At 40.8% G+C, this 144179-nt stretch overlaps 2 long non-coding RNA genes, 11 other non-coding genes and 1 pseudogene across 25 annotated transcripts in view; all 14 read left to right on the forward strand.

Moving 5' to 3' along the window:
* Window positions 1–15380, forward strand: part of LOC123860960 (uncharacterized) — a 21509-nt gene extending 6129 nt beyond the window's left edge. Inside the window, exons 2-4 of the long non-coding RNA XR_008507968.2 lie at window positions 2718–2847; window positions 3830–3869; window positions 4607–15380. This is a non-coding gene — a long non-coding RNA (uncharacterized LOC123860960). The remainder of the gene's footprint in view (window positions 1–2717; window positions 2848–3829; window positions 3870–4606) is intronic.
* Window positions 15381–32219: 16839 nt separating this feature from the next.
* LOC123860961 (uncharacterized) lies at window positions 32220–114719 on the forward strand. Of its 13 annotated transcripts, none has more exons than XR_010404914.1 (22): window positions 32220–33745; window positions 34821–34858; window positions 35013–35195; window positions 39078–39582; window positions 41982–42120; window positions 44852–44990; window positions 47746–47884; window positions 50647–50785; window positions 53488–53626; window positions 58304–58447; window positions 60967–61110; window positions 66300–66443; window positions 72160–72416; window positions 85955–86088; window positions 86509–86708; window positions 87254–87369; window positions 87750–87822; window positions 89735–89807; window positions 91582–91695; window positions 111480–111619; window positions 112369–112471; window positions 113383–114719. It is a non-coding gene; the product is annotated as an uncharacterized LOC123860961 (long non-coding RNA). The 13 variants fall into 13 exon arrangements; XR_010404910.1 differs by lacking the exon at window positions 32220–33745 and adding an exon at window positions 63614–63757 and having other exon boundaries at window positions 33760–34858; XR_010404912.1 differs by lacking the exon at window positions 32220–33745 and adding an exon at window positions 69268–69385 and having other exon boundaries at window positions 33760–34858.
* Window positions 34300–34366, forward strand: LOC123862780 (small nucleolar RNA SNORD109A). The gene has a single exon (XR_006795448.1). It is a non-coding gene; the product is annotated as a small nucleolar RNA SNORD109A (small nucleolar RNA).
* On the forward strand, window positions 39465–39559 carry LOC123862675 (small nucleolar RNA SNORD116). The gene has a single exon (XR_006795355.1). It is a non-coding gene; the product is annotated as a small nucleolar RNA SNORD116 (small nucleolar RNA).
* LOC123862676 (small nucleolar RNA SNORD116) lies at window positions 42372–42466 on the forward strand. The gene has a single exon (XR_006795356.1). It is a non-coding gene; the product is annotated as a small nucleolar RNA SNORD116 (small nucleolar RNA).
* Window positions 45242–45336, forward strand: LOC123862677 (small nucleolar RNA SNORD116). Its single transcript, XR_006795357.1, has one exon. It is a non-coding gene; the product is annotated as a small nucleolar RNA SNORD116 (small nucleolar RNA).
* Window positions 48136–48230, forward strand: LOC123862678 (small nucleolar RNA SNORD116). The gene has a single exon (XR_006795358.1). It is a non-coding gene; the product is annotated as a small nucleolar RNA SNORD116 (small nucleolar RNA).
* Window positions 51036–51130, forward strand: LOC123862682 (small nucleolar RNA SNORD116). The gene has a single exon (XR_006795362.1). It is a non-coding gene; the product is annotated as a small nucleolar RNA SNORD116 (small nucleolar RNA).
* LOC123862679 (small nucleolar RNA SNORD116) lies at window positions 53878–53972 on the forward strand. Its single transcript, XR_006795359.1, has one exon. It is a non-coding gene; the product is annotated as a small nucleolar RNA SNORD116 (small nucleolar RNA).
* On the forward strand, window positions 58632–58724 carry LOC123862681 (small nucleolar RNA SNORD116). Its single transcript, XR_006795361.1, has one exon. It is a non-coding gene; the product is annotated as a small nucleolar RNA SNORD116 (small nucleolar RNA).
* On the forward strand, window positions 61293–61385 carry LOC123862680 (small nucleolar RNA SNORD116). The gene has a single exon (XR_006795360.1). It is a non-coding gene; the product is annotated as a small nucleolar RNA SNORD116 (small nucleolar RNA).
* Window positions 63942–64033, forward strand: LOC123862684 (small nucleolar RNA SNORD116). The gene has a single exon (XR_006795364.1). It is a non-coding gene; the product is annotated as a small nucleolar RNA SNORD116 (small nucleolar RNA).
* LOC123862683 (small nucleolar RNA SNORD116) lies at window positions 66629–66720 on the forward strand. The gene has a single exon (XR_006795363.1). It is a non-coding gene; the product is annotated as a small nucleolar RNA SNORD116 (small nucleolar RNA).
* On the forward strand, window positions 90413–90495 carry LOC123862685 (small nucleolar RNA SNORD116; annotated as a pseudogene).
* Window positions 114720–144179: the final 29460 nt, after the last annotated feature.

A 144179-nucleotide genomic window follows, 5' to 3' on the forward strand; every position in this document is an offset into this window, starting at 1 on the left:
ATTTTATAGTTTATTCGTGGGGAGAGAACATGGAAAATTGCACAATAACTTGAGAAATAATTTTTTAGAAGTTTTGTCTTGGGCAAACCAAATCAATCACATAAATATCTGTAACCTAAGAGGGTTTACAAAGTATATTTCTTCCATGTCTTCAAAGGGAGAGTAGAAAGAACATACTAAGCAATAGTAATGTCTACCATAGGATACCTCTCTACCTTCAAATACTGAGTTTGCTTTCTACTTACACATTAAATTATGTGGCCTTCTCAGTGAGAACAAACAAAAAAGACTCACCTAGCTAAAAGTCCAGTATTTCTCAGTTGGGCACTGTTATCAGTACATGATTTGCACTGATTTGTGTGTCAGGTCTCATTTTGCCTACTCTTGATACAGAGACATAGGAACTTCATTTTTTTAAAGTATTTATTTTTATTTTTTTAAAGATTTTATTTATTTGTCAGAAAGAGTGAGAGACAGCACAAGCAGGGGGAGCAGCAGAGGCAGAGGGAGAAGCAGGCTTCCTGCTGAGCAGAGAGACCGCTGTGGGGCTTGATCCCAGGACCCCAGGTTCATGACCTGAGCCAAAGGCAGACGCTTAACTGACTGAGTCATCCAGGCAGCCTGAGACATAAGAACTTTATTTATTTATTTATTATTTTTTATTATTACATTAAATTAGCCAACATACAGTACATCATTAATTTTTGATGTAGTGTTCAACTATTTATTAGTTGCATATAACCCCCAGTGCTCATTACATCACATGCCCTCCCTAATACCCATCACCCAGTTAGCCCCTCCCTTCTGTAACCCTCAGTTTGTTTCCTGGAATCCAAAGTCTCTCATGGTTTGTCACCCTCTCTGATTTCTTTCCATTCAGCTTTCCCTCCCTTCCCTTTTGGTCCTCCACGCTATTCCTTATGTTCCACATATGAGTGAAACCCTATGATAATTGTCTGTCTCTGATTGATTTCACTTAGCATAATCTCCTCCAGTTCCATCCATGTTGATGCAAATGGAGGTATTCATCAGAAAGGAGACATAGGAACTTTACAAAAGAAGTTATTTGTAAATCACTTCCCAGTGTTTAATTATGGAGCAAGAACAAGGAAACCATAATAAAAGCTACAAAACATAAAGTGTACAATGAGAAATACATATACACTGGGAATATATTACATTATCTATTGTGATACCTTGGGGGTGGAGAATGTTTTACTAGGACTTGGGAGATGCTTACTTGTCCTGTGTTCTTCCTAACCCTAACTCAGCCTTCTGATGTATTGTTCCATTCCTATTATCCTGCTTAATTAATTTTAAGATACGCAGTGTAGAGAGGGAGCTACAGAACTTTTCTATTCATAGAGAGTGGGGGCCTAAAGTTCATTTTAAGTCTTAAATAATCACACATTTTTTAGTTCCTTGGGCAGTAAAACTCAGTCAAATTATGCCATGAGTAGCCCATATGTGATTCTCCTTCATCTCTTACTGGTGGTGATCATAGAACAATGTTTTGAATCAGAGGTGCCAGAAAGAGAATAGCCTGGAATAACAAAGTGTCATATGTAGTAATGCTATTTTGGGTATACGTTGAATCAGATCCACAGAATTTTCATGAGTAAGAAGTAAATGTTTGTTTTGTTAAGCCAGTGATATTTTGAAGCTGCTGTGATTTCAAACTCACTAATATAAATGGAAAAATTACATGTAAGAATTCAAGGATTGGTGGATGGATGCACAGAATGGAGGGTTGGATTGATGGTTTATAACTTGGTTATAGTGGTGGATAGATACAAGAAAGAATGTAAGGATGGTAAATGAAATTTCTGCATAATATGAGCTTACATGGATTTAAAAATTAGTGGATGAAAGAATGCAGATGGAGTATTTTAAAAGTCAGCTGTAAAGGTGGATATAAGGAACTACTGCTTTATGTAATTGAGGGTACAACAGTGGATGAATTAATGCAAAATTGGATGAGTGAAAGAATGGATGGAAACTAGAATATTAAGTGGATTGCTAGATGCAAGTATCAAGAATTAATGTTATGAAAAAAATGTTGGAGGTATGTATGGATTGGTGGAATGTTCAGTGAAGGTACAGTTCATCAGATACCTAATGTTAGAATTTGAGTGGATTCCAGAATGGATTGTTGGATGCATGCATCATCAACAGATAAATGGGTTTTTAGATTAATAGATGCAAGTATGGCTGGCTACAGTAATGGTGAATGTAGGGATTAATAAATTAATAAATGGTTTGTGTGAGTGTGATAGCATCATTGATGCTTTCAGGGTGGCTTAATAGATATACTGATTCATAGATGGTTTAATTCAAGAAGGGGTGGTACAGGAATTTTATTATTGGAAGAATAGACTAATAAAATAAAATCACATATATAAAGTTGAATGAAAAAAATGGAGGGACTGTTGAAGGATATAGGCCAATTTGTTATTTATAAAATTAGAAAAAATTTAATGATTGCTGTCACAAAGTGTTCTGATAGTAAATTAAAAGAAAGGGTGGGGGGTGAAACAGAACCAGAAAAAAGAAACCAAAAACCAAATATAGTGAGATTATGAGAGTAGTTTTCTATGATAGTGTTTTACATTTTAATAATATGGAGACTCTTAAGAGGTTGATCAAAGAGTCAACTTTACCTTCAGTATTTTATGTTGGTCATGGTATATATGACAATTTTCCCATATTTTCCACAGTTTTAACTGAGGTGTTAACCAGCTTAAGAAGTGAGACATATTAGATGCTTCAATACCTGACATTTCTATATCAATCCAAATTCTTGCGCTTGTTTCTCATTTCTGTGGACTTCGTTCTTCAAAAGTACTGGTAAGAATCAGTAACACCGGTGTACTATTTGTTTATTTTTTGTCCAGTTTGTTGTAGAATCAATTTGTAATATTTTAAGATTCCAAGCCATATATGAATTCCAAAAAAACAGTATTATCAAATTGTGGAAGTGATTGCCAATTAGATGGAATAGAATAGATTTAAAAAGCTATTAAATTTTGATGCAGTGTTGATACATAGATTGTGTAGATTTTCATTTACTACTTTTTATATACTCTTACCATAAAATGTGATGTTGTGCAGACAGAGACTATAATCTCTGTCAGCACACTCCATAAATGTTAAATTTATTTAAATATTAAATGTTTTTTTTTAAAGATTTTATTTATTTGAGAGAGAGAGTGCACGAGAGGGGGTAGGGTCAGAGGAAGAAGTAGACTCCCGACTGAGCGGGGAGACTGATGCGGGACTCGATCCTGGGATTCCAGGATCATGAACTGAGCTGAAGGCAGTTGCCTTACCAACTGAGCCACCAAGGGGCCCCTAAATATTAAATGCTTTGAAGCACATGCATTAGTGATGGATGGTTAAAGGGAGACTAAGAAGTCAGGCAGGTGGGGAAAAAAGTGAAAGGAGGATAAAAAGGCACTAGAAAGAAAAGCCATTAGGAAGTACAATTTGCTGCAAATAATATGGGTCTTAATGATAGCAGAAAGTTGATTTTTTTTCCAGATGCCTGATTTAGGGTATTGCTAATATTATCAGTGGGTAGATAAGGTAGATATACAGGCATTGTGGAATATTCCAGTATTAATGTAATGAAGTAGATTCTTAACACCCTTTCATTTGATGAATGAATGAAGATTTTTTTTTCAGATATTTTCAAGCTTCTCTCTCCCTTCCTTCCCTCCTTCCTCCCTTCCTCTCTCTCGCTTTCTTTCCTTCCTTCCTTTGTTCCTTCTTACCTCCCACCCTCACCCTCCCTCCCTCCCTCCCTCTTTCTTTCTTTTTCTTTCACAAGCATGTTTCATAAGCAAGGACCAAAGAGACTTTGTCTACAGGTAAGGACATTAAGACATATATTCTGATTTTTAAGAGTTTCTTTTTTGGCTATATTGATGGTTTGGACTTTTATTTGAGTAATTTGACACTAAATTTCTTTTTCATCAAACCTCTTATAAGGCCTACATGATTATTTTGAGGTTATAGTTTAACCTAGAGTTTTAGTGTTGTCACTTGTTTGTAAGCAACACTTAACGGTATAGAAGTTTTCTTCTAGTTAGGGCTGTCAAAAGCTGCACCATAAGCTTCTGGGAAAGCAGGGAGAATAGATATGTGGGTACTGTGATAATGGGTTTTGGTTTTTGGAAAGATTTCTATGAAACACTATGAAATTTACAGAGCACATTATTAGTATTTCCTTGTATCATTGGCTTTTATTTTTTAACCCTAGACTGGTATATAAATTAACACTAAGAAGTTACACAAGAAATGGTTGTTCAAAGAATGCATGTATGGATGGTTAAATGACATGAAAATTATTTGGAATATAAGATTGGTACTCAAATCATAGTAAATGGGCTGAGGAAGTAAAATTATGGTTTTGTCATTTTCCTACTGTAAATATACCTGTTTTTTGTAGATTGGAGATACTTAGTGTCTGGATCATGGGAATTGTTTTTCATGGATACCAGTAGAATACTTGACTTGAAGATGATATCCATCTGTCCCGATGCATGGCTTTGTGATAACTTGTTGTTTATTTGCATTTGCAATCTATCCCTTTGTACTATCCCAGGTGGTGAACATGTGTACAAGAGGATCATCGATACCTTCTGCGGTGGTACCATGCACAGAATAATGACCCAATTGCTGTCATTTATTTCCCCTTTTTGAAGCTCATTGCATCTTTATATCTCAAAAGGCACAAGTTTTATATATGTACCACCAGGAATAGAAGTGGTCTGCTTTTTGGCAAGTAACTGCCCAGAATGTTAAGTACTTTGTTCTCTGAATATATCTTATGCTTTACTCTATTGTTATTTACCTCATTGATTTTTTCTCTATGTTTTACTTTAGAAGTGGGAGTAAGATTTGTATGTGGTAAATGTAGTTAGTGCAATCCCATGGACACCTTGGTCATACTAAAGCATTATAACCAGGCTTTCTCACAAGCTGAGTACCTCCCACATGCCAATTGGATACTAATTGTAAAATACTTTGTTCCTCATTTGAATCATGAGCTCACAGTTTTTAGAGAGGTCCCAAACAAGATCTTCTTAAAACATTTGTGTTACCTGAAAATAGACCATTTGTAGTTTTCCTTTTTATGGAACCTAGTAGGTCTCCCTCTAGAACAGGATCTGAGCCTGAACATAGTTGATGTTTTCCTTAGTGTTCAAATTTAAGACTCAGATGCTACCACAATTCTGGTTATGTAAGGTAAAGCCAGATTCTTGCACTGACATTTATAGCCATGGTGTTGCCATCCTGTAGAACACACAGTTCTAACATTTTATTGCTATTACTAGAATTGGACCAAAAAACCCAAGCAACAAAGATATTTCACTTTCATTCACATTATCCTGATTTTCAATCGTTTTCTGTTTAACCTAAATGGGCTTAGTATAGATGGCTGTGTTTGTTGGAAGTTTTAATTGACCATTCTGGAACACAAACTGCACTGTCATCAGAGAACTACGAAGTGCATTGTCCAACCTGTCTCAATAGACAAGTTTGACCCCTAGTACATTGAATCAAGGCCATAAGGAATGAATGGGTTATTAAACAATTTAAAGCAAAATGTGGTCATTCATCCTCCCATCTTTCATTCCTACTTCCTAAGTGTGTCAAGAGTTAATCAGTTGTGCCAGTGGTCTATAACATTTCTAAGCTTATATAAATTATTTGGAATTTATTATATATAAATGGCATCATTAGGGTTTTACAACTGTATTTTTTCTTTAATATATTGTGGACCAATATATTTCTAAACCAATAAATGTAGCTTACCTAAAACTTTTCATTGGATGTAAAGTAGATATCATAATGGGTTTAGCCATTTCTCTATCTTGGGAAATGCAGATTAAATGTTTATTTATTTTTGTTGCTGCATAAAATGTTTTAATGTATATGTTTTATATATATGTTATAATATATATAATATATTAAAGCACTTGGGATTCTATTTCTGTAAGATAGATTTTTAGTTATGGCATTGTTGGATCAGCAGTTCTGCATACTTTTGATTTCAGTAGATATTGTGAAATTGCCAGCACACAGCTGTGGTGTAATGGCAGTGCATAATTTTCATAAAAACCTGTACAGGGTATATATTATCAATCCTTTAAATTTTTAACCAATCTAATAGGTGAAAACCATACTTTTAACTTAAGTATAATTTAAATAGTAAATGGCCATGGATTAAAAAAAAAAAAGACCAAAAGGGGTATATTATTTATTTAAGAAAGAAAAAAAAAAACAATAGTACACATTTCCTTCAATCACAAGAGTCATCCTGTTTGTTTAGAGGTAGAAACCATTGACCTTTTCTCTGTACAGTGCTTCTTGGAGGTACATAGACTTCTTTTTTTTTTTAAGATTTTATTTATTTGTCAGAGAGAGGGAGAGAACACAAGCAGGGGGAGCAGCAAGCAGAGGGAGAGGGAGAAGCAGGCTCCCCACTGAGCAGGGAGCCCTATTCGGGGCTGGATCAATCCCAGGATCCTGACCAGAGTTGATGTTTTCCTAAGTGCTCAAGTTTAAGACTCAGACTCAAGACCTGAGCAGAAGGCAGATGCTTAACCAACTGAGCCACCCAGGTGCCCCTGTACATAAACTTCTTAAGCATACCGTATACCAGTGTGTTTTTTGTTTTTGTTTTTTTTTACTTTTTATGTTTGAAATAATTTTAAATTTAGAGTGGCAAGAATCATATAGCGACCACCCTCAGACACTCTTACCCAGACTTTTTCTCTACATTGTTTTTTCTTTTTTTCTTATTTTCCTGCTCTTCCTCCTTCATCCCTCCTTCCCTCTTTTTTTCTATCTCTTCTCTCTCTCTCCCCGACCTTATGTTGTTCTTATTCTATTAAATATTTGTGAATAAGGTAGAGATATCATGTCACTGTAACCCAAAATACCTCAGCATTCACTTTCTGAGAGCCTGCAAATCCTCTTTTCTTAACTCTGGTACAGTTTTTTAAATCAGGAAATTTATTAATAGTACTAACATGCTATATTAATATACCATCTATTATTAGATTTCACCAGTTCTAATACTGTTCTTTATGTCCATTTCTTTCATCTTTCAGGACCTGGAAAAAAGATTCTGTATTGTGTTCAAGTGTCATGTTTCTCTAGTCTCATTTAATCTGGAGCAGTTTCTCATTCATTTTTGTCTTTTGATGACATCAGTATTCTTGAAAAATTATTGGCTCATAGTTTTTGAAAGATCTCTCAAATTTGAATTTTTTTTATGTTTCCTCCTGATTAGGTTTAGGTTATGCAAATTTGGCAAGAATATTTTATAACTTATGTCCGTCTACCTCAGTGATTCACAACAGGTGGAAAATGATATCATTTTATCCTATTATTAATGGCATTAATTTTGATCACTTGGTTCAGTTGATGTCCACTAGATTTATCCACTTTAAAGTTAACATTCCTTTGTAATTAGTAAATATTCTGTAGGCAAATCATTTGAAACTATGTAAATTTCCTATTTCTCATCAAACTTTTATGCTAGTAGTTTTAGCAGTTACAGGTGATTCTTAGGGAGAATCATTGGTGACTTTTCAAAATCTCTGTAATTGGTTACGCATATTAGTTGGTATTCTCGTAGGAGGAATTTGTGCATAATGGCTTGTGAGTAATGTTCAACAAAGTGTTTACTGAAAATACTTAGTGAAAAAATGAGATCACGGACAAGGCAGGGAAGAGTTAATTAAAGGGTTTAATGAAGTTTATGTCTAACTATGGAGTGAAATGGAGGTGGCAGGTAGAACTTTTTTAGAGCTGGTTGATGAAATGTATTCACATGGCAGAAGAAGAGCATGTTGTTTTGTTGTTGTTTTTTAAAGATTTTATTTATTTGACACAGAGAGAGAGAGCATGAGCAGGGAGAGTGGTAGGCAGAGGGAGAAGGAGAAGCAGACTCCCTTCAGAGCAGGGGGAGCCTGATGTGGGACTCGATCCCAGGACCCCAGAATCATGTCCTGAGCCGAAGGCAGTCGCTTAACCAGCTGAGCCACCCAGGCACTCGAGAAGAGCATGTTTTTAGCAATAAGTTCCAGCAAGGGAATATGACGGTGCCATCATTATTGGCAAGGTATTCAACGGTGGATTTTAAAATTTTTTTGAACTGTGAGGCATGGCAGTGGAGGCCAGGTTCAGATGCACCTGATATTTTATGCAGATGGTAAATCAATAGTGTTCCTCTTTTTGTTCTTCATTGCTTTAAGTTTCCATAACCCTTTACAGAGTTTGAGATTGATGGTGAAGGAACTTTATTTGAGGTGCTATCTAAAGATGAACACTCAGCTTTCGGAGTATTTTTTTTAAGATTTTATTTATTCATGAAAGACACAGAGAGAGAGAGAGAGAGGAAGAGGGAGAAGCAGTCTCCCCAAGGTTCAGGGACCCCGATGCGGGACTCGATCCCAGGACCCCGGGATCATGACCTGAGCCGAAGGCAGATGCTAAACCATCTGAGCCACCCAGGTGCCCCGCTTTCTGAGCTTTTATTCATGTTTTAACTTTCACTATTTCTCCAGCTCTGTGTGGCGCTGTCTGTGCCGATGATATGGATTGTGGCAGTGGTTATGTTGGCTAAAACCTATATACCCATGAAGTCTGTTCTATGTTCTCTGTAACCAGGGAATTTTAAGAAATCTACTCACAATCACAAATTTCATGCTATTTAAGGAAGGTTTCCAGAATGAAGAGGTTTTAAGCTTCCAAAAATGACTTAGTTGAATTGATGAAATGTTTTTAGTCATCTGAATATGATTTTCAAAGTCTAGCTCAGTTTTGCTGAAGTGCAGGCCACCTGATATGAATAGAAATGTCATACTAATTTATAAATTGTAAACTAAGGCAGTATATTTACAGAAGCATGGATATGGCCCAAGGCTTTGGATCCAAATGGTAATCTGAATACTCCCTGCTTCCCGTATCTAACTTTGTACTGTCTTTAGTGACAAGCTTGTTAGCAGAGGCTCAGTAAATGTTATCATTAAATGCATAGAGGAGAAAACAGAAGCAAGGCAAAAATTACTGATTGTAAACAAATGAAGTATCAACTAAATGAATATGCAAATAGGTAAATAAATAACCAGTGAAGAAAGCTGTCATGTGAAGAAGGCAAAACAGTTTAAGAAGGCAGCCAGGGTCCAAGAGAAGTCTGTATTGTATTAATATAAATATTGTTACTTTCATATATAACATAATAAGGGTATATTGGAAATTTTGAAATCTGCCTGGCTACAACACATCCTCCTCTCTTTTATGAGGCCAAATGTATCAGATTATTGTTTTGGTGTTGATGTGATTAAGACCAGTTTTATTACCAGATTCATAAATTGAGCCTCAAACCCTTACAATTTTCAATGATGTGAAGGGAGTTTTAAAAAAATAAATAGATCACAACAGGAGAGCATGTTACTATTTAATTATTCTCTGAGATGATAATAGAAACTGTGCTGCCAAAAACTTCTCGATACAGGAAAGTATCGAGTAGTAGTAGAGTAGTCCCAAAGAAAACAGCCTCTCAAATTTCAAATCTGAATGGAATCAATATGGCCCTACTCTGTAGAAGAAGGCAGGGGGGCAGTATAGCTGGGTCTTTTCATCAAGCAAGGCACTGTCAAGGTAGCAGCCCTTGAATTTGAAATAAGAATGCAAATGAGAATAAACACAAGGCTGACCTCACAACACTGAAGTCCCCTTAAAGAGAGGAGCGGTAATTACTGTAAAGTTTCTTCAATCACGGTGAAGCCTTTTCCTCCCAAAGGAAGTAGTGTGAAGTGACTAAGAAAAAAAATTTAAGAAGAAGATTGGAGTTTCTTTTCTCTCCTTGTCTCTTGAGTTTTGTTGCTTTGATAGATCATTTGCACAAAAATCCAGGCCTGTGGCTTTTCTGGTAATTGGTTTAATAGGATAGGACATTAAGTTAGTTCCAAGGAAAAACTATGCGATTGGTTAAAAATACTACAGTTATGACAGTTTGAAATAATTCTCTGCTATATTGTTCTATATAGTTCATCATATGAGATTATGTAACAGTCATGTTATCTTTATTTTCATTTTACCACAAAATAAATTCTAAAATTGATACATCATTTTTTTTCAGAAATTTTAGGCCCTAAGAAGTCCCTCCCATAATTTCTCATTCAACATTTTCTAAGGTAGAGTGTTCTCATTTAGTGCTTGGGGCAAGAATTATTGTCCTGTTCAATGGCTGTATTTTATTCATAATTAACATGCCAACTTCTTTCATTTTTTAAAAATTTCCAAATTTTGACTTCTATCATTCTTATATTTTCTATATTTTTATATAAACAAGTTATGTAAGATAAAGATCACTGTGAATAAAATACTAATGAGATAGCAAGACCTGGAATAAGAAGGCAAGGTACATGGTTATTTAAAAAGTCATATGAGGGCGCCTGGGTGGCTCAGTTGTTAAGCGTCTGCCTTCGGCTCAGGTCATGATCCCAGGGTCCTGGGATCGAGTCCCACATCGGGCTCCCTGCTCGGCAGGAAGCCTGCTTCTCCCTCTCCCACTCCCCCTGCTTGTGTTCCTGCTCTCTTTATCTCTCTCTCTGTCAAATAAATAAATAAAAATCTTTAAAAAACAAAAAATAAAAAAATAAAAAATAAAAAGTCATATGAAAGGTTTTGTACTGGGTTAATGCTATGGAAGTATTGAGAAGTAATGGGATTTAGGATGTATTTTGAAAGTATTGTCAGTCCTACTTGATAAAGTATTGAATGGTACTGGGTGAAACAAGAAGATTCAAATAGGATAGTATGATCAGGACCTCAGCAACTGAGAAAATGGTAATACCATTTACTATGCTAGGCAATGCTGATTTCCTCAAAATGCATGGTAAGAAATTGATCTGTTTTGCCAGTTTCATATTCATATTAAACCTATGGGTTAAGATGTTGAATTTTAATGTAGAAATAGGACTCAGACAGAAGCACAGGGTGTAAATTGGGGACTGGGATATTACTCTGGATGAGTCGGTACAGGCTGTTACTTATGGCCATGTGAAAGGTTGACATCTTGAGATGGTGTATACATGGGAGTAAGAATATATTCACCTTAAGACTGTGCCACCTCTAGAATTTAGATATTGAGTAAATGAGGAGAATTCATTAAAAGAGATTGTCAAGCGTGGCTAGAGTTACTGAATGAAAATTAAAGGATTTCATTGTTCCTGAAGGGAAGTGAATGAATTAAAAAATAATAATAATAATGGGTTAGCAGTTGGCTTTCACATGACATTGGAAGGCACAGTTAATTTTGGAAATAAAGAGAATGTCATTGATATTAAGTAAAAGTGCTGTGTGGTGGGGAGGGTAGGTAGTGCTTTTAATCAAAGGAGCCCTCTTGAGTCCACAATTTGCTCTGTAATATTGTTACCAGTGTCAACCTGGCACAGACAGATGCTGATGTGTTGTGAGTTGCTTGCATGAATCATAATAAAATGAAGATACATCTCAGTTGTACAATTTGAGATCCTTTTCAGTATTGCACATTATATGCATACGGGATAGAGCTGGTTGTCTTCATTATAACTACTCTGTCTTCCAGTAATTATCTTTGTGTGACTTTATCCATTGAGTTCCCACTTGCATTGTGTTGATTGGCTCCTACATCTATTGAACACAGTAGAATATTTCATTAAGGTAAAATTGCTTGCTAGTTCCAGAGGTCTTGTTTTTGTGAGATGTTGAGCAAAGACTGTTGAAGAAAGGAACAGGTGAGGAGCCAAGTGAAAGAAAAATTAACAGCCTAATCATGAACAAGTGAAAAGGCATGAAGAAAGGATGGTGTTACAAATCAAGTGAGTGAAGCAAGACAAAATGTACAGAAGGCAGAATTTTGAAGGAAAGAACTATAAGAACAAGGTCAAAGTGTGCTGAAGGTACATTTTAAATACTAGTTCTGTAGGATAATAAATGTAAATAACATCTCTACGGTCAAGGAGAAGATAAGAATGTGGAAGGTGATCTTTTTAAATTGAATCTGGAATAGTTCCATAAATTTATTATACATTTTCATTCCCTAATGTTTTAAGAATGAGTCTAGAAATTTTTTATCCAACCAGTCTGAATTATCACCATTTAATTTATATCATTCTTATGCCTCTAACATTTCAGTTACCAAATTTTCTTTTATTTATGTGTCTTAATAGACTAGAAATAATGAGCTCCTTTTGACAGGGATGTTTTCCTATTCATATTTAACTTTCCATTACCTTACAGAGCCTAGTATGTAGCAGATAATGTAATTTTATAATTGTGTTCACTAACATCTTGTTTAGTGTGTGGATGACTAAGATTTTGATGAATTATTCACTTAAAGGGCTAAGAAATTAAAATTTATAGAGACCCAATATGAGGCAGCTCCTTGAGGATATTTTCTGAGAATGTTTTGGCCATGACTGAGGAAATCATAGATTCTTTACACTCTGCTGTATTGGAAATTGCAAATGTAGATTATAGTATAGGGAAATTGAGTATCTGCTGGATTAGACTTTTTATGTTGAACATTATGGGTTGAGTTAAAAATTCCCATTGATAATTGTGGAGGAGTAGAATGCGGCCCTTGTTTTCTTTTCTGCTTATATGGCATGTACCACTGGTGTCCTTTTTTTCTACAGTGTTCCCTCATACAAAAATAATCCAGATAGGAAGCCTTATGGATGATAGACTTTTCCCTCTGGATAGAATGAACATGTTTTGTAGTATTTATCTTTTTGTGTGTAATCTGTCCTTAGAATACATTTATTTTCTATGTATTCTACACTTCTCTACTTTTAAAATTACCTTGGAAAAAATAAAATAAAATGACCTTGAAAGAGAAGAATTGTTCTTGGGGAGAGACTGTGGACAGGCCAATTTAATAACACATTAAGTTGTACAATATAGTCACTGATGGCATGCAATCATGGAAAGGAACAATATAGTACAGCCTATATGACTGATTTCAGTGAGACCATTCAGTGTCCCTATAATATTGTATTAATATTGCTGTCTTTGAATTTTCTAACTTTTAAAAATTATTCTTTTGTGTATCTATATGCGATTCTACCATGCTAAGTATGATGGGTAATTCCCAAAAGAGTATGTTAGTTATAACCATTTATTTGATCCAGTTCATTTGTTTAGTATTAAGATTCAAGGAGTCCTGAAGAGAAGTCTACTGACTAATGATGAATGAGAATGATATATATGTGTTTTAAATGGTAGTCCAGAAGAAACAATAAGGAAAAGAAGGAACTGTACATGAGCCTTTCTCGTTACTCTTAGGTTGGAAAGTCCAGAAGAGTAAGAACAATCACCTTTGTGGAGACTGTGAAGAGGTGAATACTGCCCTTTCAGTAAGGGCTGATCAAGTTGTCAGAAAGTGTTGATTTCTAGAAAGACAATGAAAACAATAGGTAAATAGGATCTGTATTCCTTGCTTTCCTTCTGGCTTTTAATCAGCTGTTCCAAGTAAGTTTAAGATATCTTCTGACTACATTACCTTTAGATTTCTTACCTTCAGTACCTTTAGAAAAGTACTGCTATTGGTTCAATTTGGAGGAGTGATAGATCCAACCAATGCCTTGTTAAATTGTGTCATTGGTTCATGATTATCATCATTCATAATACTATTGTGCACTGTCATTCCCTAACTAATGGTTTAGAAATACTTTTTCTAAGTAATCTCTATGTTCAACATGGGGCTTGAACTCATGACTCTGAAATCAAGAGTCATATACTGCACTGACTGAGCCAGCAGGAGCCCCAAGTCTAGAAATATTTTGTCCAGCCTGGACACCCACACCCATACCTCCCTTCCATTAGTGGAGAAAGTGCTGGTTTGGAGAGAGCATCTGAATGGATCCATTAATAAAATGGTAAATTTGAGATGAGACCATTGTTGAATGGCACCCAGATCTGAAGTGTCTCAGTATTGGTCAATATGCCTTAATGTAAATAGCTGCATTCATTGAATCCTATTTGCTTTGGCTCCCTACTTCCAACACTTAAGTGTTGTGTTTATATCCTTATCAATGCACACACCAATTTTGATTCCTTTTATGCCTGCTGTTCTGTCTCCCCCATACACACACACACACACACATAAAATGAGCTCCTACTTGACAGGGATTTTTTTTCTATTGTCTTATGCTGCAATATCTAAAAGTAAGAATTTCATTAAAGTTCAGAAATAAACAAATTTGTGAAAGAATGAGAGGTCATAAATAATGAGAGAGAATATAACAAAGGAATGAGTGATTCAGAGAGACAAGTGATATTATTTGAGTAATTTGAGAACCTCATGTTTGACAATGTTGAAAGAGAAGAACATAAAATTTAGTGATTTTTTTTTTTTTCTGAGACATAGACATGTAGATATTAACTCTGAGAATAAAATGGTTTACAGATCTTTCTCAACATGCAGTGGGGTTATGTACTGATAAACCTATCATAATTTGAAAATGTTGTAAGTTGAAAATGCATTTAATACACCCAACATACCAACATACCATCATAGCTTAGCCTACCCTATCTTAAACATGCTCAGAACATTTACATTAGCCTCAATTGGTCAAAATCATCTAACACAAAGCCTATTTTTTATAATAAAATGTTGACTCATGTAATTTGTTGATTACTGAAAGTGAAAAACAGGATGGTTATATAGGTATAGAGTGGTTATAATTTATCAATTTTTTACCCTAATGATCCTCTGGATGACTAGGAGCTGCTACTTGCTCCCTCTGCCTAGAATCACAAGAGAGTATCATACTGTATGTCACTAGCCCTGGAAAAGATTACAATTCAGTATTTTAAATTCAGTTCTACTGAGTATGTACCACTTTTAAGCAACATAAAGTCAAAAAATTGTACGTCAAACCATCATAAGTCAGGGATGTCTGTATTTAAAAATAGTGGATAAAACCCATTAAACATGTCTGAATTTGCTACATGAGAACAGGATTATTCTTTGGGCCTCCCTTCTAAGTATGTTCCATGTGCATGTTGTATAATTCTATTTTAGCATTGGCACTTGGCTAACTCTTGAATTTATGCAGGGAAGGGAGAGGGCCAGTACTGATACCACTTTGGGTCTGTCTTCAGGTTTATTGTGATGCAAGGGAAATGCTCTCTTTGTTGCCTATGGAAATATAAGGGCTTAGTTGTGTCAGTTGCTACTGCTTAAAAAATCTTCCTAAATTTTTGTCAGTTTTATTGAGATATAACTGACATACATAATTGTAAGATCTTTAAAGTATGATATGAAATTGTAAGATCTATAAAGTGATAGAGATGATTTGATATATATAATACACACATATATATACATATATATGTATGTTATATAACACAAACATATACACATATGTGTATATGTGTATATAGATGTTCTAATTAACATGTATATATATACACATGTATATATATAGTATATACACATACACACAATGTGAAAGGATTTTCCCCATCAAGTTAATGAAAACATCTACACCTCACATATTTGCTTTTCTTTTTTTGGTGAGAATATTTAAATTCTACTCTCTTAACAAATGCAATGTTACAAATTATAGTCACCATATTTTGTATTAGATCCTCAGATGTCCTTCATCTTATAATTGAAACTTCATACCCTTTCCCAACCTCTCCCTATTTACCACATCCCCAAGCCCCTGGAAACTGCTTTTCTACTTTGCTTATGAGGTTGACTTTTTTTTTGTAAAAAGATTTCTCATGTAAGTGATTCCATGCAGTATTTGATTTGTCTTTCTAGCTGGCTTATTTCATTTAGCATAATGACCTCCAGGTTCATCCATGTTGTCACAGAAGAGAAGATTTCTTTGTTTTTAAGGGTTAATGACAGTCCATTATATTATAATAAAATATTACATAATCACAATTATGTATTATAAATTACATATAATTATAATTTAATCCATTTTATCTATATTTATCTATCTTATATATACACACCATTTTTCCTTATTGACTCATTTATTAACAGACACATAAGTTGTTTCCATATATTGGCTACTATGAATAATGCTGCTGTGAAAATGGGAGTACAGCTACCTCTTCAAGATAATTTTATTTCCTTTGTATGTATACCCAAAAGTGGGATTGCTGGTTGATGTAGTAGTTCCATTTTAATTTCTTGAGAAATTTGCATACTGTTTTCCAAGTGGGTGTACCAATTTATATTCCCACTAATAGTGTACAAGGGTTCCCTATTCTCTTCATTGTCACCAGCATTTATCTCATGTCTTGTTTTTTTTAATTTAAAAATTTATTTACTTTAGAAAGAGAGAGAGGAAGCGTGCACACCTGTGACAGTGGGGAGAGGGGTAGAGGGTGAGAATCGTCAAGCAGACTCCTTGCTGAGCGCAGAGCCTGACTTGGGGCTCTATCTCATAACTCATGAGATCATGACCTGAGCCAAAACCAAGAGTCAGAAGCTTAATCAACTGAGTCACCCAGGTGCCACTGATGTCTTATTAATAATAGAACTCCTAGGAGGTGACAGGTAATATCACATTGTGGTTTTGATTTGCATTTCCCTCATGATTAGTGATGTTGAACACCTTTATATGTGCCTGTTGAACATTTGTATGTCTTTGGAAGACAAAGGTCCTTGCCCATTTTTAAATTGGGTTATTTGTTTGTTTTGTTATTGAGTTCTAGGAGTTCCTTGTATATTTTGGCTATTAACCCCTTATCAGATATGTGGTTTGCAAATATTTTCTCTCATTATATAGGTTGCCTTTTCATTTTGTTGATGACTTCCTTTGCTGAGCAGGAGCTATTTAGTTTGATGTAGCCTCAGGTGAAATCCAAAAAATTATTGCCAAGACCAATGTCAAGGACCTGTCTCTATGGAGTTTTATGATTTCATGTCTTATATTCAAGTTGTTAATCCATCTTGAGTTAATTTTTTTGTGTGTATTGTGTACAATAGGGGTCTAGTTTTATTTCATTTTATTTTCTTATATGTGGCTGTCCAGGATTTCAATACAATTTACTGAAGATACTATTCTTTCCTTCTTGTGTATTCTTGGCTTCTTTGTTGAAAATTAATTGACCAAAGCTGAATGGATTTATGTCTGGTCTCTCTATGTTGTTCTATTGATCTATGTATCTGTTTTTATACTATACTGTTTTGATTACTATATCTTTGTAATATAGTTTGAAATCAGGAAGTGTGATACCTCTGCCTTTGTTCTTTCTCAAGATGGCTTTGACTGACCAGGGTCTCTTCCGGTCTCACAAAAATTTCAGAACTTTTTCCTACTTTTTAAAAAAATTCCATTGGAATTTTTATAGAGATTTAATTTAAACTGTGGATTGCTTGTATTATGACCATTTTTTTAAAAAGATTTTATTTATTTATTTGACAGAGAGAGAGACAGCGAGAGAGGAAACACAAGCAGGGGGAGTGGGAGAGGGAGAAGCAGGCCTCCTGCCGAGCAGGGAGCCTGATGCGGGGCTTGATCCCAGGACCCTAGGATCATGACCTGAGCCGAAGGCAGACGCTTAACGACTGAGCCACCCAGGTGCCCCTAGTATGACCATTTTAACTATTAATTCTTCCAATCCATAAAGACAGAATATTTCTTTCATTAATTTCTTTCACTAATGTCTTGTAGGTTTCAGTGAACAGATCTTTCACCTCCTTGCTTAAATTTATTCCTAAGTATTTTATTATTTTTGATGCTATTATAAATTATATTATTTTCTTAATTTCTCTTTTCAAAAGTTTATTGTCAGTGTATAGAAACAAGTGATTTTTATGTATTGATTTTTTGTGTCCTGTAACTTTACTGAAATTGTTTATTACGTCTAATGGTTCTTTGTTGGGAGTCTTTGGAGTTTTCTATATATAACATGTCATCTGCAAATAGTGACAGTTTTATTTTTTTTCTTTCTGATCTGGATTCCTTTTATTTCTTTTTCTTGCCTAATTGCATTGTTTGGGACTTCCAGTAGTGTTGAATAAAAGTGGCAAGAGTGGGCATCCTTTGTTTTGTTCCTGATCTTAGAGGGAAAGCTTTCAGCTTTTTTTTACTTTTGAGTATGATGCTAGCTGTGGGTGTGTCATACATGGCTTTTATTATGTTGAGATATATTTCCTCTAAAATTGAGAGATTTTATCATGTTGAGAGATTTTATCATGAACAGATGTTGATTTTTAAAAATTATTTAAAAATTCTATGATTTTTATTCTTCATTTTGTTTATGTGGTGTATTTCATATTTATTGATTTGCAGATGCTGAACTACCTTGCATCTCTGGAATAAATCCTATTTGATGGTCTATGATCTATGGTCTTAAGATCATTTTAATGTATTGTTGAATTGGTTTGCTAATATTTTGTTGAGAATTTTTACATCTGTGTTGATCAGGGATATCAGCCTATAATTTTCTTTTCATGTGTGTCCTTGTCTGGTTTTGGTATTAGGGTAATGCTGGCTTCATAAAATGAGTTTGGGAGTGTTCCCTTATCTTCTATTTTTGGGGAATATTTTAAGAAGCATTGATTACTTCTTACTTAAATGTTTGTTAGAATTTTACTAATGAAACCATCTGGTCCTGGACTTTCTTTGTTGGGGAATTTTTGATTACTGATTCAGCCTCCTTACTGGTAGTTAATCTGTTCAGATTTTCTATTTCTTCATGATTCAGTCTTCATAGGTATTATGTTTTTAGGAATTTGTCCATTTCTAATGGATTATCCAGTTTGGTGGTATACATTGTTAAAGTAGTCTCTTATGATTATTTTAATTTCTGTTTATTAGCCATTATGTCTCCTCTTTCATTTATAATTTTGAGTCTTTTTTTTTCTTGGTAAGTCTAGCCAAAGGTTTTTTGTTTGTTTTTCTATTTTGGTTATTTGGTTATCTTTTCACAAAAACTATATCTTAGTTTCATTGAGGTTTTCTATTGTTTTTGTAGTCTCTATTGATTTCTGCTCTAATCTTTGTTATTTCTTTCCTTTTGTTAACTTTTGGCTTAGTTCTTTTTCTTGTTGCTTGAGGTGTGAAGTTTGCTTATTTGAGACCTTTTTTTTTCTTAATGTAGGTGTTTATCACAATAAAGTGCCCTCTTAAAACTGATTTTGCTGCATATTTAAGTTTTTATATGTTGTTTTTGATTTTTTCTTTGAGATATTGATTTTTCTGGAACATACTGTTTAATCTCTATATATTTGTGTATTTTTCAGTTTCCTTGTAATTGATTCTCATTTCATACCATTGTGGAGAAAAGCTGTTTAATATGGTTTCAATCTTCTTTTTACTTAAAATTTTTTTCAATTTGAATTCAATTTAATTAACATATACTATATTATTTCAGAGGTAAAATTTAGTGATTCTTCAGTTGCATATAACACCCTGAGCTTATTACTTTAAGTGCCCTTGTTAGTGCCCATCACCCAATTACCCTATCCCCCTCACGTCCCCTCAAGCAACCCTCAGTTTGTTTCCTATAGTTAGTAGTCTCATGGTTTGACCTCCTCTGTTTTCATCTTATTTTATTTTTTCCTTCATATCTTATTTTATTTTTCCTATGTTCATCTGTTTTGTTTCTTAAATTCCACATGAGTGAAATCATACGATTTTTTCTTTCTCTGACTTATTTCACTTAGCATAATACTTTCTAGTTCCATCCACACCTTTGCAAATGACAAGATTTCATTATTTTGATGGCTGAATAATATTCCATGGTATATACATACCACTTCTTTATCTGTTCATCTGTTGATGGACATCTGGGCTCTTTCTATATTTTGGCTATTGTGGACATTGCTGCTATAAACAATCTTCTTAAATATATTAAGACTTATTTTGTAGTCTGATATCTGTCCTAGAAAATGTTCCATGTTCACTTGAGAACAATTTGTATTTTGCTGCTTTTAGTTAAAATCTTATGTATATGTCTAGAGTACATATGGTCCAATAAGTAGTTTAAATTCAGTGTTTCCTTATTGATTTTGCATCTGGATGACATATCTCTTGTTGAAAATAGATTATTGAAGTTCCCTGTTAATATTGTATTGTCATATATTCCTCCTTTTCAATCTGTCAATATTTGCTTTATGTATTTAGGTGTTAATTGGGTGTATAAATATTGACAGTTGTCATATCCTCTTAATTGATCCCATTATCATTGTATAATGACTTTTATGTCTCTTCTTACAGTCTTTGGCTTAAAGTCTATTTTTTTCTGATATAAGTATTGCTACCCCTGCATTATTTTGGTTTCTATTTGCATGGAATATCTCTTTCCATCCCTTCACTTTATTTCCATGTATGTCCTTAATGTTTACTTGAGTCTCTTGTAGGTAATATATAATTGGGTCTTATAGGCAATATATAGTTGGGTATTGTTTGTTTATTTAATTATCAATTAAAAATAATCTGTCTATCCACTTTGTCTATTGATTGGAGACCTTGGTCCATTTACATTTAAAGTAATTATTGATTTGGACTTACTGTTAATTAAGGTTTGGACTTACTGTTGCTATTTTAATTGTTTATTTACAATTTAGAAATTGTTTTGTAATGCCTTTGGTTTGTTTTTCCTTTCTTAATCTATTCCTTTATGATTTGATAATTTTTTATAGTAGTATGCTTTGATGCCTTTGTTTTTATATTTTGTGTTTCTAGTATAGGCTTATACTTTGAGGCTTAAATAAAACATCTTTTATGTATAACAGTCTATTTTAAGCTGATAATAATGTCAAATGTATACAAATATGCCGTAACACAACTTATTATATTTTTGAGGTCACTGTTTACATCTTTTTTACATTGTGTATCCACAATAAATTGTTACTATAGTTATTTAATTTTTTTCTTTTAATCTTTTTTTTTTTTAAAGATTTCATTTATTTGACAGAGAGACAGTGAGAGCAGGAACACAAGCAGGGGGAGTGGGAGAGGGAGAAGCAGGCTTCCTGGCGAGCAAGGAGCCCGATGCGGGGCTCGATCCCAGGACTGTAGGATCATGACCTGAGCCGAAGGCAGACGCTTAATGACTGAGCCACCCAGGCGCCCCTAATCTTTTTTTTTTTAAAGATTTTATTTATTTATTTGTCAGAAAGAGAGCACAAGCAGGGGGAGTGGCAGGCAGAGCAGGCAGAGGGAGAAGCAGACTCCCTGCTGAGCAGGGAGCCCAATGTGGGGCTCAATTCCAGGACCCTGGGATCATGACCTGAGCCAAAGGCAGATGCTTAACTGACTGAGCCACCCAGGCATCCCTCTTTATTCTAGTTATAGGTGATTTACTCATTATTATTACAACTTTAGACTATTCTGAATTTATCTCTATATTTAACTTTACTATTAATTTTTATACTTTAATACAGTTTCTTATTATTAATTAACATCCCTTCAGTTCTGCTTGAGGAACACCCTTTAACATTTATTGTAGGGCTTGTCTGGTAGTGATGAACTTTTTGCTCTTTTGTTTGCCTGGAAAACTCTGTATCTCTTTTAATTCTGAGGAACCACTTTGGTGGGTAGAATATTCTTGGTTGGTAGTTTTTATTGTTTTGTTTTTCTCTTTTTTTTTAATTTTTTATTTTCTTAAGATTTTTACTTATTTTTTGGACAGAGAGAGAGACAGCAAGAGAGGGAACACAAGCAGGGGGAGTGGGAGAGGGAGAAGCAGGCTTCCCGCCAAGCAGGTTACCCAATGCAGGGCTCAATCTCAGGACCCTGGGACTGTGACCTGAGCCGAAGGCAGACGCTTAATGACTGAGCCACCCAGGTGCCCCTGTTTTGTTTTTTTCTTTTAGCAGTTTGAATATATCCTCATACTCCCTTCTGGCCAGCAAGGTTTCTGCTGAAATATTTATTGATAGTTTTATGGGGGTTGCCTTGTATGTAACAAGTTGCTTTCTCTTGCTGCTTTTAAGATTTTCTTCCTTGTCTTCGACAATGTAATTATGTCTTCATGTGAATCTTTTTGGGTTTCTTTTATGGTATTGTCTGGGATTTGTGGATCTGGTTTTCTATTTCTTTCCCCATTTAAGGAAGTTTTCAACCATTATTTTTTCAAATAAGTCTTCTGATCCCTTTTTCTCTGTTTTCTTCTTTTGGGACCTCTATAATATAGTGTATATTACTCAAATTGATGGTGTTTCCTAAGTCCCTTAAGCTGTCTTCACTTTTTCATTTATTTTTCTTTTAGCTAATTTGCCTGAATAAATTACCCTTTCCTCAATTTTGCTAATCCAGAGTCACTTGTTTTAGTCTACTATTGGACCCCTCTATAGAATTTTTTGGTTCAGTTATTGTATTCTTTACCTTTGTGGTTCATGTTTGCTACTTTTTTTTACACTTTTTAAAAAAAAGATTTTATTTATTTATTCATTAGAGACAGAGAGAGGCAGAGGGAGAAGCAGGCTCCCAAGGAGCCGGGAGCCCGATGTGGGACTCGATCCCAGGACCCTGAGATCATGACCTGAGCCGAAGGCAGACGCTTAACCATCTGAGCCACCCAGGCTCCCTTTTTTACACTTTTTTATTGGACTTTAGTTAACATACAGTGTTACATTCATTTTAGGTGTACAACAGAGTGATTTGACAATTCCGTACATTATGCAGTGCTCACCACAATAAGTGTAGGTACCATCTGTCACCATACAAAATTATTGCAATGTTATTGCCTATACATTCCCTATGCTCTACTTTCATTAGTGATTTATTTTATAACTAGAAGTTTGTACCTCTTAATCTCCTTCACCTACTTTGTTCCTCCCTGTACCCTTCCCTCTGGCAATCATCAGTTTATTCTCTGTATTTATGAGACTTTTTTTGTTGTGTGTGTGTTCTTTTGGTTTTTAGATCATGCATATAAGTGAAATCCTATGGTATTTTTCTTCCTTTCATTTATTTACCATAATACCCTCTAGGTGTATCTGTGTTGCTGCAAATGACAAGATTTCATTCTTTTTTTACAACTGAGTAACATTCTTTTGTATATATATATGCCACATCTCCTTTATCCAATCATTTGCTTGGTATTTAGAAAAAAAATACTATAGGGGCACCTCACTGGCTCAGTCAGGAGAATATGTGACTCTTGATCTCAGGGTTGTAGGTTTGAGCCTCATGTTGGGTGTAGAGATTACTTAAAAATAAAATATTTTTAAAAACGTTCTATCTCTGTTGAAATTCTTACTTTGTTCATGCATTGCTTTCCTGACCTTGGTGAACGTATCTGTGATCATTATTTTGATCATATTTTGATCAGGTAAATCACTTATCTCCATTTTATTAAGATTTTTTAAGACTAATTAGATTTATTAATTAGACAGAATGGTCTCTTATAGGAGATGAACCACACTGATCAACTCATCCTGAGTTCCTAGTTGTCTTTCAAACCTTCATGATTGTCCACGCCTTCTTTGTACCATTGTGGCTCTCATTAATTGAGGGTGTGGCAAGACCCATAAGTGTCCCAAAGGGGAGGATCAGTCTGCACCTAGATGCAGGCTGATTAGAAGCTTGCCCCTTAGGCAGCAGGTGTGAAACTTTATAGTTAAACCCCTTCCAGGGGGAACCTGTGTGTGTGTTCATAAATAAATAAAAATATTTATTGCTGCCAAATCTTTTTTTTTTTTTAAGATTTTATTTATTTATTTGACAGAGAGAGACAAAGCGAGAGAGGGAACACAAGCAGGGGGAGTGGGAGAGGGAGAAGCAGGCTTTCTGCCAAGCAGAGAGCCCGATGCAGGGCTCAATCCCAGGACCCTGGGATCATGACCTGAGCTGAAGGCAGACGCTTAACGACTGAGCCACCTAGGCGCCCCCCAAATCTTTTCATGATTTGGATTTTTTAAAATTTTATTTTGTTATGTTAGTCCCCATACAATATATCATTAGTTTTTGATGTAGTGATCCATGGTTCATTGTTTTTGTGTAACACCCAGTGCTCCATGTGATACGTGCCCTCCTTAATACCCATCACTGGGCTAACCCATCCCCACCCGCTCTCCTCTAAAACCCTCAGTTTGTTTCTCGGAGTCCATAGTCTTTCATGGTTCATCTCCCCCTCCGATTTCCCCCCTTCCTTTTTCCCTTCCTTCTTCTAATGTCCCCCATGCTATTCCTTATGTTCCACACATGATTTGGAATTTTTTGCCTGCTTCTTCTCCTGTGGCTTAGGTGTATAACCATGGAAGTATGCTCCTGAACCCATTAAGAACTTTGTTTTCTACAGTCCTGTGGAATTTGTAAATGTAAGCCCTCTGGGCTGTTAAAGCCAGGTGATCTTAGGGTGTATCACTCAGGTGAATGTTGCAAAAGTGGGAAATAATGGTAAACTTGGTTTTATTATTGGAGTAGGATAAAGGGAAAAGGTGTGAGAAGTATCCACCTGCATCCTTGGTTTCTGTAGAAGATTGCAGCCAGCTCCTAGATGATTGCCAATTAGAAGCTCAGCTATTTTCTTATCTTTTTCAGAGGAAATTGTTCAATCTGTAGCTATACATTCAGTCTGTCTGAGGGAGGAGATAAACTCAGGAACCTCCTGAGTCACCATCTTATTGATTCTCAATAGTTTTGAATTGTGGCTCTCAGTCAAAATTATTCCCTTTGCTCTAACATTTTTTTTTCCCAAATTTGAAGTATTTTATTCAATGATATTTTAATAACTGGAGTTTTCTTAGCTTTAGGTAAGATGCCTTACTTTAATGACAGTAAATATTTATTTCTGCCAAAGCTTTTCCTGAGTTGTGGAACCATTATTCAGGAATTGGCATTTTAGTTCTTTGCAGACTTACTCTTTCATGTGACGATGAAACTTTAAAACAGTGAAAAATCATAGAGTTTCATTAGGTATACAAATCTCATTAGCTACACAAATATATACATCCTTCACCATTTCTTTTTCTTTAAAGATATTTTATTTTATGGATTTCTAATTTTTATTATGGTTATTGAACATATTCTTTATCAGTTGAATGATTTTAAAGTTTTTGAGACTTGGTTTTTGGCTTAATATGTGGTTTATCTTGGTGAACATACCATGGAAAATTTGAACAAGTGCATATGTTCTAAAGTCATTGGCTATAGTGTTTTATAAATGTCCATTAGGAGAGGTTTGGTAGTATTTTTGCATTCTTCTATGTTGATACTTTGTCTTGTTCTATAAATTACCAAAGGAGTTGAATTTAAAATCATCAACTATGATTATGGATTTGTCTATAACTCCTTTTATTTCTATCAGTTTCACTTCACGTAATTTGAAACCGTTATTATTGACAAACATCCATACTTATTAATGTATTCCTTATAATTTGACCCTCTTATAAAATGTCTCTATCTCTGGTAACATAGTCTTGAAGTTTACTTTATCTGAAATTAATAAAGCCACTCTAGTCTTCATATGCTTACTGTTTGCATGGTATATCTTTTCATCTTTTTTTCCCAACCTATATCTTTAAATGTAAAGTTTTGTCATTTTAGACAGCATATAGTGGGTATATGTTTTAAGCTTTAACAGATGGATTATTTATTCCAATTTACACTTAGTATAATTTTTGAAATGGTAGATTTAAGTCAACCATTTTTATCATTTATTTTTAAGTGTGAACTCCCCTCCCTTGTTTCTCTTCTGTTTTTTGTTCTTCTATTCCTTCTTCTGTGCCTTCTTTGATTGCATTTTTTTTTCAGAATTCCATCTTCTTTTACCTTCTTAGCTCTATCTCTTTGCATATTTTAGTGCACATTCTAGTGATTAAAATATACATATTTAGTTTTCAATATTTTAAGACTAAATATTATCACTTCACATAAACATACGAATCTTATAACCATATATGTCCATTTCCCTAGTTCCTGTCCCCTTTTATGCTAGATTTGTCATGTATCTACATTTGCAATAAACCCTACAGCCAGTGATATAATTGTTCTAAATAGGTATATTTTCCTAACATAAGAGAAAAAAACCCTATTTCTTAAATATAAACCAGTTTCAGTGCTTTTCTATCCTGAAGATCCAGGTTTCCTTCTGTTATTATTATATATCTTCCTATAGAATTTTCTTTAACACCAGAACTACTGGTGGCAATTTTTCTCAGTTTTCTGTTATATGACAGTTTTCTTTTAACTGACAATAGCTTTATTTAGCATTTTTTTTTTAAAATTTAGCCTTCTTTATTGAGGAATGTTGTTACTGAATGTAGAATTCTGGTTTGACTTTTTTATCCCTAGTACTTTAAAGATAATAAAAACAATATTGCACATTTTTTTCAATGAGAAAACCATTTCCTTCTTTGGATAGTTGTAGAAAATAGTAGGAACAAAAATTTTGGCTAACAAAGCAGGATTTGATATTTTAACAAAGGGTAGTTCCGAAGAGCTCTTAATTAAACAGTTTGTCGTATGTTTTCCTCTCTGTTTTTGTTTCATGGTTTTGATAAAATGAGCTCCTTTGAGGGGCGCCTGGGTGGCTCAGTTCGTCAAGCATCTGCCTTCAGCTCAGGTCATGATGCCTGGGTCCTGGGATCAAGCCCCGCATCGGGCTCCCTGCTCCGTGGGAAGCCTGCTTCTCCCTCTCCCACTCCCCCTGCTTGTGTTCCCTCTTTCACTGTCTCTCTCTGTCAAATAAATAAATAAATAAATAAAATCTTTTAAAAAAATGAGCTCCTTTGACAGGGAATTCAGTTTTTTTAACATTCTTATCTTACACGCAAAGTCATATAAAAAATAATCATTCCACATTTTAAATGTCTGGTTTTGCTTTCATGGTATGTATAGTGAAAAAATAAGTTAGAGAGTATGTGGATGACTTATAGTTGCAAGAGTGTTAATGAGAAAAAGCAGGGTAAAAAGATTGGGGTGAATTGATGATAGAAATAATTTCATTTAATTAATTGATAACACTACCATTATGGTCAAAGCATAGAAATATGGAATGTTTTGTGAGTTGTCCTGTATTGTAAACATTTGAATTGAGTTCTCTTAACACAGAATTGATCTAGCTCTTGAAATACCATCTTTTTATTGAAGATAAGTGGGGCATAGGCATTTTATAACTTCTGAATTTGGGAAAGATAAAATTTGATACGAATGGCATTTTTTTTCACTTTGGCATGACTCCAACATGTCAGCCCCCATGACAACCATGCAGAAAAGGAACACTGTTGCAGTTTTTGCCATGCACACCATCACAAAACATACTATTGTTCTTCTATGATCTTGTGAGAAATTTAGAACTAGCATTCCAATGGACATGTAAGATAAATATGGTTTTGTGGAAACAAATGCTGTTTTGAGAAACACTCTGATTGATATTGTTAGGTCTTATGTTAATGATTCTCAAATTCAGCCCAATTCTATTTTCATCTATCTATCTACCTGCCAATTTATTTTCCATAATCAATCTGTATATATCTACCTATCAATAATCTGTCATCCATTTTACCTGTTTGTCTATCATCTATCTGTCTGCCTGTCTATCTGTGTATCCATTCTGCCATTAGATTTAGGAGGCAGAAGAACATAGAAATGGAGGACCAATAGAGTTACTTCCCATGTGTGAGGACAGTGGTAACAGTGGTCTCTGTGGTGATGATGTATAGAAGGAGAAAGCAAAAAGAAAGCATGACTGAGGACCATTAATTCAGGGACCTGCCTAGCAGGAACTCTGGCCTTATTACTATGCTTGAACTCAAAAAATCAAAATAGAGTTGCCTCCATTGTATGTCAGCCTGACATGAGAAAATTCAAACTAAATATGAGGACTCTACTTTTCCAGTCTTCCTATACTTCCATATTTTAATATTCAAGTTTTAATTACTTGGAATTATCACCTCAGTCTCTATTATAGTAGACCAAGGGTTGGCAAATCTTTTCTGTAAAGGGCCAAATAACCATGTTAGTTTTTCAGGCTGTTGCAATTACTCCACTCTACAGTTGTAGTATGAAAGCAGCCAAACATAATGTGTAATTGAATAAGTGTTGCTGTATTCCAGCAAAAGTTTGTTTCCAACAGCAGACTGTGGGCTTGAGTTTACCAATCCCTGAACTAGAGCATTGGTTAAACAAGAACCTGAACAATGAATGATCAGATTAACTCAGACACATGGTAAAAATATATGAGAATTATATCTCCATTTTATTTTCATTAAAATTATTTTAGCTCCTTTGCTGTATTTTCCTCACAAGAGAGTCATATAAATCAGTGCTACATGCCATCATAAACTAAACAATGTGAAACCAGCACTGTATAAGGAATTAGTGATATGAACCCCTTTCCATTTATAACCAATAATTTAAATTTCAAAATTGAATGTATTTCTGCCACATTTCATCTGTAATGGCACCAGGGAATTAGTGACCAAAATCTTGCCTGCTTTCTTTTCTCCTTTAGCATAGTTTGAATTGAAATGTTGTCTCTAAGCTTCCTTCATGGTATCCAGTCTCCTTATGCAATGACTTCAGTCTATTTTGATTTTATCTGAGCAGGTGTAAATTTTTCAACATCTCAAAATAAGATTCCTATATTTCAAGGCTAATATTTAATCTAGTTTATAAAAACTTGAGTCAACAATATACATAGGCAATGGATACAATATTTAACCCAATTAAACTGTTTTCTAAGTTTACTCTTGTTTTCTCATGTTATCTGCATGGGGGGTTTAGAGGAGAGAAAAACAGAATCACTAAAACCTTGTAACTTAAGATTGGGCTATTTCTTTGCAGTTAAATAAAAATACATATGCATATTTGCTTAAAATTTATGTGACAAATTTAGTGTTAATATTCTGTCAAAGCCTCACTCAAATCAGTTAGAAAAAGACAAGCATCCCAGTACAAAACTGGGAAGTACATAAATGAACAATTCATAAGAGAAAAGCATTGCGAATGGCCAAGAGCATATAATAATATGCTCAACTCTACCAATCTTTATAATTAAATGATTAAATATATATGAAATAATTATAAATATATAATGAAATTTAAATGTGTGTGAACACACATAGACACACACATAATGCAATAAATCAACAATTGTCTTTTTTCACCTATCAGATTAACAGGTACATTTGTTAACCAAGCGTGGAGAATTGGGAACCCCTGGTATGTTATAGTCTTTCCAGAAGACAGTGGAAAATATATTAGGTGGAAATTAGCACATTTTGACTAACAATTTTATTTTTAGAAATTTACCTAAGTATGTAATAGGAAGTGTTCAAAGTTGTATGTAAACTCAAGGGTAATCATTACAGCCTTAGTTGTACTTTTAAAATTGTAAGTAACCTGTTTACCTAAAATCATAATTCTAAGTAAGTTAATGTTGATACATTTATCCAATTGGATTATATTGTTATATATGGTAATGTATGTTTAAATTTATATGCAAATCCAAGCTTTTCAGAAGTTTATCTACCACTTATTGAGTACCAGGTATGTTTGAGGCAATAACATTGTATTTAATTCATGTAAAATGATACAAATATGTGCTTGTGCAGATATGGTCAATAAACCAATTTTATAGGAAGAATATTAAAAAATGTTGATAATGAGTTCTGGTCATTATTTTGCTGTTTCATTTGTGTGTTGTGTTGTGTGTGTGAGTGTGTGTGGGGTTTCAAATACACATATTTTAATTACATACAGCAGTTATTGAGTTGTCAGTCTAACTAAGTCTATCAAATGCTGAAATAAATGAAGAAATCCCCAACTGATAGAAATTTAAATGTCATAATCTCCCATTAGAATATTTTTTCTTTCTGTGATTTATGACCATATAGTCTGGATTCTAAACTGTCTACCTCCTTTGAATATGTGTTTCACGATCAGTTTACTTTTCCCCACTTATCTGTATTCATTCTGGCCCTTTTCTAAAGATAACACTTTGTGTCTTGCAAGTATAATTAATTATCAACTCAAAACTAGTAGCTAAAATGTTGGCCAAATTGATAAAGAGAATAGTGACAAATTCTGCCTGACTATGCCACAACAGTGGCTAGACTATGTTTAGAAATTTAACTGTCTTATAATGTAAGGAATGTGCAAAGCTATTTTAACTTTGCCTTTTTATCTTCTGGCATTTTGAGGGGAAATGGACTATATACGATACTCACAGTTGGGTTTCTGGAACATCGTGAATACTGAAGGAGAAGTAGAAGTACAGAAGGAGAAAGCTTTCACAGATGGATAAGGCTGCATCTGTCAAAGATGCTTGACATTAAGCAATGAGCCACCTCTGGTTCTGACATAAAGTTCAGGCATGTCTGGACATGGTAAATCTCTTTAGGAATGAAAAAAAACTGATTAATAATAATATGTTTATAATGTTATTAAACCAGTATGTAAATGAATGAGTGAATGAATGGGTAAATAGGGTAGAAAGTAAAGTGCTATGTGACAGAAAGCTATAATAAATGAGGTAGAAATGATATAAAGACATTCTCAGGAATCATCATCATAATTGTTTCAACCAGGAAACATCAAAGGATGCTAAAACTTCGAGAAAATTTGAGGAGAAACAGGATATTTTTATAGATTGTGATTATCTCCTCCATGATATACTTATTAGTTGCAAAGAGAAAAGAGTAGTGGAGAACCTGGCAGATACCACCTGAATTAAGTAAGAGATGAAAGATAATACTACCAGTGATGGAATCATCTGGCATCACTGATAGGAAGCCCTGAGAAGAACCTAGCCTTATTTCTTTAGTACCTCAGACAAAAGTAAATAAACCTGAATCAACTCATGAGAAAATATCAGACCCAAGTTGAGTGATACTCTACAAAACAAACCAAACAAAACCTCCACAAACTGTCAGTTTTCAAACATAGTAATATTACTGAGGAAATATTCTAGATTATGTTAGACTAAATAGATATGAAAACTGAATACAATATTGATTCAGGATTTTTATAAAAGACATTAAAGGAGAAACTGGCAAAATTTAAGAAAGTCCATAAATACATTATAGTACTATATAAGGAAGGTTATAATTGCCTAGTTTTAATAATAATGATACTGTTTTGAAGAAATTCAAACCTTGTTTTGAAGAAATTAAAATGATTTAGGGTATAAAGGAAAATCATAGCTTGTTGTAAATGGTTCAAATACAGGTGCAGACAAGTATTTTTATCCTTAATTACTTAGCAAAATGTTCTCACAGTTAAGCCATGTTGTAGAATGTATCTTGTTTAACTAATGAATCATTGAACACTACATCAAAAACTAATTATGTGTTATACAATGGCTAACTGAACATTTAAAAAAAAATAGAACCCCATTCCTTTTTTTATGGATGAGTAATATTCCACTGTATGGATATATCACATTTTGTTTATCCATTTATCACTTAGTGGATATTTGGGTTGTTTTCACTTTTTGTCTGTTATGAATAACTTTGCTGTGAACATTTGTGTAGAGGCTTTTTTGTATACCTATGTTTTTAATTTTTTTAAGGGTGAGAATATGGTAAATCTGTATTACTATTTTGGGGAACTGTTTGACCAGGATTTTTAAGATCATATTTGTTGCATTTAAAGGAGAAGTCTGTGCACAGTGAATATTCTGTTAGATAGTAGTAGAAACTCTTATTGTAGACATAATTAAGTAACTTGAATGTGATATATACCATTGAAGTCTATTTCCTGACACCTGTTGATTAGTGGGTGTATATATTTTTTATCATTGTACATTTTTGCTTTTGTATTTTGTTTTAGATGTTACAGAATCAATGTTGGTTTGAATAGAAAGCATTTCCTTGCCTTGTAACATTAAGATGCAGAAAAGGTATCTAGAATAAATGAGCTGCATAATACTCAAGGATACTAGAGATTGTTCAGATCAGTAGAGTTTTGCCACAGAAATTATACTGGCTTTCTTACTAATGTTCATGTAGAAGTATAATGAAAAACTGTCACTTGGGGGCTTCATAGCTGAAGCAGCCTCCATCATTTATTGTCATCTCCAGTATCTATGTGTAAATCAAGTGGTTCAGTATGTTTTAGGGTTATGATTGCTTGTCTGATTTCATGGTCTATCCTTTCTCATAAGCAGCAAGCGAAAAAGTGCCCTATTGAGTGAATGTAAGAAATCCAAAGAAAATGAGAGACAAAACCACTGTTGATGAACAGTACACTGTTTCTATTCTAAGCAAATCAGGATGGACTTCTACCTCATCATTTTAGTGCTAGCCCACAGTTTTCATGGTTTTGAATTCTACCAGTCTTGCATGTATTAAATATTTAATCTATGAATATCTTGTTTCTTGGTTAAATGGTGTTCCATTGCATGTGTGCCAGCTAACAAATATATGGGCCTAATCCATGAGAGTGTGCAGTGAATACGTGTCTGTCCCAGGCTGTTTTCAATTTTATATGTGTACCTTTAATTTATTTTTTATTTTACCTACAGGAAAACTCACTCTTTGTCACATGCAGTTATATGGTTATTGACAAGTGTATAGAATAGTATATCTAACACGACAATTATGATATGGAGGAGTTCCATTACCCCTAAAAATCTTCTTTATTTTATTCCTTTGTAGTCAACCCTTCATTCTACTCCATAATCTCTTGTGACCACTGTTTTTTATAGTTTTGTGTTTAACAAAGTGTCATTTAAATGGAATCAAACACTACATAACCTCTGAGGTCCAGCTCCTTGTACCTACTAGCACTTTGAGTTCCCCAGTTCACTTGCAAGCATTTATCCTTTAAGACCTATGCTAGCCAATCCATGAACTCTAGGATTATTAATTGCATTCTGTTTTGAATAAAGATTGGCCATGCTTATTCTATTTTAGTCCTCTTAGGACTTGCTCTCCTGATGTTCTTTTCCATTTGGTTCTATTTTATAATTTCCATTATCTTATGAAAATTTTGATCTTTTTAAATTTTTTTTTTTAATTTTTATTTAATTATTTTTAAAAATTTATTTATTTATTTATTTGACAGAGACAGAGAGAGCAGGAACACAAGCAGGGGGAGTGGGAGAGGGAGAAGCAGGACTCCCGCCAAGCAGAGAGCCCGATGTGGGGCTCAATTCCAGGACCCTGGGATCATGACCTGAGCTGAAGGCAGACACTTAACGACTGAGCCACCCAGGCACCCCTCATCTTTTTTTTTTTTTAATTCATACCATTATTCCATCAGTTTTTATATGTTGTAATAAGTTTTTGAAGTTCTTATCTCTTACTTCCAGAATATAAGTCTTACAACAAACAACCTTGTCATATGCCCTTCATTTTACCCATCAAAAAGCATTTTCATAAAGTCTTTATTTGGTAGAATACAACGTTAGAATTTCTCATTCAAAAAGAAAATCGCTGTGCCACCAATTTACACAGCATTTTAGAGAGGATTATTGACTATTTGTAGAGTGAATAATTCAGAGAGGAAATAAGTGGAGAAATGAACTGGCAAAGATAGCTAAGAACCAAGCAGCTATGATATGTGTAGCAAGGACTAGAAGTGTGGGGATTCCTCTATGATAATCACTACAGAACAAATGATTTGCTTTATTTTTAAATTAATTTCATGTATTTTTGGATCTAACTTATATTATCTGTGATGTTTTGCTGCAGGACAAAGACTGAACAAGTAACATACTTTAGGGAAGAGAGATGAGCAGCTATTCTGATGCTTTTAAAATTCTTTGTGTGTTGTCACGTTCTCTGGGTTCATTATTTCAGAAGCCCAAGGTAGAATATTTAATAATAGTTTTTTTCCCTCATAAGTGTGCCTACTTCATTAAATGAATATTCATTATTTTTTCTTTCCTTCATTAAATAAAAAAAATTTCTTCTGGAAGTAACCTGAATAATTTCTGGGAATCATTGATCTATTTCCTTTTTATACCATTTTATAGTGTATGCTAATAATCTTGTAAAGAAAATTAAATGTGCCAAAATATTGATTGATTTATCTTTTTATTATTGGCAAGTCCAGATACAGATGTTTCTACTCATATTTCTACTGTAATCATAACTTTTTGCTACCAGATTTACAAATACTCCCCCATTTCTCCTTGAAATTTTAGTTGATTTTTTTCAAATTTTCCCAGTTGATTTTATGTAATTTTATTAGAAAAATCCAAGGTTATATGCCTTTTGTTCTATGTACATAGGAGTTCCATTATTCGGATACTAAATATCTCTTGTGCATTTACTATTCTTTATTTATAATGCAGTAGATAAGCCTGAAGAAAATAAGCCTGGCTATGGAATTGCTTATTTGTTTGGGAGGATGTTTGTCTGGATCAATGATGAGCACAATTGTCTGAGGATGCTGAGGGACTCATTCCAGATGTCAATCTGAGGTCCAGATGAGTGGCCCTCTAATAGGACAAATAAGACTCTCAAAGCCTGGCTGTTTTTGAGGATCTTAAGTGACAAAACAGTACTGCTGTGAGCATGCCTCTTATTTATTTTGGAGCAAGGCATTAACCTCCTATCTCATGAGGCAGTGTGTAATTTAGATATGCTGTATGGCCCCAGACTTTCTTCATTTGCACACTTTGAACATAGAGTTGTCAATAGATATTTGTACATGGGAAACATGTTCATGAGTAATAAATGAGGAAACGAAAGATTGAATTAAGAGCTCAAGCAACTGTGATGAGTACTGAAAGTTTCATTGGTGTTGGCTAAAAGAAGGAAACATTGCATACTTAAATATTGACAATGGAATCAATTTTAGGGTTTGTTATTTTTCAGTGTAGAGAATGTTCAGAGATTATATGTTTGCTTTTCTTTCTGTCATGTTTTTCTGAGGTAGACGGGATGGAATGAAGTCCTCCACTTCAGAGAAGAGCAGTGAGTAACTATGCCAGCATCCTTTAAATTCATATGTCATGTGTTCTGGGCCACATCCTAAGGTCTCTGTGTTCATCTTTCCAATGACTTACTGGATAATATCTTCATTATGTGTCATCTTCTTTTCTAAAAAAAGATTTTATTTATTTGACAGAGAGCAAGAGAAAGAGCACAAGCAGGGGGAGCAGCAGAGGGAGAGAGAGAAGCAGGCTCCTCGCTGAGCAGGGAGCCTGACGCGGGGCTCGATCCCAGGACCCTGAGATCATGACCTGAGCCGAAGGCAGATGCCTAACTGACTGAACCACCCATGCAGCCCCATTATGTGTCATTTTCTTTGGTGAGTGTCTTTAGCCTCCTTTCCAAATTTTAAATTTTATTTTATCTGAGTTCTATGTGGATTGACAGATATAGAGCTTTGGAAAACCTGATTTGTTTTAGTTTAGGAGGAGGTAAATGTTTTTTTCTTGACAATGTTCTTGTCACACATTCTTTCAATGAGTAATGTTTTTGTGTTCTCTTTATACTTATGTATGTGTATAGGTAGGTAGGTAGGTATGTTTGTATTTTAATGTGTGTATTTATTTCTCCAGAATCGAGCAAGGCCATTCAAATGAGCTCAATCATAATAAATAAAATAGCCTTGAACACTAATAACTGGAACACCATAAAGTAAAAGAGCCCTAACAGATACTGAAATAGACTCCAGAACTTCCATTATTAAAATATATATATATAGAGAGAGAGAGAGAGAAATATTTGAGAATGAATGTAAATGATAGGAACACTAGAATATATTTTGGTATAATAAATATGATCCTACAAATAATCATTTGTATATTTTCCCATCTGTATATTTATACAATACTTACTTTAATATATAAGTGTATTTGTAGTGCATGGTTGTTGTTTCAAGGTATAGAAGTATATCACATATAATATTTATGCTGTAAAGGGCAGGTATTAAAAATGTACAACCCAGGGTCACCTGGGTGGCTCAGTTCGTTAAGTGTGTGACTCTTGCTCAGGTCATGATCACATGGTCATGGGATTAAACCCAACATCAGGCTGTGCTGAGCACAGAGCCTGATTGAGATTCTGTCTCTCTTCTTGTCCCTCTGTTCCTTCCCCTGATTGTCTCTCTCTAAGATAAATAAATAATTATTTTAAAAAATTAAAATAAAAATGTACAGCATAGTGTGGGTTTTTTAAATTTAATTTAAATTTATTATGTTACGTTAGTCACCATACAATACATCATTAGTTTTTGATGTGGTGATCCATAATCCATTGTTTTCGTATAACACCCAGTGCTCCATGCAGTATGTGCCCTCCTTAATACCCATCACCAGGCTCACTGATCCTGCCACCCCTCTCCCCTCTAGAACCCTCAGTTTGTTTCTCTGAGTCCACAGTCTCTCAGGTTCATCTCTCCCTCTGATTCCCCCTCTTCATTTTTCCCCTCCCTTCTCCTAATATCCTCTGTGCTATTCCTCATGTTCCACAGATAAGTGAAACCATATGGTAATTGACTTTCTCTGCTTGACTTATTTCACTTAGCATAATCTCCTCCAGTCCCATCCATGTTGATGAAAAAGTTGGGTATTCTTCCTTTCTAATGGCTGAGTAATATTCCATTGTATATATGGACCACATCTTCTTTATCCATTCATCTGTTGAAGGGCGTCACGGCACTTTCCACAGTTTGGTTATTGCGGACATTGCTGATATGAACATTGGGGTGCATATGGCCCTTCTTTTCAATACATCCGTGTCTTTGGGGGAAATACCCAGGAGTGCAATTGCTGGGTCATAGGGTAGCTCTATATTTAATTTTTTGACAAAACTCGACACTGTTTTCCAAAGTGGCTGGACCAATTTGCATTCCCACCAACAGTGTAAGAGGTTTCCCCTTTCTCCACGAACTCTCCAACATTTGTTGTTTCTTTCCCTGTCCATATTTGCCATTCTATCTGGTGTAAGGTGGTATCTCAGTGTGGTTTTGATTTGAATTTCTCTGATGGCTAATGATGATGGACATTTTTTCATGTGTCTATTAGCCATTTGTATGTCTTCTTTTGAGAAGTGTTTGTTCATGTCTTCTGCCCATTTTTTGACTTGATTATTTGTTTTTTGGGTGTTGAGTTTGAGAAGTTCTTTACAGATCTTGGATACCAGCCCTTTATCTGTGGTGTCATTTGCAAATATGTTCTCCCATTCTATGGGATGCCTCTTTGTTTTGTTGACTGTTTCCTTTGCTGTGCAGAAGCTTTTTATCTTGATGAAGTCCCAAAATTTCATTTTTGCTTTTGTTTCCCTTGCCTTTGGAGACATGTCTTGAAAGAAGTTATTGTGGTCGATGTTAAAGAGGTTACTGCCTATGTTCTCCTCTAGGATTTTGATGAATTCCTGTCTCACATTGAGGTCTTTCATCCATTTTGAGTTTATCTTTGTGAATGGTGTTAGAGAATGGTTGAGTTTCATTCTTCTGCATGTGGCTGTCCAATTTTCCCAGCACCATTTATTGAAGAGACTGTCTTTTTTCCATTGCATGTTTTTTCCTGCTTTGTCGAAGATTATTTGACCAGAGAGTTGAGGGTCCATATCTGGGTTCTCTATTCTGTTCCATTGGTCTATATGTCTGTTTTTGTGCCAGTAGCATGCTGTTTTGGTGATCACTGCTTTGTAATATAGCCTGAAGCCGTGCAGTGTGATGCCCCCAGCTTTGTTTTTCTTTTTCAAAATTTCCTTGGCGATTTGGGGTTTTCTCTGATTCCATACAAATATTAGGATTGTTTGTTCCAGCACTTTGAAAAATGTCATTGGAATTTTGATCAGGATGGCATTGAAGGTATAGATTGCTCTGGGTAGCATAGACATTTTAACAATGTTTATTCTTCTGATCCATGAGCATGGAATATTTTTCCATCTTTTTGTGTCTTCTTCAATTTCTTTCATGAGTGTTCTGTAGTTCCTAGAGTATAGATCCTTTACCTCTTTGGTTAGGTTTATTCCGTGGTTTCTTATGGGTTTTGGTATTGTAAACGGAATTGTTTCTCTAATTTCTCTTTCTACAGTTGCATTGTTAGTGTATAAGAAAGCAACTGATTTCTGTGCGTTGATTTTGTATCTTGCCACATTTCTGAATTGCTGTATGAGTTCTAGTAATTTGGGGGTGGAATCTTTTGGATTTTCCACATAAAGTATCATGTCATCTGTGAAGAGAGAGAGTTTGACTTCTTTGCCAATTTGAATACATTTTATTTCTTTTTGTTGTCTGATTGCTATTGCTAGGACTTCTAGTATTATGTTGAACAATAGTGACGAGAGTGGGCATCCTCGATGTGTTCCTGATCTTAAGGGTAAGGCTCTCAGCTTTTCCACATTGAGGATGATATTCGCTCTGGGTTTTTCATAGATGGATTTTATGAACTTGAAGAATGTTCCCTCTATCCCTATACTCTGAAGAGTTTTAATCAGGAAAGGATACTGTATTTTGTCAAATACTTTTTCTGCATCTATTGAGAGGACCATATGGTTCTTCTCCCTCCTCTTATTAATGTGTTCTGTGACACTGATTGATTTGCGAATGTTGAACTACCCTTGTATCCCTGGGATAAATCCCACTTGGTCATGGTGGATGATCCTTTTAATGTATTGCTGGATCCTATTAGCTAGGATTCTGTTGAGGATTTTGGAATCCGTATTCAGCAGGGATCTGAGTCAGAAACTCTCCTTTTTGATGGAGACTTTGCCTGGTTTGGGGGTTAAGGTACCGGGCAGGCCCTTTCAGGATCTGAGGCTTCCACACATGACCACCGACACCCATGCCCACCGTCCACCAGATAAGCACAGACCCAACCCACAACATACACACATGTACACACAAAACACACACAAACTACACAAAGAATCAAGCCCACGGCAACACCCACCCAAATGCCCATTCCACACACACACACACACAAAGACACACACACACACAAAGACACACACAAACACTCCCACACTGACTTCCACCGCCACACAGACTCTCACGTCCCTGGCCGTGCAGACTTGCCCATGGGGCCTCTTGCCCAACTGCACCCAGCCCTACCTGTGGGACAGAGTGACAGGACAGGCAGAGGCAAGGCTGCGCCCCGGATGCATTCTGAGCAGTGTGGCGACCTGAGCACCTGGACCCTTTTGTCACATGTGTGTGCCCTTTGTCCCCACTTCTCAGGTTCGGTGTCCACGACGGGCTCGCTGTTGGCCCAGAGAAGGGTTTCCTGTGCTTGGATGCACGGAGGTTGGGCGGATGGCCGGAAGAAGTCTTGTGCAGCCCAGGGTGAGCACCCTGCGGATGCAACGCAAAGACAGTAAGCCTTCCATCATCTCAGGCGGAGACGTTGGCTGTAGGATTTCCTTCGCCCACCTGAGAGCCTGCCAATCCGCGTGTGCCTGATGACGTGCGGGGTCTGGCTTCAAGAGAGGATGGAGCGTTCCTCTTGCTCAGTGGCTTGGATCTGGACGGTCGAGGCTGCTGGAGGGCACTGAGGCCATCAGCTCAAACCTCTGAGCCAGGCCCAGCTGGCCTTCTTCGATGTGCCAGGAGGCCCCGAATGTGCTCGGATCGATGATGACTCCCTCATTGTGCATTCCTTGGAAAAGCTGAACAAAATGAGTGAGAACTCCCTACCGTCGTTCTCATCGAAACTGAGGTCCAGCACGTTGTCTCCCCAGGGAAGGTAGGAGTGAGGGACAGCTTCCCCTCGGTCACACTGTCGCAGGCACCACCAGTACCGACCACCAGCACCAGCACCAGCCCCAGCACCAGCCCCAGCAGCTCCCAAGGGCCTCTGCATCAGAGAGCCTCGCGGAGGGCTCCGGGTCTGCGAGGCGTTTCCCCTCCTTAGCTGGGTGTTCACAGCGCAGAGGTACTCAGGGCTGTGGCCAGGCTTTGGTGGCATGTCGGGCAGCTGGTACGCCTGCCATAGGAGTCCCATTGCACGGCCTTGGCACAGGCCGTGAGAGTGTGTGTCCCAGAGCAGCGTGCGCCAGGGTGGCACTTCAGGCAGAGGTCCTGGCGGTGTGTGCGGTGGAGCCTGGTTGCGGCAGCTCCCATGGGTGCAGAGGAGAGCCCCGGGCCGGGGAAGCGGCGATCCCTCCTGTGCGCTTTGGACTGGTGACGTCCGTGGAGCGCCCCTCTGTGTAGGAGCCCGAGGGTAGGGGCACGAGGCAAGGCCACTGCACTCGACAGCGCCCGAGTATCTCCCAGTGGATGCCCACAGAGGCTATGTGGGGCCGCCTGTGTGTGGGCGCAGGGTGCAAATGGCACCTCGGTGCTGGCTCTTGCCCTGGCCAGGAATGGCATGGACCGGGCAGGACCGTTGCTGCAGTGACTCCGGGAAGGCGCGCGGCCTTATCCGGTGGTTGTGTTCCGAGAAATCCGGTCATGGTTTTCTGGGTTGTGGGCACCCTATCCCCTCCCTGTCCACATCATGGAGGCCACCTGTTGGCCACCGACCCGGCTTCAAGGTGTCTCAGTCCAGCACTGCAGTCCCTGACCGGTGTGCCCCTGCGTTCTCCGGGTCCAAGGAGCGGCGCGCTATGGGTGTCTTCCCTGAGTCTCGAAAGGGTGCGTAGGCGACGATGCATAGACTGGCTGCGCCTGTGGCACCTTGCTTAGCCACACAGAGATGGGGAGACCTTGTCTCCCTGGCCTGAGGCCCCTGAGGTGAAGGTGTGTTCCCGGGAGGGTCCCTTTGACTGGGAGCCAGGGGAACCCTAATCCTGCTTTGGGGGGCGGGATCGAGACCCCTCCTTACTAGCCTGTGTGCCAGGCAGGGCAGGGCAGGCAGCGAGTGCACCGATGGCAGCCAGGAGCAGCGCCCTGGCCACTTGGGGAGCTGGTCAAATGCGCAGATCTCCTTGGCCTGTGGAGCTGTCTTCCTTTTGTCACATCTGTTGCCATTGTGGCAGCGGGCATGGAGATCCACAGAGACCATGGTGCTGTTCCTGTGTCGAGCAAGGGGCCCTTCCTTGCATCCCACAGGGTGGTGGACTGTACCGTCCACAGCCCTTGTGGGTGTCCTTGCTGAAGATCCCTGCACCAGACGTGTGAGTCCAGGTGGACAACGCTGGCTGGTGGATGTGTCAGTGCAGACATGAAGACGCGGCCGTGGACAGGGTCGCCAATGAGTATACATTTGCTCGGGGGCAGGGCCCATGAAGCCGCTGGCCGTGGACCCGCCAGTGCCCTCAGTGGGAATGGGCCCTGGGTTCAGTCCGCTGGTACGCTGGCCCTCGGCGGGGCAGGGCACCGCTTGCCAAGGGCTGAGCTGCCTGTCTCACAAGGGCGGTTGGGCCAAGTACGCAAGCCACAGCGCCTAGCCTGGAGTCCAGGGCCACTCCCCTCCCTAGTGTGCTGGTCTTCATCGGGCTTTCCCCGGCATCCCAGGGCGGCCAGCATTCCCGTGGGCCCTTGGGTTTTGCCGGTGGACACTGAGGTGCAGTCACTTGGGGACAGCTAACGGGCTGACCGAGTCTACGTTGACGTCACGTCCCGAGTCGGAAGCAGGTGCAGGTAGAGATGGCGTGCCGTGCTTTGCCACTGTGACTTTGAGACAGGGAGCCTCAGGCCATTTTCAGACACCCCAAAGGGTCAAACGGGCGACTAGAGATTCAGTGGCACTGATCTTGTGACGTTGCATGACAGGACGTGAGGCCAGGTTTCCACGTACTGGGAAGGTTCTTTCAGGAGCTAGGGCCTCCACACATGACCAACAATACGTGTGCCCACCACCCACCAGACAGCACAGACCCGCCCCCCACACACCCAAGCCCACACGAAACAGACATGAACTACAGAGAGTTACAAACCCACGTCCACACCCACCCAAACTCCCCTTCCGCAGACTCACACACACTCCCAAAGTGACTCCCACGGCCACACAGACTCTCGTGCCTGTGGCCCTGGAGAGTTGCCACGGGGCCTCTTGCCCAAGTGCACCCAGCCCTGCCTGGGGGACAGAGGGACAGGACAGGCAGATGCGAGGCTGCCCCCCAGATGCATTCTGAGCGGTCTGGCGACCTGAGTACCTGGATCCTTTTGTCACACGTGTGTGCCCTTTGCCCCGCTTCTCAGGTTCGGTGTCCACGCTGGGCTCGCTGTTGGCCCAGAAAAGAAGGCTTTCCTGTCCTTGGATGTGCGGAGGTTGGCCGGCTGGCCATAAGAAGTGTTGTCCAGCCCAGGGTGGTCACCCTGCGGATGCATCGCTAAGACGGTAAGCCTTCCATCGTCTCAGGTGGAGGCGTTGGCTGTAGGATTTCCTTTGCATGGCTGAGAGCCTCCCAGTCCGCGTGTGCCTACTGGCATGAGGGGTCTGGCTCCAAGAGAGGACGGAGCATTCCTGTTGCTCAGTGGCTTGGCTCTGGACGGTCGAGGCTGCTGGAGGGCACTGAGGCCATCGGCTCAAACCTCTGAGCCGAGCCCAGCCTGCCTCGTTCGATGTGCCAGGAGGCCCCGAATGTGCTCGGATCGATGATGACTCCCTCATTGTGCATTCCTTGGAAAAGCTGAACAAAATGAGTGAGAACTCCCTACCGTCGTTCTCATCGAAACTGAGGTCCAGCACGTTGTCTCCCCCAGGGAAGGTAGGAGTGAGGGACAGCTTCCCCTCGGTCACTGTCGCAGGCACCACCAGCACCAGCACCAGCCCCAGCATCAGACTCAGCAGCTCCCAAGGGCCTCTGCATTGGAGAGCCTAGCGGAGGGCCCCAGGTCCACGAGGAGTTTCCCCTCCTTAGCTGGGTGTTCACGGTGCGGAGGTACTCAGGGCAGTGGCCGGAATTTGGTGGCGTGTCGGGTAGCTGCCATTCCAACCATAGGAGTCCAATTGTGCGGAGTTCGCATAGGTCCTGAGAGTGCGTGGCCCGGTGCAGCGTGCGCCAGGGCAGCCCTTCAGTAAGAGGTCCTGGCGGTGTGTGCGGTCGAGCCTGGTAGAGGCAGCTCCCATGGGTGCAGAGGAGAGCCCCGGGCCGGGGAAGTGACGATCACTGCCATGCCCTTTGGCCTGCTGACGTCCGCGCAGCTCCCCTTGGTGTAGGAGACCGAGGGCAGAGGCTCGAGGCGAAGCCGGTGCACTTGACAGTGCCTGAGTGTCTCCAAGTGGACTCCCACAGTGGCCACATGGGGCCGGCTGTGCTGTGGATGCAGGGTGCAAATGGCGCCTCAGTGCATGCTTTTGCCCTGGCCAAGAATGGTGGGGCCAGGGAGGACCGCTGGGGCGGTGACTCTGGGAAGGGGCGCGGTCCTCTCCGCTGGTTTTGTACCGAGAAACCCAGCCATGGTTTCGTGGGTTGTGGGCACCCTACCCCTCCCTGTCCACATCGCGGTGGCCACCTGGTGGCCACCGGCCCCGGCTTCAAGGTGCCTTGGTCCAGTGCTGCAGTCCCTGACTGGTGTGCCCCTGCGGTCTCCGGGTCCAAGGACCGGCGATCTATCGGTGTCTTCCCTGAGTCTCGAGGGGGTGCATAGGCAACGATGTGCAGACTGGCTGCACCTGAGGCACCTTGCTTAGCCCCCCGGGGATGGGGAGACCTTGTCTCACTGGGCCTGCGGTTCCTGAGGTGAAGGTGTGTTCCCGAGAGTGTCCCTTTGACTGGGAGCCAGGGGAACCCCAATCCTGCCTGGGGGGCAGGATCGAGACCTCTCCTTGCTACCCTGCATGCCAGGCAGGGCAGGGCAGGCCCCGAGTGCACTGTTGGCAGCCAGGCACAGCTCCCTGGCCTCTTGGGGAGGTGGTCAAACGTGCAGCTTTCCTTGGGCTACAGAAATGTCTTTCTTTCATCGTGTCTGTCGCCACCACGGAGACCTTGGTGCTGTTCCTGTGTCGAGCGAGGGGCCCTTCCTTGCATCCCACAGGGTGGCGGACTTGACCGTCCAGTGCCCTTGTGGGTGTCCTCGCTGAAAATCCCTGTGCCGAATAAGCGAATCCAGGTGGACAACTCTGGCTGGGGGATGTGCCAGTGCAGCCACGAAGACGGGCCGTGGACAGGGTTACCGAGTGATGGCACATTTGCTCAGAGGCAGGGCCCACGAAGCCGCTGGCCGTGGACACGCCAGTGCCCTCAGTGGGAATGGGCCCTGAGTTCAGTCCGCTGGTACGCTGGCCCTCGGCGGGGCAGGGCACTGCTTGCCAAGGGCTGTGCTGCCTGTCTCGCGAGGGCGTTTGGGCCGAGTCACAGGCCACGGCGCCTGGCCTGGAGTTCAGGGCCCCTCCCCTCCCTAGTGCGCTGGTCTTGGTCGGGCTTGCCCCGGCATTCCAGGGCTGCCAGCATTTCCGTGGGCCCTTGGGTTTTCCCGGCGGGTGCTGAAATGCAGTCACAGTGGGACACCTAGTCGGCTGAACGAGTCTACGTCGACGTCGCGTCCCGGGTCGGAAGCGGGTGTAGGTAGAGACGGCATGCCGTGCTTTGCCAGAGTGACTTTGAGACGGGGAATCTTGGGCCATTTTCAGCCACCCCAAGGGGTCAAACGGGCGACTGGAGATTCAGTGGCACCGATCTCGTGCCATTGCATGGCAGGACACGAGGCCTGGTTTCCACGTACTGGGAAGGTTCTTTCAGGAGCTGAGGCCTCTACACTTGACCAGAGACACGCGTGCCCATCACCCACCAGACACGCACAGACCCGCCCTCCACACACTCATGTCCACACGAAACAGACACGAACTACAGAGAGTTACAATCCCACGCCCACACCCACCCAAACTCCCCTTCCGCAGACTCACACACTCCCACACTGACTCCCACGGCCACACAGAATCTCGTGCCCATTGCCCTGCAGAGTTGCTCGTGGCCATCTTGCCCAAGTACACCCAGCCGTGCCTGTGGGAGAGAGGGACAGGACAGGCAGAGGCGAGGCTGCCCCCTGGATGCATTCTGAGCATTCTGGTGACCTCAGCACCTGGATCCTTTTGTCACATGTGCGTGCCCTTTGTCCCCACTTCTCAGGTTCGGTGTCCACGCCAGGCTCGCTGTTGGCCCAGAGAAGAAGGCTTTCCTGTCCTTGGATGCATGGAGCTTGGCCGGCTGGCCGGAAGAAGTGTTGTCCAGCCCAGGGTGGGCGCTCTGTGGATGCATCGCTAAGATGGTAAGCCTTCCATCGTCTCAGGCGGAGGCGTTGGCTGTAGGATTTCCTTCACCTGGCTGAGAGCCTGCCCGTCCACATGTGCCTGCTGGCATGAGGGGTCTGGCTCCAAGAGAGGACGGAACATTCCTGTTGCTCAGTGGCTTGGCTCTGGAGGGTCGAGGCTGCTGGAGGGCACTGAGGCCATCGGCTCAAACCTCTGAGCCGGGCCCAGCCTGCCTCGTTCGATGTGCCAGGAGGCCCAGAATGTGCTCGGATCGATGATGACTCCCTCATTGTGCATTCCTTGGAAAAGCTGAACAAAATGAGTGAGAACTCCCTACCGTCGTTCTCATCGAAACTGAGGTCCAGCACGTTGTCTCCCCCAGGGAAGGTAGGAGTGAGGGACAGCTTCCCCTCAGTCACACTGTCGCAGGCACCACCAGCACCAGCACCAGCCCCAGCATCAGACTCAGCAGCTCCCAAGGGCCTCTGCATCGGAGAGCCTCGCGGAGGGCTCCGGGTCCACGAGGTGTTTCCCCTCCTTAGCTGGGTGTTCACAGCACAGAGGTACTCAGGGCTGTGGCCAGGCTTTGGTGGCATGTCGGGCAGCTGGTATGCCTGCCATAGGAGTCCCATTGCGCGGCGTTGGCACAGGCCCTCAGAGTGCATGGCCCGGAGCAGAGTGCGCCAGGGTGGCACTTCAGGCAGAGGTCCTGGCAGTGTTTGTGGTGGATCCCAGTTGCGGCAGCTCCCATGGGTGCAGAGGAGAGCCCTGGGCCGGGCAATTGGTGATCCCTCCTGTGCGCTTTGGCCTGGTCACGTCCGTCGAGCGCCCCTCGATGTAGAAGCCCGAGGGTAGAGGCTCAAGGCGAGGCTGCTGCACTCGACAGCGCCCGAGTATCTCCCAGTGGATGCCCACAGAGGCCATATGGGGCCGCCTGTGTGTGGGCACAGGGTGCAAATGGCACCTCGGTGCTGGCTCTTGCCCTGGCCAGGAATGGCGCGGACCGGGGAGGAACGCTGGTGTGGTGACTCCAGGAAGGCGCGCGGCCTTATCCGGTGGTTGTGTTCCGAGAAATCCTTCCATGGTTTCATGGGTTGTGGGCACCCAATTCCCTCCCTGTCCATGTCGCAGTGGGCACCTGCTGGCCACAAACCCGGCTTCAAGGTGCCTTGGTTCAGCGCTGCAATCCCTGACCCGTGTGCCCCTGCGGTCTCTGGGTCCAAGGAGCGGCGCTCTAGGGCATCTACCCTGAATCTCGAGGGGGTGCATAGGTGACGATGCACAGACTGGCCACGCCTGTGGCACCTTACTTTGCCCCTTGGGGATGGGGAGACCTTGTCTCCCAGGGCCCATAGCTCCTGATGTGAAGGTGTGTTCCTGGGAGTGTCCCTTTGACTGGGAGCCAGGGGACCCCCACAATCCTACTTTGGGGGGTGGGATCGAGACCTCTCCTTGCTACCCTGAATGCCAGGCAGGGCAGGGCAGGCCCCGAGTGCTACAGTGGCAGCCAGGCGCAGTGCCCTGGTCGTTTGGGAGCTGGTCAAATGTAAGCTCTCCTTGGGCAACGGATCTGTCTTCCTTTCCTCATTCTGTCTCCATCGTGGCGGGGGGTGTAGAGATCCAGGAGACCATGGTGTTGTTCCTGTGTTGAGTGAGGGGCCCTTCCGTGCATCCCACAGGGTGGGGGACTGTACCGTCCACTGCCCTTGTGGGTGTCCTCGCTGAAGATCCCTGCACTGGACGTGCGAGTCCAGGTGGACAACTCTGGAGGGGGGCCCAGACAGTGCAGGCACGAAGACGCGGCCATGGACAGGGTTGCCGAGTGCACATTTCTTCGGAGGCAGGGCCCCTTAAGCTGCTGGCCGTGGACGCGCCAGTGTCCTCAGTGGGAACGGGCCCTGGGTTCAGTCCGCTGGTACGCTGGCCCTTGGCGGGGCAGGGCACTGCTTGCCAAGGGCTGAGTTGCCTGTCTCGTGAGGGTGATGGGGCCAAGTGCACAGGCCGCGGCACCCGGCCTAGAATCCAGGGCCACTCCCCTCCCTAGTGCAATGGTCTTTGTCGGGATTGCCCCCGGCATCCCAGGGCTGCCAGCATTCCCGTGGGCCCTTGGGTTTTGCTGGCGGGAGCTGAGTTGCAGTCACAGTGGGACACCTAGTAGGCTGACCCAGACCACGTCCACGTTGTGTCCTGGGTCAGAAGTGGATGTAGGTAGAGACGGCGTGCCAAGCTTTGCCAGAGTGACTTTGAGACAGGGAGTCTCGGGCCATTTTCAGCTGCCCCAAAGGGTCAAACCGGCGAGTGGAGATTCAGTGGCACTGATCTCGTGCCGTTGTGTGGCAGGACGTGAGGCCCGGGTTCCATGTACAATGCAGATTCTTGCAGGAGCTGAGGCCTCCACACATGACCACTGACACGTGTGCCCACCGCCCACCAGACACGCACAGACCCGCCCCCCACACACCCATGTCCACACGAAACAGACACGAACTACAGAGAATTACAAGCCCACGTCCACACCCACCCAAACTCCCCTTCCGCAGACTCACACACACTCTCAAACTGACTCCCACGGCCACACAGACTCTCGTGCCCGTGGCCCTGGAGAGTTGCGCACGGGGCCTCTTGCCAAAGTGCACGTGGCCCTTCCTGTGGGACAGAGGGACAGGACAGGCAGATGCGAGGCTGCCCCCCGGATGCATTCTGAGTGGTCTGGCGACCTGAGCACCTGCATCCTTTCGTCACACATGTGTGCCCTTTGTCCCCACTTCTCAGGTTCGGTGTCCACGCTGGGCTCGCTGTTGGCCCAGAAAAGAAGGCTTTCCTGTCTTTGGATGTGCGGAGGTTGGCCGGCTGGCCGGAAGAAGTGTTGTCCAGCCCAGGGTGGGCACCCTGCAAATGCATTGTTAAGACGGTAAGCCTTCCATCGTCTCAGGCGGAGGCGTTGGCTGTAGGATTTCCTTTGCATGGCTGAGAGCCTGCCCGTCCACGTGTGCCTGCTGGCATGAGGGGTCTGGCTCCAAGAGAGGACGGAGCATTCCTGTTGCTCAGTGGCTTGGCTCTGGAGGGTCGAGGCTGCTGGAGGGCACTGAGGCCATCGGCTCAAACCTCTGAGCCGGGCCCAGCCTGCCTCGTTCGATGTGCCCGGAGGCCCAGAATGTGCTCGGATCGATGATGACTCCCTCATTGTGCATTCCTTGGAAAAGCTGAACAAAATGAGTGAGAACTCCCTACCGTCGTTCTCATCGAAACTGAGGTCCAGCACGTTGTCTCCCCCAGGGAAGGTAGGAGTGAGGGACAGCTTCCCCTCAGTCACACTGTCGCAGGCACCACCAGCACCAGCACCAGCCCCAGCATCAGACTCAGCAGCTCCCAAGGGCCTCTGCATCAGAGAGCCTCGCGGAGGGCTCCGGGTCCATGGGGTGTTTCCCCTCCTTAGCTGGGTGTTCACGGTGCGGAGGTACTCAGGGCCGTGGCCGGGCTTTGGTGGCGTGTCAGGCAGCCGGCATGCCAGTTGTAGGAGTCCCATTGCGCGGCCTTGGCACAGGCCGTGAGAGTGTGTGGCCCAGAGCAGCGTGCGCCAGGGTGGCACTTCAGGCAGAGGTCCTGGTGGTGTGTGCGGTGGAGCCTGGTTGCGGCAGCTCCCATGGGTGCAGAGGAGAGCCCCAGGCCAGGGAAGCGGCGATCCCTCCTGTGCGCTTTGGACTGGTGACGTCCGTGGAGCGCCCCTCGGTGCAGGAGCCCGAGGGTAGGGGCACGAGGCGAGGCCGCTGCACTCGACAGTGCCCGAGTATCTCCCAGTGGATGCCCACAGAGGTCATGTGGGGCCTCCTATGTGTGGGCGCAGGGTGCAAATTGCGCCTCGATGCTGGCTCTTGCCTTGGCCAGGAATGGCGCGGACTGGGGAGGACCGCTTGTGTGGTGACTCTGGGAAGGCATGCGGCCTTAGCCGCTGGTTGTGTTCCGAGAATTCCGTTCATGTTTCATGGGTTGTGAGCACCCCACCCCTCCCTGTCCACGTCGCAGTGGCCATTTGCTGGCCACCGGCCCCGGCTTCAAGGTGTCTCAGTCCAGCGCTGCAGTCCCTGACCGGTGTGCCCCTGCGGTCTCTGGATCCAAGGAGCGGCGCTCTATGGGCGTTTTCACTGATTCTCGAGGGGGTTCGTAGGCGACGATGTGCAGACAGGCACTGCCTGCGGCACCTTGCTTAGCCCGCTGGGTTGGGGAGATCTTGTCTCCCTGGGCCCACAGCTCCTGAGGTGAAGGTGTGTTCCTGGGAGGGTCCCTTTGACTGGGAGCCAGGGGACCCCCACAATCCTGCTTTGTGAAGGGCAGGATCGAGACCTCTCCTTGCTACTCTTCGTGCCAGGCAGGGCAGGGCAGGCCCCGAGTGCGCTGATGGCAGCCAGGCACAGCACCCTGGCCGCTTGGGGAGCTGGTCAAACATGCAGCTCTACTCGGGCTACGGAGCTGTCTTTCTTTCCTCGTGTCTGTCGCCATCGTGGCGGCAGGTATAGAGATCCACGGAGACCATGGTGCTCTTCCTGTGTCGAGCGAGGGGCCCTTCCTTGCATCCCACAGGGTGGCAGACTGTACCGTCCACTGCCCTTGTGGGTGTCCAGGCTGAAGATCCCTGCGCCAGATGTGCAAGTCCAGGTGGACAACTCTGGAGGGGGGCTGAGCCAGTGCAGGCACGAAGACGCGGCCGTGGACAGGGTCGCCGATGACTACACATTTCCTTGGAGGCAGGGCCCACGAAGCCGCTGGCTGCGGATACGCCAGTGCCCTCAGTGGGAATGGCCCCTGGTTTCAGTCCGCTGGTACGCTAGCCTTTGGCGTGGCAGGGCACCGCCTGCCAAGGACTAAGCTGCCTGTCCCGCGAGGGCATTTGGCCCGATTGCGCAGGCCGCGACGCCTGGTCTGGAGTCCAGGACCTTCCACCTCTGTGTGTGTTCGTCTTCATCGAGCTTGCCCCTGGCATCCCAGGGCTGCCAGCATTCCCCTGGGCTCTTGGGTTTGGCAGGCGGGCGCTGAGGTGCAGTCACAGTGGGACACCTAGCGGGCTTACCGAGCCCACGTCAACGTCGCGTTCCAGGTCGGAAGCGCGTGTAGGTAGAGATGGCGTGCCATGCTTTGCCAGAGTGACTTTGAGACGGGGAGTCTTGGGCCATTTTCAGCCACCCCAAAGGGTCAAACAGGCAAGTGGAGATTCAGTGGCACCAATCTCGTGCCGTGGCATGGCAGGACGTGAGGCCAGGTTTCCACGTACTGGGCAGGTTCTTCCAGGATCTGAGGCCTCCACACTTGACCACAGACACGCGTGCCCACCGCCCACCAGACAGCAAAAGACCTGTCCCCCACACACCCAAGCCCACATGAAACAGACATGAAGTACAGAGAGTTACAAGCCCACGTCCACACCCACCCAAACTCCCCTTCCGCAGACTCACACACACTCCCATGCTGACTCCCACGGCCACACAGACTCTCGTGCCTGTGGCCCTGCAGAGTTGCACACGGGGCCTCTTGCCAAAGTGCACTCGGCCCTTCCTGTGGGACAGAGGGACAGGACAGGCAGATGCGAGGCTGCCCCCCGGATGCATTCTGAGCAGTCTGGCGACCTGAGCACCTACATCCTTTTGTCACACATGTGTGCCCTTTGTCCCTACTTCTCAGGTTCGGTGTCCACACTGAGCTCGCTGTTGGCCCAGAGAAAAAGGCTTTCCTGTCAATGGATGCGCGGAGGTTGGCCGGCTGGCCGTAAGAAGTGTTGTCCAGCCGAGGGTGGGCACCCTGCTGATGCATCGCTAAGACGGTAAGCCTTGCATCGCCTCAGGTGGAGACCTTGACTGTAGGATGTCCTTCAGCTGGCTGAGAGCCTCCCAATCCACGTGTGCCTGATGACGTGTGGGGTGTGGCTCCAAGAGAGACGGAGCGTTCCTGTTGCTCAGTGGCTTGGCTCTGGACGGTCAAGGCTGCTGGAGGGCACTGAGGCCATCGGCTCAAACCTCTGAGCCGGACCCAGCCTGCCTCGTTCGATGTGCCAGGAGGCCCAGAATGTGCTCGGATCGATGATGACTCCCTCATTGTGTATTCCTTGGAAAAGCTGAACAAAATGAGTGAGAACTCCCTACCGTCGTTCTCATCGAAACTGAGGTCCGGCACGTTGTCTCCCCCAGGGAAGGTACGAGTGAGGGACAGCTTCCCCTCAGTCACACTGTCGCAGGCACCACCAGCACCAGCACCAGCCCCAGCATCAGACTCAGCAGCTCCCAAGGGCCTCTGCATCAGAGAGCCTCGCGGAGGGCTCCGGGTCCATGGGGTGTTTCCCCTCCTTAGCTGGGTGTTCACGGTGCGGAGGTACTCAGGGCCGTGGCCGGGCTTTGGTGGCGTGTCAGGCAGCTGGCATGCCAGTTGTAGGAGTCCCATTGCGCGGCCTTGGCACAGGCCGTGAGAGTGTGTGGCCCAGAGCAGCGTGCGCCAGGGTGGCACTTCAGGCAGAGGTCCTGGCGGTGTGTGCGGTGGAGCCTGGTTGCGGCAGCTCCCATGGGTGCAGAGGAGAGCCCCGGGCCGGGGAAGCGGCGATCCCTCCTGTGCACTTTGGCCTGGTCATGTCCGTGGAGCGCCCCTCGGTGCAGGAGCCCGAGGTTAGGGGCACAGGGCGAGGCAGCAGCCTGAGTGTCTCCCAGTGGATGCCCACAAAGGCCATGTGGGGCCGTCTGTGTGTGGGCGCAGGGTGCAAATGGCTCCTTGGTGCTGGCTCTTGCCCTGGCCAGGAATGGCGCGGACCGGGAGGACCACTGGTGTGGTGACTCCGGGAAGGCGCGCGGCCTTAGCCGCTGGTTTTGTTCTGAGAAATCCTTCCATGGTTTCATGGGTTCTGGGCACCCTACCCCCTCCCCGTGCAGGTCGCAGTGGCCACCTGCTGGCCACCGGAACCGGCTTCAAAGTGCCTTGGTCCAGCGCTGCAATCCCTGACCGGTGTGCCCCTGTGGGCTCCGGGTCCAAGTAGCGGCGCTCTATGGGCGTCTTCCCTGAATCTTGAGGGGGTGTGTAGGCGATGTTGCACAGACTGGTCATGCTGGAGACACCTTGCTTAGTCCCTTGGGGAAGGGGAGACCTTGTATCCCTTGGCCTGCAGCTCCTGAGGTGAAGGTGTGTTCCCGGGAGTGTCCCTTTGACTTGGAGCCAGGGGACCCCCAATCCTGCTTTGGGGGGTGGGATCGAGACCTCTCCTTGTGCCCTCTCCCTTGTGCATCGCCCTGGCTGCTTGGGTTGCTGGTCAAATGTGCAGCTCTCCTTGGGTAACGTAGCTGTCTTCCTTTCCTCGCGTCTGTCGCCATCATGGTGGCACGTGTACAGATCCACCAAGACAATGGTGCTGTTCCTGTGTTGAGCGAGGGGCCCTTCCTTGCATCCCACAGGGTGGTGGACTGTACCGTCCACTGCCCTTGTGGGTGTCCAGGCTGAAGATCCCTGTGCCAGACGTGCGAATCCAGGTGGACAACTCTGGAGGGGGGCCAAGCCAGTGCAGGCACGAAGATGCGGCTGTGGACAGGGTCGCTGAGTGACTGCACATTTCCTCGGAGGGAGGGCCCACAGAGCCGCTGGCCGTGGACACGCCAGTGCCCTCAGTGGGAATGGGCCCTGGGTTCAGTCTGCTGGTACGCTGGCCCTCGGCGGGGCAGGGCACCACTTGCCAAGGGCTGAGCTGCCTGTCCCACAGGGAGTTTGGGCCGAGTGCGCAGGCTGCGGTGCCTGGCCTAGAGTTCAGGGCCCCTCCCCTCCCTAGTGCGCTGGTCTTTGTTGGGCTTGCCCCGGCATCCCAGGGCTGCCAGCATTCCCGTGGGCCCTTGGGTTTTCCCGGCGGGCGCTGAAGTGCAGTCACAGTGGGACACCTAGTGGGCTGAACGAGTCTACGTCAACGTTGGGTCCCGGGTCGGAAGCGGGTGTAGGTAGAGACGGCGTGCTGTGCTTGCCAGAGTGACCTTGAGACGGGGAGTCTTGGGCCATTTTCAGCCACCCCAAGGGGTCAAACGGGCGACTGGAGATTCAGTGGTACTGATCTCGTGCCATTGCGTGGCAGGACGTGAGGCCAGGTTTCCTCATACCAGGCAGGTTCTTTCAGGAGCTGAGACCTCCACACATCACCACCGACACGCATGCTCACCAGCCACCAGACATGCACAGACCCCGCCACACACACCAATGTCCACACGAAACAGACACGAACTACAGAGAGTTATAAGCCCACGTCCACACCCACCCAAACTCCCCTTCTGCACACTCACACACACTCCCATATTCACTCCCACGGCCACACAGACTCTCACGCCCAGGGCCCTGCATAGTTGCGCATGGGGCCTCTTGCCCAAGTGCACGTGGCCCTTCCTGTGGGACAGAGGGACAGGACAGGCAGATGTGAAGGTGCTCTCCAGATGCATTCTGAGCGTTCTGGTGACCTCAGCACCTGGATCCTTTTGTCACACGTGCGTGCCCTTTGTCCCCACTTCTCAGGTTCGGTGTCCATGCCAGGCTCGCTGTTGGTCCAGAGAAGACGGCTTTCCTGTCCTTGGATGCGCGGAGGTTGGCCGGCTGGCCGTAAGAAGTGTTGTCCAGCCGAGGGTGGGCACCCTGCGGATGCATCGCTAAGACGGTAAGCCTTGCATCTTCTCAGGTGGAGACATTGACTATAGGATGTCCTTCAGCTGGCTGAGAGCCTCCCAGTCCACATGTGCCTGATGACGTGTGGGGTCTGGCTCCAAGAGAGGACGGAGCATTCCTGTTGCTCAGTGGCTTGGCTCTGGACGGTCGAGGCTGCTGGTGGGCACTGAGGCCATCGGCTCAAACCTCTGAGCCGGGCCCAGCCTGCCTCGTTCGATGTGCCAGGAGGCCCCGAATGTGCTCGGATCGATGATGACTCCCTCATTGTGCATTCCTTGGAAAAGCTGAACAAAATGAGTGAGAACTCCCTACTGTCGTTCTCATCGAAACTGAGGTCCAGCACGTTGTCTCCCCCAGGGAAGGTAGGAGTGAGGGACAGCTTCCCCTAGGTCACACTGTCACAGGCACCACCAGCACCGACCACCAGCACCAGCACCAGCCCCAGCATCAGACTCAGCAGCTCCCAAGGGCCTCTGCATCGGAGAGCCTCGCGGAGGGCCCCGGGTCCACGAGGTGTTTCCCCTCCTTACCTGGGTGTTCACAGCACAGAGGTCCTCAGGACTGTGCCTGGACTTTGGTGGCATGTCGAGCAGCCAGCATGCCAGTTGTAGGAGTCCCATTGCCCGGCCTTGGCACAGGCCATGAGAGTGCGTGACCCGGTGCACCATGCACCAGGGTGGCGCTTCACGCAGAGGTCCTGGCCATGTGTACGGTCAAGCCTGGTTGTGGCAGCTCCCATGGGTGCAGAGGAGAGCCCCGGGTCGGGCAAGCGGCAATTCCTCCTGTGCCCTTTGGCCTGATGATGTCTGTGGAGTACCCCTCGATGTAGGAGCCCGAGGGTAAAGACTTGAGGCGAGGCCACTGCACTCGACAGTGCCCAAGTATCTCCCAGTGGACGCCCACAGAGGCCATGTGGGGCTGCCTGTGTTGTGGGCGCAGGGTGCAAATGGCTCCTCGGTGCTGGCTCTTGCCCTGGCCAGGAATGGCGTGGACCGGGAGGACCGCTGGTGTGGTGACTCCGGGAAGGCACGCGTCCTTATCCGCTGGTTGTGTTCCAAGAAATCCTTCCATGGTTTCAGGGTTCTGGGCACCCTACCCCTCCCTGTCCACATCACGGTGGCCACTTGCTGGCCACTGGCCCCGGCTTCAAGGTGTCTTGGTCCAGCACTGCAGTCCCTGACCGGTGTGCCCCTGCGGTCTCTGGGTCCAAGGAGCGGCGCTCTAGGGTGTCTTCCCGGAGTCTTGAGGGTGTGCATAGGCGACGATGCACAGCCTGGCCATGCCTGCGGCACTTTGCTTAGCCCCCTGGGGATGGGGAGACCTTGTTTCCCTGGGCCCGCAGCTCCTGAGGTGAAGGTGTGTTCCCGGGAGGGTCCTTTTGGCTGGGAGCCAGGGGACCCCCAATCCTGCTTTGGAGGGCGGGATTGAGACCTCTCCTTGCTACCCTGCATGCCAGGCAGGGCAGGACAGGCCCCGAGTGTGCTGATGGCAGCCAGGAGCAGCGCCCTGGCCACTTGGGGAGCTGGTCAAACGTGCAGCTCTCCTTGGTTAACGGAGCTCTCTTCTTTTCCTCGCCTGTGTCGCCATCGTGGTGGCGGGCGTGCAGATCCACCAAGACAATGGTGCTGTTCCTGTGTCGAGCGAGGGGCCCTTCCTTGCATCCCACAGGGTGGTGGACTGTACCGTCCACAGCCCTTGTGGGTGTCCTCGCTGAAGATCCCTGCGCCAGACGTGCGAGTCCAGGTGGACAGCTCTGGAGGGGGGCCGAGCCAGTGCAGGCATGAAGACGCGGCCGTGTACAGGGTCGCCGATGATTGCACATTTCCTCGGAGGCAGGGCCCACAAAGCCGCTGGCCGTGGACACGCCAGTGCCCTCAGTGGGAATGGGCCCTGGGTTCAGTCCGCTGGTATGCTGGCCCTCGGCGGGGCAGGGCACCGCTTGCCAAGGGCTGAGCTGCCTGTCTCGCGAGGGCATTTGGGCCGAGTGCACAGGCTGTGGCGCCTGGCCTGGAGTCCAGGGCCACTCCCCTCTGTTGTGCATTGGTATTTGTCGGCTTTGCCCCCGGCATCCCAGGGCTGCCAGCATTCCCGTGGGCCCTTGGGTTTGCTGGTGGGCGCTGAGGTGCAGTCACAGTGGGACACCTAGCAGCCTGACCGAGTCCACGTCAACGTTGCGTCCTGGTCAGAAGTGGCTGTAGGTAGAGATGGCGTGCCGTGCTTTGCCAAGTGACTTTGAGATGGGGAGTGTCTGGCCATTTTCAGCCGCCCCTTGGGTTCTCAATTGGCAAAGGTAGATTCAGTGGCATCGATCTCGTGCCATTTTGTGGCAGGACGTGAGTCCTGACCCAAGGTGGGCAAGGGCACCACTTGCCAAGTGACTGCACATTTCCTCGAGGGCAGTCCCATACAATTGCATGACAGCAGGGCTCACCCCCTGCTCGGGTCCTGTTGTGGAACCCGCCCAAATCAGTGTTAGGTGTCTCATCCAGATAGGTTTTTTGTTGGCAGCACTGGAAATTGGGGTCTCTTGAGCTCGGGTGTTTTCTGCATTGAAGAAGTGAGGTGATCTGTATACGGCAGAGAGGTGCAATCCAGGCCATCTTGGGGCAATGGTCTGGCCTCTCCTAGAGCGGCCCAGTAGGGTGTGTTTGGCAGAGGTCAGCCTACCACACCATGGGGGTGCAGGCTGCTGTGAGTCTCTGATGCCCTCCCTGCCACCGCTCACCCCCAGCCCTGCTGCTGCCCCGGCCACAGAATCAGTCCTGGGCCCTGCTCCTCCCTTGCTGTTGTGCCTTGTCCGCTCCAGGGCAGAGAGGTTTTGGACACGGGATAGGAGAATGTCTCCTGCCAGGCTTGGGTCAGGGTTCTTCTTCAGCTACTCCCTGGAGGAGGGCATGTGGCGTGCCTTGCTGATGGGGTAGGCTCGGTGGGCATCAGGACTGGGGAAGTCATCTATGCTGACCGCATCACTTGGGCGATAGTGTCCATCCTGTGTGCTGGGGCCATCGTGGTGTCTTATGGGGATGCGGTAGTCAGGTCAAAGGGCTGTGGTCCACAGGGGCCAGGGAAGCTCTCGGCAGAGATAGAGGCAGTTAGAACCGTGGTCCCGGAATGACGCATTAGTGCGACATGGGGGTTGGAGGTGGCGTGATACCCGCTGGGACAGGTCACCACTGGCCACAGGAATGCAGGAGAGAAGCCTGCCCGGGTGTCGGTGAGCCTTGGGAGGCCAGGGCACCCGTCTGCAGTGGGCTTGACGTGTTTCCTCTTATGGGGAGGCGGCAGTGCCTGGGCGTCTTGGAGTTGCCAGTGGAGTTCAGATGGGCAGGTTGAATCTGGGGTCCAGTGCCCTTTCCAACGCCCTCCCCTCCCATCCAGAGCTGACTTTGGCAGGTGTGGCAGTGAATGGTGACCTGGAGAGGCTCCCTCAGGGTGGGTAGCCAGGCCATGCAAGTTTCCCCAGAAGTTTGGGTTTCCAGCGGGAGGGCAGTGGGCACCAACTGGCAGAATGTGGCGGGGAACAGTGCCGCGAGAATTGCTCTTGGACTATAGGCTGGCGAGGCTACGGGATCAGGGTACGTGCTGACGGGTCTTTCTGCCTGGTGGCCAGACCCACACATGGTTCCCATGTGCTTGTTTTGGGGCAGAGGTGGGTACCCCAGGGTCACGGAGGTCTTGGTTGTGTTGTGAGGCCAGGTGGTGCTCCTGGTCCAAGGCTTAGCCCCTTGGGGCATGGCCCCCAGGGCAGGATCAGGCCACATCATAATGCCCTTCAGGCTTCTGGTGACCCGGGCCTCCGTGGGTGACCCTTGGATGCAGGCAGACATGCAAGTGGCATGAGAGTGTGAGGTCACCCCCTGCATGGGTCCTGCTCTGGAGCCCACCTGAACCAGTGTTAGGAGACCTCCTGCCAGATGGGTTGGTCACTGGCACCTCGGGAATTAGGGGTCTCTCGAGCCCCATGTGGCCTCTCTGCTTTGATCAAGGGATGGGATCTGGCCGAGGCAGAGAGGGCAGGAGCGTGGGTGGCCAGCTGTGGGAGGCCACTTGTGCCCCTGTGGCCCTAGGCCACGAAGGGTCCTCTCCATGAAGCTTCTGGGCTCATTGCTCCTGGGGCGTTTCCCCTTGAGCTGAGGGCAGTTCCCTTGGGCTAGCTTGCCGATGCCGTTTCGAGTCCACCTGGTGTGAATTTCACTCTCGGGATGAGTAGGTACCACTAGTGGGTTTGCACCTGCGAGGGCCATGGCTGCTGGGCAGAGGTGTTCTGGGCTGGGACCCAGACCGTGGGAGGGCGAGGTCCACGAGATCCCCTGAAGGCCGTGCGATGGCCTGTAGGAGACCAGTGGTGGGGTGCGTGGACTGGGGACTCGTTTCTTTTGCAGGACTCTGTGCCCAGGGTGGCCCTGGCTGCCCACCCCCACCTCCTCCCCCTCCCCTGCCCGTGACCAGCTCCACTTCTGGCCACCCTTCCCTCCATCCCCCATCCCGTACCCCACGCCCCCATGCTTGGAAGCATCCACGTGTGGGTGTCTGTCCGTGGGCACGGGAGGAGCCCCCAGATTATAGGGAGAGGCAGAGCAGCGTGTCCCCGCTGTGAGGCACTGCCGTGGATGCCCACAGACCTGTCCGCCATGCTGAAGCGCACCTATCTCTTCTCCCCACATCCGAGGTGGAGGTGGCTGGACTTGGGTGTCCGTGAGCATTGGCGAGTCCCATTCAGTTTCATCGGTGATGCCCGGTCTGCATGGCGAAGACAGCCTGGGAGAGTAGCGCTGTGTGGTCTGCGGTCACGTGGGAGCTGCCAGCATAAGCGGTAAGAGACTCGCCTCTGCCTCAACCAGCTGGGGTCTTTTGTGAGGCTTCCTTGGCCGAGGATGGTTCCCTGGTCATGTGGTGGCTTGCCCTTGGGTTCTGCCGAGGGCCAATGTGTGTGAACGCATCAGCTGTCCCAGGCTGGAGCCCGGCACTTTTAACGTTCCATGTCCTGAAATGTGCTTGGATCGATGATGACTCCCTACAAATGCATTCCTTGGAAATCTGAACAAAATGAGTGACAATCCCTACCGTCGTCCTCATCGGAACTGAGGTCCAGCACGTGGCTCCACCCGGGAATTCTGAGTGAGGGACACATGCCGTCCGATAGCTTTGAGGGTAGCTAGGAGTGTGTGCCAGGTTTGGAAGTCACTGTATGGTGGGGGAAAGTCTCAGCAGCAGAGGGATGCCCATCCCCACACCTAGGGATTGCGCGCCGCGACTCGGGCCGCCTGGCTGCAAAGGTCTGTCCTCTCCTAGAGTGGCCTGGGACGGTGAGGGTGGCAGAGGTCAGCACAAAAGGCCGCATGGATTCAGGCTGCCTTGGAGTCACTGAGGCCCTCCTCGCCACCGCTCACCTCCACCCCCCCACCACCCCACCAACGGCCCCAGCCTTGGGCCCCCCCTCCCTTACCCTTGTGCCTTGTCTGCTCCAGAGCAGAGAGGTTTTGGAAAAGGGAGATGAGAAGGGCCTCAGGCCAGGCTCGGGGCAGGCTTCTTCCTGAGCTGCTCCATGGCAGAGGGCTTGAGGAGTGCCTTTCTGGTAGGGCAGGCTTAGGCGGTTTCAGGAATGGGGAGGTCGGCTATGCTAACTGCATCGCCTGGGTGGCAGCATCCATCCTGTGGGCCGTGGCCATCATGGTGGCTTACAGGGATGTGGCAGTGAGGTCAAATGGATGTGGCCCACGGGCGACCATGGGAAGCCCTCGGTAGAGATAGAGGCAGTTAGAACCGTGGTCCCTGGAATGACTCATTAGTGCGACGTGGGGGCTGGAGGCGGGGTGATACCCCTGCTGGGACAGGTCACGTCTGGCCGCAGGAATGCAGCAGAGAAGCCTGCCCTGGTGATGGTGAGCCTTGGGAGGCCAGGGCACCCGTCTGTGGTGGGCTTGATGCGTTTCCTCTTAGGGGGAGGTGGCAGCACCTGGGCGTCTTGGGGTTGCCAGTGGTGTTCAGATGGGCAGGTCGAATCTGGGGTCCAGTGCCCTTTCCAACGCCCTCCCCTCCCCTCCAGAGCTGACTTTGGCAGGCATGGCAGTGAATGGTGACCTGGAGAGGCTCCCTCAGGGTGGGTAACCAGCTCACGGAAGTTTCCCCAGATGTTTGGGTTTCCAGCGGGAGGGCAGTGGGCACCAACTGGCGGAATGTGGTGGCGAACAGTGCCGCGAGAATTGGTCTTGGACCAGGGGCTGGCGAGGCTGCGGGATCAGGGTATGTGCTGACGGGTCTTTCTGCCTGGTGGCCAGATCCACACATGGTTCCCGTGTACTTGCTTCTGGGGCAGAGGTGGGTACCCCAGGCCCACGGACGGCTGGGTTGTGTTCTTAGGTCAGGCGGTTCTCCTGGTCCAAGGTTCGGCTCCCTGTGGCATGGCCCCGAGGGCAGGATCGGGCCACGTTGCAGGGCCCGTTGGGCTTCTGGCATCACGGGCCTCCATACGTGACAGTTGGATGTAGGCGGACACGCAAGTGGCATGAGCGTGTGAGGTCACCCCTTGCAGTGGTCCTGCTCTGGAGCCCGCCCTAACGAGTGTTAGGTGACCTGCTGCCAGATGGTTGGTTGCTGGCACCTTGGGAAGTTGGGACTCTCAATCCCCAGGTGGGCTTTCTGCATTGAACAAGGGAGGGGATCTGGCCATTGCAGAGAGGGAAGGAGCATGGGTGGCCGGCTGCGGGAGGCCACTTGCGCCCCCGTGGCCCTAGGCCACAAAGCGTCCTCTCCCGGAAGCTTCCAGCTCATTGCTCCTGGGGTGGTTCCCCTCGAGCTGTGAACTGTCACCTTGGGCTAGCTTGCCGATGCCGTTTTGTGTCTTCCTGGAATGCACTTCACTTTCAGGATGAGTAGGTGCTGCGAGCGGGTTTGCTACTGAGAGGGCCATTGTTGGGTAGAGGTGTTCTGGGCTGGGACCCAGACCGTGGGAGGGCGAGGTCCACGAGATCCCCCTATGGCCGTGTGGACTGTGTGTAGGAGAACAGTGGTGGGGTGCGTGGACTGGGGACTCATTTCCTTTGCAGCACTCTGTGCCCAGGGTGGCCCTCGCTGCCCACCCCCACTTCCTACCCCTCCCACGCCCATGTCCGGCTCCGCTTCCCGCCACCCTTCGCTCCATCTCCCACCCCATACCCCACGCCCCCATGCTTGGAAGCGTCCACGTGTGGGTGTCTGTTTGCAGGCACAGGAGGAGCACCGAATCATAGGGAGAGGCAGAGCAACGTGTCCCCGCTGCGAGGCACTGCTGTGGATGCCCACAGACCTGTCTGCCATGCTGAAGCGCATCTGTCTCTTCTCCCCACTTCCCAGGCGGAGTTGGCTGGACGCAGGTGTCTGTGAGCATGGGTGAGTCCCATTCTGCCTCATCGGTGATGCCCAGTCTCCATGGCGAAGACAGCCCGGGAGAGTAGTGCTGTGTGGTCTGCGGTCACCTGGGAGCTTCCGGCATAAGCGGTAAGAGGCTCGCCTCTGCCTCAGATGGTTGGGGTCCTTCCTGAGGCCTCTTGACTGAGGATGGCTCCCCTGGGTGTGTGGTGGCTTGGCCCTCGTTCTGCCGAGGGCCGATGTGTGTGAACGCATCCACTGTCCCAGGCTGGAACTGGCACTTTTAATGTTCCATGTCCTGACACGTGCTTGGATCGATGATGACTCCCTACAAATGCATTCCTTGGAAATCTGAACAAAATGAGTGACAATCCCTACCGTCGTCCTCATCGAAACTGAGGTCCAGCACGTGGCTCCACCCGGGAACTCTGAGTGAGGGACACATGCCATCTGATAGCTTTGCAGGTAGCTAGGAGTGCATGCCAGGTTTGGAAATTACTGTATGGTGGGGGAAAGTCTCAGCAGCAGAGGGATGCCCACCCCCACACCTAGGGATTGCTTTCTGTGACTCAGGCCTTCTGGGTGCAAAGGTCTGTCCTCTCCTAGAGCGGCCTGGGAGGGTGAGGGTGGCAGAGGTCGGCGTACCAGCCTGCACGGATTCAGGCTGCCTTGGAGTCACTGAGGCCCTCCTCGCCACCGCTCACCCCCACCCCCACCGCCACCCCGCCCACGGCCCCAGCCTCGGGCCTTCCCCTTCCGTTGCCCTTGTGCCTTGTCTGCTCCAGAGCAGAGAGGTTTTGGAAAAGGGACATGAGAAGGGCCTCAGGCCAGGCTCGGGGCAGGCTTCTTCCTGAGCTGCTCCATGGCAGAGGGCTCGAGGAGTGCCTTTCTGGTAGGGCAGGCTCAGGGGGTTTCAGGAATGGGGAGGTCGGCTACGGTGACCGTATCGCCTGGGTGGCAGCATCCATCCTGTGGACCATGGCCATCATGGTGGCTTACAGGGATATGGCAGTGAGGTCAAATGGACATGGCCCACGGGCGACCATGGGAAGCCCTCGGTAGAGATAGAGGCAGTTAGAACCGTGGTCCCTGGAACGACTCATTAGTGCAACATGGGGGTTGGAGGCGGGGCGATGCCCCTGCTGGGACAGGTCACGTCTGGCCGCAGGAACGCAGCAGAGAAGCCTGCCCGGGTGACGGTGAGCCTCGGGAGGCCAGGGCGCCCGTCTGCCGTGGGCTTGACGTGTTTCCTCTTAGGGGGAGGTGGCAGCACCTGGGCGTCTTGGGGTTGCCAGTGGTGTTCAGATGGGTAGGTTGAATCTGGGCACCAGTGCCCTTTCCTACGCCCTCCCCTCCCCTCCAGAGCTGACTTTGGCAGGTGTGGCAGTGAATGGTGACCTGGAGAGGCTCCCTCAGGGTGGGTAGCCAGGCCATGCAAGTTTCCCCAGAAGTTTGGGTTTCCAGTGGGAGGGCAGTGGGCACCAACTGGCGGAATGTGGTGGGGAACAGTGCCATGAGAGTTGGTCTTGGACTAGGGGCAGGCGAGGATGTGGGATCAGGGTATGTGCTGATGGATCTTTCTGCCCGGTGGCCAAATCCACACATGGTTCCTGTGTGCTTGCTTTTGGGGCAGAGGTGGGTACCCCAGGCCCACGGACGGCTGGGTTGTGTTCTTAGGTCAGGCAGTGTTCCCGGTCCAAGACTCGGCCCCCTGTGGCATGGCACCCAGGGCAGGATCTGGCCACAGTGCAGGGCCCGGTGGGCTTCTAGCGACGGGGGCCTCTGTGGGTGACAGTTGGATGTAGGTGGACACGCAAGTGGCATGAGCATGTGAGGTCACCCCCTGCACAGGTCCTGCTCTGGAACCTGCCAGAACCAGTGTTAGGTGACCTGCTGCCAGATGGTTGGTCACTGGCACCTCGGGAAGTGGGGACTCTCAAGCCCCAGGTGGGCTTTCTGCATTGAACAAGGGAGGGGATCTGGCCACGGCAGAGAAGGCAGGAGCATGGGTGGCTGGCTGCGGGAGGCCACTTGCGCCCCCGTGGCCCTAGGCCACAAAGCGTCCTCTCCCAGAAGCTTCCAGCTCATTGCTTCTGGAACAGTTCCCCTCGAGCTGAGAACTGTCCCCTTGGGCTAGCTTCCCAATGCTGTTTTGTGTCTCCGTGGAATGCACTTCTCTTTCGGGACGAGTAGGTGCTGTGAGGCCCGTTGTTGGGTGGAGGTGTTTTGGGCTGGGACCCAGACCGTGGAAGGGTGAGGTCCACGAGATCCCCCTATGGCTGGGCGGACATCATGTATGAGAGCAGTGGTGGAGTGCGTGGACTGGGGACTCATTTCCTTTGCAGCACTCTGTGCCGAGCGTGGCCCTCGCTGCCCATCCCCACCTCCTCCCCCTCCCTTTCCCACGACCCGCTCCCCTTCCCACCACCCTTCCCTCCATCCCCCACCCCATACCCCAAACCCCCATGCTTGGAAGCGTCCACGTGTGGGTGTCTGTCCGCAGGCACGGGAGGAGCACCCGAATCATAGGGAGAGGCAGAGCAGTGTGTCCCCGCTGTGAGGCACTGCCATGGATGCCCACAGATCTGTCTGGCATGCTGAAGCGCACCTGTCTCTTCTCCCCACTTCCCAGGTGGAGTTGGCTGGCCGCGGGTGTCTGTGAGCATCGGGGAGTCCCATTCTGCCTCATCGGCGATGCCCAGCCTGTGAGGCAAAGACAGCCTGGGAGAGCAGCGCTGTGTTGTCTGCGGTCATGTGGGAGCTGCTGACATAAGCAGTAAGAGGCTCACCTCTGCCTCAGCTGGCTGGGGTCTTCCCGAGGCCTCCTTGGCCGAGGATGGCTCCCCTGGCTGCATGGTGGCTTGGCCCTGGGTTCTGCTGAGAGCCGATGTGTGTGAATGCATCGGCTGTCCCAGGCTGGAGCCCTACCCTTTTAATGTTCCATGTCCTGAAATGTGCTCGGATCGATGACGACTCCCTACAAATGCATTCCTTGGAAATCTGAATAAAATGAGTACAATCCCTACCGTCGTCCTCATCGAAACTGAGGTCCAGCACGTGGCTCCACCTGGGAACTCAGAGTGAGGGACACATGCCATCCGATTGCTTTGCGGGTAGATAGGAGTGCGCGCCAGGTTTGGAAGTCGCTGTCTGGTGGGGGAAAGTCTCAGCGGCAGAGGGATGCCCACCCCCACCCCTAGGGAATGCCCGCTGCGACTCTGGCCTTCTGGGTGCAAAGGTCTGGCCTCTCCTAGAGCGGCCCGGGAGGGTGTGGGTGTCAGAGGTCGGCGTACCACACTGCACAGGAGCAGGCTGCCTTGGAGTCACTGAGGCCCTACAACTACCACTCACTCCCATCCCCAACGCTGCCTCGGGCACGGCCCTGGTCTCGGTCCTTGCCCCAGGCAGGGCCCTGCTCCCCCCTGCCCTTGTTCCTTGTCCATCCAGGGCAGAGACTTTTGGACATGGGATAGGAGAAGGGCCTTAGGCCATGCTCGGGTCAGTCTTCTTCCTCAGCTGCTCCGTGGCAGAGGGCTCGTGGAGTGCCCTGGAAGGGCAGGCTCAGGGGGCGTCGGATTGGGGAGGTCGGCTATGCCAACCGTATCACCTGGGTGACAGCATCCATCCTGTGGACTCTGGCCATCATGGTGGCTTACAGGGACGTGGCTCTGAGGTTAAAGGGCCGTGGCCCACGGGGGACCAGGGGAAGCCCTCAGCAGAGATAGAGGCAGTTAGAACCGTGGTCCCTGGAACAACTCATTAGTCAACGTGGGGTTTGAGGCGGGGTGATCCCCTGCTGGGACAGGTCACCCCTTGCCGCAGGCACACAGGAGGGAAGCCTGTCTGGGTGACGGTGAGCCTCGGGAAGCCAAGGTGTCCAACTACAGTAGGCGTGATGTGTTTCCTCGTAGGGGGAGGTGGCAGCGCCTGGGCGTCTTGGGGTGTCTGGTGGGTTTCAGATGGGCAGGTCAAATCTGGGGGCCAACGCCCTTTCCAACGCCCTGCCCTCCCCTCCACAGCTGACTTCCGTGGGCAAGGCAGTAAATGGGCCCCCGGAGAGTCTCCTTCAAAATGGGTAGCCGACCCATGCACGTCTCCCCAGAAGTTTGGGTTTCCATCGGGAGGGCAGCGGGCACCACCTGGCAGAATGTGGCAGGGAACAGTGCCGTGAGAATTGCTCTTGGACTAGGGGCAGGAGAGGCTGTGGGATCAGGGTATGTGCTGATGGGTCTTTCTGCCTGGTGGCCAGACACACACATAGTTCTTGTGTGCTTCCTTTTGGGGCAGAGGTGGGTACCCCAGGCTCAGGGATGGCTGGGTCATGTTCTGAGGCCAGGCAGTGCTCCTGATCCAACGCACAGCCCCCTGGGGCGTGGCCCCCAGGGCAGGATTGGGCCATGTCGCAGGGCCCCATGGGCTTCTAATGACATGGGCCTCCGTGGGTGACCCTTGGATGAGGGCGGACACATGAGTGGTATGAGAGTGCAAGGTCACTCCTTGCATGGGTCCTGCTCTGGAGCCCGCGAGAACCAGTGTTAGGTGACCTCCTGCCAGATGGATTGGTCACTGGCACCTCGGGAATTGGGGGGTTCTCTCGAGCCCCAGGTGGGCTTTCTGCATTGAAAAAGGGAGGGGATCTGGCCATGGCAGAGAGGGCAGGAGCGTGGGTGCCCAGCTGTGGGAGGCCACTTGTGCCCCCATGGCCCTAGGCCACAAAGGGTCCTCTCCCGGAAGCTTCCGGGCTCATTGCTCCTGGGGCAGTTCCCCTCGAGCTGAGAGGGCTGTTCCCTTGGGCTAGCTAGCTGATGCCGGTTCGTGTCTGCCTGGCGTGTACTCACTCTCGGGAGGAGTAGGTGCTGCGGATGGGTTTGCTCCTGCCAGGGCCCCGGCTGTTGGGCAGAGGTGTTCTGGGCTGGGACCCAGACCGTGGGGAGGCGAGGGCGAGGTCCACGAGATCCCCCTATGGCCGTGTGGACAGCGTGTAGGAGACCAGTGGTGGGGTGTGTGGACTGGGGACTCGTTTCTTTTGCATCACTCTGTGCCCAGGGTGGCCCTCACTGCCCACCTCCACCTCCTCCCCCTCCCACGCCCGTGACCCGCTCCCCTTCCGCCACCCTTCCTTCCTTCCCCCACCCCGAACCTCATGCCCCCATGCTTGGAAGCGTCCACATGTGGGTGTCTGTCCGCAGGCATGGGAGGAACCCCCAGATCGTAGGGAGAGGCAGAGCAGTGTGTCCCTGCTGCGAGGCACTGCAGTGGATGCCCACAGACCTGTCTGGCATGCTGAAGTGCACCTGTCTCTTCTCCCCACTTCCCAGGTGGAGTTGACTGGACGTGGGCGTCCGTGAGCATGGGTGAGTCCCATTCTGCCTCATCCGCGATGGCCGGTCTGCATGGCGAAGATGGCCGGGGAGAGTAGCGCTGTGTGGTCTGCAGTCACGTGGGAGTTGCCGGCATAAGCGGTAAGAGACTCGCCTCTGCCTCAACTGGCCGGGGATCTTCGCGAGGCCTCCTTGGCCGAGGATGGCTCCCCTGGCTGCACGGTGGCTTGGCCCTGGGTTCTGCCGAGAGCCGATGTGTGTGAACGCATCGGCTGTCCCAGGCTGGAGCCCGGCACTTTTAACGTTCCATGTCCTGAAATGTGCTCGGATCGATGACGACTCCCTACAAATGCATTCCTTGGAAATCTGAACAAAATGAGTACAATCCCTACCGTCGTCCTCATCGGAACTGAGGTCCAGCACGTGGCTCCACCCGGGAACTCTGAGTGAGGGACACATGCCGTCCGATAGCTTTGCGGGTAGCTAGGAGTGCGCGCCAGGTTTGGATGTCGCCGTCTGGCGGAGAAAGTCTCAGCGGCGGAAGGAGGACCATCCCCACCCCTAGGGACTGCCTGCGGTGACCGGGGCCATTTGCGTGCAGAGGTCTGGGCTCTCCTAGCGCGGCCCGGGAGGGTGCGGGTGGCAGAGGTCGGCGTACCACAGCGCGCGGGAGCAGGCTGCCTTGGAGTCACTGAGGCCCTACCACCACCGCTCACCCCCACCCCCGCTGCCGCCCCGGGGCCCTGCTCCCCCCTTGCCCTTGTGCCTTGTCCACTCCAGGGCAGATAGGTTTGTGACGCGGGACAGGAGAAGGACCTCAGGCCAGGCTCGGGGCAGGCTTCTTCCTCAGCTGCTCCATGGCAGAGGGCACGTGGCGTGCTCTGTAGTTTTCTTGGGTTGTCTGTTCTAGTCAGTTTAGTGGCCTTGTGGTCTTGTTTTTTGATGTTCTGACTGCCCTTCCTGAGAGATAGTCTCCTGTGGAGTGCCTTTCATTGCCTCTTACTACGTTTTTCCCTTTCAAAAAATATTTTTATCCATTTGAGTCTGACGCCTTCATCCCCTCAGGTAGGATCCTAGTATAAATGATAGTTTTTTCATTTTTTTTTAACATGCTGTTTATGATATACTGTTTATGTGTTTTTCCGTCCCCTTCATCTTCAAACTTTGTGTATCCTTCACATTTATTGTTTTGTGGTTTTTCTTTTTCATGTTTCTATATATGCTGTTTATTCCCTTAGTATTTAGAAATCATGTATATTTCAGTGATTCAGGCTTTTTTGTTTTTTCATTTTGCATTCCTCCTTAGGATCCTTTTGTCTATATTGTGTGTTTCAGCTTTGTGTTCACATCATATTATTGATCTATCCCAATTATGAACGTGGATTATTCAGCAAAATGATTTACTTTTATGAAATTTTTTTTCTTAGTATCTTAGCATTGAAATTTCCCAGTGCTTTTTGGATTTTTTTTTCCAGTGGAACATATTGCACCATGCCTGTCATATTAACTGTGCTTTTAAATGTCTTTTGTACAGTTCAGATGGATATCTTCTTTCTTTTGCTAGTGTTCTTGGTGTGCCACTTGATGATGACAATCTTATGGTTTTGTGGTCTTGTTCTCTTTTCCAAGTGTAGTTCCTTGGAATGGTACCTGAGGTTGTCTGTCCACATTTTATCAAATTTTTATTTGGAACAGTGTATTAAAAAACTTTTTAGTGTCCTGTGGAAGGTAGTGGATGTTATTGAAGTGTATCTCTTATATTTAGGTCATACAATGTGTCATAATTCATTTTACCCTATGTTAGTCATTAGTCTTCAGGTATGTGATTACTCATTGTGAAGACAGGAAACTATATAATCAATATATTGTGATTTAATGAATTTCACTCATACTTAACTTTCTACATATACACATATATATCCTTCTATTATTTTCCATTGTAATTATTTGTAAAATCTTAATGGAATTGAACTTTTTAAATTTGTTTTCCAAATGCCCTTTTGTTACTGAAATGTCAAATGAATAATTTTTATATTTGTTAGTGAAATCATATTTTCAGTTTTATACTACTAATTTAGTTTTTTTGACTTCCCTTATGTTATCATGTTTTCTAATGATGTGATATTGAGAATCTTAATTTCTTATCACATGTTAATTTTGTGAATATTTTAGGTTATGTTCTTTCTTCCAAGATTGGATAAAATCTTTTGATTCATACTAAGTTCATTTATTGTCTTCCTGTTTTGTCAACACTAATAATGAGCCTATCCTATGAGATTTTTATATAATTTTTAAAGTTTCTTTTTTTTTTTTACAACTTCTCTTTGTTATCTGATGCTAGCTTTATTTTAGTTTGTTTCCACAGATCTTGTAGTTACAAGGTAAATATGTTTATCATCACTAATTTTAAATCTTTGTGAGACTACTACATAATGGTTTTTAATCTTTTGTTGGTATTTTTTGATTTTCTCTTCTCCTTCTATTTGTGCTGTGAGGCATTATAATCTATTGAATCATTCATAGTTTCTGTCTTTTTTTTATTTCCAGAATTTGCACTCTTTTCTTCTTAAAATAATTAAAAAATATCCAAGTAAATTAATTTATATAGTTAAATTGAAATGTATATACACAGTGAATTTTACTATCTTTTGTTTGGTTGACAAATGTACATGATTTTCATTTTTATATGTATTTATTACTACAGTTCAAGATGGACAGAAATGGGTTTCATATGAAAGAGTTTATCCTTTGACATATAGCTCTTCAGGTATAGTTCTGCCAAAATATATTCAAATGCCAATGGGAATTCTCATATCAGTAAGCATTTTTTCCTGAAGATATTGACATTCCTCTCAGGTTATTGTAGCACTTCAATGACAATGAGACTCTGGCTATTCTAATCTGCACTGGATCATCAGTGATTCTGGTTACCGTCATCAAGTTAGTGTGGATCAATGTCTCCTAGGGTAACAGAATCCTGAATGCTCAGTGTCTACCACGTATCTCATTCTGATGGTCCCTTTTATAAATGTTCCTGGATAAATGATGACTCCACAAATGGATCTTGTTGGAATATGAACAAAGTGAGTAACAAAAATAACTTCTGTGAGCTGAGGTCTACCCCATGGATCATGCTAAACAAAAATGTGGAGGGGAATTCAGTTTGGTCAGCAAGTGTTACCAAAAAAAAAAAAAAAAAAGTACTGTGGTATTTGAAAAATAACACGCTGGCATGTGCTAGAGAAAATGAATTGTAGATAGGTCTATATAACCAATTGTGGAACGATATTATAACTTTTGGCTACCAGTATCTACACATAAGTCATAAATAGATCCTGTGGAACCAACACTTAAATCATGAGTCCCATGAGAAATGTTTGTGACTACATTTGATCTATTTACGTGTTTGAGCTCCCGGAATCTTCTGAGTCATGATCAGTGTCTTTGGGGTAATTAGATTATCAAAATCCAAAGATACTATGAAATTTTACTTGTCATTTTCTTTTAAGTGGAACAATTGTATGTAAATTGAAAAGTAGATACCTTATGTGGAATCATCATAGTATATTTTAATTTGCTTGTCATCCCAGTCACTAGAGATAATCAGAACAGTTGTTTACACATTGTTTTCTTTGCCTTTTCTATTATCTGAGCAAGAAATTTCATATACTTTCAAGTGATAGCTTCAACTACATGCTAGATTAAACATTTTTAGATGTGAGATGATTATATTTAAAATTCTTGGATTCTTACATGAATTTCATTGGCCACTTTCATATATCATCAATGGGTTTGTAATGTGTTTAGAGAGACACCCTAGTTATAATACATAATTTTACATGAGTCTGCTGGGGAAATTTTGAGAAAAATATCTTAGAAACAATTATTTCTGTACTATTTTGATGAAAATTGTGAGCATAATCGTTCTTGTCATCAGATGAATGAATATCCATTATGAATTCTTATAACTTTTTATAACTAAATATTCCATTAGGAAAATTTTGTCTTGCAACTTCTCCAATTTCCTATGTACTTTGTAGACTGGGTATAATATTAGAATTCCATGGAATCTCATCACTGCACCAATGGAGTGCTGATTTTGAAGTGCTCCCTCATCTGGGAAGAAACAAAACTATACACTCCTGATACAATACACAGTTTATAGTAAATTTATGTATCTCTGTTGTCTTATTATTTTTAAGTCATCAAAATTTAATTGAGTTAGTGGATAGTTGGTTAATACAAACTATTATTAGTATTAAAAATCTGTTGGGTTATATGAAGCTTTAGTCTCCTTTATTTTTCAGATTTTACTCTTTCCTCTACTTTGAATAGCCAGAAACATCCTAGAGGAATAATAAATTAGTATATTTTTACATAAAGGTACATAGTGAGTCCTCCTGTCATATGCAGTTTTGGCAAATGGTCATATATACCTTTTATCTTTCCACAATGATAATTTTACCACAGGCAGGTGTGGACCAAAAACTGGGTTTCATATAGATGAGTTTATTCCTTCTCCTTGATGTATGACATGAAGGAAAGTATTGGGAATAATTCTGCCTTCCATCCTTACAGGCTATTGGGAATTCTAACATCAGTAAGCATTTTGTCCTGAAAGTGCTGACATTCCTCTTAGGGAATCATAACACTCCAATAAGAATAAGATTGGCTATGCTAGTCAGCCATGGGGCTGGGTCAGCATTTCCCAGGGTGATAGAATCCTGATTGCTCTAGTGTCTGTCACATATCTCATTCTAAATAGCTATTTTATAAATATGCTTATATCAGTAAAGACTTCAAAAATGGATCTTGTAGAAATCTGAACAAAATGAGTAACAAATCTCTTCTATAAGCTGAGTTCCAGCATAGGGACCATGCAAGGCAAAAACTGTGTGGAGAATTCAATTGGTGAGGTAGTAGTACCAACAGGGTATTAAAAGCTAACCTGAATGCATAAATTAAGGGAAATGAATTGTATAGTTGTCCATAAATCTAATTGTTGGGTAAAATGGCAACATTTTATTTGCTTCACGGGTAGCATCCATATACTCATAGTAAACAGACCATGGAGAACCAACACATGAGTAATGAACTCAGTGGAAAATGACTGTGCATACCCTTAAGTCATTCATGCTATTTTCTTAGATGATGCGATCTTCTGAATGAGGAGCAGTCTATTGAGGTCTATTAGAGAGCCTATTTGAAAGAATTAATGAGTCTTATTTGGCCTTTATCTCAAGTAAAACAAACAAATGGTAATTTTAGAGTTGTTTTTATTCCTGTGAATGTTTTAGACTATATTTTAATTAGATTGATGGTAACAATCACAAGAAGCGGAATAGCTTTTTTTTTTCTTCCCTATCATCCAGGGGGCAATTTTCTAGACATTAGAATAAAGGGTTCATGTAGATAGTACATGAAACATTTTTAAAATAATAAAATAAATAAATTTCTCATTGTTGGTATTCAAGATAGATTTCACTGGCTAATATTTCTTCAGCCAATTTTATACATATTTAAAGGTGGATTATATTCATAATGAATGATGCTAAGGGAGATAATTGGGGAAACTTTGACACCAGTACCTTCTAAATAAAAGATGACTATCTATGGTACTCCGTTTCAAGGAGTGAGTATAATTTTCTTGTCAGGTAGGTTGTCACATGCATATCTATATATTTAATTCCTTGGAACCTATTAATTATAAATATTCAATTAGTAAGGTTTTCTTTTCAACTTCCCTAACTTCCTCCAAGTGTTATTGGTTGGAAATGACATTGGAATTGCTTGAAATTTTTCATTCCACACCATTGGAAGTGTTGATGTTGTTACTTTTACAAATTTCCCTTTCTAGAAATGACCAGAACACTGATTTCCAAAGGTGACGTGTTATACACAAACAACGAATCATGGAACACTACATCAAAAACTAATGATGTACTGGGTGAGAGGAGCAAAATGGCGGAGGAGTAGGAAACCTGGATTTCATCTGTTCCCAGGAATTCAGCTGGTTAGGGGTCAAACCATTCTAAACACTTACGAACTCAAAAGGAGATCGAAGAAAAGAATAGCAACAACTCTCTGAACAGAAAAGCGACCACTTTCTGGAAGGTAGGACGTGTGGAGAAGTGAATCTGAGGCGATATTCGGGAAGATAAAGGGTGGGGGAGGGGGCCTCTGTTGGCTGATTCTGGCAAGTGATAGAGCAGCAGAGCTCAAAATCAGAACTTCTAAAGTTGGCTTTGCTGAGGGACGTTGCTCCAGTGGCTAAGCGGGGGGTGGAACTCTCGCTGGGACAGTGTGGTCTCAGGACCCTCGGGGTCACAGAAAGACTGGGGGTGCCTGAGTGTGGTAGAGCTCCCAGGTATTGGAGCAGGGAAGCCAGCTGCAGAGACAGAGCCAAGGAGTGGGCTCTCAGCTCCAGGTTGCCATAAACTGTGATCCACGGTGCAGTCGGGCCACTGGTTCTCCAGCAGGGACCCAACAAGCAGCAGATCTGGGGAGACTCCCCTTCCTCCTCCCAGGAGGAGTGGTGCAGGAGCACACTGCAGGGATTGGCTGGGTTTGGAGACTCCACAGGGGGTCGTGAGCCAAAGATAGAAAAGCTTGGTCATAGGCTGGGTGAACACAGAGTGCGGCCAGATACTGGGGAGAGAGGAGTGATTGCTTTTATCTGGGGGCTCACTGAGGAGTGGAGCCCCAAGTTCTCGGCTCCTCCGGGGAGGAGATTGGGAGGCCACCATTTTCACTCTCCTCCTTCAAAGCTGTACGAAAAGCTTACAGAGAACAAAAGCTCCCAAGAGCAAACCCGAGCAGATTACTTAGCCCAACCCGGAAAGGGCGGGGCAATTCTGCCTCCAGCAAAGACATTTGGGAACCACAGCAACAGGCCCCTCCCCCAGAAGATCAGCAAGAACAGCCAGCTAAGACCAAGTTTACTGATCAATGAGAATGGCAGAACTCCAGCGCTAGGGGAATACTGCACATAGAATTCATGGCTTTCTCCCCATGATTCTTTAGTCTTTCAAAGTTAACTTTTCTTTTGAATTTTTCTTTTTCCCTTTTTCAATGAACATCTTATCAATCCCTTTTTTAAAAAATCTTTTTTTTATTTTTCACTTTTAGAGTCATATCCTATCCCTTCATAGTAGTTAACCTTATTTTTGGTATATATATATAAGTTGTTCTCTCTTTAAAATTTTGGGATATAGTTGCTTCTAACAGATCAAAATATACCCTAAATCTCTAGTGTATGGTTATGTTCTAGTCTCCTTCCTGATCACATTCTCTCCATTTTTTAAAAAATCCTCTTCTTTCTTTTTTCAACCAACTTCTTATCTTATCAATTCCTTTTTAAAATCTTTTATAATTTTCATCTTTACAATCATAGTCCATCCCTTCATCATATTAACCCTTATTTTTTGTACATGTATAAGTTTTACTTTCTTTAAAATTTTGGGAGGCACTTACTTCTAACAGACCAAAATATGCCCCAAATCTAGTATGCGGCACTGATCTATGCATCAGCCTGATCATATTAGATCATATTCTGTTTTTGTTGTTGTTGTTGTTGTTTTGTGTTTATTTGTTTTTATTTTTTTCGTTACTTTTTTCTTTCTTTTTCCCCGGTTTCAGGTCTTTCCTGATTTGTTTAGTGTATCTTTTCTGGGGACGTTGTTACCCTGTTAACATTTTGTTCTCTCATTCATCTATTCCCTCTGAATAAAATGACAAGGTGGAAAAAATCACCTCAAAAAAAAGAACAAGAGGCAGTACCGACTGCCAGGGATTTAATCAATATGGACATTAGTAAGATGTCGGAACTAGAGTTCAGAATGACGATTTTAAAGATACTATCTGGGCTTGAAAAAAGCATGGAAGATATTAGAGAAGCCCATTCTGGAGAAATAAAAGAACTAAAATCTAAACAAATCAAAATCAAAAAGGCTGTTAATGAGGTGGAATGCAAAGTGGAGACTCTAACTGCTAGGATAAATGAGGCAGAGGAGAGAATTAGTGATGTAGAAGACCAAAAGATAGAAAATAAAGAAGCTGAGAAAAAGAGAGATAAACAACTATTGGATCACAAGGGCAGATTTCGAGAGATAAGTGATACCATAAGGTGAAACAATATTAGAATAATTGGGATCCCAGAAGAAGAAGAAAGAGAGAGAGGGAAGAAGGTTTTTGGAGCAAATTATAGCAGAGAACTTCCCTAATTTGGAAAAAGAAAGAGGCATCAAAATCTAGAAGGCACAGAGAACCCCTCTCAAAATCAATAAAAATAGATCAACACCCTGACATCGAATAGTAAAACTTACAAGTCTGAGAGACAAAGAGAAAATCCTGAAAGCAGCTCAGGAGAAGAAATGTGTAACCTACAATGGTAGAAATATTAGATTGGCAACAGACCTATCCACAGAGACCTAGCAGGCCAGAAAGACGGGCATGATATATTCAGAGAATTAAATGAGAAAAATATGCAGCCAAGAATACTATATCCAGCTAGGCTGTCACTGAAAATAGGATAGATAAAGAGGTTCCAGGACAAACAAAAACTAAAGGAATTTGCAAACACAAAACCAGCCCTACAAGAAATCTTGAAAGGGGTCCTCTAAGCAAAGAGAGAGCCTAAAAGCAACATAGACCAGAAAGGAACACAGACAATATACAGTAACAGTCACCTTACAGGCAATACAGTGGCACTAAATTCCTATCTTTCAATAGTTACCCTGAATGTAAATGGGCTAAATGCCCTAATCAAAAGACACAAGCTAACAGATTGGATAAAAAACCAAGACCTATTGAATGCTGTCTGCAAGAGACTCATTTTAGAACCAAAGACACCCCCAGATTGAAAGTGAAGGGGTGGAAAACCATTTACCATGCTAATGGACACCAAAAGAAAGCTGGGGTGGCAATCCTTATATCAGACAAATTAGATTTTAAACCAAAAACTTTAATAAGAGATGAGGAAGGACACTATATCCTATTTAAAGGGCCTATCCAACAAGAAGATCTAACAATTGTAAATATCTATGCTCCTAACATGGGAGCAGCCAATTATATAAACCAATTAATAAAAAAATTAAAGAAACACATTGACAACAATACAATAATAGTGGGGGACTTTCACATCCCCCTCACTGAAATGGACAGATCATCTAAGCAAAAGATCAACAAGGAAATAAAGTCTTTAATGACACACTGGACCAGATGGACTTCACAGACATATTCAGAACATTTCATCCCAAAGCAACGGAATACACATTCTTCTCTAGTGCCCATGGAACATTCTCCAGATTCGATCACATCCTAGGTCATAAATCAGGTCTCAACCAGTACCAAAAGATTGGGATCATTCCCTGCTTATTTTCAGACCAAAATGCTTTGAAACTAGAACTCAATCACAAGAGGAAAGTTGGAAAGAACTCAAATACATGGAGGCTAAAGAGCATCCTACTAAAGAATGAATGGGTCAACCAAGAAATTAAGGAAGAATTAAATAAATTCATGGAAACCAATGAAAAAGAAAACACAACTGTTCAAAATCTTTGGGATGCAGCAAAGGCAGTCCTAAGAGGAAAGTATATAGCAATACAAGCCTTTCTCAAGAATCAAGAAAGGTCTGAAATACACAACCTAACCCTACACCTAAGGGAGCTGGAGAAAGAACAGTAAATAAAGCCTGAACCCAGCAGGAGAAGAGAAATAATAAAGATCAGAGTGGAAATCAATGAAATAGAAACCAAAAGAACAGTAGAACAGATCAACAAAACTAGGAGGTGGTTCTTTGAAAGAATTAACAAGATTTAAGAAGATTGATAAACCACTGGCCAGACTTATCAAAAAGAAAAGAAAAATGACCCAAATAAATAAAATCATGAATGAAAGAGGAGCAATCACAACCAATGCCAAAGAAAAACAAACAATTATAAGAACATATTCTGAGCAACTCTATGCCAGCAAATTAGATAATCTGGAAGAAATGGATGCATTCCTAGAGATGTATCAACTACCAAAACTGAACCAGGAAGAAATAGAAAACCTGAACAGACCCATAACCAGTAAGGACATTGAAGCAGTCATCAAAAATCTCCCAAAAAACAAGAGCCCAGGGCCAGATGGCTTCCCAGGGGAATTCTACCAAACATTTCAAGAAGAATTAATACCTATTCTTCTGAAACTGTTCCAAAAAGTAGAAATGGAAGGAGAACTTCCAAACTCCTTTTATGAGGTCACCATTACCTTGATCCGCAAACCAAAGACCCCATAAAAAAGGAGAATTACAGGCCAATATCCTTGATGAACATGGATGCAAAAATTGTCACCAAAATACTAGCCAATAGGATCCAACAGTACATTAAAAGGATTATTCATCACGAGCAAGTGGGATTCATCCCTGGGCTGCAAGATTTCTTCAGCATCCACAAATCAATCAATGCGATACAATACATTAATAAAAGAAAGAACAAGAACCATATGATCCTCTCAATAGATGTAGAAAAAGCATTTGACAAAGTACAGCATCCTTTCTTGATCAAAACTCTTTAGAGTATAAGGATAGAGGTTACATACCCCAATATCATACAAACCATCTATGAAAAACCCACAGTGAATATCATTCTCAATGGGGAAAAACTGAGAGCTTTTCCCTTAAGGTCAGGAACAGGGCAGGATGTCCACTATCACCACTGCTATTCAACATAGTATTAGAAGTCCTAGCCACAGCAATCAGACAAGAAGAAGAAATAAAGGCATCCAAATTGGCAAAGAAGAAGTCAAACTCTCACTCTTTGCAGATGATATGATACTTTAAGTGGAAAACCCTAAAGACTCCACCCCTAAACTCCTAGAACTCATACAGAAATTCAGTCAAGTGGCAGGATATAAAATCAATGCACAGAACTCAGTGGCATTCCTATACACCAACAACAAGACTGAAGAAAAAGAAATTAAGGAGTTGATCCCATTTACAATTTTACCCAAAACCATAATATACCGAGGAATAAATCTAACCAAAAAGGCAAAGATTCTGTACTCAGAAACTATAAAATACTCATGAAAGAAATTGAGGAAGACACAAAAAATGGAAAAACATTCCATGCTTATGGATTGGAAGAACAAATTTTGTGAAGATGTCAATGCTACCTAGAGCAATCTACACATTCAGTGCAATCCCCATCAAAATACCATCCACTTTTTTCAAGAAATGGAACAAATAATCCTAAAATTTGTATGGAGCCAGAAAAGACTCCAAATAGCCAGAGGAATGGTGAAAAAGAAAAGCAAAGCTGGGGACATCACAATTCCGGACTTCTAGCTCTATTACAAACTGGAGTCATCAAGATAGTATGGTACTGGCACAAAAACAGACACATAGATCAATGGAACAGAATAGAGAGCCCAGAAATGGACCCTCAACTCTACGGTCAACTCATCTTTGACAAAGCAGGAAAGAATGTCCAATGGAAAAAAGACAGTCTCTTCAACAAATGGTGTTAGGAAAATTGGACAGCCATATACAGAAGAATGAAACTGGACCATTTCCTTATACCACACACAAAAATAGACTCAAAATGGTTGAAAGACCTGAATGTGAGACAGGAGTCCATCAAAATCCTAAAGGAGAACACAGGCAGCAACCTCTTTGACCTCAGCTGCAACAACTTCTTCCTAGAAACATTGCCAAAGGCAAGGGAAGCAAGGGTAAAAATGAACTATTGGGACTTCATCAAGAGAAAAAGCTTTTGCACAGCAAAAGAAACAGTCAACAAAACCAAAAGACAACCGATAGAATGGGAGAAGATATTTGCAAATGACATATCAGAAAAAGGGCTAGTATCCAAATCTAGAAAGAACTTCTTAAACTCAACACCCAAAGGACAAATGATCCAATCAAGAAATGGGCAGAAGACGTGAACAGACATTTTTCCAAGGAAGACATCCAAATGGCCAACAGACACATGAAAAAGTGCTCAAAATCGCTCAGCCTCAGGGAAATCCAAATCAAAACCTCAATGAGATATCACCTCACACTAGTCAGAATGGCTAAAATTAACAAGTCAGGAAACGACAGATGTTGGCAGGGATGGGGAGAAAGGGGAACCCCCTACACTGTTGGTGGGCATGCAAGGTAGTGCAGCCACTCTGGAAAACAGTATGGAGGTTCCTCCAAAAGTTGAATTTAGTGCTACGATATGATCTAGCAGTTGCACCACTGGGTATTTACCCCAAAATTACAAATGTAGGGATCTGATGGGGGTACATGCACCCCGATGTTTATAGCAGCAATGTCTACAATAGTCAAACTGTGGAAAGAGCCAAGATGTCCATCGACAGATGAATGGATAAGGGGAAGTGGTGTATATATACAATGGAATAATATGCAGCCATCAAAAGGAATGAAAGCATGCCATTTGGAATGACCTGGATGGAACTGGAGGATATTATGCTGAGCGAAATAAGTCAATCAGAGAAAGACATGTATCATATGATCTCACTGATACGAGGGATTCTTAATCTCTGGAAACAAACTGAGATTTGCTAGAGTAGTGGGGGTTGAGAGGGATGGTGTGACTGGGTGATAGACATTGGGGAGGGTATGTGCTGTGGTGATCGCTGTGAATTGTGTAAGACTGTTGAATCACAGACCTGTACCTCTTAAACAATACATTATGTGTTCAAAAAAAAAAAAAAAGAATAAGATAGCAAGAGGGGAAGAATGAAGCAGGGGAGATCGGAGGGTGAGACGAACCATGAGAGACTATGGACTGTGAGAAACAAAGTGAGAGTTCTAGAGGGGAGGGTGTGGGGGGATGGGTTAGCCTGGTGACGGGTATTAAAGAGGACACGTTCTGCATGGAGCACTGGGTGTTATACGCAAACAATGAATCATGGAACACTACATCAAAAACTAATGATGTAATGTATGGTGATTAACATAACATAAGAAAAACTAATGTACTGTATGGTGACTAACAAAACATAAAAAAAAAAAAAGAAAGAAATAGGCAATTTCTGAAAGATGGCAGAGGAGTAGGGGACCCTATATCAGGTGGTCCCGGGAATTGAGCTGGATATCTACCAGACCACTCTGAGCACCCATGAAACCAGCCTGAGATGTAAGAAGAGCTGGATCTCTACAAACAGAATATCACAGGCAGTTAGTTTTGAGGTACAAAGTGGAGAGCCGTGATTCTGTGGGCAGATATCGAAGGATAAACAGCAGGCGGAGGGTGCCTGGCCATGGAGATCCTACACTGCCAGTGAGTGACAGCCTCACGCACTGCAGAAGGGGCACAGACTCAGAGACCGGTACCTTCGGGAAAGCACTTTAGGGCAGCCCTGGGGTGGAAACCTAGAGCGGTGGGGTCGTGCACACGTGAACTGCAGCCCCCCGGACAGAAACCCGGAGCGAGAGTCATGCGCACGCGAACTGCAGCATCTGAGACAGAAACCCGGTGCGCCGGGGTCACCTCTGTGAACTGCAGCCCCCGGGGTGGAAACCCGGATTGACAGAGTCACACGCAGGCAAACGGCAGCCTCCGAGACAGAAAACCAGTGTGCCGGGGTCACGCTGGTGAACTGCAGCCCCTGGGAGGGAAACCCAGAGCTGCAGAGCCCTGCGCGCGCAAACTGGGAGCGGCTGGTGGTTTTAGAAGCACAAAGGGAAGAGACGTGTCCCAACTGGAGGCAGGACTGGGGGTGCTGTGGAGGGGCGCACAACCCAGGACACTGCAGTTTATAGCAGCACAGACAGAAATGGAGACGGTGTGGTCTGGAGAGCACACTGAAGAACAGACTGCGGTCGCTCTGCTCTGAGGCAGAGGCTTGGAAACGGTCTCTTCTGCTCTGACTCGCAGAAGAGACGCAGAAAGTCACCAGGGAAAGGCGACAGAGAACAAAAGCCCCAAAGAATGATTCCCACTGAGCCTAGCCCCCACCACAGGGGCACAGAGCAGCTCTGCCGGAACAGGGTTGCCTGAGTAACAGCGGCAGGCCTCTCCCCCAGAAGACAGGCTGGGAAAACAAGAGGCTAGCAGCCCTAAGGTCCCAAGAAAACAGGTGCATCTTACTTGGGTTCTGGTCAATAATTTGGACTCTATACATTCCCTCAAACACCCATCAACAGAATGACTAGGAGGAGGAGCCCCCAAAACAGAAAAGACTCAGAGATTGTGACTTATGCTGCAGATTTACAAATGGATGCAGATATAACCAAGATGTCAGGGATGGAATTCAGGCTAGCAATTGTGAAGACAATGGCGAGAATGGAGAAACCAATTAATGGCAACATAGAGTCTCTAAGGGCAGAAATAAAAGGTGAATTGGAAGAACTTAAAAATGCTATCAGTGAGATCCAATCCAATCTAGATAATCTAACAGCTAGGGTAACTGAGACAGAAGAGAATAAGCGACCTGGAAGACAATATAATAGATAAAAAGGGAAAAGACGAGGCCAGGGAAAAACAACTCAGAATCCATGAAAATAGAATCAGAGAAATAAGTGACACCATGAAGCATTCCAGTGTCAGAATAATTGGAATCCCAGAGGGAGTGGAAAGAGAGAGAGAGGAATAGAAGATATATTTGAGCAAATCATAGCTGAGAACTTCCCTAATCTGGGGAATGAAACAAGCATTCGAGTCCTAGAGGCAGAGAGGACCCCTCCTAAGATCAAGGAAAACAGGCCAACACCCCAGCATGTAATAGTAATACTTGCAAATCTTAGAACCAAGGAAACCATCTAAAGGGCAGTTAGGGGGAAGAGATTCCTTACGTACGGAGGGAGAAACATCAGAATAACGTCAGACCTATCCACAGAGACCTGGCAAGCCAGAAAGGCCTGGGAAGACATATTCAGGGTACTAAATGAGAAGAACGTGCAGCCAAGAATATTTTATCCGGCAAGGCTTTCATTTAGAATGGATGGAGAGATGCAGAGCTTCCATGACCAGCAGAAGTTGAAAGAATATGTGACCACTAAGCTGGCCCTGCAATAAATATTAAGGGGGGTTCTATAAAAGGAGAAAGACCCCAAGAATGATATACAACAGAAATTTACAGGGACAATCTATAAAAACAACATCTTCACAGGCAACATGATGACAATTAATTCATACCTTTCAATAATCACTCTCAACATGAATGGCCTAAACGCTCCCATAAAACAGCACAGGGTTGCAGATTGGATAAAAAGACAGGACCCATCCATATGCTGTCTACAAGAGACTCATTTTGAACCTAAAGAAACATCGAGACTGAAAGTGAAGGGCTGGAGATCCATCCTCTATGCCAGCGGACCTCAAAAGGAAGCTGGGGTAGCAATTCTTATATCAGACAAATTAGATTTTAAACTAAAGTCTGTAATAAGAGACACAGAAGGGCACTCTATCATTCTCAAAGGGTCTATCCAACAAGAAGTCTAACAGTTGTAAATATCTATGTCCCCAACATGGGAGCAGCCATCTACATAAGCCAACTGTTAACCAAAATAAAGAGTCATATTGATAACAATACATTAATTGTAGGAGACCTCAATACTCCACTCTCAGCAGTGGACAGATCATCTAGCAGAAAATCAACAAGGAAACAAGAGCTTTGAATGATACACTGGATCAGATGGACCTCATAGATATTTACAGAACATTCCACCCTAAAACCACAGAATACTCATTCTTCTCAAGCGCACATGGAACTTTCTCCAGAATAGACCATATACTGGGTCACAAATCAGGTATCAACCGATACCAAAAGACTGAGATTATTCACTGCATATTCTCAGACCACAATGCTCTAAAACTGGAACTCAATCACAAGAAAAAATTTGGCAGAAATTCAAACACTTGGAAGCTAAAGACCACTCTGCTCAAGAACATTTGGGTCAACCAAGAAGTCAAAGAAGAACTTAAACAATTCATGGAAATCAATGAGAACGAAAACACATCGGTCCAAAACCTATGGGATACTGCAAAGACGGTCCTAAGGGGGAAATACATAGCCATCCAAGCCTCACTCAAAAAAATACAAAAATCCCGAATTCACCAACTAAGTCTACACCTTAAAGAACTAGAGAAAAAGCAACAAACGATGCCTAAGCCATGCATTAGAAGAGAAATAATTAAAATTGGAAGAGAAATCAATTAGAAACCAGAAACACAGTAGATCAGATCAACAAAACTAGAAGTTGGTTTTTTGAAAGAATTAATAAGATCGATAAACCACTGGCCAGACTTATCCAAAAGAACAGAGAAAGGACCCAATTTAATAAAATTATGAATGAAAGGGGAGAGACCATGACTAACACCAAGGAAAGAGAAACAATTATTAGAAATTATTATGAACAACTATATGCCAATAAACTGAGCAATCTGGATGAAATGGAGGCCTTCCTGGAAACGTATAAGCTACCAAGACTGAATCAGGAAAAAATTGACAACATGAATAGGCCAATAACCAGTAACGAGATTGAAGCAGTGATCAAAAACCTCCCAAAAAACAAGAGTCCAGGGCCTGAAGGATTCCCTGGGGAATTCTACCAAACATTTAAAGAAGAAATAATACCTATTCTATGGAAGCTGTTTCCAAAAATAGAAATAGAAGGAAAACTTCTAAACTCATTTTAGGAGGCCAGCATTACCTTGATCCCTAAACCAGGCAAAGACCCCGTCAAAAAGGAGAATTTCAGACTGATATCCCTGATGAATATGGATTCCAAAATCCTCAACAAAATCCTAGCTAATAGGATCCAACAATACAGTAAAAGGATCATCCACCACAACCAAGTGGGATTTATCCCCCGGATGCAAGGGTGGTTCAACATTCGCAAATCAATGTGATAGAACACATTAATAAGAGGAGAGAGAAGAACCATATGGTCCTCTCAATTGATGCAGAAAAAGCATTTGACAAAATACAACATCCTTTCCTGATTAAAACTCTCCAGAGTATAGGGATAGAGGGAACATTCCTTAAGCTCATAAAATCCATCTATGAAAAACCCACGGCGAATATCATCCTCAATGGAGAAAAGGTCAGATCCTTTCCCTTAAGATCAGGAACATGTCAAGGGTGCCCACTCTCTCCACTGTTGTTCAACATAGTACTAGAAGTCCTAGCAACAGCAATCAGACAACAAAAAGAAATAAAATGTATTCAAGTTGGCAAAGAAGAAGTCAAACTCTCTCTTTTCACAGATGACATGATACTTTATGTGGAAAACCCAAAAGACTCCACCCCCAAATTACCAGAACTCAGCCAACAATTCAGTAATGTGGCAGGATACAAAATCATTGCCCAGAAATCAGTTGCTTTCCTATACACTAACAATGCAACTGTAGAAAGAGAAATTAGAGAAACGATTCCATTTACAATAGCACGAAAAACCATAAGATACCTCGGAATAAACCTAACCAAAGAGGTAAAGGATCTATACTCTAGGAACTACAAAACACTCATGAGAGAAATTGAAGAAGACACAAAAAGATGGAAAAATATTCCATGCTCATGGATCAGAAGAATAAACATTGTTAAAATGTCTATGCTACCCAAAGCAATCTATACCTTCAATGCCATCCTGATCAAAATTCCAATGACATTTTTCAAAGTGCTGGAAGAAACAATCCTGAAATTTGTAGGAAATCAGAAAAGACCCCGAATCACCAAAGAGATGTTGAAAAAGAAAAACAAAGTTGGGGGCATCACATTGCACGGCTTCAAGCTATATTACAAAGCAGTGATCACCAAGACAGCATGGTATTGGCACAAAAACAGACATACGGACCAATGGAACAGAATAGAGAACCCAGATATGGACCCTCAACTCTATGGTCAAATAATCTTTGACAAAGCAGGAAAAAACATGCAATGGAAAAAAGTCTCTTCAATAAATGGTGCTGGGAAAATTGGACAGCCACATGCAGAAGAATGAATTCGACCATTCTCTAACAGCATTCACAAAGATAAACTCAAAGTGGATGAAAGACCTCAATGTGAGACAGGAATCCATCCAAATCCTAGAGGAGAACATAGGCAGTAACCTCTTTGACATCAGCCACAGCAACTTCTTTCAAGATACATCTCCAAAAGCTAGTGAAACAAAAGCAAAAATGAACTTTTGGGACTTCATCAAGATAAAAAGCTTCTGTATAGCAAAGGAAACAGTCAAGAAAACAAAGAGGCATCCCACAGAATGGGAGAAGATATTTGCAAATGACACTACAGATAAAGGGCTGGTATCCAAGATCTATAAATTACTTCTCACACTCAACACCCAAAAAACAAATAATCCAGTCAAAAAGTGGGCAGAAGAGAGGAACAGACACTTCTCTGAGGAAGACATACAAATGGCTAACAGACACATGAAAAAATGTTCATCATCATTAGCCATCAGGGAAATCCAAATAAAAACCACACTGAGATTCCCACCTTACACCAGTTAGAATGGCGAAAATGGACAGGGAAAGAAACAACAAATGTTGGAGAGGTTGTGGAGAAAGGGGAACACTCTTACACTGTTGGTGGGAATGCAAGTTGGTACAGCCACTTTGGAAAACAGTGTGGAGGTTCCTCAAAAATTTAAAAATAGAGCTACCCTATGACCCAGCAATTGCACTCCTGGGTATTTACCCCAAAGACACAGATGTAGTGAAAAGAAGGGCCGTATGCACCCCAATGTTCATAGCAGCAATGTCCGCAATAGCCAAACTGTAGAAAGAGCCGAGATGCCCTTCAACAGATGAGTGGATAAAGAAGATGTGGTCCATATATACAATGGAATATTACTCAGGCATCAGAAAAGATGAATACCCAACTTTTACATTAACATGAATGGGACTGGAGGAGATTATGCTAAGTGAAATAAGTCAAGCAGAGAAAGTCAATTATCACATAGTTTCACTTATTTGTGGAAAATAAGGAATAACATGGAGGATATTAGGAGAAGGAAGGGAAAAATGGGCAGGGGGAGTTGGAGGGAGAGTTGAACCGTGAGAGAGTATGGACCTGAGAAACAAACAGGGTTTTAGAGGGGAGGGGTGAGGGGGGATTGGTTAGCCCAGTGATGGGTGTTAAGGAGGGCACGTACTGCATGGAGCACTGGGTGTTATACGAAAACAATGGATCGTGTATCACTACATCAAAAACTAATGATGTATTGTATGGTGACTAACATAATGAAATATAAAAAAAAAAAAGAAAAAAGAAAAAATGTAATTTTCATGCTGTATATAAAATAAATAAATAAATAAATTTATTTTTCATGGATCATTCATTTATTTTTTAAAGTTTTTATTTAAATTCCAGTAGTTAACATACAGTGTAATATCAGTTTCAGGTGTACAATATATTCAACAGTTTCATACAACACCTGGTGCTCATCACAGCAAGAGCACTCCTTTTTTAAGCTAGTTAATAATATAATTCGTTTTGCAAAAGTTCTGTGAAACTAACCAGTGTAAGGTTTAATAATTTGTGGAGTCATCTGGGGCTTCTGTCTCATTTATTTCCAAGAATATCAGAAAAATCCTAGTAGAGTAGTAAATTAGCATATTTGTGTGCAGGTACATAATGAACCATTCAGTCTTCAGTGGTTGACAAATGGTCATGTATACTTCTCATATTTTCCTATTTTTACTCTATTTTCACAGCTCAGTGTAAACTAAAACCTTGGTTTCATATGAATAAAAAAATTATCCCTTCCTCTTGAAATGTGACAAGGAAGAAAATATTGGGAATAATTCTACCATCTCATCCTCAAGAGCCAGTAGGAATTCTACCATCAGTAAGCATTTTGTCCTGAAGATACTGACACTTCTCTTAAGACACTACAACACTCCTATTACAGGCTGGATCATTAACTGTGATGACTAGTCTCCATGAGTAAATAATATGGGTTAATGTGTCCCAGGGTGAAATAATCTGGAGTGCTCAGTGTCTGCCACATATGTCAGGATCAAGATTTTTTTAAAAAAGAAATGTGTCTGGATCTTCGATTCTCACTGGAGTCTGAACAAAATGAGTGACAAAGTCACTTCTGTGGACTGAGGTCCAGCACAAGAGATCATGTTAGCCAAAAATGTGGAGGGGAGGTTCAGTTTGGTCTGCTGGTATAACTAATAGGGACTATAGTAATTGAATTCTACCCTGATTGCATATATTAAGAATAATGAATTATATAAAGATCTTTCAATTTCTGGTTTAGGAATGACATGGCAACTCTTTTGAGTGCTTGGCTGGCAGCCTCCACACATTCATAGTAACCAGACCCTGGAGAACCAGCATGTGAGGAGAGAGACCAGTGGTAAATGGTTATGCCTACCTTTGAGCCATTCACACATTTTTCTTACATGCCAAAATCTTTAGAGTGAGGAGCAATTGACTGAGATCGACTAGGTAATCAAGGTAAAGGATGAGTCTTTATTTATTTATCTCTTAAGTAAAAGAAATATGGAAATTGAAGAGTAGTTTCTATTTGTCAAAATGCTTTAAAGGATGTTTTAATTTCCTTTCTGATGAGGTCACAAGAATTAGAATACTATTTTCCCCCTGTCACCCAAGCAGAAATGTTCTAGACATTTGAGATATGGACTCAAGTAGATGCTGCACTAAAATTTTTAATTATAAAATGATTGCATTTTCAGTTCTTGGCGTTTTAGGTAGATTTTATTGCCCAATATTCACATTTTGTTAGTGGGTTTCATAGTTAGTGTTGAAGGAGAGATCCTAGTTTTAAGCCCGATGCTGATGGAGGCCGTTTTGGGAAACTTTGAGACCAAGGTCTTGTGACCTTCAATGCTGCCCTGTTTCAAGTATGAACATAATTTTTCTTATTATATAGAGAGTCAAGTGAATATCTATGGTTTATTTTTTACGACTTGTTATTAGTAAACTTTCAATTATGGTGTTTTTGTTTGTCAACTTTCTTAATTTCCCAGTATATTTTGTAGATTTTAAGTGATATTGGAATTGGATGAAATTTCTACCACTGCTCCAATGAACTACTGATTTTGTCATTGTTACCAGTTCTCTTCTATGGGAATAATCAGAACAGTGCACTCCAGAGGTAACTTTGCAATTTTTAATAAAATTTATTATTTATTATTATTTAGGTTATTTCTATTATTTATTTTTGGCAAATAAGATTACACATGATTTTGAAGAGTCTCTTAATCCAGACAATATGAAGCCTTTATATTCTGGGTTATCTGAGACTTCTGTGTACTTTCCCTCCAGGATTTATATGCTTCCTCTTTTAAATTATATCAGAAGGGCCTACTTGAAAAATAGTATTATGATATACTTATTCATAGTAAACCTCTTACGTTGTGAATGATACAGATGGACATGTATACTTCCCATCTTTCCATAATTTTATTCTATGCTAACTTGAACATGGACACAGAACTTGGTTTCATATAAAAGCTTTTATTTCTTCCCTTTGAGACATGAAATGAAGGAAAGTTTTGGGAAGAATTCTGCATCCTATCCTCAAGGGCCAGTGGGAATTTTCATGCTGGTAAGTTTTTTTTTCCTGAAGATACCGACATTCTCTCAGGGAATTTTAACTCTTCTGGTAAGATTTTGGCTAAGCTAGTCAGTCATGAGGCTGGGTCCTTGACTGTGGTGGCTAGTCTCCATAACTGAATAGTATGGTTCACTGTGTCCTAGGGAGACAGAATCCTGAGTGTTCAGTATCTGACATATATCTCAGGATTAAAATCCCTTTTGCAAACGTACTTAGATCAATGATGGCTTCACAAATGGGTCTTGTTGAAATCTGAACAAGATGAGTGACAAAATAACTTCTATAAGGTGAGGTCCAGCACAGGGACCATGATACTAGGCAAAAAATGTGAAAGAGAATTCAATTTGGTCACCAAGGGTACCAAATAAAAAGGACTATGGCATTGGAAAACTAGCATACTAACAAATGCTAGAGGAAATGAATGGTACAGAGGCTGTAAATAACCACTGTGGAATGACACAGCTACTCTGAGGGCTTGACTGATAGCTTTCATAAACCCACATTAAGCAGACTGTGGAAAACCAGCACATGAGTAGTGAACACTGTGGGAAATGGCTGTGCCTAGTCTTGAGCCATTTACACCATCTCCTCAGTCACAGTCATTTGTGAGAATCAACATAGAAATAAGAATCAGTTAGAAATAAGTTATTCAGGGCGCCTGGGTGGCTCAGTTGGTTAAGCGACTGCCTTCGGCTCAGGTCATGATCCTGGAGTCCTGGGATCGAGTCCCACGTCGGGCTCCCTGCTCAGCAGGGAGTCTGCCTCTTTCTCTGACCCTCCCCCCTCTCATGCTCTCTATCTCATTCTCTCTCTCAAATAAATAAATAAAATCTTAAAAAAAAAAAAAAGAAATAAGTTATTCAGGGGCATCTGGGTGGTTCAGTCGTTAAGCATCTGCCTTCAGCTCAGGTCATGGTCCCAGGGTCCTGGGATCAAGCCCCGCACCGGGCTCCCTGCTCAGAGGAGAGCCTGCTTCTCCCTCTCCCACTCCCCCTGCTTGTGTTCCCTCTCTCACTGTGTCTCTCTCTGTCAAATAAATAAATAAAATCTTAAAAAAAAGAAAGAAAAAAGTTATTCATTTTTTTGCTTATTATTTATCTCTTAAATACAAGAAATATGGGAAAATTGAAGAGTAAGTAGATCGTATTTATTAGGTGATCTTATTATGTTTTAATTTGCTTGCTAGCCCAGTTTCAAGATTAGAATTATTTTTCTTTTTCTCCTCACTCAGGGAGAAATTTTCTAGATATTTGATGATGGATTAAATTAGATATTTCATTAAACATTTTAACATGAAATGATTAAATTTCCAATTCTTGGAATTTCATGTTGATATCATTGCTTAACATTCATATTCCATCAGTGGGTTTATGTGTATAAAGGTAAGTTATAATTTTAGTGAGTAATGCTTGGGGGTGGGCTTTGGGTCAGCTTTGAGACCAAGGTTTTAGAAAATTTGATTTTCTATACTACTTTTTTTCCGAGGAAAAAGCATAATTTTTCTAGTTACATAGATGGTCAAGGGAACATCTTTGTTTGATTCCTTAATTATCTGTTATCAGTAAACATTCAACTGGGAAGGTTTTGTTTCACAACTTTTTATATTTCCTCTGTGTTTTTGTGGAATGGAAGTGATTTTTTGAGTTGCATGAATACTCATCACCATTGCAAAGAAGTGCTGATTTTGTCATTTTTATCTGTTCCTTTTCTTTGAGATGGCACAAAACAATACACTCCAAGGGTAATAACCAATTTGAAATAAATTACTTTTATGGCTTATATTTTTTAATATTTTTCTGTAGTCAAGTAGATAATTGGTTTTGTGAAGTATCTGTTAATCTGGACAATGTGCGTTATTAATTATCTGGTGAACTGTCAAATATTTTGTCTCTCTTATTTCCAGGATTTTTGACTTCTCTCTTTGAATAATAACAGAAACATCCTAATAAAGTAATATGAGTTCACTTGATATGAAGGTATATTATAATCCCTTCTGTGTTGTGCATGTTTGATAAATGGACATCACATATTTCCATATTTTAGTCTATTTGCACAAGTTGATATGAACCACTATCTGGGTCTCATATGAATTGATTCCTTCTTCTTGATAGAGTTTCAGGAGGGGGTGGGGGCTGGGTGGCTCAGTTAAGTGTCTGCCTTCAGCTCAGGTCATGATCCTGGAATCCTGGGATCCATCTGCCCCACATCAGGCTCCCTGCTCAGTGGGGAGTCTGCTTCTCCTTCTGCTCTGCCTCTCCCCCCACTCCTTCTCTTTCTCTCATTCACTCTCTGTCAAATAAATAAATAAAATCTTATTTAAAAACAGAGAATTCCAGTAGGAATTCTAACATTAGTAAGCATTTGTCCTGAAAAAAACTGGCATTCCTCTTAGGATACTCTAACATTCATATGACAGTGAAATTCTGACTGTACTAATCAGTTGTGAGGCTGAGTCATTGACTATGATGACTAGTCTCCATGATTAAATAATATGGCTCAGTGTGTCCCAGGGAGACAGAATCTGGAATGCTTAGTGTCTGTCACATATCTTAGGTTTAATATCCCTTTTATAAATGTGACTAGTCCAATGATGAATTAAAAAAATGGATATCATTGGAATATGAAAAAAATGAGTGACAGAAACACTTCTGTGAGCTGAGGTCTGCCAAAGGACCATATGAGGCAAAAAATATGGATAAAGTTCAGTTAGTCAGTAGTACCAGCCAGGTCTGTGGTATTTGAAACCTAAACTTATTGCATACATTAAGAAAAATGAATTGTGCAGAGATCTATAAATATCTGATTTAGAAGTGACATGGTAACTCTGAGTGCTTGGCTAGCAGCATCCATATAGTCATAATAATCAGGCACTGGGGAACCAGCACATAAGTAATGAGACTGATGAGTCACATTTTTGTCTACCATTAAGCCATTCACATGATTTCCTTAGATGCTGCAATCTTGTGAGTGAGGCATAGTCCATTGAGGTCAATTAGATAGTTCAAAAGATATTATAATTCATGAGTTACCAATATTTTTTTAGATAAAGGAAACATAATAGAAGTTGAAAAATGGTTTGTATTTGTGTGAATATCTCAGAGAGTGTTTTAATTTGCTTGTTAATCCAGTCACAATAATTCATAGTGTTTTTTTCTTGCCACTCAAAGAGAAATTTTTTAGATATTTGAATGATGGATTCAAGTATGTACTGCATTAAATATTTTTTTAGAAGAGAGGGGGTAGGGAGATGGGGTAGCCAGGTGATGGGTATTAAGGAGGGCATGTGTTGTGATGAGCACTTGGTGTTATACACAACTAATGAATCATTGAACACTACATCAAAAACTAATGATGTACTATATGTTGGCTAACTGAACTAACTAAATAATATATATATATATATATATATATATATATATATTTGTAACTGTGAAATTATTGCCAATTATATCCAAATCTTGGAATTTTATTGGTTGATGTTGATATTCCTTCAGTCTGTTTCATTTCTGTTTAAAGGAAGATCCTAGTTTTAATGAATGATGCTAAGAGTTCTTTGGAGAAACTTTGACTACGTCTTAAAACAAAATTACTTTGTATACCATTCTATTTCATGGAACAAGGGTACTTTTTTTCTTGTCATATAGCTGGTCATTGAATGTATATAATTAATGCTTGTAAGCTTTTATCAATAAACATTGGATTTGGAAAGTTTTCTTCCTTGGCTCCTCTGACTGTCCCTGTGGTTTGTAGGTTGGAAGTAAGATCACAGTTGCATGGAATTCTTGCCACTTCACCAAAGAATACCTGATTTTGTCACTTTTACCAACTCCCTTACCTGAGAAGAAACAATGATGCACTCTCAAGGTAATATCTATTTTTTAATAAATTTTTTCCTGGGTTATTTTTATCATTTAAGGAATCATGAATTAATTAATGTTGTATAGAATCTGTCAATTTAAACAGTGTGAGGCTTTAGTAATCTAGTGATTCTTCAAGACTTCTGTTTTTTTTCCAGAATTTTTGCACTTTCTCAGTCTTTCTGTTGATCCCTCATATAGGAATTAGGCAGAGAAATGATGGCAAGGTAATTTCTCACCAGTGTGTCAGTGTTCATACCAATAAGTGTGCTTACCCAAATGCCACTAGTACTTAGCAGTGTATCCTTATGAGCACCACCCTAAAAATAGAATGAGAAGTATTTTAATTAAGAGAGCTCACTGTCTGACTTTTCTGTATACTCTCAACCCCTCTAGTTACATGTCATATTTATCGTGCCTATGTGAGCCCTGCATGCATTGCTGTGACCACAATGTGGAATTAGGTGTAGCGTAACCCTATGTATCCTCTGCAAATTGCCATGTTCCTGAGCTCAGGCAGATTAAGTGATTTTTAAACAATGGTGCTTTATTCCCCTATAATGGCTTTTTGTGATTTCCTCCTCTCCAAATCACTGGATCATTTTTGAGTATAAGATAATTCTGAGGTTGAATTGCCAGAAATATATGTGCATTGTTGTGATTGAAATTTTCACCAGGCCAACATTTTCCTGGAACTTTAAGCATACTCTGGTTGCTCATTTAATTTGTCTGGCAGAAAATGTTGGACAAAATTTGCTCTGATGGAGGCTAGAAATTAACACTATTAATATTGTTGGAATAACATTGGAAACATCCTAGGAGAACAGTATATTAGATTATTTAATAAGAAGTGCATTATTGAACCCTCCCATATTGTGCTTCTGGCAGACCAATGAACATATTTATTTCTCATCTTTCTACATTTTTACTGTATTCCCACAGGTCAACAAGGATAGAGCTCAGGTGTCACATGAAAATGTTTATCCTTTACCCTTGAGCTAGGACACAAAGGAAGGGTCCTTCCTCAAGGGCCAGTAGGAATTCTCAATAATTTTCAGTTAGCATTTGTCCCTAAAATATTGATCTTTCTTTTAAGAATTATGTAATATTCCAGTTACCATAAGACAGTCAATGATAGTCAGCTAGGAAACCTGAATCATTAATGTAGGGGCTGGTCTCCATGACTGAATAGGATAGATAACTGTGTCCCAGAGAGATGAACTCCAGAGTGCTCAGTTTCTTTCATTTTCTGAGGTACACAGTACCCTATTTTAGGAACTTGTGTGTATCAGTGATGACTATAATTGACGTCATTGAAAAATCTGAACAAAATAAGTTACACAATCACTTCTGTGAAACTGAGGTCCAGCCAGATATCCATCATAAACAAAATATGTACAAGGGGGAGATCCAGGTTTTCATTTTGTGGTACCAGGAAGAACCACAGTATTAGAAAACTAAGCAACTGAATTCTTAAGATGGTGGAGCAGTAGGGGGATTCTATGCTTGCCCCATCCTTCAAACACAGCTAGATAGATATCAAACCATTCTGAACACCCAATAAATCCATATGGGGACTGAGAGAAAAAATTGCACATCTAGAGGGAGAAAAGTGGCCACATTGTGGAAGGTAGGAGCTGTGGAGAGTTGATTTGGGGAAGAGAATTGCAGATGCTACAGAGGGGATTGAGCCCTGATCATACAGAGAGGAGAGAGAGAGAGAGAAAGAGAGGAAGAAAGAGTGATATCAGTATGCAGGCAATTGCACAAGAAAAACTTCCCAAAAACCATTGACTGAGAAAAGGAGAGAGGCTGATTGTCACAAGATTTTACAAGCAGTGGAGCTGAAAGTCTGAAGTTTTAGAAGTCCATGCCATCACCAGGGTCATGCCTGACAAGCTTAGCAATGCTCCTGCGGGGAAGGAGGACAGAGGCCCAGGAGCAGACGGCATCTAAGGATCCCCTGGGTCACACCAAAAAAGGCAGTTCCCCTTCTTGGAGTGCATTTAGGAAATATGGCACTGCCTCTCAGGACAAAAATGATGGCAGGCACTGTTAAGCAGCCCTGTTAATTAACATTATCAGTGGAGGCATCTGCTGAAGGCAGCTAACCTGGAAGCCAGATTTTGGCTGTGCTTTACCATAAACTCTGAGCCCCTGCATTGTCATGCAACTACTTTTCTGGGACAAGTGGCACCAGCCACAGCACAGCAAGACCCTAACTCAGAGGATCAATGTGGGTCTGAGCTGTGCTGAGTCCCTAGAATTTGGAGTTTTGAAACCCAGCCATACCCCTGAGATAAAACACAGGAGCACTGTGCTGCCAGGCAGAGAGATAGCTCAGACACAGACAGGGTGAAAGCAAGGTCCTGATGGAAACCGGGACACAAGAGGGGAAATTGTTTGGTCTTCTATGAGGCCTCCCTGAACAGCTGCAGGTGTGAACTCCCCTCTCTGGGTACAAGAGAGTGGGGTGACACCATTTTCCCCCAAACCCATCAGCACAACAGATTTCAGTGAGCAGCACAGCACCACCAGTGGAGGCTGGAGCTACTTAAACCAATGCCCACCTCACTGTGCCCTGTGGGTACATCTTTTTTTTTTAATTTTCTAATTTTTATTTTATTTTATTTTTTAGAGAGAGAGGATGTGGGGGAGCAGAGGGAGGAGGAGAGAGAGAATCTTAAGCAGGCTCCACATCCAACTAAGAGCCTGATGCAGGGCTTGATCTCATGACCCTGAGATCATGACCTGAACCCAAATCAAGAGTCAGTTGCTTAACCAGCTAAGCCACCAAGGTGCCCCTGCAGGTGAATCTTTACTAGGTCAAGTCTGCCTAAGAATTAGCAGAGTAAGTCCCTCTCCCCCACACACATACACACACCAACTTAAAGTGCTGCAAATCTTCAGCTATAAGGTAAAATGGATCTAGCCTTTTCTAACAAGCAGACCAAAACATACCTAGTTAAAACTCAGCACACATTGGACCAGGTCCAAACACACCCCACTGAAGGCAAGGAGAAACTCTGCAGAGGACCGATCTGAGGGAAAGAGCAGCCAAACACAACAGCAGAATGTGCACAGCATACACACACACACAAAACTTCCTGAAGCACCAGGCCCTAGACAGAATGTGGCCTCTTCTTAATATAGCCATTACTCTAAGGAGCAGGAAAGGTAACATGTTTCCTTAACACACAGAAGACAGAGGTCTAGGAAAAATGCCAGGTGGAGGAATTTATCCCAAAAGAAAGAACAAGAAGAGGTCACAGCCAGTGATCTAATCAAAACAGATGTAATTAGTATGCCTGAATGATAATTTATTTTTTTAATTTTTTTTATTATGTTATGTTAGTCACCATACAGTACATCTTTAGTTTTTGATGTAGTGTTCCATGATAATTTAAAAGAGCAATCATAAGGATAGTAGCTGGGATTGAGAAAGACAAGGGGAGTCCCTTACTGCAGAGATAAAGGAAATAAAACTAGTCAGGCCAAAAAAAAGAAAAATGCTATTACTGAGATGCAAAACCAACTGGATGTATTGACAAGGATGGGAGAAGCAGAGAAATTAATCAGTGATATAAAAGTTAAAATTATGGGGGGGAAATGAAGCTAAAAGAAAGAAAATAAGAAAAATATTGGATCATGAATGTAGACTTAGGGAACTCGGTGAGTCCATAAAGAATAATAACATTCATATCACAGGAGTCCCAGAAGAGGGAAAAAAGGGGGCAGAAGGTTTATTTGAGCAAATTACAGCTGAAAACTTCGCTAATCTGGGGACAGAAATAGACATGCAAATCCAGGAGGTGCAGAGAACTCCCATCAAATTCAACAAAAGCCAGCCAACACCAAAACAAATCACAATAAAACTGGCAAAGTACACAGAAAAGAAAATAATCCTGAGCACAGCAAGGGAGAAAAAGTCCTTAACCTACAAGGGAAGACAAGTAAGGTTTGCAGCAGATCTCACCACAGAAACCTGGCAGTCCAGAGGAGAGTGGCATGATATATTTAGTGAACTGAATGGGAAAAATATGCAACCAAGAATACTTTATCCAGCAAAGGTGACATTCAGAATAGAAGGAGAGATAGACTCTTAGCTATAGAGAATGAACTGAGGGTTGCTGGAGGGAAGGTGGGTGTGGGGATGGGCTAAATGGGTAATGGGCATTAAGGAAGGCACTTGTAATGAGCACTGAGTATTATATGTAAGTGATGAATCACTGGATTCTACTCCTGAAACTAATACTACACTATGTGTTAACCAACTTGAATTTAAATACGAACTTGGAGAGAAAAAAAGAATATAAAGAAAAAGAATAAGGAGAGGTAAAGAGTTTCCCAGACAAATAAAAACTAAAGGAGTTCAGGACCACTAAACCAGCCATGCAAGAAATATTAAAGGGGACCCTTTGAGTTGGAAAGAAAGACCAAAAGCAACAAAGACTAGAAAGGAACAGAGAAAATCAACACCAGCATTACAGTTAATACAATGGCACTAAATACATGTCTATCATGAATGTAAATGGACTAAATACTCCAATCAAAACACATAGGGTATCTGAATGGATAAAAAGATCAGACTCATCTATATATTGCTTACAAGAGACCCACTTTAGACCTAAAGAAACTTCCAGATTGAAACCATCTATCATGCTAATGGACATTAAAAGAAAGCCAGAGTAGCTAAATTTATATTAGACAAACTAGATTTTAAACCAAAGAATGTAACAAGAGATGAAGAAGGGCACTATATCATAATTAAGGGGTCTATCCAACAAGAAGATCTAACAATTGTAAATATTAATGCCCCCAACTTAGGAGCAGCCAAATATATAAATCAATTAATAACAAACATAAAGAAACTCATTGACTTAATACAGTAATACTAGGGGAATTTAACACCCTACTTACAGCAATGGGCAGATCATCTAAACAGAATATCAACAATGAAACAATGGCTTTGGATGACACATTGGACCAGATGTACTTAACAGATATATTCAGAACATGTCATCCGAAAGTAGCAGAATACATATTCTTTTCTAGTTCACATGGGACATTCTCCAGAATAGATCACATACTGGGTCAAGTAAAAAAAAGATGTATAAGTACAAAAAGATTGAGATCATAACATGCATATTTTCAGACCACAATGCTATGAAACTTGAATTCAACCACAAGAAAAAATTTGGAAAGACACAAATAAATGGAGGTTAAAGAATATCCTACTAAAGAATGAATGGGTTAACCAGGAGATTAAAGAAGTAATAAAAAAAATAGGGGCACCTGGGTGGCTCAGTAGGTTAAGTGGCTGCCTTTGGCGTGGGCCATGATCCCAGACTCCTGGGATTGAGACCCACATCAGGCTCCCTGCTTAGTGGGGACCCTGCTTCTCCCTCTCCCACTCCCCCTGCTTGTGTTCCCTCTCTCACCGACTCTCTTTGTCAAATAAATAAAATCTTTAAAAAAATACAGAGAAGCAAATGAAAATGAAAACATGAAGGTCCAAAGCCTTTGGAAAGCATCAAAGGCACTCAAAGAGGGAAGTATATAGCAATACAGGCCTACCTCAAGAATCAATAAAAATCTCAAATACACAACCTAACCTTACAACTAAGGGAACTAGGAAAGGAAGAGCAAATAAAACATAAAGGCAACAGAAGAAGGGAAATAATATAGATTAGAACAGAAATAAATGATATATAACAAACAGCAACAACCAAAAAGCAGTAGAACAGATCAACAAAACTAAGATCTTGGTCTTTGAAAGAATTAATAAAATTGATAAACCCCTAGCCACTTATCAAAAAGAAAAGAGAAAGGAACCAAATAAATACAATCATTAATGAAGGAGAGATCATAACTAACACCACAGAAAGAGAAACAATATAAGAGAATATTATGAAAAATTATATGCCAATAAACTAAGCAATCTGGAAGAAATGAATAGATTGTTAGAAACGTGCAAACTACCAAAACTGAAACAGGAAGAAATAGAAAATTTGAACAGACCCATAACCAGCAAAAAATTGGAACAATAATCAAAAAATTTCCAACAAACAAAAGTCCAGGAGCAGTCGACTTCCCGCGGCGGGGGGGGATGGTAGAATTAGACATTTAAAGATGAGTTAATACCTTTTCTTCTCAAACTGTTCCAAAAAATTGAAATGGAAGGGAAACTTCCAAACTCATTCTATGGGGCCAGCATTACCTCCAAAACCTTACAAAGACCACACTAAAAAGGAGAATTACAGACCAATATCCCTGATGAACATGGATTCAAAAATTCTCATTGAGATATGAGAATTATTCATCATGATCAAGTGAGATTTATTCCTGTGCTGCAGGGGTGGTTCAGTATTTGCAAATCAATCGTGATACACCACATGAATAAAAGAAAGAATAAGAAACTTATGATCCTCTCAATAGATGCAGAAAAAGCATTTGACAAAATATAGCATCCATTCTTTTTTAATTTAATTTAATTTTATTATGTTATGTTAGTCACCATTTCAAGCTATATTACACAGCAGTGATCACCAAGACAGCATGATACCGGCACAGAAATAGACATATAGACTAATGGAACAGAATAGAGAGCCCAGATATGGACCCTCAACTCTATGGTCAAATAATCTTTGACAAAGCAGGAAAAAATATGCAATGGAAAAAAGACAGTCTCTTCAATAAATGGTGCTGGGAAAATTGGACAGCTATACACAGAAGAATGAAACTTGACCTTTCTCTAACACCATACACAAAGATAAACTCAAAATGGATGAAAGCCCTCAATGTGAGACAGGAATCCATCAAAATCCTAGAGGAGAACATAGGCAGTAACCTTTTTGACATTGGCTACAGCAACTTCTTTCAAGATACATCTCCAAAGGCTAGTGAAACAAAAGCAAAAATGAACTTATAGCATCTGTTCTTGATTAAAACCATTAACAAAGTAGGGATAGAGGTAACATACCTCAACATCATAAAGGTCATATATGAAAGAACCACAGCTAATATCCTCACTGGGGAAAACTGAGAGCTTTGCTTCTAAGGTCAGGTAGAAGAGAGAGATGTCCTATCTATTTAACATAGTACTGGAAGTCCTGGCCTCAACAAAAAGACAACAGAAAGAAATAAGGCATACTAATTAGTAAGGGAAAAGTCAAACTTTCACTATTTGCAGAGGACATGATAGTCTATGTAGAAAACTTGAAAGACTCCATCAAAAAATCGTGAGAACTTATACAAAAATTCAGCTAAGTCATAGGATATAAAATCAATGCACAGAAATCATTTCTATATAGCAATAATGAAGCAACAGAAATAGAACTCAAGGAATCAATCCCATTTACAATTACACCAAAAACCATAAGATACCTAGGAATAAACCTAACCAAAGAGGTACTCTGTAAACTATATAACTCATATGAAAGCAATTGAAGAGAACACAAAGAAATGGAAAAACATTCCATGCTTATGGATTGGAAGAATAAATATTGTTAAAATGTCTATACTACCCAAAGCAATCTACACATTTAATGCAATCACTATCAAAATACCACCAGCATTTTTCACAGAACAAGAACAAAAATCCTAAAATTTGTATGGAACCACAGAAAGACCCTAAGGAGCCAAAGCAATCTTGAAAAAGAAAAACAAAGCTGAAGGCATCACAATTCCAGACTTCAAGTTATATTACAAAGCTGTAGTCATCAAGATAGTATGGTGCAGACACAAAAACAGACACATAGATCAATGGAACAGAATAGAAAACCCAGAAATGGATCCACACCTGTATGATCAACTAATCTTCAACAAAGCAGGAAAGGATATCCAATGGAAAAAACAGTCTATTGGATAAATGTTGTTGGGAAAACTGGACAGCATCATGCAGAACAATGAAATTGGACCACTTTCTTACACCATAAACAAAAATAAATTTAAAATGGTTGAAAGACCTAAATGTGAGACAGGAAACCATCAAGATCCTTCAGGAGATCACATGCAGCAACCCCTTTGACCTCGGCTGTAGCAAATTCTTGATAAACATGCCTTGAGAGAAAAGTAAAAATGAACTATTGGGACTTCATCAAAATAAAAAGCTTCTGCACAGCAAATGGAACAATCAGCAAATGTAAAAAGCAGCTTGTGGAATGGGAGAAGATATTCACAAATGTCATATTGGATAAAGAATTTATCAAACTCAACACCCATAAAACAAATAATCCAGTCAGGAAATGGGCCAAAGACATGAATAGATACTTTTCCAAAGAAGGTGTCAAGATGGCCAACAGATATATGAAAAGATGTTCAACATCACTCAGCGTCAGGGGAATACAAATCAAAACCACTATGAGATATCACCTCATACCTGTCAGAATGGCTAAAATTAACAGCATAGGAAATAACAAATGTCAGCAAAGATACGGAGAAAAGGGAAGCCTCTTACACATCCATGGTAGGAATGCAAACTGGTGCAGTCCCTTTGGAAAACTGTCCAAAATGTTCAAAATAGAACTACCCTATGACCCTCCAATTGCACTGCTAAGTATTCACCCAAAGAATGCAAAAATACTAGTTTGGAGGACATACCCCTGATGTTTATAGCAGCATTATAAACAATAGCCAAATCATGGGAAGAGACCCAATGTCCATCAACTGATGAATGGATAAAGAAGTGGTATATATACACAATGGAATATTACTCAGCCATCAAAAAATGAAATCTTGCCATTTGCAACAACATGAATGGAGCTAGTGAAATGCTAAGCAAAATATCATAGAAAGACAAATACCATGTGATTTCATTCATATATGGAATTTAAAAAACAAAAGAGATGAACATAGGGGAAGGGGGAAAAAAGGAAGCCAACCATAGAGACTTTTTAAAATTTAAATTCAATTATCTGAAATACAGAATATCATTAGCTTCAGATGTAGTGTTCAATGATTCACCACTTGTGTATAACACCCAGTGCTCATCACATCACATGCCCACCTTAATGCCCATCACCCAATTACCCCATCCCCCCACCCATCTCCCCTCAAGCAACCCTCAGTTTATTTCCTGTAGTTAAGAGTCTCCCATGGTTTCTTTCCCTCTCTGATGACTTCCCATTCAGTTTTCCCTCCCTTCCCATATGATCCTCTGTGCTGTTTCTTATATTTCACGTATGAGTGAAACCATATGATAATCGTCTTACTCTGACTGACATACTACACTCAGCATAATACCCCCCAGTTCCATCCACGTCAATGTAAATGGTAACTACTCATTCTTTCTGATGACTAATATTGCATTGTATATATATACCCCATATCTTCTTTATCCATTCATCTGTGGATGGACATCTCAGCTCTTTCCACAGTTTGGCTATTGTGGGCATTGCTACTGTAAATATTGGCGTTCAGGTGCCCCTTTGGATCACTGCATTTATATCTTTGGGGTAAATACCTAGTAGTGCAATTGCTGGGTCATAGGGTAGCTCTATTTTTAGCTTCTTGAGGACACTCCATACTGTTTTCCAGAGTGGCTATACCAGTTTGCATTCCAACAAATAGTGTAAGAGGGCTCCCCTTTCCCTGCATCCTCGCCATTATTTGTTGTTTCCTGTCTTGTTAATTTTAACCATTAGGACTGGTGTGAGGTGGTATCTCATTGTGGTTTTGATTTGTATTTCCCTGATGCCAAGTGATGTGGAGCTTTTTTTCCTGTGTGTGTTGGCCATTGAGGAAGACACAAAGAAATGGAAAAACATTCCATGCTCATGGATTGGAAGAATAAATATTGGTAAAATGTCTATGCTCCCCAGAGCAATCTACACATTCAATGCAATCTCTATCAAAACACCATCAACATTTTTCACAGACCTGGACAAATAATCTCAAAATTTGTATGGAACCAGAAAAGACCCCAAATAGCCAGGGGAATGTTGAAAAAGAAAATCAATGCTGGTGGCATCAGAATGCCGAACTTCAAGGTATATTACAAAGCTATAATCATCAAGACAGTATAATACTGACAAAAAAAAAAAATGTCACATGGATCGATGGAACAGAATAGAGAACCCAGAAATGGACCCTCAATTCTATGGCCAACTAATCTTCAACAAATCAGGAAAGAATATTCAATGGAAAAAGGACAGTCTCTTCAATAAATGGTGCTGGGAATATTGGACAGCCACATGTAGAAGAATGAAACTCAACCATTTTCTTATACTGTAAACAAAGATAAGCTCAAAGTGGTTAACAGACCTAAATGTGAGACAGGAATCCATCAAAATCCTAGAGGAGAACCCAGCCAGGAACCTCTTTGACCACAGCTGCTGCAACTTGTTGCTAGACACATCTCCAAAGGCAAGGGAAACTGAAGTGAAAATGAACTATTGGGACTTCATCAAGATAAAAACTTCTGCACAGCAAAGGAAGCAGTCAACAAAACTAAAAGGCAGCCTATGGAGTGGGAAAAGATATTTGCAAATTACATATCAGATAAAGGGCTAGTATCTAAGATCTATAAAGAACTTATAATGTTCAACACCCAAAAAACAAATAATCCAGTCAAGAAATGGGCAGAAGACATGAACAGACATTTCTTGATGGTATTTTGTTAGGGGTCACATGAATGTGTAGATTGCTCTGTGTAACAGAGACATTTTAACAGTATTTATTCTTCCAATCCATGAGCATGGAATGTTTTTTCATTTCTTTGTGTCATCCTCAATTTCTTTCATAAGTGTTCTGTAGTTTTTAGAGTACAGATGCTTTACCTCTTTGGTTAGGTTTATTCCTAGGTATCGTATGGTTTTTGGTGCAATTGTAAATGGGATCAACTCCTTAATTTCTCTTCCTTCTGTCACATTGTCAGAGTATAGAAATGCCACTGATTTCTATGCAGTGATTTTATATCCTGACATATTGCTGAATTCCTGTATGAGTTCTAGCAATTTTGGGGTGGAGTCTTTTGAGTTTTCCACATAAAGTATCATGTCATCTGGAAAGAGTGAGAGTTTGACTTCTTCTTTGCCAATTTGAATGGCTTTTATTTCTTTTTGATATGTGTGTGCTGAGGCTAGGACTTCTAATACTATGTTGAACAACAATGGTGAGAGTGGACATCCCTATCGTGTTCCTCACCTTAGGGGAAAAGCTCTCAATTTTTCCCCATTGAGAATGATATTCACTGAGGGCTTTTCATAGATGGCTTTTATGATATTGAAGTATGTTCCCTCTATCCCTACACTGTGCAGAGTTTTAATCAAGAAAGAATGCTGTATTTTGTCAAATGCTTTTCTGCATCAATTGAGGGAATCATATAGTTCTTGTCCTTTCTTTTATTGTGATGTATCAAGTTGATTGATTTATGAATGTTAAACCAGTCTTACAGCCCAGAAATAAATCCCACTTGGTTGTGGTGAATAATCCTTTTAATGTCCTTTTGGATCCTATTAGCTAGTATCTTGGTAAGGATTTTTGGTATCCATGTTCATCAGGGATATTGGTCTATAATTCTCTTTTTTGGTAGGGTCTTTGTCTGGTTTGGGGATCAAGGTAATGCTGGTCTCATAGAACGAGTTTGGAAGTTTTCCTTCCATTTCTATTTTTTGAAACAGCTTCAGAAGAATAGGTATTAATTCTTTAAATGTTTGGTAGAAGTCCCATTGGCAGCCATCCAGCCCTGGACTCTTGTTTTTTGGGAGATTTTTTGTTACTGCTTCAGTTTCCTTGCTGATTATGGTTCTGTTCAGGTTTTCTATTTCTTTCTGTTTCAGTTTTGGTAGTTTATATGTTTCCAGGAATGCGTCCATTTCTTCCAGATTGCCTAATCTGTTCGCATATAGTTGCTCATATTATGTTCTTAAAATTATTTGTATTTCCTTGGTGTTGGTTGTGATCTCTCCTCTTTCATTCATGATTTTATGAATTTGGATCCTTTCTCTTTTCTTTTTGATAAGTCTGGCTAGGGGTTTATCAATCTCATTAGTTCTTTCAAAGTACAAGCTTCTAGTTTCATTGATCTGTTCTACTGTTCTTTTGGTTTCTATTTCATTGATTTCTGCTCTGATATTTATTATTTCTCTTCTCCCACTTGATTTAGGTTTTATTTGCTGTTCGTTCTCCAGCTCCTTTAGGTATATTTTTAGGTGGTGTATTTGAGACTTTTCTTGTTTCTTGGGAAAGGCTTATATTGCTATGTACTTCCCTCTTAGGACTGCCTTTGCTGCATCTGAAATGTTTTTAACATTTATGTTTTCATTTTTATTTGTTTCCATGATTTTTAAAATTCTTTTTAAGTTTTCTTTTTGGCCCATTCATTTTTTAGTAGGATGTTCTTTAATCTCCTAGTATTTAAGTTTCTTCTAAAGTTCCTCTTGTGATTGAGTTCAAGTTTTAAAGCATCGTGGTCTGAAAGTATGCAGGAAATAATCCATCTTTTGGTACTGGTTGAGAACTGATTTGTGACCCAGTATGTGATCTATTCTGGACAATGTTCCATGTGCACTTGAGAAGAATGTGTATTCTGTTGCTTTAGGATAGAATGTTCTATATGTATCTGTGAAGTCCATCTGGTCCAATGTTTCATTCAAAGCCCTTGTTTCATTATTGATCTTCTGCTTAGACAATCTGTCCATTGCTCTGAGTGGGGTATTAAAGTCCCCTAGTATTTTTGTATTATTATCAATGTCTTTCTTTAACTTTGTTATTAATTGGATTATATAATTGGCTGCTTCCATGTTAGGAGCATAAATATTTATGTTAGATGTTCTTGTTGGATAGACCCTTTATAGGTTGATATAGTGTCCCTCTCCATCCCTTACCACAGTCTTTGGTTTAAAATCTAATTTGTCTGATAGGAGGATTGCTACCCCAGCTTTCTTTCCATTAGTGTGATGAATGGTTCTTTGGGTCTAAAATGAGTTTCTTATAGACAGCATATGGATGGGCCTTGCATTTTTATCCAATCTGATACCCCGTGTCTTTTGATTGGACAATTTAGCCCATTTACATTCAGAGTCACTATTGAAATATATGAATTTAGTGACATTGTATTACATGTAAAGTCACTGTTCTGTATTTTGTCTGTGTTCCTTTCTGGTCTATGTTGCTTTTTGTCTCTTTCATTTACAGGTTCCCCTTTAATATTTCTGCAGGGCTGGCTTAGTGATCACAAATTCTTTTAGATTTCGTTTGTCTTGGAGCTCTTTGTCTCTCCTTCCATTCTGAATGATAGCCTTGCTGGATAATGTATTCTTGGCTGCATGTTTTTCTCATTTCATACTCTGAATATATCTTGCCAGCCCTTTCTGTCCTGCCAGGTCTCCATGGACAAGTCTGCTGCCAGTCTAATGTTCCCACCCTTGTAGGTTAAGGAACTCTTGTCTTGAGCTGCTTTCGGGATTTTCTCTTTATCTCTGAAATTTGAAAGCTTCACTATTATATGTCTCGGTGATCTATATTTATTGATTCTGAGGGGGGTTCTTTGTGCCTCCTGGACTTAAATATTTGTTTCCTTCCCCAGATTAGGGAAGTTCTCAGCTATGATTTGCTCAAATATACCTTCTAGTCCCTCTCTCTCTCTCTTTCCTCTTCCCCTGGGACCCCAATTATTCTAATATTGTTTCACTTTATGGTGTTGCTGATTTCTCAAAGCCTCCCTTCATAATCCAGTCGTTGTTTATCTCTTTTTCTCTGCTTCCTTACTTTCCATCATTTTTTCTTCTATGTCATTGACTCTCTGTTCTGCCTCATTTACCCTAGCATTAGAGCATCCATTTTAGAATGCATCTCAGTTAAAGAATTTTTTTTTTGCCTGATTAGAATTTAGTTCTTTTATTTCTGCACTAAGGGATTCTATAATGTCTTTTATGCTTTTTACAACCCTAGCTAGTATCTTTATAATCATTATTCTGAATTCTAGGTCTTATATCTTACTTATAACCATATAGATTAAATCTATGGCAGAGAGTATTACCTCTGGTTCTTTCTTTTATTGGAATTTCTCCTTCTAGTCATTTTGTCCAGAGAAGACTAGATGAATGAGAGAACAAAATAAAAAATATCAACCATGATCCCAGCAAAATATACACTAGACAAATCCGAAGAGGCAAGAAATCAAAAAAGAAAAGAAAAAGGGAAAAAGAAAGAATATAATCTAATAGGTGGATAAAAACCCTTGGTCCTGGATGTATTTTAGTCTGTGTGTTAGAAGACACTAGATCCCAAAATTGTAATTAAACACACACACACACACATACATATGTATACACACACACACACACATGAAATTGTATACAGTGAAAGAAAGCCAAAATGAAGAATATATCTATGAAATGTAAATGTAAGAATAAAAGTTAAAAAAATACTTAAAAATAGAGTTGATAAGTTAAGAAACTAATTGAAAATTTTAAAAAAAGAAAATTTTAAACTGAAAGACTAAGGAATCATGAGAAAAAACCTCAAATTCTATGTACTGTTCCCCCAGCATAGGAGTTTTCAGTTCTCTGTGATACATAAACCTGGTATTAGCCTGATGTTCCTGCTGGTTTTCTGTGGGAGGGGCCTGTTGCACTGATCCCGGGTGTCTTCTCCTGGGTGGAGTTGCACCACCCCTTGTCAGGGGACTGGGCTCAGGTAAGCTGCATTAGGTTGCTCTATGTGGCTTTTGTTCCCTGAAGGCTTTCCTTCCCACTTGAGAGGTTGAAGAAAAAATAAAATAAAAATGGTGGTGCCCCAGTTTCCAGCCCTGGAACTGAAAGATCATGGCTCCCACTCTTCAATGCACCCTCTGGCAAAAGCAGTCAGTCACTTTTGTGTTCCCCAAAGTCTACAGAGTCCTGCAGTGCACACCTGCACTTATCTTCCCAGGGGAATGAGGAAGGTCTCACTGGTGTCCTGCCACTTGCTGGGCTCCTGCTCAGATAGCGGCCACCCAATTGTGCCACAGTTTGTGGTCTGTGACAACACTGATCTGAGAGCCCACTCCTGGGCTCAGTGATCATAGCTGGCTTCCCCGCTCCAATGCTTGGGAACTCTGCTGCACTCAGATACCCCTGTTCTTTCTGTGACTCCAGGGACCTGAGTCAATACTGTCCCACCTGGGATTCTGCCCCTCTTTACCTCCTGAGCACCTTTCTGGCATGGACATCCCTCACAGGAGCAGACTTCTAAAAGTTCCAATTTTGCACACCGCTGCTATATCTTTTTCTGGTAGCTGGCTTACATAGGCTCCCTCCCCATGGCAGTTTATCTTCCAGCATATCCCCTCCAATTCACTTCTCCACACCTCCTACCTTGCAACTAGTGGTTGCTTTTCTATTTGTAGAATTACAGAAATTCTTTTCTTAGATCTCAGGTTGAATTCACAGGTGAATGATTTGATAGATATGTAGCTGAATTCAAGGGACCAGATAAAACAGGGTCCACTACTCCTCTGCCATATTCCCTGCACCTCAAGAGACTCTTTATCATACAGAAGAAGCTGAGGGTTGATGGAAGGGAGGTGGCTGGGGGATGGGCAAAATGGATAATGGGTATTAAGGAAGGCATTTTTTGTATTTAGAACTGGGTGTTATATCTAAGTGATGAATCACTAAATTCTATTCCTGAAACCAATATTGAACTATATGTTAACCAACTAGAATTTAAATATCTGTAAATGAAAACAAAACAAAACCAAAAAAAAGTGAAGGCTAAGCCATTTGCATGCATTAGAGGAATTGAATTGCACTGTGATCTATATATATCCAATCTGGGGGTGAAACTGTCTATTTTAGTGCATAGCTGGCAGCCTAAATACACTTGTAGTAAAGTGACCTGGGGAATTATCACATGAGTACTGAAAATTTGAGAAATGGTTCTGCCTACACATGAACCATTTACACATTTGTCTGTGCTGCTGGAATCTTCTCAGTGATGATTGGTCTCTTGGCAGCTATTAGATGGTCAAAAATCCAAAGAGATTATGGATTTACTTTTCTCTTGTAAGCGAAACAAATATATGAGAATTAAACAGGTATGCATTTTGTCCCAAGAATACTGAAATTTTTTCATGGAATTAAAATGCTCCAAATGACAGTAAGAGTCTACCTATGCTAGTCAGCCATTGATTGTGTTTGCTGTTCTCCCTGACTTCAAAATGTGATCGTAGTGTCCAATGGTCACAAAATCCTTAGCGTTTTGTGGTGCCTGGGTGGCTCAGTTGGTTAGGCGACTGCCTTCGGCTTGGGTCATGATCCCAGAGTCCCGAGGTCAAGTCCCGTATCAGGCTCCCTGCTTGGCGGGGAGTCTGCTCCTCCCTCTGACCCTACCCCCTCTTTTTTTTTTTTAAGATTTTATTTATTTATTTGACAGAGAGAGCGAGAGAGCACAAGCAGGGGGAGCAGTAGTAGGAGAGGGAGAAGCAGGCCTCCCGCAGAGCAGGGAGCCCGATGCGGGGCTCGATCCCAGGACCCTGGGATCATGCACTGAGCCGAAGGCAGACGCTTAACCATCTGAGCCACCCAGGCGCCCCAGACCCTACCCCCTCTTGTACTCTCTCTCTCTCTCAAATAAATAAAATAAAATCTTTAAAAAAAATCCTTAGTGTTTAGTGTCTATCACATATTTCAGGCTGTCAGTCACTTATAAACATGCTTGGGTCAATGATGACATCAATAATTTTTTGTTTGAAAACATGGAGAACATGACTGACAGAAACACTTCTCTGAAATTGAGTTCAAGACATATAAAGGCCATATAACAAAGTTAGTGTTACCCTGAAATAGATTGTGGTAATTTAAGATCTATTTTGTAAACCATAGGATAAATAGTAATAACACAAAATTATCAAGAGAAGGGCCCCTGGTGGCTCAGTCAGTTGATCATCTGACTCTTAATTTCAGCTCGGCTCTTGATCTCAGGGTCTTAAGTTCAAGCCCCACATTGGGCTCCATGCTGGGCATGGAGCCTACTTAAATATAAATATATACATAATTCAAAATATATACTAAACTCCTACCTTAAGAAATAAGAAAAGGACTCAACTAGAAAATCAAGTACGAGGAAGTAAATAATAAAGATTTGAGCAAAGTCAATGAAATAAAAATAAAATCCAAAATAACTATAAGGAAAACTCATGAGACCAAAAGTTAGATTTCTGCAAAGGTTAATGGAACTGACAAGCCTTTAGTTAGACTGAACAAGAAACAAAGAAGATATAAATCACTAAAGTTAGGAATGAAAGAGGGGCATCACTATTGATTCTGTAGATTCCATCAGAAATATTATTTGTCTCGTGTTTTCTTGAGGGAAATGGATATGGAGGAATCCAAGGTTTTAGTTGCACTTAAGACTCAGCAATGTGCCACTGATATTTAGATTCCCATCAATATCAGTGCTTATCTCTGTGAGGCTTCCAGAAGGTCCCTTTACACTACAGTCACACCCATTCAAATTTATCTATATTTCTAGCCAATGTTTGTTTTAACTAGTCAATAATTTAATCTATTTTAGAAGACCCTTTGTAATCTCAACATTAGATAAATACATTAATGATATGGTGAGTCCTCCATGTTTTCCATTCCTGTGGATTCTAGGATTTTTGGCATTTCCGTGTTTAGACCAAAGCATAAAGGCATAGTTCTTTTCAGGCATGAAGATGATATTGGGCCAAAGTAAGGTATGTGACAGAGAACATCCCTGCACCCTCAGTAGCGTGTCCTGTTGAGTATGAGCATTAGAAGAGAATAAGAAACTACTCTAAACACATTTCATGACAAGCTGGAAGACTGTATGCACTCCCTACCTGTTTAGTTATTTTTCTCAAATTACTGTACACCATGATTCTCAAGATAGTTGATGTCATACTTCTGAGGTGAAAGTTAGTTCTTGGGAGCAAAAGAAATCTTATATATTACAGTGGATCATGGCCCTCCAAACAGCCACCATACATAAGCAGATATACAGCATATCTGTGGTATTAAAATTTGAGGGTGTGAAAACTAGGGGGAAATGCCTAAAAAAGATATCCACGCAGCTGCTGCTGCTGCTGCTGCTGATGATGATGATGATAATAGGTTGACAAACACTCTCATACAAGTCTAAAGAAAATCTATTTCTGCCATCTAACTCCAAGAGTCAGATGTGATGGAAGCTAGAGCAGTTGCTACAGTTTGTCAAGATTTCCTCAGTAGTAGCAGGTTTTGCAGAGACAGTGATTTTAGAATATTGTGTTTCTTTTCCCATTTAGACTCACTTAAATCCTTGTCTTCCAGAATACATTATCCTAACTTAGATCTTAAATATTTTCTGAAGAACTGTGTCTGTGTGGTTCTTTTGAAGGGAAAGGCTGATTGTCTTTCACTGGGACTTTCAGAAAACCCAAAGGTCCACATCTACATATTTGCCAACAGCAATCTTCAGAACCAAATTTACTCTGAGAACAGAGAATTATGTAAGCACAATGATATACCATTCCTTTGGCTCCTGAGATTTATAAACTTTTGTTCAGCAGGAGCCAAAGTTCTATTGGAAACAAATTTACTAGAACTACTCTCATATATGCCAATGCATTATGAAATATGTGGATCTTTAAAATATCTGTTGTTGAAATCTTAGCTAAGATTATTTTGGGGAAAATATATTTGAAAATAGAATTAAAAGATACTACATTATGATAAATGTTTCTAAATTTGTCAGCAGGCAGGAAATGAAATTAAAAAGGCAATGGTATTGTATCAATGTGTCTATATTCAAAAGACAAGTATACTTTTTAACAATTATGGTTTTTGCTTAGTTTTTCTTTAATATAAAGGTTAATATTTTACACCTTTATATAAATCTAGTATTTCAAGATATTTTAATGATTGACATGATAAAAGAAGAAAGCCTAAATATATTTGATTAACTTTGTGATATGATGTTCTGCAGATGACTTCAGAAAGACATTTTTAGGATATTGCTTTCAGATACACACAGTTCTTTTTCACTGAGTAATCAGTGAATTTGAGATCAGTAAATAACATGTAAACCATTGTTCTGTGCAGTTTTGAGGATACTCTGAATATAGTAATCAAATGTGTTCTTCATTTTATCACATCTACACTCTATTGCTATACTATATTGTTATACTGATGATTTATGCTTTCTTCAAAATCATAGATAAAAATATTGTATTTATGAATTATTTTAAATGAAGAATGGTTAAGACTCTTGTAATTATTACACAAGAATGTACCATTTCACTAGATTATTGCTTTGGGGCAAATATTAGACTGTTGTTATAAAAGAGTAATTTAGTTTAATCCAATCTTTCCAAATATTTATATATTATTGATGTGTATATTTTCTTCTGAAGATGGTCTTGTAAAAATTGATAAATATAAGCTAGAAACAATTTTCTTTTGCAAATGGAATTGTTGGGAGCCTCCCTTGGACTTCACCAGATAGTAATAGAGAAACCATATTTTTATTGATGTATATATAAAAGTAAAAGTGTTTTATAACATGTAGTCTTAATAGAATAAGAATATTTTACTTTGCTAAAATAATTATTAGCCAGCCACTTTTTGGGTGTATTGGATCTCAGGGGAAGGGAGAGCAATGCACATTTGAAGGTGTGCACATGACACACAAGGACTTAGCAATATCCACCCTTTGTAATCTGTATAGCAGGATATGCACAATTTGTGAATATTTTATTGTTAAATTTGATTACATGCACAACTGTGTATATAGGTACATTTATATTTATATCTGCATATTTTTTCTTAAAATGTTATTTTTCCTCTTTTTTTTCCCTGCCAGGTAATGATGGATCCTAGAAAGGAAGAGAAACTCTCTATGCCTTTGCCTTTCTTGAATGCCATCTCCAGAGAGTGAAATGACAAATTAATTTTAAGTCGGTGGTTCTCCATTGCTACTTGTGGTCTTCTGGACCCTTGCAGGTATGAATATATTATCATGGAACTGCATGTTTACTGGGAAAAAAACAAAGCCCACGATGCATAGCAGTTGATAGATCTTGCTCTTCTTAAGATTGATGACATTTGGTTGTAACTAAATATCATTAAAAACCCGCCCAAGATCCAGATAATAGTGGGCACAGTAATTGGGAGTTGTATCTGTGGGTCATAACAGGCCTTACTAAATGCGGGACTTTCTCAACGACCACTCCTAAAACTGAACCAACTTCTACAAGACCATTTACTAAATTGCTTCTCAGGTCTTTCTTTCTATGTTTGATTAATCAAATGCACTTTTAATTTCTTATGACCTGACATTTTTATTTTATTTTTGTGATATAAGTACCTATGGATTGCCGGGCATAGAATAGGTTCTCAATGAACTTTTATTGAGTATAGATATATGAGTAGATTATTTTAAGTGATTTTGTAAATAACCTGGCCAACTAAGCAGAAAATGATAAATGATGGGGGAAAAAAAGGCATAATTTTCAGTGGGATTCAAGCAATCGAGTCAGTCTTGGAAATGCACAGGAGAGAAGGACTCTGATACAATGCGCTAATGTTGAAATGTATAGAGTTATGGTTCAGGTAGCTATAGTCTCAGAGCTGTGTGAGTAAGAAGCAGCTTCCAAATAAAATCAATATGAAAGAGTACCAAAGAATAACTTCCCAGCATCCAGCTGATTAACCTTTTTCACTAGAAGTGGCATTTCTCATTTTCCCCCCAGAAGATTACTTCTTGGGAACTCTTGGGAGTGAATGATACCAGTAAATCCCTGAAACAAGACTCTTCAGACAAGAAGGCTATGGTCCAAGGGCTGTGCTTTGAAGGTAAGGTTTTGTCAGAATAGTCCTTGATTTCTAGGGGCAACCATGTCTGGGTAGGAAAATAGATGTTAGTTTTCTGAAGGTTGATGACTTTTGGCTTGATTCTAATTGACCTCAAGGGCCAGAATGCATAGTGAGTTAAGAGATACAGCTTCTCAGGGCACCTGGGTGATCGGTTAAGTACCCAACTCTTGGTTTCAGCTCAGGTTGTGATCTCAGGGCCCTGAGACCAAGCCCTGCATCAGGCTCCATGCTCAGTGCAGAGTTGGCTTAATACTCTCTCTTCCTCTCCCTCTGCCCCTCCCCTTTCTCTCTCTCTTTCTCAAATAAATAAATACACAAATAAATAAATAAATCTTTAAAAAAAGAGATACAGCTTTTTTTTTAATATACCTTCATAGATTTTCTGTATTCCAGTTAGAATATTTGTGGTGAATATGAAAGATTTCCTTAGTGTTTCTTATCCAATATCCTACTTGGCTGAATACATTGTGTTAACAGAAAGTTGTTGTATACATGAAATTCAGTGGTTCTCAATAACTATTAGACTGGAGTGAAGAAAAATAGTTTTGTCTGAAATAACTGATCAAATGAATGAGTGACCTAGAACTTAAAGGAGCCAATACAGAGGGAAAGAAACAGATAAAATTCTGAGATAGTTGGAGGTGTCTATCCTTTTTAGCTCAGCAAAGAAGAAAAAGTAGCACTGATGTTGATTTAGGAAGATTTAAAGTCATTTTTCTGGCCACAGGGTGAATGCAGCAGCTGAAAATGTGGCTTTCTTTGTGTCCTCTGTGTAGATTCATACATGGCACATGTAGAGGTAGAGTATATAAGAATTTCATAGCCCGCAATGGGCTCCTTAGACAATGTGTCACTCACCTTTGCCAATATTCCCGTCTGTATCCTTGCAGGTGGTGACCACAAATGTGAGGTGGATTTGTTACTGAGGGTGCCATTACTTCTACCACCAGCTTCACCAAAACAATGACACACTCTTCTTTATGCTTGGCGATTCCTCTCTTTCCTGTGTTGCAGTGGACACCTCCCGCAGATAAGAAATGCTTAACTGAGAAATGCTCATGTTGGGATATCATCGATGAGACTTTAATTTGGGCATGGTGACTGTTTCCCTTGCTGCCACTTGACTCAATCCCAGGAGCCTCAGTAGAGGATATATTATTGCACAAGAAACTCAAAATGGTGGAATTGCTCAGTGCTCCCATAAATATACATTTATAATTTCCATTTGCCATATGGTAAAAATTTTAAATAGGATATATTAAAACGAAACTGCACAGTTTTTTTCAAAAATTCAAAGCGTATTTAAATATCTAATATATAAATTAAGTGCCCTCCTCTCTCCCAATTCTCTCCCCCAGTGTTTTCTTCTCTTAAGAGAGTTGTGTGCATTCTTTAAGTGGATAGATGCACACACACAGACACACATACACACGAACTATTTTGGGGGGGTTCTGGAAGTGGGGCCATATTGTACACATTCTTCTGCAAATTGCCTTTCATTTTACAGTTTTTAATACCCTTTTCTATTTCAATAATATACATCTGTGTCATTTGTTGAATGACTGCACGACTGTTTTGTAGATGAAATACAATTAAATGTTATAAGCATTTCTCATCCATAGATATTTGTTAGCACAAAATTTCTGTGCAATGAACCTCCCTATCAACAATTTTGCATTTGTCTATTATATCATTATAAATTACTTAGCAGTTGAAATACTGGGATTAAGGATATGCACATTTCAAATTATTACAAGATTTCCTTAAAATGTGGTAACAACTTTATCTTCAAATGGCAATGAATGAGATTGCCAGCTTTCCCACAACTTCACAGATAATGGATTTTATAAATATTTACATTTTTAGCAAATGTGATAGCCCAAACTATTGTCTTAAATTGTATTTCTTTTGCTTTTGAGTTTGATCATTTTTTTCATATTAGCCATCTGTATTCTTTAATTTCCTCTTTCTGTCCAATTTCGGGGGTTGGGGCTTAGTCTTCTGATTTTGAAGAGCTCATTTATTATTGGGGAAAAAAGGTTTGGATTGTCAAGCTTTACAGATATTTTTTATGCACTTTTAAACTTCATTTTTGTTATAAGAATGTGTATGATTGTTATATGTCCAAGTATAACCATGTTTGCTTTTACGGCTTCTGAGTTTCATGTCATTTTGGAAAAAAATATTTATACTGATTCCATAAAACCGTCACCTATGTTAACTTTTATTCTTTTGTCTTTCTTTTATTCAAATTTAAATCATGAGAAATTTTTTTTTATTTGAAATCTTAAAGTTGCCAAGTTATTTGCCATTACTTGCGATTATTTGCCAATAATTGCCCATTTATCTGTAATGTCATCTTGCACATGTGCTGTATTCTCATCTGTGACTGGCACCATTTTTGTTCTGTGGGTCTGTGTGTCTCTTCTTCTGCCTCCTGTCTCATGTGTCTACTCGTTGGAAGAAATTACAGTTTAGACTGCAATTTCATCAACTTTAATAAATTAATTTAGGGGAGAATTTGGTTTTTAATACTATAAGTCTTCCTATCCAAGAACAAGGTATGTCTTTCTTTTTATTAAACAATTTTAATTATTGTTAATATTTTCACTTTGTGATAGAGGTTTTTCTTTCAGTTTATTTTCTCCCTTGATATTTTTTCTACATCTGAAAGTTTTGTTTTGGGGGGTAGGTGTTCACCTTACTCTTTCTCATGACTTTTCAGATTTTGTCTAAGTACATACATACCAAAACTTTTGAAAATACCAATCATTTTGATTCGTTCCTTCCAAATGATCTTGATTTAATTATATTGATAGTGTTCACTGACTCGTACTTTCAGAGCACTTAAATGTGGAACTATTACCCATCTTGATTTAATCAGTTTTTAATGGAATGTTTCTTGGGTTTGACCAGTACATTGTTGCTGGTCTATTACCCAAAAAGACTCCAAGAAAAAAAAAAAAAACTATAATCAAGAAAAGCTGAGTGTGTTAAACTTACCGCAGCAAGGGAAAACACCATTTTGACAATGTTTAATAGTGTTCTCTAAGTAGGCTTTGGGGTCTGGGCTGATGTGATTTAAGATGGGCTTTTCAAAAAATAGAACGGGTTAAGAATGGACAAAATTTGTCAGGCAGTAGTATAAGGTTGGCAAAAGAGTAACATGATGTGAGTCTAGATAATCAAATTTTTGTTTGATAAATTAGCTGTTTGCCTTTGTGAGTAACATGTTTTTCAATGATAGAAGAGCTATTAGCTTAGATGAGAAATTGTGAATGTATTTATTTGTTTGCAGTTCTATCTGGTGTACAGGACTCTGCTAGGGATGGTATCAGGTCCTAGTCCCAGTAGGTAAGTTATTTTGTTTTAGGTGGTCTCAATCATCAATGAAATAGGTGAATTTTAAATTTGAGATGTTTTTGTGTATCATATTAAGTAAGTCTCCCACCTTATATATATTTGTAAGAAATTTTAATCAGAACCAGGTGGTAGATGTAATAAATGCTTTTTGCATAAACAGTTGTATAATTCTTCAAACTTTTATTATTGTGAAATAATTCTATTATTGAAATTTTCTTTTTTTCCTTGAATGGACAAACCCTATTTGGTATAAAAAAAGTTTTGCTCTGAATTTACTACTAAATTATGAGTATCTTAATTTGATTTGGACTTTTGGCAAGTATACTATTAAATGAAGTTGATCTGTAATTTTCTTTTCTATATTTGTCATATTTTGATTTCAGATGCTCTGGTTGCATTAAATTAATTTTGAGGATTTTCTTTTTTACTCTATTCTATAAAATGGGTTGAAAAGCTTTAGCATTAATATGAAAGGTTAAGTTAACATATCAATTAAATCATCAGAACTCTCCTTTGTTTTTTGTGGTTTGAAGTAGAACTGAGGCTATCTAGAAAATTTTCTCACTTTTTTCTTTTTTTTAAAGATTTTATTTATTTATTTACTTGAGAGAGAGAATGAGAGAGAGAGAGAGAGAGCATGAGAAGGGGGAGGGTCAGAGGGAGAAGCAGACTCCCTGCTGAGTGGGGAGCCCGATGCGGGACTCGATCCCGGGACTCCAGGATCATGACCTGAGCCGAAGGCAGTGGCTTAACCAACTGAGCCACCCAGGCGCCCTTCTCACTTTTTTCTATGGTGATTCCTTATTTTTTGTTTTGCATCTTATATTTAACTTGTTTTCTTCTAGAAAATCACAATCCAAGCAGATTTTCCAACATAGTAACATGAAGTTGTGCAAAATGTTCTTTCATCACGCTATTAATTTCTCATTTCAATTGATATTCCTTTTCATTCCAGTTTTAGTTGTTTTGCCCTGCTTTTTTTTTTCTTTATTTTAATTAAGTCTGACTCATGGATCTTTAGCAACATTAGCTCTTCCTTTTCTTCTCCCTCAATCAGCTTTTTGGTATAACTTATCAGTCTTTTTTTATGATGTTCTAATTTATTTATATTTTTTTTCTGTAGTGTTTTGTGTTTTTAAAATAAATTCTAAACATGTATAATCCACTTATTTTCACTTGTTTTTGGTAGTGAAAGATTTGCACTATTGTAACTTTTATAAAACTTCTCATTATGAACAGATAAACATGCAGAGTATAAAGAGAAAAGAACAGTAAACTTGTAGACACCAGGAAACCAGGTTCTACCATTATCAACAGTTTGCCAAATTTACTTCATGTTAATTATAAGTTATTTTCAAATAACTTAGAGAAATTAGGAAACTTCTTTTTTCCCAGAATCATTTTAAAAATTATATATTTGTTACAAATAATATATGTTACAAAATTCAAAATTTACAGGAGGATATTCAGTGAAAGGTAATTCAGCTCAATTCTGTCCTTTATAACTACCTAATTTTCCCTTTTTGGAGAAAACTAGTGTTAAAGCTTCTTGTTTCTGCTCTCTCTCTCTCTCACACACACACACACACACACACACACACACACACACACTTTTGTAATGTTCTATAACTTAGTTTTCTATATTTTTGTACTCTATAAATATTTTACTATTTCTAGGGACACCTGGGTGGCTCAGTTGGTCAAGCATCTGCCTTTAGCTCAGGTCATGATCCCAGAGTCCTGGGATCAAGTCCTGCATTGGCCTCCTTGCTCAGCAGGGAGCCTGCTTTCCCCTGCCTCTGCTGCTCCCCCTGCTTCTGTGCTGTCTTTCACAAAAATAAACAAATAAAATATTTTTAAAAAATAGGATAAAGAAGATGTGGTCCATATATACAATGGAATATTACTCAGCCATCAGAAAGGATGAATACCCAACTTTTACATCAACATGGATGGGACTGGAGGAGATTATGCTAAGTGAAATAAGTCAAGCAGAGACAGGCAATTATCATATGGTTTTACTTATTTGTGGAACATAAGGAATAGCATGGAGGACATTAGGGGAAGGAAGGGAAAAATGAAGGGGGGGAGATCAGAGGGAGAGATGAACCATGAGAGACTATGAACTCTGGGAAACAAACTGAGGGTTCTAGAGGGGATGGGGGTGGGGGGATGGGTTAGCCTGGTGATGGGTATTAAGGAGGGCATGCACTGCATGGAGCACTGAGTGTTATACGAAAACAATGACTCGTGGATCACCACATCAAAAACTAATGATGTATTGTATGGTGACTAACATAACATAATAAAATAAATAAATAAATAAATAAATAAATAAAAATATTTTACTATTTCTAGCAGATCAATTCATATCAGTATTGAAACCTTTTTTAATATTTATATCCTTACACAGCTAACATTTCCATAGGTAAATGCGTAGATCTCAACTATATAATTCATTGAGTTTTCCTAAGTGTATACCCATGTAACTACTACCATATTCAGGAATTAGAATCTTTTTCTTACTTGAGAACCTCCCCTACTACCTCCTTCCAGCCACATGTAATTCACATAGGAAACAGTGTTCTAATTTCTATAATAGATGAATTTTGTCTGTTTTTGAAATTAATATAAATGGAATCACACAGTGTGTGCCTAGCTCCTTCCACTCATCATAATGATATTAGAATTCATCCATGTTATTCTGTATAAAAGATTTGGAAGATTTTTACACTCTCAGACAGTGCTGTATGATATTTTCATATATCACTAAACTTGGACATTGTCATTCTCTTAAATTTTATCTATTTCAGTGGGTGTGAGGGAGTATCTTATTGTGACTTCAGTTTTCAATGTGATTACTTAAAAAGAGAAACAATTTTTCATGAGGTTAGCTGCCAATTATAAATCTTATTTGATAAAATTTCTGTTTTTTCCAAAGTTTATTTTTTTCTTCCAAGTTTTTATTTAAATTACAGTTAGTTAACATTCAATGAAATATTCAATTCAAGTGTAGAATTTAGTGATTCAACACTTATATACAATACCCAGTGCTCATCACAACAAGTGCATTTCTTAATTCCCCATCACCTATTTAACTCATCCCCACACCCACCTCCCCTCTGCTAACCATCAGTTTGTACTCTATAGTTAAGAGTCTGTTTCTTGGTTTTCCTCTCTTTTCCCCCCCTCTGTTTTTTGTTTGTTTGTTGTTTTATTTTGTTTCTTAAATTCCACATACAAGTGAAGTCATATGGTATTTGTCTTTCTCTGACTGACTTATTTTCCTTAGTATAATATCCTCTAGGTCTATTCAAGTGGTTGCAAATGGCAAGATTTCATTATTTATGATGGTTGAGTAATATTCCTTTGTGTGTGTGCACGAGTGTATATATGTGTCCTATCTTTTCATTTTTTTCCTTATGGTGTTGGTTGTTGTTTCTTCATTTTTTATTTTGAGTTCTCTCTCTTTTTCTTAATGAACTAAAGGTTTAGCAATTGTGTTTATCTTTTCAAAAAGCAGTTCCTGATTTCATTGATCTGTTCTTTGTTTTTTTAAGTCTCTATTTCATTTATTTCTGCTCTAATTTTTATTATTTCCTTCCTTATACCAGCTTTGAGTTTTATTAGTTCTTTTTCTAGATACTTTAGGTATAAAGTTAGGTTGTTTACTTGAGATTTTACTTGTTTCTTTTTTTTTAATTTGAATTTTGTTAGTTAGCATATAGTGCAATATTGGTTTCTAGAGTAGAATTCAGTGATTCCTCACTTAGATACAACTTGTTTCTTGAGGTTGGCCTATATTGTTGTAACCTATCTTTTCATTTTCAAATTGTTTTTGATGCAGACTTTTTTAAAAATAATAATTATACTTTTTATTTTTTAAAACTTAAGAATAATTAACATACATTGTTATATTAGCTTCAGAGGCACAGTGTAATGTTTCAACAATCCTATGCATTTCTCAGTGCTCATCAAGATAAGCATACTCTCAATCTCCTTTATATATTTCACCCATTGCCCATCCACCTTCCCTCTGGCAACCACAGTTTGTTGTCTCTATGTAAAAGTCTGTTTTGGTTTGTTTGTCATTTTTTTTTTTGTTCATTTGTTTTGTTTCTTAAATTCCACATATGAAGGAAATTGTATTGTATTTGTCTTTCTCTGACTTATTTCACTTAGTATTATACCCCCAGATCCATCCATGTTGTCACAAGTGGCAAGATTTCGTTCCCTATTCTTATTGAAACATTATTTATAATAGCTAAGATATGGAAGCAACACAAATGTCCATCATAGATGAATATATAAAGATGTGTGTATATATTAACATATACATACACACACACACACACAGCCATAGATAAGCAGACATTACTAATTTTGATGAAGATCCAGTGTATCAGTCTGATTCTTTCATTTTTAGTGCTTATTATGAACTCACTATTAAATCTTTTCTTACCCCAAGTTTGCAAATATTCTAAGTTTTCTTCTAAAAGCTTTATATTAATAGCTTCACCACATAAGTGTAGCATCTATCTCAAATCATTTTCATGTGTGGTATGATATCAGGGTCAAAGTTCACTTTTTCCTCTTTATTTGTGGTTTTTATTTTTATTTATTTTTTCATGTGCCCTCTCTAATGCCCATTACCCAGTTACCTCATCCCCCCACCCACCTCCCTTTCCACAACCCTGTTTGTTTCCTGGAGTCAAGTGCATTTTAAATGTGTTCTTTCAGTTGTTCCAGAACTATTTACTGAAAATAATTTTTTTAATTTAATTTAATTTTAATTCAATTAGTTAACATATAGTGTATTATCACTTTCAGAGGTAGAGTTCAGTGATTCATCAGTCATATCTAACACCCAGTGCTCATCACATCATGTGCCCTCCTTAATGCCCATCACCCAGTTACCCCATCCCCCCATTCACCTCTCCTCCAGCAACCCTCAGTTTGTTTCCTATAGTCAAGAGTCTCTTATGGTTTGTCTCCCTCTGATTTCGTCTTATTTTATTTTTCCCTCCCTTCCCGTATGTCCTCTGTTTTGTTTCTTAAATTCCATATGAGTGAAATCATATGATAGTTGTCTTTCTCTGACTGACTTATTTTGCTTAGCATAATACTCTCCAGTTTCATCCACATCCTTGCAAATGTTAAGATTTATTTTTCTGATGGCTGAGTAATATTCTGTTATATATATATTACATCTTCTTTATCCATTCATCTGTCAATGGACATCTGGGCTCTTCCATAGTTTGGCTATTGTGGACATTGCTTCTATAAACATTGGGGTGCAGGTGCCCCTTTGAATCACTATGTTTGCATCCTTTGGGTAAATAATAGTAGTGTGATTGCTGGGTAATAGGTTAGCTCTATTTTCAGCTTTTTAGGAACTTCCATACTGTTTTCCAGAGTGGCTGTACCAGCTTGCATTCCCACCAACAGTGTAAGAGGGTTCCCCTTTCTCTGCATCTGTGCCAACATTTGTTGTTTCCTGACTTGTTAATTTTAGCCATTCTGACTGGTGTGAGGTGGTATCTCATTGTGGTTTTGATTTGTAGTTCCCTGTTGGCAAGTGATGTTGAGCATTTTGAAAAAATTTTTATTTTTCTGTTCAATTATCTGATGCCTTGCTTGAAAATAAATGGACTATATATGGATGGATCTCTTTTGAACTCTCTGTTTTAACCTCTATGTCATTCTTTTTCACTGAAACTTCATAGTAAATCTTGCTATAAGATAGTTTATGTCAAAACCTTTGTTCGTCTATTCAAGGTCTTTTGGGGTAGGGAGCTGATATTAGTATAGTAACACCAGATTTCTTATCATTACCATTTCTCTGATATGTCTTTTAAATCTTTTGAAATCTTTTGGTCCATTACATAAATATACTTACTAACGTATTTGGATTTCGGCTACTATTTGGCTACTTTTTCCCCCTATTTGTCCCTTTTAGTTTACTCCTCTCTCCCTGCTTTGCTTCCTTCTTTTGGCAAAGAATTAAATAAATGCGAAATTATTGAATTAATTGAATGTATTTTAGTTTTCCATATCAAGTTGTTTATTTACATTTTAGCTCTACTTTTAAGTATTTTGTTTAGGGGTTCCCATATGGATTATAATATGTAGTTTTAACTTATGATAGTCTTAGAGTTAATATTGTACACTTCATTTAAAGTGTAAAAACTTTTAGCAAAACAGTTAAACTTTGTACTCTTTCATCCGTGTTCACCATATTTTATATCTACGTATGATATAAAATCTATATGTTAAAATTATCCTTTCTGCAATCAGTATTTTTTTAATTTTATTTTATTTTATGGTATGTTTGTCACTGTACAGTACATCATTAATTTTTGATGTAGCATTCCATGATTCATTGTTTTCATATAACACCCAGTGCTCCATGCAGTATGTGTCCTCCTTAATAACCATCACCCAGTTAACCCATTCCCCCACCACCATCCCCTCTAGAACCCTCAGGTTGTTTCTCAGAGTCCATAGTCTCTCATGGTTCGTCTCCCCCTCTGATTACCCTCCTTCATTTTTCCCTTCCTTCTTCTAATGTCCTCCATGCAAATCCTTATGTTCCACAAATAAGTGAAACCATATGATAATTGCCTGTCTCTGCTTGACTTATTTCACTTAGCATAATCTCCTCCAGTCCCATCCATGTGGATGTAAAAGTTGGGTATTCATCCTTTCTGATGGCTGAGTAATATTACATTGTATATATGGACCACATCTTCTTTATCCATTCATCTGTTGAAGGGCATCTTGTCTCTTTCCAATAGTTTGGCTATTGTGGACATTACTGCTTTGAACATTGGGGTGCACATGGCCCTTCATTTCACTACATCTGTGTCTTTGGGGTAAATACCCAGTAGTGCAGTTGCTGGGTCATAGGGTAGCTCTATTTTTAAATTTTTGAGGAACCTCCACACTGTTTTCCAAAGTGGCTGTACCAACTTGCATTCCCACCAACAGTGTAAGAGGGTTCCCCTTTCTCTACAACCTCTCCAACATTTGTTGTTTCTTGCCTTGTCAATTTTTGCCATTCTAACCGGTGTAAAGTGGTATTTCAATGTGGTTTTGATTTGGATTTCCCTGATGGCTAATGATGATGAACATTTTTTCATGTGTCTGTTAGCCAACAATTCATGGAAACCAATGAGAACAAAAACACATTGGTCCAAAACCTATGGGATACTACAAAGGTGGTCCTAAGGGGGAAATACATAGCCATCCAAGCCTTGCTCAAAAAAATAGAAAAATCCCGAATTCACCAGCTAACTTTACACCTTAAAGAACTAGAGGAAAAGCAACAAACAATGCATAAGCCATGAATTAGAAGAGAAATAAAAGATTAGAGCAGAGATCAATGAATTAGAAACCAGAAACACAGTAGATCAGATCAATGAAACTAGAAGCTGGTTCTTTGAAAAAATTAATAAGATCAATAAACCACTGGCCAGACTTATACAAAAGAAAAGAGAAAGGACCCAAATTAATAAAATTATGAATGAAAAGGGAGAGATCACAACTAACACCAAGGAAATAGAAACAATTATTAATTATTATCAACAACTATATGTCAATAAATTAAGCAACCTAGAAGAAATGGATGCCTTCCTGAAACCTGTAAACACCCAAGACTGAAACAGGAATAAATTGACAACCTGAATAGGCCAATAACCAGTAACGGGATTGAAGCAGTGATCAAAAACCTCCCAAAATACAAGAGTCCAGGACCTGATGGATTACCTGGGGAATTCTACCAAACATTCAAAGAAGAAATAATACCTATTCTCCTGAAGCTGCTTCATAAAATAGAAACAGAAGGAAAACTTCCAGACTCACTCTATGAGGCCAGCATTACTTTAATCCCCAAACCAGGAAAAGACCCCATCAAAAAGGAGAATTTCAGACCGATATCCCTGATGAATATATATTCCAAAATTCTCAACAAAATCCTAGCTAGTAGGATCCAACAATACATTAAAAGGATCATCCACCATGTCCAAGTGGGATTTACCCCTGGGATGCAAGGGTGGTTCAACATTCACAAATCAATGTGATAGAACACATTAATAAGAGGAGAGAGAAGAACCATATGGTCCTCTCAATTGATGCAGAAAAAGCATCCTTTCCTGATTAAAACTCTTCAGAGTATAGGGATTGAAGGAACATTCCTCAAGTTCATAAAATCCATCTATGGAAAACCCACAGTGAATATCATTCTCAATGGGGAAAAGCTGAGAGCCTTTCCCTTAAGATCAGGAACACGTCAAGGATGCCCACTCTCGCCACTATTGTTCAACATAGTACTAGAAGTCCTGGCAACAGCAATCAGACAACAAAAAGAAATAAAATGTATTCAAATTGGTAAAGAAGAAGTCAAACTCTGTCTTTTCACATATGACATGATACTTTATGTGGAAAATCCAAAAGACTCCACCCCCAAATTACTAGAACTCATACAGCAATTCAGCAATGTGGCAGGATACAAAATCAATGCACAGAAATCAGTTCTTTTCTTTATGCTAACAATATAACTAGAAAAAGAACTTAAGGAATCAATTCCATTCACAATAGTGACAAAAACCATAAGATACCTCGGAATAAACCTAACCAAAGAGGTAAAGGATCTATACTCTAGGAACTACAGAACACTCATGAAAGAAATTGAAGAAGACACAAAAAGATGGAAAAACAGTCCATGCTCATGGATCAGAAGAATAAACATTGTTAAAATGTCTCTGCTGCCCAGAGCAATCTATATCTTCAATGTCATCTTGATCAAAATTCCAATGACATTTTTCAAAGTGCTGGAACAAATAATCCTAACATTTGTATGGAATCAGAAAGACCCTGAATCACCAAGGAAATGTTGAAAAAGAAAAAGCTGGGGGCATCACGTTGCCCAATTTCAAGCTGTATTACAAGGCAGTGATCACCAAGACAGTACGGTACTGGCACAAAAACAGACATATACACCAATGGAACAGAATAGAGAGCCCAGATATGGACCCTCAACTTCCTGCTCAGCAGGAAGCTTGCTTCTCCCTCTCCCTTTGCCACTCCCCCTGCTTGAGCTCTCTTTCTCACTATCAAATAAATAAATAAAATATTTTTAAAAATTAAAAGGAAAAAATATGCAATGGAAAAAAAAAAAGTCTCTGATAAATGGTGCTGGGAAAATTGGACAGCTACATACAAAAGAATGAAACTCGACTGTTCTCTTACACCAGACACAAAGATAAACTCAGAATGGATGAAAGACCTCAACGTGAGACAGGAATCCATCAAAATTCTAGAGGAGAACATAGGCAGTAACCTCTTCAACACTGGCCACAGCAACTTCTTTCAAGACGTGTCCCCAAAGGCAAGGGAAACGAAAGTGAAAATGAACTTTTGGGACTTCATCAAGATAAAAAGTTTCTGCACAGCAAAGGGAACAGTCAACAAAACAATGAGGCAACCCATGGAATGGGAGAAGATTTTTGCAAATGACACTACAGACAAAGGGCTGATATCCAAGATCTATAAAGAACTTCTCAAACTCAACACCCAAAAAAACAAATAATTGAGTCAAAAAATGGGCAGAAGACATGAACAGACACTTCTCCAAAGAAGACATATAAATGGCTAACAGACACATGCAATCAGTATTTTTAGTAAATTGAGAAGATATTTGTATTTACTTATATGTTTATCATTTCTACTTTTTCTTCAGCCTGAAAATCTTCTTTTAGTATTCTGAGTGGAGGTGTATTAACAACAAATTTGCTTGCCCCATATTATGAAAATATACTTTCATTTTTACTGAATATACAATTATAGGTTGACATTTTTCTCCTTTTAGCACCTTAAGTATGGCATTTTATTCTTTTCTGGCCTCCAGTGTTTTTGAGAATATAGCCATCCCTTGAATCATTATTTATGTTTTTTTATCTGTTTTCCTCTCTCTACTTTTAAGGTTTTTCTCTACTTTTTTTATTTAAGTGTGGTTTTCTTTATATTTATTCCTGTTTGGTGTTCAAACTTCTTGATGTGTAGACTGACTTCGTTCATGAAATTTGAGATACTTGTGCCCTTTATTTCTTCTAGTTAATACTTTTTTCCTCCTTACCACTCCCGCTTTCTCATTATGGACTACAACCATACCTATGTTGGAATACTTTCTATTTTTACACAGACTAGTGATTCTGTGTTCATCTTCTATTTATTTTTTTAGAGATTTTATTTATTTATTTATTTGAGAGAGAGAGAGAGATCACAGAGGGAGAGGGAGAAGCAGACTAACCACTGAGCATAGAGCCTGATGTGGGGCTTGATCCCAGGACCCTGAGATCATGACCTAAGCTGAAAGCAGACACTTAAGCGACTGAGCCACCCAGTCACCCCTTATTATTTATTTAGAGAGGAAGTGTGGGGACGGGCAGAGAGAGAATCTTAAGCAGGCTTCACACCTAGCACTGAGCCTGATGCAGAGCTCGATCACACAACCCTGAGATCATGACCTGAGCCGAAATCAAGTGTTGAATGCTTAACTGACCGAGCCACCCAGGTGTCCCTGTGTTCATTTTTTATTTTTATTTTTTTAATTTAATTTAATTTTATTATATTACATCACCATACAATACATCATTAGTTTCTGATGTAGTCATCCGTGATTCATTGTTTCTGTATAACACCCAGTGCTCCATGCAGTATGTGCCCTGTGTTCATTTTTTTAAAAAAATATGTATTGGTGATATTTTCCAATTCAGTTATACTTATTGAGCTGGCCTCTGGTTCACAGACTATTTCTTCTCCTTTTTCCAATCTTACTTTTTTTTTTTTTACTTTTGTATTTGTCTTTTTTATTTCTAGAATATTCATTTGGCTCACTTTTATAATTTCAATTTATCTGCTTATATTCCCATCTATTCATTCATTATTAGCATATTGAACTATTTTGAACATATTTTAATGAGTTCTTTAAAGTCCTTATCTGTTAATACCACATCTGAGTCATCTTAGGATATGTTTCTATTGACATAAATGTAATTGGAGTCTTGGGAAAAAAAAGGACAGAAAAATAATTTAGGATATATGTTGGTTAATAAAAAAGATGTTTTTATCTTTTCTTTCAATGTTTGAAGGCCATATTACTATTATTATTAAAACCTAAAATTATAATACTGTGTTTTTGGTGTTGTAACACATGTAAATATAATCTGTATTACAACAATAGTACATAGGATAGAGCAAGGATGAATGTAACTATAGTAGTGCATGGTTCTTATATTTTACATAAAGCTGTACTACATAAAGTCTATGTGTATTCTGATGACTTAAATATGCATACTATAACCATAGAACAAATACTAAAAAGTACAGAGAACTATAGGTAAAAAGCCAATAGCAGGATTAAAATATAAGGATAAAACGGGGCACCTGGGTGGCTCAGTCGTTTAGCGTCTGCCTTCGGCTCAGGTCATGATCCCAGGGTCCTGGGATCGAGCCCTGCATTGGGCTCCCTGCTCGGCGGGAAGCTTGCTTCTCCCTCTCCCTCTGCCACTCCCCCTGCTTGAGCTCTCTCTCTCGCTGTCTATCAAATAAATAAATAAAATATTTAAAAAATAAGGATAAAAATACTTGGTTTAACTCAAACTAAATCAGGCTAAATATAGAGAGATATATAGAAAACAAATACTAAAATGGTGGACCTAAAGCCAACCATAGTGATAATTAGTTTAACTATACTCTTGTTTGTAATTGCCTTGATTGGTCAAATATTGAGTAAAGTGTCTTAAACTTTGTAGTTTTCCTTAAATTTCATGGATCTTGTGCAATTTTTGCTTTATAAAATTTGATGCTATTATATTTATCATTAATGGGGTTAATACATTTTATCTTTAGGTGGATTATACTTTTTTTTTCCATTCTCATTTTATAATCATACCCATTACATAAACCACAGTAGCCCTGAGGACTGCTGGAGAAAAACTTTTTTCTTTTTCTTCTTTTATTTAAATTTTACTTAGTTAATATACAGTGCAATATAGGCTTCTGGAGTAGAATTCAGCGATTCATCACTTAGATACAACACCCAGTGATCATCACAGAAAGTGCCCTCCTTAATACCCTTCACCCATCTATCCCATCCCCCCACTCACCTCTCTCCATAAACCCTCAGTTTGTTCTCTATCATTAAGAGTTCCTTATGGTTTATTTCCCTTTCCCCCTTCCCATATGTGCATCTGTTTTCTTAAATTCCACATGTGAGTGAGACCATATGGTATTTGTCCTTCTCTGACTGGCTTATTTCTCTTAGCATAATACTCTCTATCTCCATCCACATCATTGCAAATAGCAAGATTTTATTCTTTTTGATGGCCTAGTAATATTCCAGTGTGTGTGTGTGTGTGTGTGTAACATCTTTATACAATTTCAGTGGACATTTGTGCTCTCTCCATAGTTTAGCTGTTGTTGATAATGCTGCTATAAACATTGAGGTGCATGTACCCCTTTGAATCTATTTTTTCATTCTTTGGATAAATACCTAGTAGTGCAATTGCTGGCTAGTTCTATTTTAACTTTTTGAGGAACCTCCATACTATTCTCCAGAGTGGCTACACCACTTTGCATTCCCACCAACAGCAAGAAGGTTCCCCTTTCTCCTCAACCTCACCAACACCTGTTGTTTCCTGTGTTGTTAATTTTAGCCATTCTGACAGGTGTGAGGTGGTAACTCATTGTGGTTTTGATTTGTATTTTCCTGATGATGAGTGATGTTGAACATCTTTTCATGTGTCTATTAGACATCTGGTTGGAGAAAAGTTTTAAAACATGAGAACTTTATACCACCTTTGTTACATTATACTGCCATTTAAAATCTTAATCAAATTTCATCAAAGTTTACCAGCTATATTACATGCTGTGATTAGCTTTCTATAAACAACTTTGCTTTCTGTGTACAAATCAGTGTCAATGAAAAAATACATATACTAGGTAAAGATCTTTATTAACCTTGTTTCAAACTTTATCCTCAGGTTTCTTCAGCTTAATTAACTGCAAAGAATGAATTGTGTATAAGCAAAAACTGAAAAGAGTTGCAGTGTCCAAGGGGTTTGGGCTTAAAATATTAGAGATCTAGATCCATGAACAAAATTTTAAAAAGCACGCATATAAAATAGCAGTTCCCAGTAACTTTTCAAGTTTTATCTTCTTTAGAAGTTGACTCAATTCAGTTTGCCTCATTCTTGGAAGCTTCATCAAAATTCTCCACAAGATCTGGAACTTCATCATCATCATCCTCTCTGGTAGCAAGTGGTGCTTGTCCATCCATAGATTCTTTGGCCAGAACTTCAGTCACTTTTCTTAAACTAGTCTGACTATCTGCACCAAGTTGGTTTAAGATACTGGGTAGTATTTCTGTCAGCTGCTTTGTCTCAGCATGGCCTGTAATGGTGAAAATGTTCACTTCCAGGGATGCCTGAACTTTAGGATTGTTTAAGTGGATCACTGTTCTTTGGTTTGTGAACATATTCACTTCAATACCAGATATTGTTTGCCCTGAACTTCGTTAAGGAGAACTAAAGTTTTTTATCATCTGCTGTAGCTGTTCTATGAACCACCTTCTTTTGGGGAGCAGTTCTCCCACCAAAGTGCACATGTGTTTGCAATTGGGGAGTTTCTCCTGGTTCATAAGTTTATTTCATCTTGTTTGAGTGGAAATGGGACCATGTGGAGGACTAGGGTTGGTACTCAGGGAGTCTCGTGCAGACTAGCTGAGATTAGATGCATGCCTATGGGGATGCATGAGGGCATCTGTGGATCTTTTTTTTTTTTTTTTAAGTGTGGAGCCTAATGTGGGGCTTGAACTCATGACCCTGAGATGGAGACCTGAGCTGAGATCAAGAGTCAGCCACTTAACTGATTGAACAACCCAGGTGCCCGGTGTGGATTATACTTTTGATCAGGAGTAACTGTCTTATTTTTCTGTTAAAATCTCTTTTTAGTCTCAGACTTCTCTTTTTTTAATAAAACATTTTTGTGTTGTTTTTTAAAATTTAACTTTTAATACTAGATAATATAACTTATTCTTCTTACATAACAGGCAGTATTGCTTTTATTTGCCTTTGCCATTTTGTAATTATTCTTTTTTAAGTGATTTGTGATATTTCATTTTACTTTGTTTTTATATAACTTGTGTCTCCACCATTCTTTTCATTTAGGAAATATGTTACTTGTGTGTTTTGATTAGTTTATGTTACTTACATATCTTTAAATTATATGGTGAAACAAATTTTTTTGTTTGATCAACTTAATAGAGGCTTCCTTGTTTGAAAGAAGAAAATAACACATGCCTACAAATTCCTTATTCATGTAATAAAATAGTGAGTATGATAAATGTTTTTATTGCACACATATAACATAGATTCTGTGCTCAAATGTTTATAAACCTTGCATTTAAAAGAAACTTCCAATTACCCCAGAAGATATATATTAGAATATTATAAATTTGACATTATATATGTATATATACATAATATATGCATATATGTATATATATTATATGCCTAAATAATGAGAACACTCATACTACCTTTGTCATATTGCTCTTTTGAATAGTAAATGACTTATGTAAATAAAGCAGCTTGGAAAGTTTGGGACATAATGCTGCCATGCACAGATGCTGGGGACAGCAGCAATAGTAGTCATTGTAGTAACTGATTGAGGCAATATTTGAATCTAGACATATCTTTTTTTTTTTAATTTTTTTATTATTATGTTAATCCCCATACATTACATCATTAGTTTTAGATGTAGTGTTCCATGATTCATTGTTTGTGCATAACACCCAGTGCTGAATCTAGATATATCTTAACTGTAGAATTGTTGGCTTAATCATTATACCTTGATGCTCTCCACACCGTAGCTTCACTTTGTTGGCATAACCAGAAATTTCATAGCTTCACTTCATTGGCATAACCAGAAATTTTAAATCCCATTGTCACACAATACATTTGTACAAATTCATCCAGTTACAGTATCTGTACAACTACATTAATCACACAAAGTCAAATTATTAAAATTATTTCATTATTCTGCTTTGCAGCACTAGATACCTTATTACCAACAATTAATTACAATATCAAAGAGAATTTGATTGTCACCTCTTGCTCTATGGCACCACCTTCATATCACTATTTTATCTCTCTCTCTTTTTATTAGTATTATGTTAAAAATTGTTCAAGAAGCACTCCGGAAATGACATCATTTCTAAGTCTTGTTAGCTCTTCTGTGCTTTTTCTCATAATTCTCTTATCAATCATATGTCTCAGTTATAAATGAAAGATATACAACACAATATCTTAAAGGGAGGCAAAGGAATTCATAAGTTTCTATAACCAGGATGGGTCTAACTTCAGTCTCAGAGGAATACAGGAGTTTGACCTATAGAAGAATCTGGCCTTGTGCTCTCTTTCCATCTCTTAGCTCTATGTTTCTTGGCTTTGCTTAATTCTACATATTTTTTCTTCATGTGATTGGCAAAGGGTAATTTGAAGATGTAAATGTTATCTGTTTTGTAATTGTAGTAAAATGTAAACTTCTCTCTCCCCTTGACTATATAGAAATCCAAGAGTAGAGGAGTGGGCCTAATTTGATTCATTTCATTAAGACATTTACTAACTCTGGGTAGTTTGGTCATAGCCCCAGTGGAGGTATGGCAACCCATGATCATCAGCTGTCTACCAGTATTTCATAGTCTGGAAGAGAATGTCCCCTAAGAGAAAAAGAAAGGGAGTGAGTTGTAAACATGACCAGGAACTGTAATATTTACATGCCACCACCCACCACTAGTGTTCCACGTGTTCTAATGCAAGTCTTTATGACAATATACATCACATTAATAATTGCCGCCAGCTTACATAATCAAACAAACCCACATACCACCAAATATGCATTATAGCCTGATAGACAACAGCAATGAATTTCAACTGAAATGAATTAATTGGCCAATTAATCTAGCTGTTCCTGTTTTGCTTTTGTGGAAGAACTTAGTTTTCTAGTGGGCTTAGAAGCTGTAGAATGACAGTGGTGGGAAGTTTCTTCTTTGTGGACTATCATGACATAGAAATTCCTTTTATCAGTGCTTCAAGGAATTGCTATTCTTTGGTGGTTAGGGATTAGGTTTCTAATTTGCATATTCAATTCCCTTGAAGCACCGGACTAACAGACAATTTGATTGAGGTAACTCCTTAGGATCTGAAAACATCAGGCACCACTACAAATCATGGTGCTTAAATCATGACTCCACCTTTAGAGAGAAAATGGTTCTTTCTGCCTTGGCCTCAGGCTGCTGAGGTGAGTAATAGAGGATAGTAATTAAGCATCACTTTCTTTTTGAGGCAATAACCTACTAAATTGACTGTTTTAAAGGCTAGTGATATATGCTATCCATTAAGGAAGGGAGCGTGTATCTGGAGATACTGATAAATATTTCTCATCTCACTCTTTTTGGGAAGAATATGGCTATGGCAAATTTTCTATTTCCATGACCATTTGACTCTCAGTCTTCTTAACATTTTGTAGAAAGAAAAGCCTTCCCCATGAAGTTGTATGCTATTCTCTGAATCTAGAAGAGCAATTGGAGTGGCACTTATTTATTCATGGCAACATCATCATGAATAGTTACCATACCCTTAACATCACTATATGTTTTGATAAAGACTCTAAGGCTCCAGTCCATGAATATTCAAAAAGCTATGTTAATGCACTGCTTGGTATCATTTCAAAATAATTGCTGGTTTTCCATTGGAAAGCCCATTCAGTTAGACGTGAGATATTAGAATATGGTAGAACTTCCTCAAATGAACTATAGGAGTGAAGAAGGTAATGTATGTGAAGCACACAAATTATCGTTCTTTTGTCCTTTGATTCTTTTCCACTGAACTATGTATGAACTGCACCTACCTGCTCATCCATCACCTCAGTGATACTTTTCAGGCAGTTGTAGAATTGGATGTGTAAAATTAAATTACCATTTCATCTCTTAACACTTAAAATAAAAGGAACAAATTTTTTTTAAATTTTTTTATTCTTATATTATCCCCATACATTACATCATTAGTTTTAGATGAAAAGGAACAAATTTGATAAGGAAACCACATATCTGATATAGAAATAGTCCATTAGCCTGTACTACAAATGGAAGAGTTTCATACTGATAAATGAAAACAGTACCAGTTAAAGAAAAACACTGAGGCATCATCCACTTCTCTAATTGTAGTCAGAGTATAGGTTTTAAAATTTTAGTGGCAGGCATATAAATGCTATATTAGCAACTCTCACCTTGAAGAAGTGACTCCTGGTATCCTGGGTAGACCACAAGGAAAATGGTATTAATTGCATGTTATATTTATACAATTAAAAGTGGAATTGCTGGGTATTTTCTATCTCTGTTTCCTCCCCTAAAAAACCTGTTCAAGACATTCATAGCTGGTGTGAAACCATAGGGAACTCTCTTTAGCATGTTCCACACTCTTTTGGGAAGGACTAGCCTTCCTCTACTCTGGTTTGGAGAACAATTACATTCATTATTAACAAAATTAAAGGTATAAATTAAGCAAAAAAATAGAAAAAATGTCCTCTAAATAAAACTTCAGGAAAAAGTCAAATCATTATTCTTAGACCTGTTTGTAATTTCACCCAGTTATTTTTATTTCAATTACTGTCAATGTTTTTTTCATCCTTGATAATCTATAAGCTTCTTTAGACTCTTTTTTCATATTCTGTTATAAGTGCTTCCCACATTATGTGCTTAATAAATGCAACTTCAATACTTTGGATGATTTACTATTGAATAATTGAAGGAATGGGCAATTATATATACATAATTATATATAGAATATATTATATATTCAGTCATGTATGTATATTATACATACACACACATATATAAAAACATAAATTCATGACAGTGCAATTGCATACAGACACACACACATGTATATTCCATTCTTTAATTAGTGTGACTTTTAGTGAGTGTGCACAAATATGTAAAGTTCAGAAGATAGAATAAAGCTTATTTGAGGTGAGTATCAGAGATTCAAGTGATATGTTATAAAGAGCAAAAGGACATTGACAACTTCATATTGGCTATCAGCACTATTCTGAGCACAATGAAAAAAGCCAGAGGAAAGGTTTTACTCTTCTTTTGTCTGGTACAATACCTCGCATAGAGGAAATGCTACAGCAATGTTTGTCTATTGAATTAATCACCCAAATATATGAATGATTGAAAAAATGGGCAAAATATTTTTTTTTTGCTTACCTTCTGCATGAAGTTTTTTGTAGTTATTACCTCCATGAAAGAAAGAGTTGTATTAGGAGAGATCTCATAGCTAAAACTATGATGAAACTTAATTTTTGAAGTCATATGGATCTTTGTTTTTAACCTATTGTAAGTGAAGAAGGTTAAAAACATAGTACTGCATGTGCTTAAACTGACAATTACTTCATTTTTGCTATTTGTTGTTTGATTATTATTAACTTGATTATTTGTTGTTTGATTTATATTCTGTATTGAATGAGTAGATAGATGCAGAGTAAATGTGATAATACTATCCTATTATTACTGTTTGTTGAGTTCTTGCCATATACAAGCCACAGACTTTACCCTATGTGATCTTTCTAATATACACCTATATGGGTTAAACTCACTTACTTGAGGAGACACTCCAATATTTAGAGATCAAGAAAGGTGATTTGGAATATACTTTGACCTAGTGGCAGAGCAGCTTACCTCTAACATTTGAGAAGAATCCCCATTAGAATAAAAATACTAGCTTACTCCCTCATATACTCTACCTACTTTTCCTTTTTCCTTTTAATTTCTACTTCTGGGTAGGATGTGTCAGGCACTAAGTAGTTATGATCCACTTTCATATGTAATCTCTAGAAACTCAGATAACAACCTCCAACATTAAAAGAAGAAACAAACAAAAAATAAAACCTATAAATAGGAAAAAAAGAGAACTAAAACTATGAGCACTGGGTATTGTATGCAGCTGATGAATTACTAAATTCTACCTCTGAAAATAATAATACAGTATATGTTAGTTAAATTGAATTTAAATAAAATTTAAAAAAGCCTAAAACTATAGTACAGATTTTTTTTTATGTTACTAAAGAATGATGAACAAGCTGAAGAAAGTATGGGAATATGCCACTTAATAAAATCTTACAGGAAGAAAAGTACTGGGATGAAAATAATATAAGAATAATTGTCATTATCATCATCATCATAATAGACACACTTTGTAGTATCAAGTCTATTCCAGCACCTGTGGTTGATGATTTGTATAATTCTACCATATATTCTTTAGCATGAACCTAAATATTTCCTTCACTACAAATATGAGAAAAACAAGATAATTTCTAAGTAGCATACCTATTATTCTAATTTTGACTACTGGATTCAAAGCCTGTGTTCTCAGATACCACTAAGTGTACCAACATGGGATGTTTTAAATCCATTCAACCTAAAAATATTTTTGGAGCATGTAGTATGAGACAGAAATTGTTCTAGGCAGCAGGGAAATAGGTATGAGCAAGGGGGTAAAGCTCTCTGTAATCATGAAAATAGAATGTATTAATAGATACAAATGCATACTCATTAAGGAAATGGATACTGGAATACATTGCTTGGATTCAAAATCCCATTCACTGTGTCTTCCTTGTTGCCTCTGTGGTGAGAGGTGAGATAGTCCAACTATTACCAAAATTAAATGAGATCTCTTGGTGAAAGATTTATTTTAGCACAGTATCTGTTGCATTATGTGTTCAATAAATGTTACTTGTGACTCTTTAAGGAAACATACATTTAACAAGCATTGAGTATGTTTTGAATGTCAAATTCTGGCTCCTGAAAAAATATCAAAACTACCATGATGTCTTTTGATAATAAGAGAGAGTCCATCTTGGCAGAGTCTCAGCAGTATATCAAAAATGGGAAGACATTTTGAAGCTTCATTGAAGGTGGATCTGTTGGTGTGGGGGGCTTGAAGATAAAAAGAAAACAATGCATAATTCTCCTTGAGTGGTAGAGCTTTGGATCTAACATCAAGACCTGGTTTTTCTTTTTCTAAATGAAAGTTTATTTCTAAATGAAGTTATATAAGGATCTCTTCTCCTTAGAAGAGAAATTAATTGTCCAAATTAGAACCCAGGTGATGTCAGAGACTATACTGAAGGCAGACTTTAATTTACCAAGGTAACAAGTTCCAGTCCAGAGTATAGGACATAGCCCAGGAGACTTTTGTTTCACTAATCCAGTGAAAGTCTTGCAGAGATACCCAGTGATTTGTTTAAAACCAAAATATTCATGGGGCATCTGGGTTGCTCATTCAGTTAAGTGTCTGGCTTAATTTTGGCTCAGATCATGATCTCAGGGTTGTGAGATGGAGCCCCGTATCAAGCTCCATGCTCAGTGCAGAGTCTGCTTGAGATTCTCTCTCTCCCCCGCCTCTCCCCCCACTCTAAATAAATAAATAAATGAATAAATAAATAAATAAATAAATAAATAAATAAATAAATAAAATCTTAAAAGAATTACTCCTATGAGATTGCCAAATCAGGCTGTAATATTTTCAGTATTACTCATCAAGAATAGTTTAGTGCCAGACAGTAAATTTTGTGTTTTCAGTATCATTTATAGATCTAAAACAAAAGAAAAGCTTTGGATCTTACTTATAAGATCTGAGAAATTGAGATACCTCTGAGTAAATACTGTCTGTTTCAAGTTCTTATGTAAGTTCTAGTCCTCTGAAAGTTTAGTACAAAAGCTAACTTCCACCAAAAATCCTCCAGTATTGTTTTGGTAGACACAGGAAACTCATTTTCCAGGTATGACAGGATAGGAATTTTTAGATTTCTCGTTGTCAAGCATGTTGTTGTGTTTGCCTTGCCATGTATTAGTTGAGCCTCAGTTACTGATTTATTTTAAGGAATTAGAACCAATGGAAACTGGGTGCCTCACAAAGGAAAATGTGTACAAACCCAACAGCCAACTTGATTGTATGCATTAATCACTTCACACATAAATCCTAACCAGGTACCAGACTTATACTAAAGAGTAACTAAAATGCAAAATAAATAAAATGATACAAATAAATGTTTTATAAGTAACATAGTTGAATGTAACTTTAAACCAGATGATAAGAAAATAAACAATAAAAGAATGCAGATTAAAACATGACAATTTATAATATTGTTCTGTGGACCTTGAGTGGAAGCTGTCATTTCATACAGTCATCTACTTGGTTGCAAGGTCTTAGGTAGAAGCTGTTTTCTTCCAAAGACCATCTGCTTTGAATTGGTTCCTAAGATCTCTCAGCTTGAGGCCTCCAGCAATTATTTAAGATGGTTTATCCCTCTTTGAATGAATCCCTCTTTGAATGATATCATTCTAAGTATCAACCTTACGGAATTTTACTTATGCACTAGTTTTAAGTGTACCTGATTGGGTCCTTTTGAAGTTTGAAGGCTGTCTTCCTCTCCTAAATTTTAGACCAGGTCTTTAAAATTTAATGGTTGTTTAGGAGGATATTAAGGAAAGACTATTTGTACCTCATGGTTTTATAGGAAGCCTTAATCTAAAACCAAGCCAGCAGTTTTCACTAGTTTAGCTGCTGTGGCTGTTTCCACTGGGTCAAGACAGATATTTTAGTAAGCTGATCTCTGAGGATTCTAATGAAGTTATCATAACACCAAGATATTTGTCCACATTACTCATATACAAATTGGTAGAAAGTTTTATTATAATTACACCTGGATGAATTGCCTAAGTTGCCTGCAATATCTGGCCATGATTGCTTACAGTAGTGTAGAGTCTAAAATCAGAGTTGATATTCCTAGATTCATAAGTTGTCCTGTTACTAACTCAAAAGGAAAAATTCAATGAATTCCAAAATAAATTATGTTTATTGTCATTAAAGCAAATATTAGGCTTATAGGAGTTTGAGAGTCTCTGAGAATGTTGCTGATATGAGCCTAAGATTTCTGTTTATTCTATCTTTTCTGAAGATTGGAGTGGTATGGACAATAAGTTACCATGTGACTGGCAGAACTGTACAGAACTCTCTAGTTACAGTTTCAGTAAATTGGTTGTGTCCAGTATTATAAGTATAATTTGGGAACACAAAATCATGTAATATATTGCAACTAACAAATCTGGAAATCTCCAAAAAGGCTTGTCCCTCAAAGAAGCAGACAATTACAATACATAATCAAAATGCACTGCAGAAGGTATTTACGAGATCTGGAATTGTTCAAAGAGTATTCAGCTTTTGCCCATGTCTCACTTCTACAGTTTTATAAATAATGGCAAAGGAGCTGTACACCACACCCACTTTCAGTAATTTTAGTAAAGTTTCTCCACTAATATTGACTGAGTACAGTAGCCAATTTGCCCTTGCTATGGGGAATAAGCTTATGTTAAATTTTTGCAGTTTTCCATTTGAAGTCCTCTGGCACTACTAAGTGCCCATCCTGAGAGTGTCAGAAATTATCATTTAATTTACCTCTGGTAACTCTTTGCTGACTCTGGAGCCAATGTCTGGCATTTTATAACAATCTATTTGAACCTCTCAAAATATTTAATTATGGGGGACAGGATCTTAGTGCCTGCTGGGGAATTTCCTGTAGCTTCCATAGTATCCCCTTTTGTATGAGTGTTTATTTTTTAAAAAGATTTTATTTATTTACTTGACAGAGAGAGAGCATGTGCGCACAAGTAGGCAGAGCAGCAGGCAGAGGGAGAGGGAGAAGCAGGCTCCCTGATGAGCAGAGAGCCCATTGTGGGGCTTGATCCCAGGACCCTCGGATCCTAACCTGAGCCAAAGGCAGACACTTAACCGACTAAACCACCCAGACACCCTGAGTGTTTACTTTTTTTTTTTTAAGATTGTATTTATTTATTTATTTGACAGAGACACAGCAAGAGAGGGAACACAAGCAGAGGGAGTGGGAGAGGGAGAAGCAGGCTCCCTGCTGAGCAAGGAGCCCGATGTGGGGCTAGATCTCAGGACCCTGGGATCATGACCTGAGCTGAAGGCAGACACTTAACAGCTGAGCCACCCAGGCGTCCCCCGAATGTTTACTTTTTATAATAACCACTTCTTTAGGAAATTTCAGAGCATTCAAAGGTTATTTTATTATTCTCAGTTGAGTCTTTTGCTGAGATCAAAACACTGTTCACTTACAAAGCATTCCAAAACCATGGACTACACTCAAAGTATACTTAACATCAGTGTGTCTAATGACATTCTTATCTCTAACTGACCAAATCTGTGGAGTGCAGTGACTTCTGACATCTGGGAAGATTTTGCTATGAGTGCGATTATTCTGTTGATTTTCTTGGGTGGACAAAGAGACAGTAACAAAAAAGTAGAACACAAATCTACCGCTATAACATATACAGCCTCAAGGAATTACTGAAAATAAAATGGTATATGGGTGTGGTGTAGGGAAACAGGAAATGTTTATTCTATGTATGGCTCTGAGGTCCTGAACAATGTATCCCCTGAATGGGTTTTTGAAATTGGAGGGTAAAAGAATGAGAAGAACTGGTACAAATTTTTGGCTTTTGTTTTTACTCCTTTGCAATTCCTGGTTTTAGAAGATACTGTGCAAGTTTGGGTAGCAGTTGAGATGGATAAATCTAAACCTTACTGTGTTTATCCCAGATAACCCTACCTATATTAGTAGAAATTTTTTGTGCACAAAAATGTTAAGTACCTCCTTGAGATCTTCAATCTGGGATTAATTTAGATACAAAAGTAGTAGTAAATCAATTGCCAATTATCTATATACGTTTTATGAGGAGGGGAGTCTTCAAAGACTTAAGGTCTAGACCATCCAGAGTGATTAGTTTGCAATGACATTTGTACAGAAAACACCTATGTATCAAGTAAGCAGAATATGGTATTACAGTGAAAGAAATTAATGTAATTTAAAGTCTGAGGTAATTTGTGATAGTCTGGGACATGGGGAACATCTGAATATTATTGGAGAAACCTACCACCTGAATTCGTTGTCATTTCTGAAGAAGAGGTGTAATAGTGGTAGGGTTTAAAAATTAATATTGCAGCATCCATATCAATTTGCAAAATTATAAATTTATTCTTTAATATTTAAGGAAAGTCTTCTTTTTGACTTTAAGAATAAAATGGATAATTAGGTGTTTGGTATTCAGTTGAAGCACCTAGATTTTTAATTTCTTTTTTTTTTTCCTTTTAGATTCTCAACTAACACAGGACAAATTATTTTCCCAGTGTACTTAATGTTTACATGTGTCTGGGATGGGAGGATGTGATTTGGTCTCTGATTTTGGTTTTTGTTTTTTTATAAAATTACTTAAAATGTTTAGTGAGGTGTTGGAGATCTGATAGTGTCACAATTTTCCATTCTAGCTTTTTCTTGCATATTGAATCTTCTATTTCTGGCTTACATTTATTATATGCCTTTCCATGACTTTGGGCACTTATCATCTAATATAAAGTATGTCTAATATTTTTAAATTATTGGTTCCTTGTACTAGAATGTAAGCATGCTGAACATAAAGATTTTTGAATGTGTCTTTTATTGCATGAATCCCAAGTTTCTGACTCTGACTGCAAAAGAAATAAAAATTAACTTAACTTTGAAAATTGGGAGCTAAATTAAATTCAAATTATTGATCTGGTAAGGGAGAAACTGCAAAAGGAAATTCAACTTCTTCTTGGAGAAAGAAGCAATGTTATATAGAATTTTGAGAAAGGGTGGAATTTAGGTTAAATTTATAATAAGCAGTATTTTGGTTAAGTAAAATAAAGGTGGAGCTGATTGGATGGACTTTATTTGGTGAAAGCCAAATGGAGATAATTGAAAGAATTACATAGCAGGTCAGTTAAAGTAGTCTTTGTTGATTGTGGGATTTATATAAAAATCAGTTTTGACCTTTTTGCAGCTTCCTGAGTACTGGGAAATCCTGTTGTTCAGGTGAGAGTAGACTTTATAGATACTTTTGTACATGTAGATACTGTCCTTTAGTCAAGGGTAGAATTTTCATCTTATCATCAAAATCTGGCAGTGTATAGGGAACCTATGTTGACAATGCTCATGGTCATCTAGATGCTCTATTTGCCTTTGTAGATTATTGGAAAATCTCCTAACTTAATTTTTTTTAAATATAAAGTACATTTAAAGAGTAATTTTTGCCAATCATTTAAAAAATATTAATAAAATGGGAAAATTCCTTAAAAACACACCATGAAAAAATCACAAAAAGAAATGGGAGAGAATAAACTGATGGTTACCAGAGGGGAGGTGGATGGGGGGATAGATTAAATAGGTGATGGGGATTAAGGAGTGCACTTGTTCTGATGGGTGCTGGGTGCTGTATGTAAGTCTTGAATCACTAAATTTTACATCTGAAATAACATTACACTATATGTTAACTGGAATTTAAATAAAAACTGTAAAAAATGGAAAATATAAATTGTTCTATATCTGTTAAAGACATGGAATCCATAATGAACATATTTCCAAACAAGAATATTCCAGACATAAATACTCTCACTAGTGGATTTTTATGAGTATTTAAGAAAAACTATATTATTAACTATCATTTTCTCAGACTAGCTTAATTCTAGTAACTAAACTAGACAATCACACTGTTAAAAATAAGTTTACAGAATATGGCTACTATGAATACAGGAGCAAGCATCCTAAATGCAATAACAGTAAATCATAATTAAATGAAATATTTTTTAAAATGCATCAGAACTATTTTGGGTTTACTTTAAGTAATGCAAGTGTTGCCTAACTGAAATTAAATAATAATAAATAAATAAATATTCAAGACCTCTGGTTTCAACTTTGACATGTGAAGAGCTGGAAGTCACCATTTCTATCCTTAGAATAAGTTAAAGGTGGACAAACTGAAAAACCAATCAGAGATCTGAGGCTGCAGGGAATACTGCCACTCCCCAAATCTGGAGAGACAGTCATCCATTGAGATACGGGAGACACGGAGGAAAACCTATGATACTGGAGAAATACTTGTGAAGTTCACAACCACAGATGCAAACTTAATCAAAAAGTCTCCCCAACAGCTCCCCCACATCTTACCATCCCCAAAACAATTTTCAGTAGAGTAACAGTGGATTACAGTTGAAAGAGCTGCAAAATTACAACTCTCTCAGGAGAGAAGTTAAGGAAGCCCAGACTAAAATGAAGAGACAAAAACACACTAAAGGAATTTGACACTTTTGTTCCCTTTACCAACAGCAAACATTAAACAGAATGCAACTCCTAGTCAGATTACAATAAATATCACACTAAAGGTCATTTATCTCAATCCCTAATATCAGATAAAATTCAACAACAAAAACATATTACAGTGCATGCTATATGTTGAGGGGGAAAAAAAACAATCTGAAGAGACAAAGCAATTAGTACCAGACTCAAGACACAGATGTTGAAATTATCAAATAGGGAATCTAAAATAACTGTGATTGATATGTTAAGAACTCTATGGAAAAAGAGGACAGCATAGAATAAGAGTTTGGTTATATAAACAGAGAGATGAAAACTGTAAGGACCAAAAGTAAATACTAGAAATCAAAAACACTATAACCTAATAAAGAATGCCTTTAACAGGCTCATCGCTAGACTCAATGCAGTAAAGGAAAAAATCAGTGAGCTTGAAGATGAATAGAAATTTCACAAAATGAAATGCAAAGAGAAAAAATATAATGGAAAACTAAAACAGAACATCCAAGAGCTGTTGAACAAAAATGTAATAGACATAACTAGAATACTAGAATAAGATGAGAAAGTGCAGAGCAGAAATAATTTTTGAAAAAATAATGGCCAAGAATATTCCAAAATGAATGACAGACTTTAAACTACAGATGCAGGGATCTCTGAAAACACAAAGCAGAGAAAAAATGAAGAAAAACAATAACAACAGTAAAGCCTATACATATATATATTCAACTGTAGGAAGTCACAAAGAGAAATCTTGAATAGAGCTAGCAAAACCCCACACCTTCTCTATAGAAAATTACAGTAGATTATAGTGGACTTCCCATCAGAAATCATGAAAATAAGGAGAGAAAGAAGTGAAATATTTAAAGTGTTGCAGGAAAAATAATCTATCTAAAACTGTATATCAGCAAAATTATCTTTCAAAAGTAAAGGAGAAATAAATACTCTTGGATAAAAAATGAGGAAATTCTTGTCAACAGACCGCCCTACAAGAAATTAAATATAAGTCAAAAGTTCTTCAGGCAGAAGAAAATTCTACAGGTTAGAAACATGGATCTCCATAAAGAAAAGAAGACCATCAGAGAAGGAATAAATGAGGTAAAACAAAATTATTATTTCCATCATTCTTAAATAATAAAAATGTTCTAAGGTAATTATAGTAACAATGTACTGGGTGATTATGGCATATGGATAATAAAGTAAATGAAAGCAATGTCATAAGAGATGAGAAGGAGAAATTGAGAATCATCTGATATGAGGCTTGCACATCACATGAAATGGTGTGGTGTAATTTGGAAAGTGAGTTTGGATTAGTTGAAAATGTATATTGTAAATTCTAGGGACACAATTAAAAAATAAAAAAGAAAGAATGATATGCTAAGAGAGAAAAAATATAATCATATAGGAGGATCAACTAAAAGCAGAGAAGGCAGTAAAAAATGAAATTACTAGAGAACAGGTATAAACACAGAAGATATTAATCTAGCTATAACAATAATCATTTTATTTTTATTATTTTTTGTAAGTAGGCTCCACATGCAGCATGGAGCCCAACACAGTGCTTGAATTCAGCACCCTGAGATCAAAACCTGAGCTGAGATCAAGAGTTGGCTCCTTAATGTACTGAGCCACCCAGGCACTCCACAGTAATCGTTTTAAATGTAAATGTTTTAAATTAAAAGACAGAGATTGCCAGAATGGATTAAAAAAAATATTCAACTAAATGTTGTTTACAAGAAACCTTTTTCCCCCTTTTGGAATAACTTTATTACCTTGTTTTTTAAACTTTTATTTAAATTCCAGTTAATTAACATACAGTGTAATACTAGTTTCAGGTGTACAATATAGATATTCAACACCCATTCAATAAGAAACCTACTTTAAAATTAAAAATTTAGATGGGATTCAGGGAGGGATTCAGAAAGATATGCCATGTTAACACTAATCAAAAAATAACTGGAGAAGTTATATTGATTTCAGCAAAAGCAAACCTCAGAACAAGGAAGATGATCAG

This window comes from Mirounga angustirostris, unplaced genomic scaffold (genome assembly GCF_029215605.1).
Source record: "Mirounga angustirostris isolate CCGP_5_RB_7025 unplaced genomic scaffold, mMirAng1.0.hap1 SCAF_9, whole genome shotgun sequence".
In the NCBI taxonomy this organism is placed as follows: domain Eukaryota; kingdom Metazoa; phylum Chordata; class Mammalia; order Carnivora; family Phocidae; genus Mirounga; species Mirounga angustirostris.